Source organism: Macaca fascicularis, chromosome 2 (genome assembly GCF_037993035.2).
Source record: "Macaca fascicularis isolate 582-1 chromosome 2, T2T-MFA8v1.1".
Lineage (NCBI taxonomy): Eukaryota > Metazoa > Chordata > Mammalia > Primates > Cercopithecidae > Macaca > Macaca fascicularis.
This window is the reverse complement of record NC_088376.1, coordinates 191,915,193-192,059,371: the sequence shown is the minus strand read 5'-3', so window position 1 is coordinate 192,059,371 and position 144,179 is coordinate 191,915,193. Positions and strand designations below refer to the sequence as shown.

The following is a 144,179-nucleotide window of genomic DNA, read 5'->3' as shown; positions in this document are numbered from 1 at the left end:
ACCCTGTGAATCATTTTATATTCAGCACTTCAATTAATTATTCTTTTCATCCAATTAAGGGAAACTTATGAGAACTGGAGTACTGTATATACTTAGGTGGTCTTGTACTTGCGAGCCTTTTTCCTGGATTGCTTTGGGAACCTAGATTGATAAATTCAAAACTGTTATTGCATTTGTTTGGATGATCATATTTCCATATCACAACGAAAGACTATTATTGTTTTATAAAACATATCTAATTATTAGCTACATGATGTAACAAAATGTTCAGCGCAAGCTTAGATTAACTATGGATACATTTCCAATTCATTTTAAAAGATGTATTTGGTTTAGTCTTGTGTTGTTTCTTTTTTTCTTATTGTTATACTTTAAGTTCTAGGATACATGTGCAGAATGCGCAGGTTTGTTACATAGGTATACATGTGCCATGGTGGTTTGCTGCACCCATCAACTCGTTATCTACATTACGTATTTCTCCTAATGCTATCTGTCCCCTAGATCCCCTCCCCCAACAGGAAGCAGTGTGTGCCCATATGTTCTCATTGTTCATCTTCCACTTATGAGTGAGAACATGCAGTGTTTGGTTTTCTGTTCCTGTGTTAGTTTCCTGAGAATGATGGTGTCCAGTTTCATCCATGTCCCTGCAAAGGACATGAACTCCCTCTTTTTATGACTGCATAGTATTTCATGGTGTACATGTGCCACATTTTCTTTATCCAATCTAACGCTGATGGGCATTTGGGCTGGTTCCAAGTCTTTGCTATTGTGAATAGTGCTGCAATAAACATACATGTGCATATGTCTTTATAGTAGAATGATTTATAATCTTGTGGGTATATACCCAGTAATGGGATCACTGTGTTAAATGGTATTTCTAGTTCTAGATCCTTGAGGAATCGCCACACTGTCTTCCACAATGGTTGAACTAGTTTACAGTCCCACCAACAGTGTAAAAGAATTCCTATTTCTCCATATCCTCTCCAGCATCTATTGTTTCCTGACTTTTTAATGATTGCTATTCTAACTGGCATGAGATGGTATCTCTTTGTGGTTTTGATTTGCATTTCTCTAATGACCAGTGATGATGACCTTTTTTTTTAATATGTTTTTTGACCACATAAATGTGTTCTATTGAGAAGTGTCTGTTCATATCCTTTGCCCAGTTACTGATGGTTTTTTTTTTCTTGTAAAGTTTTTTAAGTTCCTTGTAGATTCTGGATATTAGCTCTTTGACAGAAGGATAGATTGCAAAAATATTCTCCCGTTCTGTAGGTTACTTGTTCACTCTGATAATACTTTCTTTTGCTGTGCAGAAACTTCTTAGTTTAATTAGATCCCATTTGTCCATTATGACTTTTGTTGCAATTGCTTTTGGTGTTTTAGTCATGAAGTCTTTGCCCATGCCTAAGTCCTGAATGGTATTGCCTAGATTTTCTTTAGTGTTTTTATGGTTTTAGGTCTTATATTTAAATCTTTAATCCATCTTGAGTTGATTTTTGTATAAGGTGTAAGGAAGGGGTCCAGTTTCAGTTTTCTGCATATGGCTAGCCAGTTTTCTCAACACCATTTATTAAATAGGAAATCCTTTGCCCATTGCTTGTTTTTGTCACGTTTGTCGAAGATCAGATGGTTGTAGATGTGTGATGTTATTTCTGAGGTCTTTGTTCTGTTCCATTGGTCTATATATCTCTTTTGGTACCAATACCATGCTGTCTTGGTTACTGTAGTTTTGTAGTATAGTTTGTAGTCAGGTAGCATGATGCTTCCAGCTTTTTTCTTTTTGCTTAGGATTGTCTTGGCAATACGAGCTCTTTTTGGTTCCATATGAAATTTAAAATAGTTCTTTTTTTTCTAATTCTGTGAAGAACGTCAATGGTAGCTTAATGGGAATAACATTGAATCTATAAATTACTTTGGGCAGTATGGCCATTTTCACAATATTGATTCTTCCTATCCATGAGCATAGAATATTTTTCCATTTGTTTGTTTCCTCTCTTATTTCGTTGAGCAGTGGTTTGTAGTTCTCCTTGAGGAGGACCTTCACATTCCTTATAAGTTGTATTCCCAGGTATTTTATTCTCTTTGTAGCAATTGTGAATGGCACTTTGCCCATGATTGGCTCTCTGTTGGTCTATTATGGGTGCATAGGAATGCTTGTGATTTTTGCACATTGATTTTAATATCCTGAGACTTTGCTGAAGTTGTTTATCAGCTTAGGAGGTTTTGGGGCTGAGACGATGGGGTTTTCTAAATATACGTAATGTCATCTGCAACCATATATACTTTGATTTCCTCTCTTCGTATTTGAACACCCTTTGTTTCTTTGTCTTGACTGATTGCCCTGGCCAGAATTCCAATACTATGTTGAATAGGAATGGTGAAAGAGAACATCTTTGTGCTGGTTTTCAAAGGGAATGCATCCAGCTTTTGCCTACTCAGTATTATATTGGCTATGGGTTTGTCATGAATAGCTCTTATTATTTTGAGATATGTTCCATCAATAACCAGTTTATTGAGTGGTTTTAGCATGAAGGGGTGTTGAATTTTATCGAAAACCTTTTCTGTATCTATTGAAATAATCATGTGGTTTTTGTCATCGGTTCTGTTTATGTGATGAATTTCATTTATTGATTTGCGTATGTTGAACCAGCCTTGCATCCCAGGGGTAAAGCCGACTTGACAGTGGTGGATAAGCTTTTTAATGTGCTGCTAGATTTGGTTTGCTGGTATTTTATTGAGGATTTTCACATCAGTTTTCATCAAGTATATTGGTCTGAAATTTTCTTTTTTTGTTGTGTCTCTGCCAGGTTTTGGTATCAGCATGATGCTGGCCTCATAGAATGATTTAGGGAGGATTCCCTCTTTTTGTATTGTTTGGAATACTTTCAGAAGGAATGGTACCAGCTCCTCTTCGCACCTCTGGTAGAATTCAGCTGTGAATTTGTCTGGTCCTGGGCTTTTTTTGGTTGGTAGGCTATTAATGACTGCCTCAATTTCAGAACTTGTTATTGGTCTATTCAGGGATTCAACTTCTTCATGGTTTACTCTTGGGAGGGTGTATGTGTCCAGGAATTTATCCATTTCTTCTAGATTTTCTAGTTTATTTGTGTAAAGATGTTCATAGTATTCTCTGATGGTAGTTTGTATTTCTGTGGGATCAGTGGTGATCTCCCTTTTATCATTTTTTATTGTGTCTATTTGATTCTTCTCTTTTCTTCTTTATTAGTCTGGCTAGCGGTCTATTTTGTTAAACTTTTCAAAAAACCACCTCCTGAATTCATTGATTTTTTTAAGAGTTTTTCGTGTCTCTATCTCCTTCAGTTCTGCTGTGGTCTTAGTTATTTCTTGTCTTCTGCTGGCTTTTCCATTTGTTTGCTCTTGTTTTCTATAGTCCTTTTAATTGCGATGTTAGGGTGTTGATTTTAGATCCTTCCCACTTTCTCCTGTGGGCATTTAATGCTATAAATTTCCCTGTAAACACTGCTTTAGCTGTGTCCCAGAGATTCTGGTACATTGTGTCTGTGTTCTCATTGCTTTCAAATAACTTTTTTATTTCTGCCTTAATTTTGTTATTTACCTGTAGTTCTGTGATTTTGAGTGAGTTTCCTAATTCTGAGTTCTAATTTGATTGCACTGTGCTCTGAGAGACTGTTTGTTGTAATTTCCATTCTTTTGCATTTGCTGAGGAGTGTTTCACTTTCAATTGTGTGGTCTATTTTAGAATAAGTGCTATGTGGTGCTGAGAAGAATGTACATTCTGTTGATTTGGGGTGGAGAGGTCTGTAAATGTCTATTAGGTCTGTTGGTCCGGAGCTGAGTTTAAGTCCTGAGTACCCTTGTTAATTTTCTGTCTCATTGATCTGTCTAATATTGACAGTGGGGGTTAAAGTTTCCCATTATTATTGTGTGGGAGTCCAGGTCTCTTTGTAGGTCTCTAAGAACTTGATTTATAAATCTGGGTTATCCTGTATTGGGTACATATATACTTAGGATAGTTAGATCTTCTTGTTGCATTGATCCCTTTAGGATTATGTAATGCCATTCTTTGTCTTTTTTTTTATCTTTGTTGCTTTAAAGTCTGTTTTATCAGAGACTAGGTTTGCAATCTCAGCTTTTTTTTTTTTTTCTGCTTTCCATTTTCTTGATAAATCTTTCTCCATTCCTTTATTTTGAGTTGATCTGTGTCTTTGCATGTGAGATGGGTCTCCTGAATACAGCACAACAATGGGTCCTGATTCTTTATCCAATTTGCCAGTCTGTGCCTTTTAATTGGGGCATTTAGCCCGTTTACATTTAAGGTTAATATTTTTACGTGTAAATCTGATCCCGTCATTATGATGCTAACTGGTTATTTTGCCCATTAGTTGATGCAGTTTCTTCATGGTGTTGATGATCTTTACATTTTGTTTTGTTTTTGCAGTGGCTGGTACTAGTTTTTCTTTTCCATATTTAGTGTTTCCTTCAGGAACTCTTTTAAGGCAGGCCTGGTAGCGACAAAATTCCTCAGCATTGTTTATAAAGGATTTTATTTCTCCTTCACTTATGATGCTTAGTTTGGCAAATATGAAATTCTGGGTTGAAAATTATTTTCTTTAAGAATGCTGAATATTGGCCCCCACTCTCTTCTGGCTTGTAGGGTTTCTGCAGATAGATCCACTGTTGGTTTGATGGGCTTCCCTTTTTGGGTAACCCAACTTTTCTCTCTGGCTGCCCTTAACAATTTTTCCTTCATTTCAACCTTGGTGAATCTGATGACTTTTTGTCTTGGGGTTGCTTTTCTCAAGGAGTATCTTTGTGGTTTTCTCTGTATTTCCTGAATTTGAATGTTGGCCTGTTTTGCTAGATTGAAGAAGTTCTTCTGGATAATATCCTAAAGTGTGTTTCCCAACTTGGTTGCATTCTCCCTGTCATATTCAGGTACACCAGTCAAACATAGGTTTGGTCTTTTCACATAGTTCCTTATTTCTTGGAGACTTTGTTCATTCCTTTTTATTTTTTCTTCTCTAATCTTGTCTTCACACTTTATTTCATTAAATTGATCTTCAATCTCTGATTTTCTTCTGCTTCATCAATTTGGCTATTGATACTTAAGTATTTTTCACGAAGTTCTCACGCTGTGTTTTTCAGCTCCTTCAGATCATTTATGTTCTTCTCTACATTGTTTATTCTATTAGCACTTCCTCTAACCTTTTATCAAGGCTCTCTAACATTTTATCATGTTTCCTTGCATTGGGTTACAACATGCTCCTTTAGCTCAGAGGAGTTTGTTATTACCCACCTTCTGAAGCCTACTACTGTCAATTCATCTGACTCATTCTCCATCAGTTTTGTTCCCTTGCTGTCAAAGAGTTGTGATCCTTTAGAGAAGAAGAGGCTTTCTGTTTTTTGGAATTTTCAGCCTTTTTGCACTGTTTTTTCCTTAACCTTGTGGATGTATCTACCTTTGGTCTTTGATGTTGGTGACCTTAGGATGGAGTTTTTGTGGGGTCTTCCTTTTTGTTCATGTTGATGCTATTGTTTTCTATTGGTTAGTTTTCCTTCTAACAGTTAGGCCTCTCTTCTGCAGGTCTGCTGGATTTTGCTAAGGGGTCCACTCCAGATCCTGTTTGCCTGGGTATCTCCAGCAGAGGCTGTAGAATAGCAAAGATTGCTGCCTGCTTCTTCCTCTGAAAGCTTTTTCCCAGAGGGGTACCTGCCAGCAGGCAGCAACGTTTAAGTCTGCTGAAGCTGAACTCATAACCACCCCTTTGCCCAGGTGCTCTGCCCTTGGGAAATGGGAGTTTTATCTATAAGCCCCTGACTGAGGCTGCTGCCTTTCTTTAAGAGATGCCCTGCCTAGAGAGGAGGAATCTAGAGAGGCATTCTGGCTACAGAGGCTTTGCCCAGCTGTGGTAGGCTTAACTTAGTCCATACTTCCAGGTGGCTTTGTTTACACTCAGCTGGACATGCAGAAATCATCCACCTTCTGCATTGATCTCACTAGAAGCTGCAGACAGGAGCTGTTCCTATTTGGCCATCTTGCCTAGGAATCCTCATGTTGTTTCTTAAAGGAGGAGACCTAGTAATAAAAAGAGGAATGCCTTTTAAAGATATTAACAATGATGGTTGATAGAAAAGATAAGTTATTGAGAAATGTGTTTACATTTTAATTTTAAAAATCATTATTGTTGTAATCAATATAGAATTGTATGTTTTACAGAAAAATGTTAATGCACATCAGTGTTATTAAAACTCATTTGTAGTGCAGCAAACCAACATGGCACATGTATACCTGTGTCTCAAACCTGCACGTTGTGCATATGTACCCTAGAACTTAAAGTATAATAATAAAAATAAAATAAAAAAATAAAAATAAAAAATCTTGAAATAGAAAAACCAAAACAAAAACAAAAAACTCATTTGTACTTCTCCAAAAATAATTTTCTCTTTGTCTTGAGGAGTATTTAACTGCATGGTATCTGATTTTTAACTCACCTCAAATTTAACTTTGAATCTTGGAAATAAAATTCAACTATATTTTTATATTTCTAAAGTATATTAATGATTAACATTGCCTTATTTTGATATATTCTTCATGATTATATTTACATACAAAATTCTAAAACTACTTAGAACTACAAAAAATGTGTTTATTTATTCAAATACTTGGATTCATTCCTCTTCAAATATATTAAATTAATATATAATAGGCAATCTCAAACTTTTTAAACATTTGTAACTGAGCCTAAATAAGCATAGTTTTGTGTTTATGTTTTCTCTGGTAAATGAATAAAATAAAGTCTTTGCAAAGTTATAAATTCAAATACTTCAAAAGGGATCATAATGGAAAATGCTACCTTCCCACACCAATATAGTAACTAATCTTTAAATAATATAGTGTTTCCTATGGACCAGATATTAATCTAAGTCTTCTGTGTATATACATATGTACATTAATTTTCACCACATCCTCATATGGGAGGTAGTATTATTGTTTTCACGTTACAGATTAGGAAACTGAAGCAAAAAGTATAAGGTCATTTGTCCAAAGCTGCATGGTTAGTAAGGGTCAAGGTCAGAATTTATAATCAGTACTCCTACTCCAGAGGCCATGTTCTTGGTCAATACTCTGTTCTCTTTCTCTGTCTCTGAGCACTATATTCCTGATGTGACTAGTGAATTTCTTCATCAGAAAATAATCACCGTATATTTCGTAAATCAGATGGGTTAAAAGAGTGGATTTTTTGGCTATGTTTTTTATTAGAAAACAAGTCAGCAGAAGGTCATGCTGTGAAGGATGGATGTGTGTCTGCACATTTGTCTGCTTTTCACTGTAATGAAATTTATTTGCTCACAGTAGTTACCTTTCTCTTTATGACCATCACTCTGTTAATTATTCTCACAAAAGTAAAAGGGATTAAAACATTAAAAGGTCACCAAATTCTCTTGCATGGCCCTTTCAAATGTGTCTCTCAGGGCTTGGATTAAGACCTTCTCCTCTTCTACTATGACAATGCTCTTCAAGACAGACTTCAAAATAAGGAGAGGAAGCATTTAAAAACTCATGGTGGATATTTTTGTGTGGAGAAAGAGAAGGAATAAAAGGAGAAAGATCCAGGGGAACAAGGAACAAAACATTGCAGTGGTTGTTTAAGTAATCTGAATTCCATTAATCACCAAGCATTGTAGAAATAAAATGTTTTAGAGTGTTGACCGGGCATTCATGTATTTGTTAACTAACAAGATGAACATACCTTTCATATGGGGGCCCTTTGAATTTCCCTCCTAATTTAAATTGAAGCTGTGACACATGGTTCAGTTCCAACAAATGTGACCTTCCCCCAGCCCTCAGAATCTAAGCGATGAATCTCTTGGTTTAAAAAGAAGAAAAGTAATAATAAAATCTTTATAAGATATTATAATCTATTTGCTTCTTTGTTAAGGAATAGTGACAGTCATTTTACAGATTGGATACTGATCAGAAAAGTTTTCAAATTTGCTTTGCATTCAGTTTCAGACCAGGACAACAGCTATCAATTATTAATTTGATTTGGGTGCACTTCATCTGATAAAAATCTAAAATGTTGATTTAGACTGCATTTTGAATATCTCAATACATCTCTAAACTATGGAAACTCATCTAATGGCTAAACACTGCCTATTGAGGTGGGCTAAAATTTATATTTCTATTCAAGTTAATCCTTTCTTATTAATATAGGAACCAGGGCTGTGTGAGTGTTGTCCTAGTAAAATCAAGTCAACCGATAGTCATTTCATACGTTGTAGGCATTGTAGGGAATACTAGAGGGGGAAAAAAAAGACACCTGCACAATCTAATTAGAAAGGCAACATAAATGTTCCTCTAAATTTTAAGACAATATATTATCAAGTAATAGATTGTCTTATACAAATATAAGTACTTCTAGAAATGGAATGTTTGAAATACCTCTTTTTTTTTTTTTTTTTTAATTGAGCCTGAGTTTCACTTCCTGGGTTCAAGTGATTCTCCCGAATAGCTGGACTACATGTGTACACCACAATGCCTGGCTAACTTTTGTATTTTTAGTATAGAAGGGATTTCATCAGGTTGGCCAGGCTGGTCTCAAATTCCTGGCAGGTGATCCTCCTGCCTCAGCCTCCCAAAGTGCTGGGATTACAAGAGTGAGCCACCACGCCTGGCCTTGAAATATCTCTGAGGTTGAATCATTAATAAAGTTTTTGTGAAGAAAATTGTTCTAAAAAATTGCATATGACATTATGTTGCAGAAAAATAAGGAAGAGACTGCAAGGTGAAGTGGAAAAGTTAGTTCTGGGATAGTGGAAGAAGAAAACAAGGGAGAAGAGGCAATGACAGAAGTTAACTTCCATTGTAGTATGGTACACAGCATTGCTAATGACTGAAGGTTTGCTTCCAGCCTCCCACTCTGCCCCAATTCGTATGTTGGAGCTTAATTCCCAATGAGATACTATTTGGAGATAGGACTTTTGGAGGTGATTAGGTCATGAAGGTGGAGTCCTCGTGGTGAAATTAGTGCTCTTATAAAAAGAGACACAAGAGAGTTTGCTTCCTCTCCCTGCTCTCCACCATGTGAGGCTACAAGGAGCGAGGAGCTGGCTACAAATCAAGAAGTGGGCCCTCACCAGACACTGCATCTGCAGCACCTTGATCTTCAACTTCCCAGCTTCTAGACTGAGAAATATATCTGTGTTGTTTAAACTGCACCATTTATGGTAGTTTACTGTGGAAGCCAAAACGAAGATAAATATGTTGAGAGTCACCCGTCGATGATCTGGACTGTCTGATGGTGCTAAGAATCTACCTCTCAAAAAGCTTTTGCTCCTAACGTCCTAAGTAAAGACATGCTGTTTTCAAGTTATTTGTTTGGGTGTTTCAGGGAAGATTACTCTCTTTACTGCCTTAGAGATTTCCATTTTTCAGGTCACCATCAGCATCATGCTTTTCCTGCTCTGCTATACTTCTGAGCCTCTCATTGTTTGACGGGCAGACCCAGTCCATGAGACTGCCCTTGTCCTAGGCTGGACAGAGTCATGCCTTCCATGTGACAGTGTGTCATGTAGACCAAGCAGTGTGTAGACACTTACTTGAGGTTCAGGTGTTTCCATGGAAACCAGGGTCACTCATTCAGGTTGCATGCTTAGGCACAACAGGTGCAGTCTCTTGATATGTAAACTTATTATTATCTTCCTACCACAACCTCATCCCCTATCCAAGTCCCCTTATCTCTCAGGGACTACACAACTTTAATTCTACTTTCCAGACAACTATGAGGAAAAGTTTAAGCTGTTAAAAAAAAAAAAAAAAAAAAAAAAAGAGTTGAGCTGCTGTATCTTTGTATTGAAATACAAACAACTCAAAACTCAAACAGGAAAAAAAAAGTTTTTTTCTTTATATTTTGTAATTGATTAATTACAGGAAGGGAGCAAGCATTATTCAATGTAAAAGAACATGTTCCACCTGTGCCTCCAATATTTCTCTACTTTTATGGAGAATGTGGCTTTTATGATCTGTAAATCCCATCCCTCCTAAGTAAGCCATGACCCTTTTGCTGCCCCATCTCCAAGATCCTAGAAGAAACCAATCTGATACAATTGTAAACTTAAAGTTATATCTCCTTGGAGTACATCCTAACCCAGATATGAAATATCCTTATGATTTTCTAAACTCCAAAATACCACCTAGAGCAAGACACAAATAATAAAATTTAAGAGAGAATATTGCTCAGATCTTTATCTTGAGTGGTTACCTTGGCACATGCTCTCTCTCTTTGTTTTAAGTAATTTTTTTCTGGTTGCATAATACAAAGTCATGTATTAACGAAATTTCAAATTGCCACAGGTTTTCGAATCTTGTAGTAGCTTGTTGGCAAAGAGATATAGCAGAGAGGCTACTGTGTTTTCATTGTAAAAAGAATCTCTGAAGAGGGAATATTAACCAAAAGGAAAATATAATAACGGTGTGGGAATAAAATAAATTTTTGTTATCTTGTCTTAAAAATAATTGTTATTTTGTTGAATTATAAGATATCTTTCACCGTAGCTTAGTGGGGTTATCACAGGAGAGGAAAAAGGCTTAAGAGCAAGAAAACAAAACTTATATTTTTAGGAGAGCATTCATTTAGATCACACGACATATTGGCATATAAATCAGTTCCTACCAAATGAGTCCATTGAGATGACAGTACTTATTTGTTGAAATCAGTGTTGTTTTGAAACTCAATGTTGCATTTACAGTCCACTTAAAAAGTAGAATACTTTATTAGTCCTACTTTTATACCCTAAACAAACACTTCTTTTTTTAAAAAAAAGCCATAGTATTCATTCTATTTATATATTAGTCTACTTTAAGAATGTGCACATTGTGAATAGTGCCGCAATAAACATACGTGTGCATGTGTCTTTATAGCAGCATGATTTATAATCCTTTGGGTATATACCCGGTAATGGGATGGCTGGGTCATATGGTACATCTAGTTCTAGATCTTTGAGGAATCGCCACACTGTCTTCCACAATGGTTGAACTAGTTTACAATCCCACCAACAGTGTAAAAGTGTTCCTATTTCTCCACATCCTCTCCAGCACCTGTTGTTTCCTGACTCTCACTCATAGGTGGGAACTGAACAATGAGATCACTTGGACTCGGGAAGGGGAACATCACACACCGGGGGCTTATCATGGGGAGGGGGGAGGGGAGGGATTGCATTGGGAGTTATACCTGATGTAAATGACGAGTTGATGGGTGCAGCACACCAACATGGCACAAGTATACATATGTAACAAACCTGCACGTTATGCACATGTACCCTAGAACTTAAAGTATAATAATAATAAATAAATAAATAAATAAATAAATAAATAAAAAAGAATGTCCACAAATGGGAGGAAACACCAATGGTAAAGATAAGGCAATGAAACCCAAGTCTACCCTCGTTTAGCCTTATTACGCTGGAGCTTCAACCAAATTGTATGAGCGATTCTCATTTTTCAGAAATGTTCGGCAATCTTTTTGTTTGTTTGTTTGTTTTTGGAGACAGGGTCTCACTCTGTTACCTAGGCTGGAGTGCAGTGGCACGATTACAGCTCACTGCAGCCATAATTTCCTGGACTTAAGTCCTCAACCTCCTGAATAGCTGGGACTACAGGCATGCACCACCACGCTTGGCTATTGTTTTTTTTTATTTTTTTGTAGATATGATGTATTAGTCCAATCTTGTATTTCTGTAAATAAATACCTGAGGCTGTGTAATTTATAGATAAAAGAGGTTTAATTGTCTCACAGTTCTGTAGGCTATACAGGAAACATAGCAGCGTCTGCTTTTGGGGAGGCCTCAGGCAGCTTCCAATCATGGCAGAAGGCAAAGGGAGAATGCGTCATCTCACATGGCCACAGCAGGAGGAAAAGAGACAGGGGCAGGTGCTGCACACTTTTACACAATCAGATCTTGTGAGAACTTACTATTGATGACAGCACCAAGGGGGTGGTGTTAAACCATGAGAAACTGCTTCCACAACCAAAGCACCTCTCACCAAGCCCCACTTCCAACATTGGGGATTAGAATTTTATACAAGATTTGGATCTGAACACAGATCCAAAACATAATAGATAGGAACTCACTGTGTTAAACGGGCTGGTCCTGAAATCTTGGGCTTAAGCAATCCTCCCACCTCAGCCTCCCAAAGTGTTCTCCCAAAGTGTATATATTGAAGTCTTAAAACCCCATCCCTCAGAATATGATTATATTTGAAAAAAGAGCCATAAAAATAGTTACTACGTTAAAATGAGACAATATGATTTGTGTCTTGGTAGAAAGAGGAAATCTGGACACATGCAAGAAATACCAGGGATGCATGTACACAGAGGAGTGACCATGTGAGGACACAGTGGAGGGCAGCCAATTACAAGCCAAGGAGAGACACCTCAGAAGCAACCAATCGCCTGACACCTTGATCTTGGACTTCTCAGCCTGTAGAACTGTGAAAAAATAAATTTATGTTGTTTAAGACACCTAGTACTTTTTTATGGCAGCCCTAGAAAACTAATACGTATGCATATGCAGAAAAAGCAAATCCTTATATAGGTATATATTCATTGCTATGTCATAGTTGTTAGAAACATGCCTCAGAAAATGTTCTATGAACTTTACATGCATTATTTCATTTAATCTTCAAAATAATATAGCAACAATGAGTTAGGTGCTATTTTAATGCCCATTTTACAAAGAGGAAATTCAGTCACAGAAGGTTTTAATAACCAGTCTCGCAGTTAGCCCAAAATCAGTGTTCAAACTCATAACCACCGTTCTCTAAAAGAAACTTTTAAAATTAAAAAAATACACAAATAAATAAAAATTTAGTTTTGTAGGCATGTAGTGCAAAATGTACACCAGTAAACCCAAAGCATGAAGTCCCAAAACTTTTGTGAAAAAGTGGGAAAATTCAAGTGATTTTAAACCTAATTTAGGCACACATGAGTGCATGTTACCAGATGTATTCTTATAAGAACATTTCAATGTTCATTTTCATGAGGAATGTGGATGACATGCAATTTTTAAAGCACTAAGAGTTGTTTTTAGGGCAGTCTAGCCTATAATTTTAGAGTCTCTTAGCACATCAGTTTCAAGTATCCATTGGGCAATTTCATGATCACAAACACAAAGTAGATATAACTCAGAAGATAATGAAAGCTAATAACTCCCTTGTCTGGTCCATGGCTAAAACGCTCAGATTTTCAACTTGGAAAATATTTCATTTTGCCCACATCATTTGGTGTAAGGATTTCAATAGATCAAATATCTAGATTATATTGGTTTAACAGAAACACAATTTGATAATTTGAAATGTGTTAATAAGTATTGATAGGACAGGCCCCCAAGTATATAAGAATTTAGAATGTTTAGCATTAATTACTTATAAACAAATGTATCTAATAAGATAGAAATAACATTTGAAGCTGTGAAAAATAGTTATTACCACATGCCAGTTACTTTTCTAGATTATAGATATAGAAATCAACAAGAAAAAATCATTTTCTGTATTTGTCACAAATATGAGAATAATGCCATCTCAAATTCATTTAATATTATTGCTTTTCCTTGAAATGACTTTTTTGATGAAACAGAAGGAAATGTTACCTGACGACCCAATAAATATAATCATAAATTGTAATTATTTATTTCTGCGACTGGCAGTATTTTCTCTTATTTATACAATCTTATTCTTTGTGTGTCTTAAAATCTAAACAATTGTACTTAGCACTTAATTATTTTCTCTAGCTATAACACTACTACATAACCATTAAGGAAAATTCAAATGAGACAATTCCCACATATTATCCCTTCACCACTGAGGATTAGTATCAGATATTGACATATTGCATTTCAGTTTCATATTTGTATACATGAGTGTGTGCTCTCAAAGGTTGGTGCATGTATTTATTTATTCTTTTATTTAGTTACTGTGGCTAATGTGTATGGATAACAATTCTGTTTCAGAGCAACAGAAGGCAGAAACCGTAAACTCTGTATTCTGAGATTTAAGAAAACGTCTATTGATGGAGAGACCAGGAATCCAGATTTGGACATGCTAAGTTTGAGATGTGTATGAAACCTTCAAATGGAAATATGTTAAGCAGGAGCCAGATATTGAGTTGTGCAGTTCAGAAGAGAAGTCTTGTCCAGCTTTATTACATTTGGGAGTCAAAGGTATTTAAGACCGTGCGGTCACATAAAGCAGCAAAGAAATCAGTGTGGCTAGAAAACAAAAGACACCAGAGATGAGCCCTGAAGCACTTCAATATTAAAAGCGTGAAAAGAAAAGGAAGGGCTGGCAAATCTGACAGAGAAGAAGAAAGTAGTGAGAGAGGAGAAAAAGAGACTGAGGTTGGAAAGTCAAGTAAACAAAATTTTTCTAAATTATACTACTAAAAGAGATAGTTTCAGCTTCATTAAATAGTGCTGATAGACCAAGTGAGGTGACAAGTGGGATCAGACTGTTGGATTTCAAATGAGGAGGACATTTCTTTATCCACTTGTAGATGGATGGGCATTTGGGTTGGTTCCACATTTTGGCAATTGCGAATTGTGCTGCTATAAACATGTGTGTGCAAGTATCTTTTTCGTATAATGACTTCTTTTCTTCTGGGTAAATACCCAGTAGTGGGATTGCTGGATCAAATGGTAGTTCTACTTTTAGTTATTTAAGGAATCTGCAAACTGTTTTCCATAGCGGTGGTACTAGTTTACATTCCCATCAGCAGTATAGAAGTGTTCTCTGTTCACCGAATGCACGATGCACCAAAATCTCACAATCACCACTAAAGAACTTACTCATATAACAAAACACAACCTGTTGTCCAATAACCTATGGAAATAATTTTTTAAAAAAACTAATACAAATAAATAAATAAATACAATGAGGAGGGCATTGGTAATCTTAATGAGAGCAGCTTCTATGGAGTATTGGGAAAGAAAAACCAACTGGAGTGGAATTAAGAGAAAAAGGGATAAGAACTGGAGAGTGTACAGGCTAGTCTGTCCTGGAGTTTTGAATAAGGTGACTAAAGAAATACATACAAGTGAACGGTGTGTCAGAAGGAGGTGAGAAATTGAGCCAAAATAATTTTTTCTTTTAAAATGATAAAAATAACATCTGGCCTAAATGCTAATTGAAATGATCCAAAGGGGAATAAAAAGTTGATGATGTAAGAAAAGGGAGAGAACTGTGATGCCAATAAGAAAGGAGAATCCTGCCATCAGTACATGAGGAGTTGAACTGTAGTGATAGGCAAGAGTGCAGAGTATGTGAGGGCAGACAAGGATAGGTAGCTGGTCATGATTAGTGAGAGCCTGAAATAATCCCTCAGATGTGAATCCACTAGAGATAGGATAGGATAGGTTCAGAAGGAGCAAGGCTAATATTCATGAATTTAAAGTGAGAACAATCAGGGGCCTTGTTTTCTACACTAAGGTTTAGCTGATTAAGTGTAAAATAAATGTAGGATAAATTTTGAATTTAGATAGTATTGGCTAGTTTATCAAGTGTCCAAGAAAGTAAAATGAAGATTTTTAACATGAAATCATAAGCCTCTTTCCTGGATTGCTGAATAGCTTTAAACTTATTATTTTAATGTTTATAAGTAAATATGAACAAAAACATATTGAAATATTTTCTAATTGTTGGAATATTTGTTTTCACTCATTATATATAATATTTCAATAATTATTGAAGTTAAGAACCAAAATTGAAAATCAATTAAAAAAAATAAATTACAAAGAGCTTCCAAAAGAATAACTGTTTTAATTATGATCTATTGTTATATAACAATTCATTCTCAACATTTAGTTGGTTTAAGAATCAACAGACTTTAATTTGTTTCTACTACTACAGTTTAGGAAGGACTTGTTGGGAATAGTTTATTTTGTACATGAACGTGCATTAACTAAAGTAACCTGGCTAGAAAAATTACTTCCAGAATGGCGTCACTCACATGACTGTTGCTGTTGGTTGCTGACTGTGAGCAAAGCTGGAGATATCTGAAAGATCAAAATTTATCTTAGAAATCGTATTTCTCATGACACATATACACCACAGAATACTATGCAGCCATAGAAAATAATGAATTTATGTCCTTTGCAGGGACATGGATGAAGCTAGAAACCATCATTCTCAGCAAAATAACACGGAAACAGAAAACCAAACACTGCATGTTCTCATTCATAGGTGGGAGATGAACAATGAGAACACATGGACACAGGGAGGGGAACATCACACACTGGGGCCTGTTGGAGGGTGGGCGGGGGCAAGGGGAGGGAGAGCATTACGACAAATACCTAATGCATGTAGGGCTTAAAACCTAGATGACAGGTTGATGGGTGCAACAAACCACCATGGCACATGTATACCTATGTAACAAATCTGCACATGTATCCCAGAAATTAAAGAATAAAAAATAAAGAAATAAATAAATCAGTATTTCTATGATGGCTATAAACTTTGATTAGATTGGAAGAATTTTTATATATTTCACTATTTTTCACCCCAATTTTTTTGAAACTTATGAATTAAACTTCTTTAATAATTAAGTTTTGCTTAACTTTTTTTGAAATTACTTTTCTGTTTTTTTAAGTTTACTTTGTTCTTTGACCAATTAATGTAAAGGTTTATTTAATTTAGTTTCATTCTACTTTGTAAGTCTATAATTTTTTTGGCATTTATCAGTCTCAACTTTTATATTTATTTATTGAAATCAGTTGATACTTTAATGAAGGTGTATGTGAAACATAGCAGGGACATTTTATAGACAATGAAACCAAAGCACCCCATCGAAAAGTGGACGAAGGATATGAACGGATACGTCTCTAAAGAAGACATTTATGCAGCCCACAAACATGAAAAAAGCACATCATAACTGATCATTAGATAAATGCAAATCAAAACCACGATGAGATACCATCTCATGCCAGTCAGAATGGCAATCATTAAAAAGTCAGAAAACAACAGGTGCTGGAGAGGATGTGGAGAAACATGAACGATTTTACACTGTTGCTGGGAGTGTAAACTAGTTCAACCATCGTGGAAGACAGTGTGGCGATTCCTCAGGGATCTAGAACTAGAAATAGAATTTGACCCAGCAATCTCATTACTAGGTGTATACCCAAATGTTAATCTATAATTTTTAAATTTAAGTTTTAAATAATTTTTAATTATTAAAATGTTTAAAACTATGTTTGTGCCTCTGGATATATTCTTGGACACACCTTAAGTCACACCTAAGGTGTGTCCTAGTTGTTCACTTTTGCTATTAACTTCTATTTTGTTGATTTTAAAAAATGAGAACTTTAAAATGTCTTCGAGAAATACACTGAGATTTTCTTTGTGACAATCTAAATTCACTTTTCTGAAGAATTTTTAATGAACTCTTACATAGTTCTTATTCTAAGTTATAGGTTGTTAGGTTCAATGCATGCCTTTAATTTAACCTAGTGATTCTTTACTCAAACACTTTATTTTATGATATTATGCCAGTTACTTGACTGGCTACAGTTTTTAGTGTGGAACGAAATTATCACGCCAGATTTATGACTGAGAACTGACATATATAGCATTAAGGAAAAAATTGTTCATGACACTTGTTAAAGATGATAAGGAAGAATCAAGGGGAATACAAGGGACTACTGCAGTGGGATTTTACAGTAGGAGAAAGAAACTAGGCTCAATTCTGAATATCACATAATGATTTACAGCTAAGAAGTAGGGTGAAAAGATTGGTGGATGGAAAACTACTAAGAGAGTAAAGTAACTCTTTGCTAAACTTACCTGTCAAGACTCTTGCTAAACGTAATCTACGGTGATCAGACATCATGAAGGGGATGGTAGAAAGGAGGAAATTGTCCAGATATTGAGGTTGATTAGACCCTACAAGGACTAAGACCAAAGCCCAAGTTTGAGCCTACTTGAGTGGACGGCTTAGAGGAACTTGACTGAAGTTTGGCCAGGTACAGTACCTTTGACAACAGCATCTCATTTGTAGAAGTGTAATATTTTCAGTTAAAGTAATGACCTATCACTATAGAATTAGTTGTATTTACCAAAATGTAATCTGAAAAACTGATTCATTGTGAAGTCATACAAACAACCTATAAGGCCATTCTGTGATTTCAACCTAAAAGGTCACTCTAAGATTTTCCTGTAAGTATAATATTGACAATGTATTAGCCTCTTACATTTAGAATCACTCTGTGATCTAACTCTAAATTATGTATTACTTAATATATAACTAAGTATTAAAAGTTATGTTGCTGAATTCAATTTATCTCTTCCTAATACTTAAAAAAATACATTGAAATTTATAAAACCTAAAAAGACAGTTTCCATATTATTCACAGAATGTCTCTTCCTACACTTGCATCTTTAACAATGTAAGTCTTCCCATAATAAAATGCATCTTAAATATTCATGTTTTATGACCTCATCAATTGTAATCATTTTATCCACCTGGATGAAGCATGGAAATAACTATATTAATCATGTTAACAGCATTGCCGTCTGAGGGTACTTACTGAAATCACATATCATCTCTTTTGACTTTTCTTTTTTTGCAGAATTGACCTCAGGATTTATTTTTACACTGCTATCGTAAGTTTCATTGACATGTATTATTTAACACAGTTAATATTTCAGCACATCAACGGTTAAGTAATATTTCCTAAGGTTCTTATTGATAAGTTAAAAAATGTTCATGAGATCTCCATATACAATGTAAAAAAGTGACAACAATATTTGACTTTCATCATTTGCATACTAAGAAAATGACTTATAGTTTATTTCTATGTAACAGAATAGTTTCTCTGTGAACTTCATTAACATAGATATTTTTCCATCTTCTTGATTTGGAATTACACTTCAAATCATCACATGGATAAATTCAGTGTGATTGAATGTTTCCTAGGTAATATAAATAAATAATACATTTTTGCACACAAGGTTGACTAATAGCTAATTATTCTTACAGACAAGCCTCTGTAGTAGAATTTGTGAGGTTTGTAGGTATATTATAATGCCATTCCAACAAATGTACCTCTGTAACAAGAGAATAAGCCTAGATTTTAGAGATGGTTTGCTGGGGTTCCAGAACTATTTGAAAAGTAAAGGATACTTTGATTTTTTTCTGTGAAATATGTTCATATTTCAAGTTTACTATTACACTTTTATTTGTAATTTTACTTCTCTTTTATTCTGACTTTAAATATAATTTTCATCTTCAATCTTGAGCAGAGCATTTTTTTTTCCTCAAAAAGTAACTAAGTACTATATTAAAGTGAATTGCTTGTATTGTCATCTACAGGAAAATAATGCACTACATTTAATCCCCCCAGGTAAGTAAGCCATATAGAAAATACACATTTTATTATACCTTCTAATTCTAGAATTTAGAGATACACTTTGTTAATAGTATTACTATAGTGTTTGTTTTTAAAGACCAAAAATCCATATGGAATATTTTAATGTTATCCTTACATTCCTTTCAAAAGTATCTACACATCTTGAAGGAGAATAAACACATACACACATACATACACATGCAGTGTCTCAGCAATTGAAAAGTTAAGATAAATATATGTCAGTAGGTACAGTGTTATGAATTAGAGCTGTGATATCAGATCTCTTGAATAAAATTCTGCGTTCTCCATTTACTACCTGTTTATCCTTTTGTAAGCTACTCAGTCTAAGTTTTGAAATTCTTGTCTGTAAAATGAGATTTTACTTAGGACTATTGTGAAGATTTAGAGCGATCATATTCCTGGTACATATTAAGCACTGACCATATCTTAACTATTATTTTTTGAGGTATCTTTTTCCTATCAATATATTTTTAAATGAGAGATAATCGTATGCATAAAAGTATGTGTGTCTGTTAAAAAGCAGTTTAAGCTGGCATATGATGGATTTCGCAAGCAAATTTATACAGGCTCGAAGACTCAGAAGAAAGAAAGAATTTTTAATTAATGTTTTTTAAAAAGATTCCATGAATTAATAACACCCTTCCCAGACACTGACACCGATATCTATAACGTTATTAATGTTTTTATTTTTTATTGCTATAAATTTTATAAACAATTGACAGGATGACACAGATGCATTATTATTCAAGAATAATAGAATTTGTACATGGTTTTTGAATAAAAAATAGATCTAATTCAACGTATACAAAGTTGATAATTTAGTTCTTTATTAGATTTGAGTTCTTCTAGTGTGTTTGAGAAGCAAAGTACAATTGTTTTGAAAAGTCACAGGTTAAAAAGTATGTGAAATACTTTTCAGAAAACATTTCAATTGGTTGCTACACAGATAATAACCTACAGCATGTGGTCGTGAATTAAATGCAAAATAACATCAGGAGCCCTGCTTCAAGAAATAATTAGGCTTTCTGCAGAGTCATTCAGTAAAATTACATTATTGTGTTCAACTGAGAGGAGCTGTGTAGAATTGTATTTGTAAAATATAATTGCAGGGACAGCTGGCCTGAAAAGGGAAGAATCTTAATAATATATGTTGCTGAGGTGGTTGGTTGTTTACTCCCCATTATGAAAGTGGTTGATAAGAAGAACAGTCACTGTTGCATGGGAAAGAGAAATTAATTCAGGAAAATAATGATGCAGCTTCTCATGTCATTTAACTGCATTTTAAAGCGAAATGTATTGTTAGGCATGCAAGCAACATGCCTGGAGAATTTGTGCTCCTTGCTCCTACTCCCAAAGCCTCAAATCTGCTATGTGGCCTTTCCCAGTTGGCTTCTTTTATTTTCTTAACTTCTCCCTTGTAATGTAAACATGGGAAAGAGAAAGCGGTAGAAGAACAAAGAATAAGCATACAAAGTAGCCCCACTCCTTCACATAAAGCTGTAATAGGGAAATGGTGCCACACTGAGACTGTGTGAATAGATTGATAATAGTGTGTTCATTTAAACCAAATAAGGAACCACTATATGTTTTGCCATTTTAAAGTCAATTTCTCTTTTACTTAAAGGCCTTCTAGATTTTTTTCCACTCTTTGTCAAATAGGACAATTAGTTTTATCAACATAACCTTTCAATGCTGTTATAAACTCACATGTGCTAAAATAAATGTCTTAACATCCTCATGATCATGTCTTATACAGATTATCACATAAAATATGGGTGCTAGTATTTCATATACAATTCACTGTCATATAAATTAAACATAAATCAAGGGAAGACAAAGAAAAATGTTTAGCTGATTATTAACTCTGGAAAGAAACACATTTTAATTTTTAATGATTATTTAAATGCAGGTTAGTTTTTAAGTGGTTTTCATTATTCAAATAAATATCAGGTAAATATTTGTTGTAATCGTCCCACAAAACAAAAGCATTGATAAATGAATATAATTATCGTTTCCTGGAAACTGAAAGTTTCTATTTTTAGACAATGTCACTATAATGTACTCTTTAAAATTATTGGGATAACCTGTATTTTCATTTGTAAAAGCAAAGTTTGTAACTTACAGGCAAAATATCTGAAGGCAAAGTTTTACTTCTTCAACAAATATATATTAAGGCTACTATGTGCCAGTCACTATTCTATACAGTAAACAAAATAGAGAATCTACTTTCAGGGAAGGGATATGCAAAAGTGAAGGTGGACATTACACATTTAATGTCATATCAGTAGTAATAAATGCAGTGAAGAGACAAAAGGCAGAGTAAGGGTATCAATGAAGGATGTGCTACTGTAAGTAGGTTAGTCAGGGAAGGCCTTTCCGAGGCGATGACATTTGAGCAGAGTCCAGTCTCTTATTTATTTTTTTATTGAGAATCCTTTAATATTTTTATTATTCTGAAATTGAGGAGAAACAATACTGCTTGAAAAATGTAGGATATGATTGAAGCAATCCTGTTCTGTTTATCACAGGAAACCAAATCAGGTCTCTCAGCTATGTACAGCTGAGGTTGACAGAAATGCTTTTGTTGGCTTCATTTGTGAAGAAAACATGGATTTAAGTAAATCAGTAGACGATATTTAGAGCCATTTTTAATTTGTTATATCTCATGATCTTATGGGTCAAGAATTGAGCCAGAGCTTGGCTTCCTGTTTTGTTACACATGGCTTTGGCTAAGGCCGTTCTGATATTCAGCAGCATATAGGTTGGTGTAAGGATCCAAGGCAGCTTCTCTCACACATTGAGTCCTTAGTGGGGAAGACTGAAAGACCAAGTTTGGCCTGGGGTTGTCAATCAAGGCGCTTATATGTGCAGCTCCAGTACAGCAGTCTTCCAGTCATCAGAATTCTAACGTGGTTGTTCAGGGATGCCAGAGGAAGTAGTCCTAGAGAAGAAACGTAGATGCTCCCAGTCTCTTAAGACACAGCCCTAACATCTGTCATGATATCATTTTGGCTTTATGCTATTGAGTAAAGCCTCATGGAGCTCACCCAGATCAAGAAGGTTGACATGGGCTCCTTGTTTTCATGGAAGTAAAGGCAAAGAGATGGTGACCATCTTTAATTGGCCACTTACGAAACGTATTCAAATACAGTGACCAGAAAGCGAATTTGCCTAAGGTGCTTGGATAGTTCTAAAGACTCTGTTACGTGTGTGTGTGTGTGTGTGTGTGTGTGTGTGTGTGTGGTAAACCTAAAATGATATAGCTGTCAATAGAATATGTCATTTCCCCAATTTTGTACTGTAGAACTCACAAATTAAAATCCAGCCACAGAAATATTGTTTATTTGTATGTTCTGGGTGGTAACCTGAGTCCAAAATGCAGGAAAAGCTAATTCACTGTTGGTATTTGTCTTACAGAAAGGATTTCATTAGATGGCTTATTTTCGTCTCAATATTTATGTTATACAACATAATTAATAGCTTATAGTTAATATGTTATATTCTAAAATTGCTAAGAGGATGTATTTTAAATGTTCTTACCACAAAACAATAAGTATGTGAGGTAATGCATATGCTAATTAGCTCGATTTTGGCCATTCCACAATGTATCCATTATTCCAAACATCATGTTGAGCACCATAAATATATACAATTTTTAGTTGTCCATTTATTTATTTTAGCATCCTTTAATTCTTACATAAAGGGTATAACACCAACTAACTACAACATAATGATCTCCTGTATGTTTAAATTCCCACTGAAAATCATTAAAACAGGTATTTGCAATGCCAACATTATGATGGACATTGTATCACCTGTCCCTATTTAACTCAAAGGCCATTTTGTGTCTACTTGAGAAAAAATTTTGAAAGCTCTGTGCTGTCAATCCAATCATTATGGCCTCTGCTTCTGATATTTCCTTTGGCAGGTAACTTTAAGTTACAAGCGAAGTATCCACCCAATCAGTTTCACCTACAGCAGCAATAAATTCATTCTAGCATTCTCTGTAACTGTGGTTATTCATTTACTAGATCAACTTTGAAATGACAGACAATATCATTTAGAATAATTCCTACAGCCATGAAAATTCTTAATTTGGGAAATTATAAGAACTTTTAATTTGCTATCTAATAGAACTCTGAGGTATTATTTTAAGATAATTTTATTTTCTATGTAAAAATGCTGTCTATGATATTTAAATTGCCAACATTCTACTATGACACTTTAAATGTGAACAGTAGAATTCTAGGAATGGCATTCCATCCATTGTAGCAGTTAGCTTGAATTATCCAAATTTCTGGTCTGTGTTGACAGCAAGGAACTATACATTCCAGAATTCACTTGACTTTTAACAGGAATTCTTATTTCTCTTCATGCCAGTTTGAGGATAGCAATGTGCAACTGGATACTTACTTCAGCAATTTTTTTTTCTTTGATCTATGTCTCCCAGACACTAGGTATAACTATGCCCTATATTAATTAGATAAGATTTCTCAATACCTAAATTCTAATAATTAAATTCTTAACATTGCCATGAGTTAGAAAACAAAAATTCTTCTTGCAGTTTTCCTTATTAAACAAACGGAAGCAACTCAGAAATTGTCAAGTGGAAATAAATTTAGAAGAAAAGTACTTTCCACTCACCTTGTGCTGATCTTATGAAATAGTCTCATTCATTCTTTAAATATGTCTCTCAAGTTTGACCTTGGCCAGAAAGTTACGAGGACATTATTACAATCTCTTGTCTTTGAAATGGGTGGGTCTGCTGGGCAATTTTCCTTTTGGCATTCACAGTCTCAAATTAGTTGTGCACTTAATTAACAGCTACTTTAGTTCCTTTTTTGCAAGTGTCATAAAAATTCTGTGCCAACATTTAAATGTCTATCCATATAATCACGTAGAGATGAGAATAATATCTGCTTGGTTTGATATCACTGTTGTGGGAATATCTGGGTCTAGATATTTGGGGATATCTGAATTTTTTTTTCTTCTTTCAAATGCTTTATTTTCTGTGCCTTTAGCATTATAGAAGCCTAACTATAAACTACTGAACAACAAATAGTATTTGTAGGAAGCACTCATACCACTGAACAATTCATAGGAAACACTTACAGCCCTGAATGTTCACTTCAATTAGTTAATTTTATTTTCTAGAAACCAGGTGTTCTTTTCATAGCTGTGGACCCATGAGCTTTAAAAAATAAGAACTAACGCTTCCTGAGCACTACTTCAAATCCAAGTGTTTCTCTAGTGCTTCTTTGTATATTGAGTTATTTAATCCTCATTACATTTCTACAAAAAAAGATGCTGGTTTTGAAGGAGAGAGAGTCATATCCATTTCTACATGGACATTCTCTCCCAGAGAAGATCACAAAGCTTATAAATGGCAGAATCAGGATTTGAAATCGGGCTGTTTGTTTTGCCTGTTTTTTAACTACTGTATTGTTTTTGCTCTCTACATAAATTCAGGAAGAAATTATTTGTAAAGACTCAGTGGCCTTAAGATAAGTCATGGCAGAACCTATATATTCAAAATTGCTTGGTGTGAGTCATTTGGAGTTTTTAAGTGTTCAGGCCTACAAACTCACCACCTGAGACCATGTAGAAATATCTGATTATAACTTTTTTTGGTGATTGACACATCCCTTGATCACTTTTCATGTACAATATATGATACCACTTGGAGACACAAATATATACACACACACACACACACACATTCATACACACAAATGTTCGGGGGTAATATTGTCACTATTATTATATTTTAAAACATAATTTTTCTTCTAATTATACCTTGTTCTTAGAGTGTCTATAAAGATATAATGAGACAAATTATATTTTGGGATTTATTTTTTTCTAAATTAACGTTCTACTTTTGGTGACCTCAAGTAGATATCTCAGACAGTGAAAGGGAGGGACATAATTGAAAGGCAGAACCATTTCATGTATTTTGATACAATGCCTAAGAAAAGTGAAAGTATAATGTTAAAATAGTAATTGTTTCTCTTATATATCTCTTATAGCCTTTAAGTAAATTTTTACTTCATGGATGTATCAAACATATAGTCTTAGATATAATTGACATTATAATTTCAGAAGAGCTATTTATCAGGTTCAACAAAATTCACTTTGTGGAATTTTTATAATGATTTTAAAAATTATTCAGTTTTGAGAAAAGTTTTAAAATAACAAGTCTCTATAGACCATGGAAATATTTCTCAAAGAAAATAAAATAGAAATATTAAGATAAAATATTTCAGGATAGCTTTTTTTTGTGACTTGTTAAGACAGAGCCTTTCTTGTGGAATTAAAAATTTAACACATCAACAAAATATGTTTGCTAACTTATAGTGTGTGGGAAATAACTCACAAATTTTATTTAAATCACTATTATGCTGTATGACATTTTTGTGCTCTGACTATGCAAGACTTAGACTCATTAAAGTATAAGTTCAAAAAATTTTATTTGAAAAACATTACTACTAGATCTCATAATATGTTTTCCTTATGATCTCTTCAGAAGTGAACTGTTTTTTCCAGATATTGTTTAGCTTTAGCGTTTGGCCAGTGAATCAATAAATATAAACGTTATAATCTCTATGGATAGATTTGGTGCTAGGTATAGAAGTAAAGGAGCAAGAATTTTTGAGACATGATGTTGGCTGTGCATTGTGACAGCGTTGCCCGAGGCTAAGACCATATGTTTTATATCTTGAGTCTAGCACAATTTCTGACACATAGTAGGCAGTTAAAAAATATTTGCTGAATGAAAAATGACTGAATGGCTGAATGTACTTAACTGTTCCAGTTTAGCATTTAGAGGTTATTTTTAAAACTGTTAGAGTGACTAATATACTCATTGAATACGGCAGCAAATATTTTCCTTTCACAAATGTCCAAGGATTTTTTGATCAGTATGTCAGTTTCCCATTGTGCCAAAAGCTCTAGTAATCTTTATTTTATTTTATTTTTTTAATATAAGCACCTTGGAAGTCTGGTTAAATTGAAAAGGACTTAAGTTTGCATTTTCAGTTTTTCTCTTTGTAGAGTGTTGAATTTTCCATTTGATAAAGTATCATTAATAGTTTTTATATAGTATGCCTATGATTATAAGCAGTTTTTCTTCTTCTTCTTCTTCTTCTTTTTTATTTTTTGAGACGGAGTTTTACTCTTGCTGCCCAGGCTGGAGTGCAATGGTGTGATCTCGGCTCACCGCAAACTCCACTTCCCGGGTTCAAGCGATTCTCCTGTCTCAGCCTTTCTGAGCAGCTGAGATTATAGGCATGCGCCATCACGCCCGGCTGATTTTGTATTTCTAGAAGAGACAGGGTTTCTCCATGTTGGTCAGGCTGGTCTCGAACTCCTGACGTCAGGTCATCCACCCACCTTAGCCTCCCAAAGTGCTGGGATTACACGTGTAAGCCACCGCCCCCGGCCAGCAGTTTTTCTTAAAACAATTATTCCTATTAAATTAAGTACCACTTAGCAATTTTGAATATTGTGCAGAAACCTCACAACAATCCTAAGATGTAGGTGTTATGGTTACCATTCCTCTTTAGTTAGGTCTAGAGATGTTAAAACAGTTTGTCCCAGTTCGTTCAACTAATAATGTCTTTATTATGGTCTTTGGCAAAGCTACTTTGTGTTGGGATTGTAGTGTTTGTACCACATTCATTTCTCACTGTGTGTCTCTGTGTGTGTGCATCTGTGTGAGTGTGTATATATATATATACACACACACACACACACACTTTTTTTTTTCTAATATATATCAGACTATTTAGAGTCCATACCTCAGCATGTTAAGTCCTTCGACTAAGTCTAGAAACAAAAGTGCATGGCTAAGGTGGGTGTAGTGATGCACATCTGTAGTTCCAACTACTTGGGAGGCTGAGGCGGGAGGATTCCTTGAGTCCAGGAGTTCCAGACCAGCCTGGGCAACATGGCAAAACCATGTGTCTACAAAAAATACAAAAATTAGGCAGTAGTAGTGGCACACACCTGTAGTCCCAGCTACTCAGGAGGCTGTGGCAGGAGAATGACCTGAGCCTGGGAGGTAGAAGTTGCAGTGAGCCAACTGCGCTCCAGCCTGGGGGACAGAGTAAGACCCTCTCTCAAAAAAATAAAAATTGTGTTTAAAAAAGTACATGTCGGCCAGGCGTGGTGGCTCAAGCCTGTAATCCCAGCACTTTGGGAGGCCGAGACAGACGGATCACGAGGTCAGGAGATTGAGACCATCCTGGCTAACACGGTGAAAACCCGTCTCTACTAAAAAAAATACAAAAAAACTAGCCGGGCGAGGTGGCGGCGCCTGTATTCCCAGCTACTCCGGAAGCTGAGGCAGGAGAATGGCGTGAACCCGGGAGGCGGAGCTTGCAGTGAGCTGAGATCCGGCTACTGCACCCCAGCCTGGGCGACAGAGCAAGACTCCGTCTCAAAAAAAAAAAAAAAAAAAAAAAAAGTACATGGCAGCAAATGTCGTTTTTTCAAAGTATTTTATAACAAAAATATAATTTATTTCAATGTTTTAAATATGAAATTTAAAAACTTTTCCACATTATTAACGGTGAAATATAAAAACCTAAAAAATAAGACTGAACTGGTTTATTTTTAAGCACCAGATCTGTTTCCCATACAGTAATTACTTTGATTTGTTTTATTTTTTCCTTCTGCTTCCCAAAATGCTTACATAGGTGTGCCTGGTTACAAGTCAAGTTGTTTATGTTATTCTAGTTTTTCAGACAAAGAGAAGTTTATTTTATTTTTCATACTTTTATTAAAACGTCAATGTACCACTAAAAATTCTAAAGAAAGATTGAACTAGAAAACAAATCTGAACCCATTATTGTCTGCAAATGAGTAAAAAACACATGTATTTAAATTACCCGAAAAAGTGCTCATTTTGCTTCTTCAGTTGGTATGATTCAGATATAACTAGTCATGGAAGAAACTCTCTGAGAGCCATAATTGTATTTCTATTATACCATTTGGATGCTCTTAGCTGCTTGTGTCTCAGGAGCCACATCATGGCCATAGAACAGACTGTTTCCTGTGGAAAGCAGCAGCCCGGCAACACAGTTCTCCATAAAAAAAGAGACAAAGCACTGTCATGTTCACGTTTTTGACATTTTCATTATTATCATAAGTTGCTTCCATTTTCAAAGTTGAGCATTCATCAGGGTGATCATTATATCCAAAGCAAAAGAAGTAACTATAGAACTGAAAATTTATTGTAGACATGTAACAACTGATTTAGGGTAGTCAATGTTAAATCCTATTCTATTATCATACTTTTAATTTCCATAGTTTTGCTTTATACTGTCTAGATGGACAAATAAATTGACTAATTTTATCAACATGTAGCTTATTGGCTTACAAGTCAATAAATCCAAAAATGTGGATGAAAAGATATTCCTGATTGTGTATAGAAATTAATAATTTCTGGCCGGGCGCGATGGCTCAAGCCTGTAATCCCAGCACTTTGGGAGGCTGAGGTGGGCGGGTCACGAGGTCAGGAGATTGAGACCATCCTGGCTAACACGGTGAAACCCTGTCTCAACTTAAAACACGAAAAAATTAGCCGGGCGAGGTGGCGGCGCCTGTGGTCCCAGCTTCTCGGGAGGCTGAGGCAGGAGAATGGCAGGAACCCGGGAGGCGGAGCTTGCAGTGAGCCAAGATGGCGCCGCTCACTCCAGCCTGGGCGACAGAGTGAGACTCCGTCTCAAAAAAAAAAAAAGAGGAATTACAATTTCTATAGTAATCAATTCACATATTTGTTGAGTAAGTTAGAGAACAAATGAATAAACTGAGTCCATCTCAACTGTTTGTGGGGGAAACCAAACCAATGAGGAAGTAAGGCCTTGGTAAAGGATCATGGATGCCTATTTGAATATCACAGGTACTGAGAGAGAGAGAATATTCTTCCCTTATTTTAACTTTTGATATTTGTTGGTGGCATAATTTGAAGATGACTGATTTAAGAGTCAGAGGCCTGGATACTTGTTGATTCAGCCGTGTAATGCTGTGTAACCTGTTGCCATGTATTTAACCATTTTGGGTTCCAGTTTCTTCATGGGAACTGTCACAGCTTTCCTTGACTTACAACTTTATGGTGACTACCAAAAGTTGTAAGATCCTGTTTTTTAAAAGCCACATTATAAACTACAGAGCCTTTTTAACAGATTTTTCTTATAAATATAAAGTTGAAGATTTTCTGGAGTTTGCCTCTTTTGGATAAAATCTTACCCCCAGTAACTTGCTCCGTTTTGAATCTTTGGAATTTTCCATGTCTACACTCAATAATAGCGAGTGGGAAATTTCCTTGAAGGGTTTAGAGATAATAGAGATGAAGAAGGAAAGTGTGCACTTGTCATAAGATCAGATGACTAAACTGAAGCCATCATTCCAGATTGCCTATGGTCTCATGTACCCAAACTGACATCAATAATCTTGTGTGTATGTGTCTGTGTGTTTGTGCTTATGTGTGCTTCTCTGTATATTTGTCTGAATTTTTGGCTTTATAATAAATGCTTATTATCCATTCACAAAAATACGCAAATCTTTAATTTCCGAATAATCTACTACATGTAGAAACTATTCTGAGCCAACAGTTTTAAAGAAAACTCCTCAGACAAAGAAAATAGATTTATGTTTACCCACAGGACTGAAGAGCAGGAAGACATTATACAGGAGAAATAACCACCTTGTCCAAAGGACCAGTCTTAAAATGATAACACGTTTTATGTTCTCATGTAGAAATGATGGATGGTCCTCATTGTAAATGGGATCAGATGGCAATAAAAGGAAGCATATCTGATGGCTACAATATATTGGGACCAATTAGATAAAATGAGACAGTAGTGCATAATGGACAGCACACATCTGTTGTTACAATACAAAGTGCTCCAAGGAGTTCAAGGACTACACAAGAAAGAGTAGGGGAATTTCACACTCATTGACTTTACCTCTAATTGATATTTCAGCGGCAGAGATAAGATAAACTTGTTTTCATGCTTAAGTAACAACACTCTCCAAAATATCTAAGTATCATTAGCAATTATGATGTACAAAGAAAGAAAGCAAGCAAATGTTATAATATCCCACTTTGTTTTCCAGTAGTTAATTAAAATAATACATGCTATTTCTTTTGCTGCCAAAGTACATTCAGTCTTGAAATATAAAATCAAATTTAGCAATACAAATGGCAAGGAACTAATTCATGAACATCGCATATAGGCACTCTTTTTATCTATTAAGAAATTGAGGATGTCAATGTTTAAGTATTACTGGGCTCCAGCATCTGTGATGGTCTGTTAGTGTAATCAGCTATCTAATTATATTGGAATGGTGCAAAATTTTCCGTGTATTTTACAGCTCAGTGGTCAAGATACTCAAAATTAGACAGCACATTAGGGCTTTGATAATGAAAGTAACGTACTGTAATGTTTTTGAAGGTAAGGGATTTTTTGGAAACTAATGTTAACTGATTTTAGGGTTAATCCTTTCTTCATTTCAAATATACCTATCTACTTTGCTATTGGAGAAATATAACTAAAAATAAATTAATGATCTTTTTTCAGTCAGCTCATTTATTCCAACAGACTTTTCACTCTTAGTGTCTGCTCTTATAATTAGCCACAGCACAATTAATAATACAATAACAAATTTTATTTTATATATATGGGGGGAGGAAGAGAGAGAGACTTTACTACAATCTATATGAGATAAATACTATTATTACCTGAATTTCACAAACGAGAAACTGGCACCAAGAATTTAATTAACTTTTCAGAGATCAAAAGCACATAAATTGTGAAGACATGATTCAAATGTAGGAAGGTTTTGCTACACAATAAACCTTTACAGTAACCTGGATTTCACTGCTCATTAAAGCTCCAAATTTATATAAAGAAGAAAAATGTTGAATTGTATCCCTAAGTCTGCTTTCAAGCAAATATTTTATCATGAACTTCTTATTTATTGTGCCTCATTTCAAAGAAGTTCAGACATTTGACAGACTTCAAATCTGTTATACTTGAGTTTTAATTCTGACCTATCCTTGTCACTTACTGGATGTGTGATTTGGGGTTAGTCACTTAAAGTTTCTTAGCCTCATTTCCTTATGTGTAAACAATAAGAAAAATTAATGCTGTCCTTTTACCATTCTATGCATAATTAAGCAAAGTATTATTATTTGTGATATTCTTGGCATAGAGACTGGAAAAATAGAAAAGGCCTAATATATGGAACTATTAACATTAATATCATTGTTGCCATCATTATCTTCCTCGTTTAAAATAATTTAATAACTTTCCATAAGCATTTCATAAATATATAATGAATTGATACCTTTATTGTTTTAGAGACTATTAACCCTATCTGTTAAATTGAGAAATACACTTTTAACCTGGCTTCTAAACAGTAGAATTTCATGATCCATTTGTAGAGATGGACTAGAAACAAAGAATAAGTTATTTATTCAGATATTTTATTTACATTAAAACAGTATATACACACAACCATCTATTCTTCAAGTGAGCTCAAAGCTTGTAACATGTTGTTATCTATTTGAATTCAATTCAATCCCTGATCAACTTTTGTGGTTGAGCTCATTAGTTGACCTGATCCTTTGGCTCCATCATCTTCTACAATAAGAACGCTAACAGCTTTTGCAATTAACTGTGCCTAAATATATTTAAGACAAACTGACACCTAGCAAAGAAACACTTTGTCTTTCATCCATCTTTGAGGAGTGAAGACTTGTTTTCAGGAATGCCCAACTCTACTTAAGTAGTCTCCACAATCTTAAACATCTGTAAAGAATATAATGCTTTATATGTAAAAATATAATGCACCATGTTGCAGAGATCCTATTTAAAACAGATTTAATATTGAGATTGCATTGTAAGTCTAGTAACAAAAGATAATTTCTTCTATTATTTAAAAAGTTTCTGCACAGACTCCTTTCACTTTATTTTTTTGTTTTCTTCCTCTTTTTGTGAGGATACTTTATGTGCAAACTAGAGTCCTAAAATTTCATCTACTTCAACAAACACTTATATAGTACCTGCTAATAATATTAGCAACCACTAATATCTATTCTGCATTAATTATACACTTCCATTTTCAAAAGAACCCAGTAAGATAAATATTATCTCCATTTGATAAGCAAGGAAACTAAGACTAAAGATATACAGTAATAAAAGAGATAGACCTTGCACTCAATAAAGCTTGCAATCTACTATGTTATAAGATAGCTATAAACAAACAACTTAAGACAAACCATGGAATAAGTACAAGCTATCTAAGCATGCTAGATATACAAAAACCCTTGAATGCACCGAAAGAAGAGCGCGTGATACAAGTTGGAGAAAGCTGGGAGGAGCTGGCATTAGATGCAGCTTTAAAAAGAACCAGTGAATATCTGAAAATGGGGAACGGACTATTGAGGTAGAAGAAACAATTTGAGAAAAGGCGCAAAGGTGTGAAAGTGTATGGCATATTTGGAAATGAGTGTGTCATCTTGTGCAATTGTAGTACAGAATATTTGAGGAAGAAAGTAAGTGAGGCATCATGGTTAGATCCATTGCTCTCAAATTTTAGTACCACTCAGTAGTGATTCCCAGGTGGGCCCAAGAATTTTCACTTCTGACAAGTGCCCGGGTAACCCTAGCACTTCTATCTCAGAAAACACACTTAGAGAACAACTAGTTTAGAGGCACAGGAGTTGCTGATTTTAAATGCAGAATGTAAAAAGTTTTAATGTTTGTAATTCGTAAAATAAGATGTTCAATGTTGGCCTGAGATGTTAAAATCGTGTGTTTTCAAAGGTAATTAACTGTAGGCCTGAAAGGACTGTTAAGAAAGGATGTTTTACAATGAAGTCTGGAGTTCATTTGACAATCTAACAGGATGCTTGTTCATAGCCCTAAGGATGAAAGTCCTGTTGAAATTGACATAAGATCAAGTTCTGGCTAGGAGCAATAATTAAGGAAACCATCAGGACCTTGGTTGTGGTAATACAACGACAGTCCCTCCAAAATGAAGACTGGGGTAACAAAGCAACATTAGGTCACATATGCGAAAGAAGACATCACATAAGAAGAGACCAAAGAACTGTCTTTGAAGTGTCTCTCTTTGAAGAGCTACTGCAAAAGGTCATGAATTGGTACATAGCACAAGGGTATTGAGCAGAAGCTGACAGAAGGAGACCTCCAGGCTGGGGGCGGTGGCTCATGCTTGTGATCCCAGCACTTTGGGAGGCTGAGACAGGTGGATCACCAGAGGTCAGGAGTTTGAGACCAGTCTAGCCAACATGGTGAAACCCTGTCTCTACTAAAAATACAAAAATTAGCCAGGCATAGTGGAGCACTCCTGTAATCCCAGCTACTTGGGAGGCTGAGGCAAGAGAATTGCTTGAACCCAGGAGGCAGAGGTAGCAGTGAGCCGAGATTGTGCCACTACACTCCAACCTGGGTGACAAGAGCAAGATTCCGTCTCAAAAAAAAAAAAAAGAAAAACAACTACCTCTAATACTTGCACACTCGTATCTGATGCTGAAGTTGGCACAAAATAATAATTTGTCTAGACAGCACATCCCTTTCTAATTTATCTCCTCACTTCAGGAATCTATATTTTTTCATTCAAACCCCGTAAGCCAAAGAATTGGGTTAAATTGGTTAGGTCTAAAATCTGGAGAAAAAGCAACCACCTTCATATTGCTGGTACTGTAGTAGTAGGTTGCACGATCTTAAGTAAGTGGCCTCTTTTGGGATGTAGTTTCCTAAAACATAAAATTGAAATAGTTAAAATAAGTAATTTCAAATACACTTTCATATCTGAAATCTGTCTTTTAGAATAAAGAAAAAACAATGTGAGTAATCATCAGTATTGACACAGGGAAGATCTGGCTTGAAAACCACTCACTTTCAGAATGCTCACTTATTGGATGATTTTGGGTACACTGTTTAATCTCTCAGAGTTTCAGGGGACTTTATTTGCAAAATGAGGACAATAATCCTTATTTCATAGGAACAGATAAAACTGAAGAACAAGTTCCAAGGTAAATTTTTTTCAAGTCACTGAAGCAAAACATTTTGCCCATTTTTGTGTGCGTGGTAAGGTAAAAACCCTACAGAGTTAAAATCCATACCAACTTCGATTTCAAATCTTCCCGTACCAAACCCTAAAAGGTGTAAATTGCTTTAAAAAGAAAGGTAAATGAAATTGCTTTGAAAAGAAAGGTAAAAGAAATTGCTTTAAAAAGGAAGGAAAGAAGAAATGAACAGATGGAAAGAGATGGAAAAATCAAAGGAGGAAGAGAGGTAGGAATGAAAAGACATGCCTTTTAATTCTAGAAAAGAACTACTTTTCTTTAATCCAAAATGACTAAATCAAATCATGGCAGTACAAGAATATATAGAACATATGAAAAGTTACATACTATAAAAATTAAATTGTCAACAGTTCCATATGAAAAGTATGACTACAGAGGGAAAAAACATAAGCAGTACAAGAAATATTAATATTTAACAGGTATCTATATTTTTACATGTGCACTTTAAAAAGAAGAAATTAATCATTAACATGTCAAATTCCCCAGTGTCTTTAAAGGATGTGAAGCACCATACTGTTTTCTAAGAATGCAGATACAGCTGGGCATTGAGGCTCAAAGCAAATTTTACTTGAATCTTGATTCCAGCACTTGTGTATTCCAGTAATGTGACTTTGATCCAGGTAATTACACCCTCTCAACCTTAATTCCCTCATTTACCAAATGTAAATAATACTACCTGCTTCTCTAATGAATCTGTTGCTTATTACTCAAGTGACCACCTAACAAAACATTTAAATACTTCAAGCCCAGTTTCTGAGCTGTCTCTAAGTGTTGTTTATTTTGGGGATTACATGAGACAGTGTGTTTAAAATATCTACATATAGTAGTCTTTCAATAAATACTAGCTTTATTAATACTAAAGAATTCACATACAAGTGTGCAGTTGACGTGCAGTTAAAAATATTCCTATTTGAATACCATAATTTCAGTCATTTTAACACCCTAGGATTTTTGGGTCTGTCAAATTAATCTAAAATAGCTATTTTTTTTCCTTCAACAACTGATTAAGGTTCAGACATAATAACAAATTAATTTTCTACAAATTCTGTTACTTTTATAGAAAACACGATTACCTGAAGCATCACATTTTTTATAGAAATGAACTCATATCACCAGGCATTTCTGAATGTTCATCAATTTATCTCAGAAACTAAACACAATAACACAGGTACTGCCTATCTAAAATTCAAATGAAAGAGTCAGTAATCTATGTATAGGTCCTGAACATTGTTTTTCAGAAATTCCAAAAACATGGTAATACCATACCACATATCTTTTTATCATCTCACTCTATGAAATTCCAAATTTTAATGCTTCTTTCCTTAAGTGAGGAGCTAAGATTCCTACTGTCATATTCACATACCCATGAAGGGCATTTTGAAATGTAATCATTGACTCTCATGTTTATTCTCATTTTCGAGCATGATTGTGACCAATGACCTCCCCTGACATAGTCAATTTTATAATCTAGGTGACTTTTGCAGGCCTTGTTGGCTCCTGTTTGAAATGAATAAAGGGCAATAACACTGCTCAGGTTACAAATGAAATGTTCTTTTACTCACATATTTTATAAATAATATGTAGGTACATTACACAGATTTTGAAATATACAAAACAAAGTCAAAGAAGAAAATCAGTATTACCTTGCACTCAGAGATGTCCTACATGCACACAAGAAAGAAAAATAAATACCCTGCTATTTCCATATATCACAAATATTTTCTCTGGTAACTAAATACTTTTGTAAATAACTATTCTAATGAGTAATACATGTTTACACATTCATCCTATAATTCATTTCAATAACCCAATTGTTGATGCCAATTTTTCATTATTATAAATGTCATAACAATAAAGATATTTGTAGGCAAATAGATGGCAATTATGTATAACCTTAAATACCTTCCTAAGAAGAGAATTTCTGATCTAAAGTTAATAACGCATTTTCTTTTGGTAAGTGCTGTATTTTGTTTTTCAGGAAGTTTATACCAGGCAACAGTAAGTAACATCACTGTTTAAAATATTTCCAGTAATATATCAATCACCTCATTCATCTTGTTGTACACCTTAAAAAAAAATCAGTTTTTGTCAGTTGTACTTCAATAAAGCTGATGGAAAAAATAAATGAAAATAGAAGAATTCTGGTAAAATTGAATTTTAGTTCAATGGAAATACAATTAATGCATGTTCATTGAAGAAAATTTAGAAAATGCAGAAGAAAATGAAAAATCTGAATAAATTTTGCCATTCACAATCAGTGACTGCTCCCTTTCTCAGCAGAGTTTATGTATATATTAAACACACTATTTTTAAAAGGTAATACAAAATTTCAAACTCTTTTCACATTGTATTGTAAGTGAGTGTGAAAAAAAATTTCATAATTTTTTTTAAGGCGGAGTCTCGCTCTGTCACCCAGGCTGGAGTGCAGTGGTATGATCTTGGCTCACTGCAACCTCCACCTCCCAGGTTCAAGTGATTTCTCCTGCCTCAGCCTCCCAAGTAGCTGAGACTACAGGTGCCCGCCACCACATCCGGCTAATTTTTGTATTTTTAGTAGAGACGGGATTTCACCATGTTGGACAGGATGGTCTCAATCTCTTGACCTCGTGATCCCCCCGCCTTGGCCTCCCAAAGTGCTGGGATTACAGGCGTGAGCCATCGCGCCCGGCTGCATTTTCTAATTTTTGAGTGTCTTTTTTTTCTTCCCTATTTCAGAGATTGGCTACTATCAACAACGTTGCTCTCATCAGAAACTCATGGGAATCACTCCAGACATGACCTTCTTTCTTTTGTCCAGCACCAGCAGCTTACCAAGTCCTGTAGAATAATGCTTGTAAGTTTCAGCTCCCCTCCAGTCGTATTTCTTCTCCTGTTCACTTGTATTACCATAAATACCTTTCAGCAGGTCTTTTGACCTTCACTTTAGTCATTTGATATTCCACATCCCATGATCCTGTCAGAATTTTCTTCCCAATATTGATATAAAACCCTGTGACTCGTAGGATCACAATGATTCATTTAAGATAAAATCCTAGTTTTTCCATATAACACTGTTCCCTTTACTTTTTCAGCTTCATTCATCTCTTGACATTATCTCAGACGTAGCTTGCCCTGGGGCAATGCCAAACACTTGCTGTTCCTTGACTGTTTGCTGCTTCTCCATGAGTGGGTAAGTTCCATATTGGAATCCTCACGTAGGGGCTCAGAGCAGGGCTCTGGGTGAATACTGCCTGTAGTTAAGTCTTAGCTGTGCCAGCTGTTGTCCTTGCACAATTCACTTAACTTTTTTTTTTTTTTTTTGGAGATAGACTCTTGTGGTGTGGCCCTGGTTGGGCAGGTTCCAGAGATTCTCTCATTTCTGCCTCCCGAGTAGCTGGGACTACAGGTGTACACCACCATGCCCAACTAGTTTTTGTGTTTTTAGTAGAGACAGGGTTTCACTATGTTAGCCAGGGTGGTCTTAAGCCCCTGGCCTCAAGTGATCCACCCACTTCGGCCTCCCAAAGTGTTAAGATTACAGGCATGAGCCACTTAAACGTTATATGTAACTTTTATGTTTTCTCACTTGTAAAATTAGGATAATAACAGTATTTACCTCTACGATCATTAGAAGGATTAATTGTTATGGTTATTAACTAATTACTATGTGTATTAAATAATGGCTTTCTGTTTTACCTGCACATTATATTGGTTAACTTGCACAGCTTACCTAACATTGAGAGCTCTCCAAAATTATTATTTTTTTTTTTCTGAAACTCGGCTGAGATGCGTTCCTCTCTCCTTTTACCTTTGTCCCATCATTTTCATCCAGCATTGAAACTGTCTGTTTGTAACTCCTGAAACAGACTAACTTGTCTGAGAGTAGAGGTTGTCTTTCTCCTCTTTGTCACCAGCATCGAGCAGAAAGCTTAAGCTATGTCCTAAATTGTTTTGCATCAGTATCTGTTTTATGAATGAACAATGTTTGATAAATGGTAGTTTTGATGAAGATCTTATTTACCATTCTTCTTTTGCTGTGCAATATGTTTTCAAGACCTTAAATTAAAAAATAAATATATATATGTATATGTGTATATATACACACATATATATATACACACACACATATATATATTTAAGGTCTAAGCTTTACATAATAAATTAAAAACACGTAATCTAATTTCAAAGGGAGACAGAGTCAAAATGTACTTTTATCTGATATTTTATTGTAATATTTTCATGGAGAAAAGAAATAGCACATGTCGTATAATAAATACAGTGAAAATGAACAGCCAAGCAGGCACATTGACTGAAATTGTATGTTGGAGCAATTGCAAGTAAACACCATGAGAAGACATGAAGGAAAAAGACATAGAACTTACTTTGCAGGCTTCTTGGGGGTCTCTTTGGCTTCAGAGCACACACCCCCAAGATTATTTAGACACATGTAGAGATCTGTAACAACGTACAATTCAGAGGATAAGCAAATTAAAACAAATGGAACCATTATGACAGGAACTTTCGGCTCAGCAATGAAATATTTTAGGATGATATTAGTCTTAATTCAAATTAGAAAGACAGAGACAAGGCTCTGAAACAAGAAGGTTAAAAAAGTTAAGGGAGATGAAGAGAACACTCAAAGTCATAAAAGTAGAAATGAGATTAATATTACCAAAAAGAAGCTTTGTGGAGGACATAAAGCAACTGGCAAATTCTTTTTCTGAGTCTGATGGTGCAACAGGAAATGAAAAAAGGTATACCACAGAGCATGGAAGTCTTTCACGATTGAAGTATTTAAGAATGAATGAGGTAAAAGTACTTCATAAATGAAGAAGTTATAAAATGTACATATGCTTATAATGCCACCAATGTTCCTAAGTTTCTAACAGTAATAGTAAATGATAACATAATAGCTTTATGACTGATGATGATGAAAAACGATGAATATTATTATTATATTAGTAATCAAGGGGAAGCAAGATGAATAGACAAATATAGATTTTCTAGAGTATGTTATTTAAATACTTCAGGTTTACTGAACACCTGGTTGTCTAATGTGAATTATTCTAAAGAACATGCTGTTCCTTTCCTAACAAAAAAACTTCAAAGGCAAATAAATAATTTCCAATTCCTTTTTGGTCTCCAAGTCACTCTTTACACAAGAGGAATTTGATGAGTTAAGTGTAAATGTATAAGAAACATGTGGATTGCATTTTCTTTAAAAATATACAACGGTTTAAAAATTAAGGACGAAAAAGTGTTTGGCACAGTGCATTTTTGGTGAAGCCAAACCAGAAACATTTGAGACAGTTTCAGATTGGAGTGTGACCTTCAGCGTTGCTTGTGTTTCTGGGCATTAAATGAATCTAAAAATAAACACTATCCATAGCTGGAACTGAAGCAGTAAAACCTGCAGCAAGGTATGGACCTGAATGAAAAATTTTATGAGGATTTACTGAATTTTTTTCTTTTTTCTAAAAAAAAAAAATCTTCCAGTCTGAGATTTCAAGCAAATGCCCACCACATGTGTCATGCTCTGTGTCTATTGCTTTATTTCTTCATAAGGTTTCTGGTTCACGTAGAAGAGGAGACATCTGAATATGTATAAGAAAAATGTCAACCCTCCCCTAATGGTAAGATTAATTTAACTACAACTTGTGCTCTTCAACGGTTTCAAATGTGTTCTGAGATGGAGTCATTTTTCAATGCTTTTGGTCCACACTTTGTTCTAATTTCTCCCTATGTATTTGTTGAAAAGACACTTTCTGAGAATGATATTTTGTTTCTGTCCATAGGCAAGAATTATAAAACATAAATAGCTGGGTTGTGTTGAGATTTATTGGTGGGTAAGTTAAGGTGATAGAACATGCACTATAACAGGCAACGACCATTTTAACAACCTGTAACAAGTGGAAAAAAAACAATAAAATGGAACTGTAAAATTAGTGTTTAATTTTTGTTGTGTGCTGCTGGCTTACCTGGTCCTCTATTGAGCATGGCGTTTCAGTGGTTTTTGCTGTTCTACAAATTCTCCCAGTCATCGCACATTACCTCCATCTCCTTTATCCTGTTTTCCAAGCACAAAGCACTGTGTATCAGTCAGTTTTCACATTGCTATAAAGAACTGCCTGAGAATTGGTAATTTATAAAGGAAAGAGGTTTAATTGACTCACAGTTCTGAATGGCTGGGGAGGTCTCAGGAAACGCAGTTATGGTCGAAGGCGAAGGGGAAGCATGAACTTTCTTCACATGGTGGCAGGAAAAATAAGCAGGAGAAGAGAGCAATCGAGGAACTACCAAAACACTTATAAAACCATCAGATCTCATGAGAACACACTCAACTATCACAAGAACAGCATGGGGAGAACTGGCCCCGTGATCCATTTGCCTTCCACCAGGTCTCTCCCTCAATACCTGGGGATTACAATTCAAGATGAGATTTGGATAGGGCACAGCCACACCATATCACACTGAGTCCTGTCAATTATTTCCTAGTGCTTTTCTCAAAGTCATCCTTTCCTTTATTTTCCTACTGCCAGCTTCCTGAGGTAGGCTCTCATCTCTCTATATCTAGACTGTACTTGTGAAAGAGAGAAAGCATCAGTCTCTGCTATTTTACATATGCCCCATAACTTGTTAACAGCAATCTAATATTTCTAAAAAATGAAAAATTATTCTACCACTTTCTGCTTTATAACCTTCAATGGCATCGTATTACTCAAAAGCTAAATCTTACATCACAATATTAGAAGGCAGTGTTTATTCAGTAAATATTTGTTGAAGAAACAAATGCATTTCTCTCTTGCATAGCTCTCTAAAACCTATCTTCTCACTCTCTCCACTACTTTTTGAAGTATATAAACTCTTTGTGGTAAGCAGAACTTAGTGGCCAAGCCACTAATACTTGGAAACTGAATATGCTATGTTACATAGCAAAAGAGACTTTGCAGATGTAATTAAGGTTACAAACCTTAAAATGGAAGGGGAGAGGATCCACTATCCAGGTGGGCTCTCAATCTAACTACATGGCTGCTTAAAGCAAGGAATCTTTTTGGCTTTTAGTAAAAAAAAATGTGGCAGAAGGTGAAGCAAGAAATATATGACTGAAGAAAAAGTCAGAGAGATTCCAAGTATCCACAGATTTGCCGTGCCCTTGCTGGCTTTGAGAAGCAGGAGTACACAGGCAAGGACCTCAGGGGCCACTGGGAGCTAATGGCAGCCCCTAACAGAGAGGGTGACCTCAATCTTACAAGTGCAAAAAACTGTATTCTTACAAGAGCCCAAGTGAGTTTGGAAGCGAACACTTCCTTGTGCCTCCTGATAAGAACCCAGTTTGCCAATATATTTACTTCAGGCTTGTGAAAAAGCTGAAATCCAGAGCAGAGAAACCAGCTGAGCCAACAAAACAATGGGATAAGTTTGTGCTGTTTTAAGCAAATTTGTGATAATTTCTTACAGCAGCAACAGGAAAATAATACACTCTCAAACATGCTGTTCTTCAGTTATGCCCATTGCCTCCTCAGCTCTACCTGGCATGCTACTTACCTATGGCAATAGTATACCTTCTGTATCACCTTCAGGTCCATCCCTAATCCACACAAACATCTTGGAAAAAATTGCAGTGTGTTCCTTACAGCCAAATATTCTTAATTAATTAATGTTTGAAAAAGAAAATACCCGAGAGAATCTCTTTGGTTTGATGACTTGCCATTATATAGAAGATGTTCTTGTTTGATTTATGGCTATGGACATTTAATAAAGAAAAATATTTTAAACTAGTTCATAGCAAACCTAAATATGCATATGTCACATCTGGGCATCCTGTTAAATTGCAAATTTCAATTCACTAGGTCTGGATTTGGTCTAGAAAGTCTTCATTTCTAGTAAGCTTTAATTGCATTGTCATTTACTTTTTGTGTGACCTTGAGTAAATTACTTCAGGGTCCAAACTTAATTTTTTTCACCTGTAAAATTGATATTGTGTGTATAAATGAGAACATGGATATAAGGGAAACAGTGCTTTTTATGCTTTTCTATTACCACAACTCAGATAACACCAAAAAAGCAGCCCAAAAATGCAGGGATGAGCCAGGGACAAATCGCTCAATTAGCAGATCTCAAGAGCTGTAAGAAAAGGTCTCAGGCTCTCATTCTTTATTTAAAACTGCATTCAACACATTCAACAGGTTTTGTTTGTTTGTTTGTTATTGGAGGCAGAATCTTGCTCTGTCACCCAGGCTGGAGTGCAGTGGCCCGATCTTGGCTCACTGGAACCTCCACCTCCCAGATTCAAGTGATTTCCATGCCTCAGTCTCCCTAGTAGCGGGGATTATAGGCATGTGTCCCATGCCTGGCTAATTTTGTGTATCTTCATAGAGAGAAGGCTTCACCATGTTGCCCAGACTGGTCTCCAACTCCTGAACTCAGGCAATTCTCACCCCTTAGCCTTCCAAAATGCTAGGATTACAGGCGTGAGCCACCGCACCCAACCTCAACACAGTTCTTCAGAGGGACTGAGGCCCATAGCAGATGGAATTCCAGTTGTTCTCAGTGGTAACAAGCTTTCCTCTTTTCTTAGTTTCCTTCCCCCCTGCCCCGCCACACCTTTGCTTCTGCTTCTTGGACCCTTTCAAATAAACTCTCTTTTCATAAGTTCTTTTCTCAAACTAATTTTGCATCACAATTACTGATAGTCTCACCTATTTTGAAATGGGGTAAGAGGTAGAAAAGAGGGAAACATTGGCTTATGGAGTAGCTCTGATACTTGAACTGTGTGGGGGCAATGATAATTTAAAAGATTGTAAAATTAGTTGACATTTAATTTGCATTGAAAACCTTGGAGAAACAGAAGACCTTCCCGGAAGTATTTAAAAGTATTTAAAAGACTTTTATTTATTTATTTATCTATTTATTTATTTATTTTATACTTTTTTAAAATTATACTTTAAGTTCTAGGGCACATGTGCACAATGTGCAGGTTTGTTACATACGTATACATGTGCCGTGTTGGTGTGCTGTACCCATTAACTCATCATTTACATCAGGTATATCTCCTAATGCTATCCCTCCCCACTCCCCCGACCCCACAGCAGGCCCCGGTGTGTGATGTTCCCCTTCCTGTGTCCAAGCGATCTCATTGTTCAGTTCCCACCTATGAGTGAGAACATGCGGTGTTTGGTTTTCTGTTCTTGCGATAGTTTGCTGAGAATGATGGTTTCCAGCTGCATCCCCACAAAGGACATGAACTCATCCTTTTTTATGGCTGCATAGTATTCCATGGTGTATATGTGCCACATTTTCTTAATCCAGTCTGTCACTGATGGATATTCGGGTTGGTTCCAAGTCTTTACTATTGTGAACAGTGCCATAGTAAACATACGTGTGCATGTGTTGTTATAGCAGCATGATTTATAATCCTTTCGGTATATATCCAGTAATGGGATGGCTGGGTCAAATGTTATTTCTAGTTCTAGATCCTTGAGGAATCACCACACTGTCTTCCACAATGGTTGAACTAGTTTGCAGTCCCACCAACAGTGTAAAAGTGTTCATGTTTCTCCACATCCTCTCTAGCACCTGTTGTTTCCTGACTTTTTAATGATCGCCATTCTAACTGGTGTGAGATGGTATCTCATTGTGGTTTTGATTTGTATTTCTCTGATGGCCAGTGATGATGAGCATTTTTTCGTGTGCCACCGCGCCCGGCCTGCTAACTCAATCTTAGCTGGCAATCCTCTTTTATAACAGTGACATGACATAACAAAACTGTCAGCTTGCTTCATCATACAGTTTTTCTTCCATCACTACTTCCCCAATATTTATATTAACAAACAGTTATATTAACAAACTTTATCCTTTTGTTTTTTCTTTTCAGGAATACTGGTAGTTGATGAAAACAATAAGAGAAATGCCTGCTTCTTTGCATACACCATAATCTTCCCAAGAGCACCAACCTGAATGCTATGCGTTTTTAAATGGATCAATCTAACAGTCAAACCTGGAGTAAAACTTTTATTGGAGGTGAAGGCAGTTAAAGCTCAAACTTTGGGAACTATAAAATTCCAAATTCAAGGTGACTCCTCTCTAATTGATTTCATTTAAAACAGAACCACTTATTTCAAGAAAATGAACTTGAATAAAATTATAAATAGGTGAGAGTATGAGTAGGCATGCTGTGGTTAATCGATGAGAAACGTAGTTATTTTATCAGACTAGACATGCTCAGTGAATAAATATGAATAGTTAGAACCTTTCAAAAAATTTCTGAAGAAATAATAGATATTTTCATATATTATTCCTGTATATATTAGTTTCAAAGACTCTAAGAGAAATCCTAAGATCACAGAATGTTAGAACAGGGGGTATTTTAGGGAGTATTCAATTCCATCCTCTGTTCTTAGATCCTCCTTCTTGCCCAGGAAAAGCTACGTAGCATTAAGGTTAAACATGCAGAATCTGGAGCCAAACAACCTTAGTTTTAGTCCTGGCTGTGGCGAAGTTACCTAATGTCTCCATCTCTCAGTTTCCCACCTGTGCAAGGAGAAGGATAATAGAAGCACCTAATTACAGGGCTGTTGAAGAATTAAGTGGCTGAATACATGGTAGATCTAGAAGAAATTGACACACACTAATAGCACAGTAAGTGTGTGTGTATGTGTTTTTCTGCAGTGATGTTTCGTTGAGAACCTACTACATGAAATCATTGACCAGGAACTAGAAATGAAAAGAAGATTTGTTGTGGTTTCTGTCCTCAGGATGCTGAAAACCTTGAGGAGATGGACACCACAGTGGTGTGAATGGGCACATTTCCCTGAAACGATATTTAAAGAGATGATAGTTTATCCAGATCTTGAAGGTTGAGTAAAAGCTTGCTAATATGTTGCTGCTGCTACTGCTGTTGTTGCCATTGATGATGATGATAATCACAGTGATGACAATAAATAATGAATTGATAATATAATTATTAATTGCTAAAATTTATTGGATAGTTACTATTGGCTAATTGTGTTATTTTGTTTAATGCTGAGAAAGATCCATGAGTCAAGTTTCATTTTTATCTTTACTCTTGAGGACATGAAACTGAGGCCCTGAGAGATTATGAAATTTTCCAAGGTTACTCAAGGAGTAGATGGCAGAGACAGAAAGTTAGCACAGGCGGAAATCCATTTTAAGTAATGGGACAAGCACTGGAGAGCATACCTAAACTATAATGCATTGTGATGAGTGGAAAAAAATGTTCAAAGCAGCTCAAGCACTGAGTGTGTGCAGGTGATGGCAGCTGATGGTGAAGAACCTTCAATACTCTGCTAAAAGGGTGAACATAATATAGTAGGTCCCAGTGGAAAAGAGAAGCTTTTAAAAGAGAGAAATAAGAATGATTGTTACCATTCGTTAAGAATTTATATCTACTCATAATCTCAATTGCCTGTCCCAATAGCATGTTATATACCTAATAGAATCCTTGGAAGTTTAGAGGTTAATCACTTGCCTAGAAATTTTGAAAAGATTACTCTGGAAGCAGTGTGTTTGAGAGTAATTTCTTAATTGAAGGGGAGGATGAAAGGGAAGAAATGAAGTCAAGAATGACTGTGGTTTCTGGAGTAGGGAATTGTGGAAGAAATTATAACAGTAAATGAGATTTATTGGAGAGGTTGAGAGGTAGTGGAGGAAATAAAAAATTAAGATTTTGCATAAACACTTTTACTGATTATTAGATTTCCCAGTAGTAGATGTTTTTAGATGAGCAGTTAATATATGCATCTGAATAGGAAAGATAAGGCAGATAATAATGACAATAATAGTAATGATTTGAAAAGCATTAGGAAATTTTCCTTTTACTTTTCTGCATATATAGCCATTATTCTGATTGATCTGGGGTCCGGGGATATTGGTATCAGTGGCGGGTGAGAAGATGAAAATGTTTCAGAAGAAAAGTAGAGAAAGAAGATGATAATAATTATATCAATAATGATTTACAGCAAGATAGTGATTGTAAGTTCCAACATCATAGAGAAAAATAAAGGTTACTCTGACATCTTTAATTTTCATTTATATATGAAGGACCAAACTAGATGTTTCCCAAAGTTTGGAAAAGGCAACCATTCCCTGAGGTTAGAACAGAAAGAAAAGTGATAATGTGATACATAAAAACACTTCACACTGACTTGAAGTTTGGTCAGAGAATGGAGTTGGGGAGAGAGAGAAACTATTTGACTTATGTCTCAGTATTCCCTCTCTGGATTTGACCTCAAGATGAGGAAAGTCGATTAGATAATTAGGGGAGGGTAGAAAGTTCAGGGGACTTGTTATTTCACTTGAAATAATTTGGGAGGAGCCACTATGCACCGTGCCCTGCACTAGCATGAGGCAGCCAGTTTAGTGAAAAAGATGGAGTGGCATGGGAAAAGAGGAGCACAGTGGGCACCCTCTAGTTCCTGCCATTCTTTGATGGCAGGGAGACTATGGTGGAGGTCACCAAATCTGTGAGCAGCCTACTGAAGTGGCATAAGTCACATTCTTGTCAAGGCCAGAGTGATGAATGGAAGAGAATTGGTACATCTTTGCCAGCTGAAACTTGGGTAAGCTGAGCAAACCAGGTGGGAGAGGGCTGTGCTTCTGGAAGGACTTGATTACAGCCCTAAGTTTAAAACCTCAAATTTTAGTTTAGGAGGCATGTACGAGGCCCACCTACAAAGTGGACAAGAGTGACAGGAAAAATATCACCAAGTGCATATCTAACAAAGAAGCAAAGGTCGGAGGAGTCCTCCCCATTGTACCTCTCACCAAATTAAAGTAATACAAAACTAAGAGCCACCACAAAGATGTGAACATTCCCTTTTCTCTGTCTGAAAACTTAAGTTCATACCAGGTGAAGGAGGTGCAGAATATCTGAACATAAATACCACTAAAATAGACAGCTTATTTAGTTTCAAATTAGATAGAACTAAAAGTTAATACTCCTTCTTACCAAGAAGTGAAGATTTCTAGGAAGACAGGCATAGTTATGGATTGGATTAAAGAGGTTTTATTTCCTATGTGACCAGAATGAGATTGGGAAAGAAGAATGAGAGAGAATAGAGGTATTGCAAATTGAGAGATTCTTTTCCAGTTATGGAAAGAGTTTCAGAAGAAATCTGAAAAAGTTTAATTAATTTTCCAATGGTACAGCAAGTGAATGCACTGAAGTTTTTAGTTTGAGTTCATTTCTTGACTATGCATCACCTCATGGCCACTCCCCATGGGAGGAGCCTGAGGATGACACAAAGCACTTCCCATAGTGTGTATGAGGCTTTAAGGAAAATAATTTCTCAGTTGGCTTCTGGAAGTACTGCACTAGATGGGTGGAAGGAAAGCTCTATAGAATGTTACGTGGAAAATGTTAACCCTCTCCACAAAAATGGTACCAAGAAACCTCAACATAGTTTATTAGAAAAATCTGGATAGATAGAATACTTTCTAAAAACTCAATTTTATTTTTTGCTTGCCTAAAATCAAAAAGGTTTTATATAATAGTTTGGGAGTCATGTTTACTATTATTTTGCTTTCTAAAACAGGTTTGGATTTATCAGAGGTGGTCTTTGGTGCTTTGGGATACAAATTTTCAAATTGTATTATTTGGATTAAATCTAAATTAATTAAAAATATATATGTGAAGTAAAAATACCAAGATTCTGGTAACTAATTAGTGTATCAATTAGTAGATTGATATTAATAGCTCTCATTTTAATAATTACTCTGACTTTTAGTAGCCATAAGGTCAACACTTGAAGTACTTCTGTGATGTTCTTGGACAGCCATCGACGTTACCAACTCATTCCCAACTCAGTTGACCCAATGCAGAAAGTCAGACCCTACTTAGCCCCTACTTTTACAGATTCTTGGTACAGAACTAAATCTGTACCCTGTGCCCCAAGAGTATGTGTGAGACCAACCTCATATTTTCTACTTGCAAGCTCTTTCTTTGCCTTTTGTCTACATTTCCATTAATGCCTCTTCTTTTTACTTTCAAAGTTGTAAAGGTTAAACTGCTTTCTTGTTCTAGTTCTGAGAACTGCATTGTATTTCACCCTTTTGTTGAAACGGAAAATTGACTTTAAATGAAAGGCAAACAGATACTACTTAGTCATGATAAATGGTGAAAATTAAGCCCACAGAACTTTTATCTTTAAACATATTTTTACCCTGACATCTTGAACATATTATATGATGCAACTATTTCCACAAGTATTTTAAAACTGGTTTTCTGTTCCAAACAGGACCTCAAATTATTGCTATCATCATCATTCCATGGACTCCAACTCTGCATAAGGTGCTCTAAAGATATTGTATCTACTGAAAAGATATTGCACGTGACTAAAATCAAAGGATCTTTCTCACTAGGAGGCTAAGAGTCTATTTGGGGAAATTCTACAAGCACAGAAAAATTGTAATTAATGCTGTTCATAGAGTAGAAAATGACTTTGAATGGTCTTAAAAGATGAATAAGATTGAGGTAAAAGAAGTCAGTGTATCACAGCGTCTTCAACAGGAAGTGTGTGGTGCTTGCCTGTGTGGAGTTGGGAAGGCACATGGCAAGCCTGGGAAACAATAGGAGGTGATTTGGGCCACAATGAGGAATTTTTATATAGAATAATTTTTCTCACTAGTAAAAACTACAAAGAGTTCTGAAGGAAGAGAAAAGAACTCCCAAACATCAGCAGAGCTACAATAATGGCTGCTAGGTGAATATTCTTGTAAACAAAGATTTTTGTATTTTTTTTTCTTCCTTCTTAATGGGGACTTAATGTTCCAAGAATCCATTTGACTTTGGCAAGCTCTACCAGACACCAAGTGATGGCATCTTTAATTTGTTTACATGAAACAGAAAAATAGAAAATAAAAATAAATAAATAAAACCTAGAATGATTTTCACTTGAAGAAGCCAGAAACTGAGAAGTGAGTGGGTGCTGTATCCACTGTGAAATGGATGCTGGTATCTCTAGAAGGGTCCTACCTCTACTGTACAGGTGAGTTTTGTCGTGTTTCATAAAATGTTCCAGCCCTTTGACATATTGGACTCTTTGTTCTTTTCTCCTTCCCTTCAAAGGTTAAAACAAGCAGGGGAGATTGGGTGATGATCATAACAGAAAGAATGTGGGCGTAGGAGGTGTGAGGAAATCAGTGCCTGGGGCCTGAGTTGGTTCTTCCCTGAAATGATTGAAAAGCACAGTGTGGCTTGATGACCAGAATGAACAACAAAGACTTTGAGCAGAATCTGCAGTCTGGGCCCATGGGAAGAGTGTTCTGCAGTGATGAGTCCAGCCATCACTCACTGACGTTTGCCAAAACAACCAGCCATAAGAAGGATGCCCATCTCCCCCCAGGCCCTGCTTGTAGCCTGGACGTAGTGTTGCCTGTTGCTAATGAACCACTAGGATTGCCTCAAACGCACCCTGACAGCTGCAGAGTTTTTGGTAACAGCCCTAATTCCACTTTCCCTTCCATCTGTCTACAGATGGTTTAAATTTGACCCCTTTAAAAAAAAGTATCCTATTAAGAGGCAATTACTGTGCTTGTAGATTTCCCATAAAAAAATGACAGAATTGTGATTTGCAAGGGAGTCTGGTAATTGTGGATTATGTTGAGAGTTTGACCCTCATTCTGGACATGGAGGTTTTGACAGTATTTGGGGCTGGATTTATTCTAATTGTCAATCATAATGGCATAGATAATAGTCAGAAACGTCAGTCATAAGTGCAAAAAGAAGTCAGTCCTTTCAAAACCATTAGCACTGATCTTGTTTTTATTTTTTCAAAATATCTTTCAACTACAACAGGATGCTACACCACCACAATGTTTCTGTTTATTTTGTGCCATCTGGGTTTCCTTGATTAATTATATATTTCTTCTTTCTACAAGAACTTTCTTCTGAAAATTGCAAAGCAATTTAAAGATAGCACTTCAATATTCATTATACTTTACGTATTATCTCAGTGTGAATATGAGAACCAGGATAATTTAGGGGAAATCAAAATGTAAATAGGTTTCTAGAATATTTCAGAGAATTACAAATCTTAGACTCTTTGGAGCCTTAAAGTTTGCTTGTCCAAATCTCTCTTTTGCTAGAGGCAGGGAGGTTCACCATGCCTTGAGTGACCAATTTTGTTTCCCAGTGAGCCAGAAGGAAATGCCAGTCCTACTGATGCCCAATTTAGTACTATGTACTTTTGACACCTAAGTCACAAAAAATCTTTCTTCTAAAATGAGTCTGTGTTTTATAATAACCGAATTTCTCTCTCAAGGTTTCTGAAATAGAAAAATTTTTTTTTTGTTTTTTTTTTTTTTTGAGAAGGAGTCTTGCTCTGTCACCCAGGTTGGAGTGCAGTAGCGCAATCTCTGCTCACTGCAAGCTCCACTGCCTCCCGGGTTCAAGCCATTCTGCTGCCTCAGCCTCCCTAGAAGCTGGGACTACAGGCACCCACCACCACGCCAGGCTAATTTTTTTGTATTTTCAGTAGAGACGGGGTTTCACTGTGTTCCCCAGGATGGTCTCAATCTCCTGACCTCATGATCTGCCCGCCTCGGCCTCCCAAAGTGCTCGGATTACAGGCATGAATATTCATTTTAACATATCAAACCAATACTTTAAAGCACGTGCTTTGTGCACTATGTTGCAGAGCCTACAAAGAAAAGATACAGTCCCTGTCTCAAGAAGCATATAATTGTCTTGGAAAATTACCTTGAGGAATCAAGGCCTTCGAATGTGAAAAGGTATTTCATATTGGGAGGTTGTGCATGGCAGAAAGTGAATGGTACAGTTTATATGGAAGTGAGTAAGGCTTCTCCTTGACTTTCTGCAGGTGCTCTGCAAACACTTGTTGAGTTGCATTGAGTTGTATTCACTTGGAGAGCAGCTTCTCTATGGGAAAAACAATGGGTATCGTGGGAAACCCCACCCCTGATATTCAACATGGGTTCTTTTCTATTTCCCTAAGTGTAGGCTGGTCTGAGAAATAAAGAGAAAGAGTATGAGAGAGAAATTTTAAAGCTGGGGCCTGGGGGAGACATCACATGTCAGCAGGTTCTGTGATGCCCAATGAACTGTAAAACCAGCAAGTTTTTATTAGTGATTTTCAAAAGCAGAGGGAGTGTAAAAATAGGGGGTAGGTCACAGAGATTCACATGCTTCACAAGGTAATAAAATATCACAAAGCAAGTGGAGACAGGGCGAGGTCACAGGACCACAGGACGGGGCAAAATTAAAATTGCTAATGAAGTTTTGGGCACACATTGTTGTTGATAACATCTTATCAGGAGCCAGGGTTTGAGAGCAGACAACTGGTCTGACCAAAATTTATTAGGTGGGAATTTCGTCATCCTAATAAGCCTGGGAGTGCTACAGGAGACCAGGGCTTATTTCATCCCTTTGTCTTTGACCATAAAAGATAGTCGCCCTCAAAGCGGCCATTTTAGAGGCCTACTTTCAGGGGCACTTTCTCTTTCTCAGGGATGTTCCTTGTTAAGAAAAAGAATTCAGTGACATTTCTCCCATCTGCTTTTGAAAGAAGAGAAATATGGCTCTGTTCCACCTGACTCACTGGCAGTCAGAGTTTAAGGTTATCTCCCTTGTTCCCTGAACATTGCTGTTAATCCTGTTCTTTTTTCAAGGTGCCCAGATTTCATATTGTTCAAGTACACATGCTCTACAAACAATTTGTGCAGTTAACGCAATCATCACAGGGTCCTGAGGCAACATACATCCTCCTCAGCTTATGAAGATGATGGGATTGAGAGATTAAAGACAGGTATAGGAGAAATTACAAGGGTATTGATTGGGGAAGTGATAAGTGTCCATGAAATCTTCACAATTTATGTTTAGAGATTGCAGTAAAGACAGGCATAACAAATTATAAAAGTATTAATTTGGGGAACTAATAAATGTCCATGAAATCTTCACAATTTATGTTCTTCTGCCGGGGCTTCAGCCGTTCCCTCCATTCAGGGTCCCTGACTTCCTGCAGCATCTCTCCCTTTCTTTTTATATAAATGTGCCTTGGCAATGAAGGCTTGTTCATTCTCTCGATTTTGACACAGGATTCTTTGGCTGGTCCAGCACACTAAAAATAAGCCAATTAAACAGAGAAACATAATTCTAAAATTTACTACAGTGGAGCCCCCAATAGACTTAATCCAAGTCATGGGGTTTAGTCCAGAAAGACTTTCTGCCACCTGATCTAACGCCTCAGCTCCAGGCACAATGGATAAGTGAGCTTGAGAGGCTTCAAAAATTTGTTTCTTTAATTTAGTTATGTCCAATGATAAATTATCTTCCCTACCCAGAAGGTGTCCTTTGACCATTTCCCATGAACGATCAGTCTCGTTATAGGAATACAGGGTGATACAGAAATCAGAGGTATTCCAGTTGCAGTGCATTTGCCTGTGGTGTTCAAGAATCACTACCTGATCTCCAAGCCAAATAACAGACTGTCTTAAATCGTTAATTTGATTAACCAATTTTTGATTAATGCCTTGCTGAGAATTCCACATTTGGGTGGAATTGGCTTGCCAATCATTAACAAAGTGAGCTGTTTGAATAGATGTATGTAACGCCATTCCGGCAGTGGTGGCCATTGCAGTGACTATAATTAGACCCATGATCATAGCGATTAAAGTGAAAGCAAATCTCTTAGATATTTTCAGAATTCACTGTAACACTTCATTAATTAAATGTATCAAGAGGGAGGATTCCCAAGGTCTGGGCAAAGTTACTGGAATCCAGACCTTCTCGAGCTCAAACCTACGTTACACTTTTCCTGGAGTCAACATGGGAGTTAATACAAGTGTATAAATGACAATTAATGCACTGGACAGTTTGATTGTTTGCCCAAATTTTGATATTTCCCACTAACAGCATGTAAGGAGGCTTAACACAACTCTGTATGGGAACTGTCAGGTTGGAGGTAAGTAAAGCAGAATGTCTGGATCTACGTTGATACTGAGAGATGGGGGCAGTAGCGGGGACAATAGACAAAATAGTTTCCTCTTCCCATACTCTTAGTGCAGACATAGCAATAGCCAATTTCCAAAGTTCTGGGTGTTCTGGGCTCAGAATGGGGAGTATCGTATGAGGCCTTGGTGGGGGGTAATGCCTTTATCTTCCCATTTTACGGGAGAGAATGAGCTGAACCTCCTATGCAAAGTAGAATGATGATTCTCCTTCTCCTGACAAGAAAGAAAATAAGTAGCCTCCGGGCATTCCCTTCCACCAGAGAAGCAATTGTTTTTAAATAGCCCTTTGGTGCCCAGTCTCTTACTAAACCATATGAGTCATTTTTTGATATTACTGCGTGTGAGTTAACACAGTCTTCCCAAATTAAAGTTTTAGATGGACCCTCAAAATTTTTAGGGCATGGTTTTCCTGCATGTTTACATTGAAAGTATGGGGTATCTCCCATTACTCCCCTTTTCATTTGTTTTAAAGGAGAAAGGGAGAGGCCAGAGATCAAATGTCCCAGTTCCTCAGTAGCTGATTTATCCAGAAGGTAAGCAGACCAGACGTGAGTTTCTAGATGGAAACAACCAGGTGCATGTCCGAGGCACAGAGGGGGGTATTTATAACACATGGTAACATTAAACGCAGTGCCTTCTTCTCCTGGTTGAGCGAGGCAATGATCATCTGTAGCTCCAGGCATCCACACACTATCGTTAGTATAGATTTCCGCAGGAGCATCCATCCAGGTGAGAAGTCGAATAAGTGGAGGAAAAGGCACATAAGCCCAACAAGAATAATTGTGTGTAGCAGGTAAATCAGTGTGAGAAGAAACTGGTGAGACAGAAATTATAAGGAGAATCATTAAATAAAACCCGTTGTAAGCGAGATTGAGTGCTGAAAGAGGAAGATAAAAACAGAGGGATGTTATTTTCAGGCTAATAGAAATGGTGAGATTTTTAGGTTTGTAAGGAGAAAAAGAAAGGTAATTAGAAGTGGGATTAGTTAGATGGGTCTCCACTGCCAACAGAGAGGATTGAATCAGACCCATTGCGATTTGGTGTGCCTGCTTCTGAGGAGTTGGCACAGATCTCACCACGTCTGAGGGCGGTCTCTGACATGGATGTCTTTTCCCTGTGGTTTTCTTTTGATGATCTCCTGGTGAAACACAAACATATCCTCTTTCCCACGTTAAGTAGAATCAGAGACAATATCTAAAGGTTTGGGGAAATCCCGCAAGGCAGTAATGACAGCATTTAACTCTGTCTTTTGAGCAGAGATAAAAAAGGTAGAAATAAGCTTCTCTGTAGGACCTACATAACCAGCATTGCCATTACTGGAGTCATCAGTGAACACTGTAAAGGCCTCAGGAATGGGCTGATCTTTGGCTAATCGAGGAACCACTGAGAAGTCATTTTTATAAAATCAAACAATTTTGCTGTTATCTGAACATTGCTGTTATCCTGTTCTTTTTTCAAGGTGCGCAGATTTCATATTGTTCAAGCACACATGCTCTACAAACAATTTGTGCAGTTAACGCAATCATCACAGGGTCCTGAGGTGACATACATCCTCCTCAGCTTATGAAGATGGTGGGATTGAGAGAATAAAGTAAAGACAGGCATAGGAGAAATCACAAGGGTATTGATTGGGGAAGTGGTAAGTGTCCATGAAATCTTCACAATTTATGTTCAGAGATTACAGTAAAGAAATTTTATAATTTCTTACAGGAGTAAGAAATTATAAAAGTATTAATTTGGGGAACTAATAAATGTCCATGAAATCTTCACAATTTATATTCTTCTGCCATGGCTTCAGCCAGTCCCTCCATTTGGGGTCCCTGACTTCCGGCAACAAATGGGTTTGATCAACAATGTTAACTACTAATTTTTAGTAAAAATTCTGTAGGTTGGACTAAGTTGTGCATATTTGTTTACATATATTTCAATGTACAGTGTGACTAAAAAGTGCTATGCTATGCGCTTATTCTAAAAAATATGTTAAACATGAAGATTATATTAATATGGGGAAAACACTTTTTAAAATAATTTTCTAAGTCTTTACCAGTAGCTTTCTAATTTGTGATGGTTGATTTACGTATTAACTTGGCTGGGCCATGGTACCCAGGTATTTGGTCAAACACCAGTCTAGATGTTTTTGTGAAGTATTTATTTAGATAACATTAACATTTAAATCAGTATTCGTTGAGCAAAGCAAATTGCTCTCACAATGCAGGTGGGCCTCGTCCAATCAGTTAAAGGCCTTAAGAGAAAAAAGCCTAATATCCCTTAAGGAAAAGGAAATTCTATTAGCAATCTGCCTTCACAGTCATATTGCAACATCAACTTTTCCATGGGTATCTAGCCTCTCAACCTCCTCTGAAGATTTTGGACTTTCCAGCCTCCATAATCACCTGAGCCAATTCCTTAAATCTCTCTTTTGTGAACGTGTGCATATGTATATCTTTAGAAATATAAAATTCCATAATACCAAATACACAGCAGGTTCTTGAATAACATCCTTGCAAACATGCAAATGGACTGTGTGCTGCAGAAGAATTACAAACACACACCAAGAACAACATGTGGTTATAATATATATGCAGAGTTTATTGGGGGAAATATGCATATAAAGAGGTTATTGGAGAAAAAATTCAAACTAAAGAAATAGTATAGCACATGCTGTCTCCCAAGCTCATTATTCTACAACTTAAGCGGGGTATAGATGGTCTGAATGCACCCCGGCCATGGTTTCAGCAGGAGGCGTCTGCCTGGATGAGAAGCTGGAAGAGAAACTGAGAACACGCCGGGACAGCGAGTCAGCCTGGAACCCACACTGCATTACATATTTTTTTGGTTAACCTGCGAGGGGCTAGGGGTCACCTAGTTTCACAAAGAACAAAAACTATTTTAGGATATCTCTGAGCCCAGGTAGGATGCTTCAGAGAATGCATACAAATCAGGTGGGTCTGGAAAGCTGCGCACGCTAGGAATGCAGACATCAAAGATCTTTTCTCTCTGTGGGCCATGACACCAACTGAGCCAGCTCCCTGCCCAGACACCAATAAAGAGGAGAAAATTAGCCTCTAGAGCCATGTAGGCTTGTTTCCCAACAGGGTCTTAAGTATGAGTGACATGAGTCACTTCCACTTTTTGACTCAGTTCCCCTACCTGTACATTCTGACTATGGGAAAAATACAACTGCAGATTAGTTGCTATTTCAAAGCAAATTATGCATCTTGCGTGACAGCAAATCCAACCTTGGAGCGTGCTGTCTCCTAGATGGCACCCTAACCGAAGCTTCAGCCATTCCACTTGTCTACTAGATCAGCTAGTATATAGACAGGAATTCATTGCCACTCTTCTATGTTTCTAGATTACAAGCAATGAGGTGTGGGATACCATAACTTGTAAATAAGCCATTCTATAAATGCTTGGATGATAGTTCTAGAAGCAAGGTGCATTGATAAGTCAAATTCAATTTTGAAAATGTATCTATTTATATTAAAAAAATTTTGCTCACTAAGACTTGTTTCTCCTTTTGAGTGGGATATCGTGCATGTCTTTCACCCTAAAAAGAATGCCCTTAGAAACTTCTCTAAAGGCAGAAGCCTGAAATTTCATTTTATCTCTTCCTCTATACACACAAATGACTTCCTAATCATTCAGGATATTCTTGCTACTTCCCCCTAACCAGATTCAATCAGCATCTAAGTCATAGACAAATGTGATGTTCTGTGAAAGGTCCTAATCAAGGTCCTGAGTATGTATAAGCATATTATATAAGATATGAACACTCCCATACCTTTTATAATATAGAAGCATATTATATGCTGTGGCCATACCTTATATACTATGTTTACACATACAATACACTGATAGCTCTGACAAGAGAAAGTGAGCTGCTTCTGGTCAACCCTTCAAATTGCTATGGAGAAGAAGAAAAAAGCATTTTCAATCCAGATCAATAGATGTGTACTAAATTCAAAAACCGTCTTTGATTTATTGTACTCAGAATACCTATGTGGAATAGCAGTTACAATTGGAGTAACCACCTGGGTTTACGACAGCCCTCAGTCATTCTTTATGACTCCTTCTGTTTTTTTCCCAAAAGTAAACTTGCTGTGGCCCTCCGGGGACGAGGCTTTGCTTTTGGTTTGCTATGCAGGTACAGATGGCACTTCCAGGTGCTAACCCTTGGGACTTCTTATCATAATGGACAATGAGAGGCTTCTGTTAGTTTCCTAATGTACTTTACCCAACTATGCTATTAGGAACTGGGAAAATATCCAAAGGAGGATTCTGGACCCAATAGGACCACTTTGAGATAGACTTGGCCCAAAACTTTACTCATCAGCCAATTTCCATAAGTCCCAGAAGACTATAGTGGCACTTCAGGTGCTCAGGGATGAGTGTCAACTCAGAGCCAGTGTCTAGAATTTTCCCTTTCTCCAGTGCAAAGTCATAGGTGAAATGGCCATATACTCCTTCAGGGTATGCATAGAGGAAGATTTCGAGTCTGTATACATGAGAATGTTGCAAGGCCTTCCTCAAGGGGGCCTGGTCTCTCCTTCAATTAAGTAATCCAGGTTTATAGACTAGTTTAGATAGAGGAATTGGAGATGCCATGACTTCTTACTGCAGTGACTCAAATAAGACCTCTGCTCCCCAGTGTATTCTCTACAATACAAATCAAGTAATATTTATGCCTATGTATTTTGTCCCTAGGTCCCAGTAATCAATTATCCATGACTCAGGTCCCTCGAGTTTAAAACACTCTGGATGGCAGTCCATCTTTACAACCAGTCATGGTAATTAAGCCATCCTTATCTCTGATGCTTAAGCACTGCCACCTGGCCTCTGTCACTCTGGAATCCCACAATTTCCATTAAAATCACATAGATTACTTCACAAGTGGCAACTCCCACCATCAACCCATATTTCCAGTTGAAATCCAGAACCAAGTTTTCAAAAATGCTGGTATTTCCCTCATAAAGCATTTCTCAATGCCCTGGTGATGTGTTTTTTTGTAACTTTCAGATAAAATTGTCAGAAGAAGAGAAAGCAAATTGTCCTTAATTATTTTACTCTAAAATTATCATGTTTGTATATCTGTTGGACTCCTTGCTCTAAATAATTACAGGAAAGTTTTCACATCTTGACCTTTTTAGACATAGCCCTTTGTGGAATCCATGCTTTAGTCAGTCAACCAAGTGAAGTATTAGAGCCATTTCCAGATGATCAAGTTAATACATTAAATCATGAATCCAATAGATACAGCCAACCTAACTGTATATTTCATTTTCTTCCTTTCACATGCTGACGATTCATTTATATATGTGCTCTTTAAATTTCCATTAATCAATATGGACAAGTTTTTGCAATTCCTGGTGGTCTATATGCTGCCTTCTTCCAAGATAACTCGTGATTCTGCCCTGGTCTTACTGGAATCTGACTCCAGTTTTGGATCTATAAGCAATGAAGTGCGATATGTGTGAATTACAAAAGACGGCTAGTTTCCTCAGGAAAATGAAAAGAGGGAGAGGTGTGTCTATTAGGATATCAGTTTTGATATTCAATTATGGAACTCATTTCATTGTGTAAGTCCAGTGTCCAGCTTGATGTGAACAAACAGTTTTCTGTGCATTTCTAAGAGAATCATTGCTTTCTCACTAACCCCTGAATATTAACGGAAGAAATTCAGCAAAGTTATCTGACCAACTTGCTTCAAAATTCTCCAGACTACACCACAAGACATTAGTCCTGACTTTCAGCCATGCTGTCCTGTATGTATAATGGATAAAAATAATTCACTGAAAGCTGTCATCAAGTACTCTGGTTTTCTACCTGTGTTTGAGCTGAAACTTATAAGTCTTGCATTGGCTTTTTTTTTTTTTTTTTTTTTTGGAAACCCTGTTGTGTTGTCTCAAATACTTTATCAAGCTCCACAATACTTGTAATCATTGTTACTGCCATAGTGACAGAGTACAGCAGATTACTTAATTTCTTAGAGCCTGGAAAATCCAGGTGGTTGTGATGCCCCTACATACCATGGATTACTAAAATTCCCTCTCTGCCTTCATGCGGATCATTCCTACTTTCAAGATCTAACATACAATCCTTTCTTGAGGATTTGTTTCCTGGGATCACTCCTTATGGGCAAAATTGTATATACCATATTTCAACCAGGTAAGTAGAAACCACTCTGAGCTCTTAAATAGCAAATTTGAAGCAGGAACTTGGTTATATAGTGATAGAAGAGCTGCAGAGATGGTCAAACAAACCAGAGATTAGCAACATCAGGAAGCCACTCCCAGCCATAGGGGCAACAAAGAGAAGCATTCTAAAGGGAGCCCAGACACCAGGGTGCCCAGCAGTAGTTGGGAGTGTGTCAGCAGCTGAGGCCTCAGAGGAGTCACAGTCACTGCAGGAGACACAGCTGCTGCCAGAGATGCTGTCCAAAGCAGAGCAGGAGACAGAGAAATATCCTGGCTTGTCCTAGTACCCGGTCTCACCCTTCAATCTCCTGCCAGGGCCAAGGCTCCACCCACTGGTAATACTACTTGGGACATTGGAAAGTCTAGGAAGGGATCAGTCTCGGGAAAGCAGTTTCAGTACCTGCAAGGAAACTAACATTTCCCTTTCCAGAACAGAGTGGTTTATTCAGGAAGAGAAACTATGTCTTCCTCCACCTCAGCATGGACTGCTCTGGCCATAATTTGTAACCACCACTGCGCAGTTAGGGGACCTCAGGCTTGATGTGATCAATCTATTTACAATAAAGCTATGATGAGGGTAAAAACAGATGAAGGATGTGTTAGGACATTTGCTGAGAAAGACGTACTTATGAGCAATGAAGCAAGTCAGATTGACTAATATGGAAACATTATTGATAGAAGAGAATGTGCTAGAGATCCATATACATGAAACAGCCAGATCAAGGAGGTTGAGGATGTTTTTAGGGCACAGAGACTGTGTTCATTTAACTTGCTTTGTCTACATGCTGGATGGCATCATGAGCAGGTGGTAAATGCCTTTGAATTATCATGATAAACTGTTCTTCCTAATGAAAGTGTGAATGACTGTAGGTAATTACATGGAATTCAGTCGCGAGATTAAGCCGTCAGCAAATGCAGGAAATTTATATTGAAATTGAGTCATTTATTAGTGTCCCAGAAGAATCTATAGAAGCCAACATGGATCATTGAAATTAAGCTGGACACATAACAAGGATTTTGTTTTGTAAAATGCAGCAGAGTTGACTGAGCTGGATAACCTGTTATGTCTTTAATGATATATGTCTGTAACTTTGTCTACTGTGCTGCCTGTAATTAGTAATAGGAATGCTGTGAATGCTTTTTTTTTTTTTTAATTCTACATTTCTATTTTCCACCACTGAATAATTCAGACCAGCACATGAAACATATGGGATGAGCAAAACATCTAAATTGTGCACAGGTTTGCCTATTGGCTCCTTGAAAGAAAAACTGTTAAAAACACAATTCCAGGATGTCAAATTCCTTAAAGAATCATGTCCCTCTTGCTATTTCTTTTTTCTCTCTCTTTTTTTTTTTAACTTCAGATTACATAAATGGCAATGGCATTTGTTGCAGAGATTGTTTGGAATTTATCTTTGTTCCACTCTGAACAACATTGTCATTATTGAATTTTTACAGCTCCAACTTGCATTAACATCTGAAGAAGTTGTTAAATAATATTTTCCAATTGGATTCTTCTTTCCAAACTATTCTAGCTCCAGGAAAATATGAATGATGATGTCTAAATAGGGTACGTTGTCATATTTAAAGAAAATACATGTACAAAAACTTTTAGAACTAGAAGAAGCCTTAAAGATTGTCTAGTAGCGTTGTTCCTATTTTATAGAGAAGAAAACACACCAAAGAAGTTTAGTGATATTTTTTTTCTAGGAGCACACGGGTTGTTAGTGACAAAAACAGGTCAGGAATAGATTTTCTTTCAGATAATCTAAGAAAGGATTCTTTAGGTAACTCGTCATTATTCAGTAAAATTCCGTTACTTTAACATGTGATGTAGTTCTGGTTCATGATCACGCATAGTTGCAAACAACATATAGTTTTATTCTTAAGAACAACAAGACTGCTTTATCCAGAGGATAACTCATTCCTCATAGTTCTCAGCATCAGGTTATTTGCACACAAATTCTTCAGTTCAGAGCCTTTTTTTTTTTTTTTTTTTTGAGACGGAGTCTCACTCTGTCGCCCAGGCTGAAGTGCAGTGGCACGATCTGGGCTCACCACAAGCTCCGCCTCCCGGGTTCCCGCCATTCTCCTGCCTCAGCCTCCAGAGTAACTGGGACTACAGGCGCCGCCACCTCGCCCGGCTAGTTTTTTGTATTTTTACTAGAGACGGGGTTTCACCGTGTTAGCCAGGATGGTCTCGATCTCCTGACCTCGTGACCTGCCCGCCTCGGCCTCCCAACGTGCTGGGATTACAGGCGTGAGCCACCGCACCCAGCCCAGTTCAGCGTCATCTTACAGACTTTTTCCTTGTTTGTCTACTTAAAATTTATTCCAAACATTTTTAATTTTCCCTTCTGTCCCTCTCCCTCAACCTGGTCTTGTTACATCTTAGTTATTCAGTATGTAACTCTCTTATCATCTTAGGGTTTTGTTTGAGGCAGGGTCTTGCTCTGTCACCTAGCCTGGAGTGCAGTGGCACGATCTTGGCTCACTTTGACCTCCGTCTCCCGGGCTCAAGTGATCTTCCCACTTCAGCCTCCCAAGTAGCTGGAGTTACAGGCATGCACCACCACACCTGGTTACTTTTTGTATTTTTTTGTAGAGACATAGAGACAAGGTTTCATCATTTTGTCCAGGGTGGCCTCAAACTCCTGACCACAAGTGATCTGCCCCCTTGGCCTCCCAAAGTGCTGGGATTACAGGTGTGAGCCACCACACTCTGGATTACAGGTGTGAGCCACCACATTCCACCTTATTATCTTTGAATTTTCAGTTTAATGTACTGCAACAGATAGGAACCAGAAAGTAAAGGTGCAAATCCACAATCTGATGCCTTTCTAAGCAGAACTTCCCGTTTTTATCATGGGAGTCGTGCTTAAGTGACATGTGCATAGGAGAGTTGCCGTGAGGCTAACCAGCTAAAGCTTCCAGGTCTTACTTGCACAGGCCCTTTCCCAGGTCTTGGGGTGAATCTAGAGCTCACGTTGACATATGTTTTTGTAATTTTCTCAAAAATTAGCTGTTTTAAGCACTATTGTTTAAGAACACTGTCTCCTTCACTCACATACACTGTCTTTTCCATCACATGTTCCAGTTATGGGGTGGTAGGGATGAAACTAAGACAAGGTTGAGTTGGTCAATACATACAACTGAGATTTAGTGGATGTATTTATGCCATTTTCAGATATATCTATGTACAATTAAATAATCATTTGCTGGTGTAGAAATGGCTTCTAGGAATACTTCAACCCCTCCATTGCAATGTTTCAAATGGGCCTGAGATGACCTCTCTCTATGAACATATCCTATCAGTGTTCTATCAGCAAGCACAAGAGTGTAGTGAAAAAAAAGTAAAAAACAGGTTTAAAGCGTGCAGAGGATTAAAACTAGTCGTTAGAAATACAGTGCATCACATATGCATCTTTAAACAAGTAATTAAGGAAAATGTACATTATTTTTCTGAATTTTGTGTTTTATGGCATTGATTTTCTTTTCAAAATGTGTCCATTGTGATTTCTCATTTTCAGCATTCACTTATGTACATAACTTAGTATTCATTTGGGATTCTTTTTCTTAAAAGGTCATCCTCTCCCCAGCTTTCCTAAGTCTCAGGCCCCACAAATCCTGGATCTGCCACTAGGTGATTAACTTTCCAAAGCTAATCCTTTTAGACTTCAGAGGGAAAGTCTGTTCCTGGCTCGCTGTAGCCGCCAAAGTTTAGCAGGGCTGGGATAGCAAAGACCTAGCAGAACAATCAAAAATAAAAACAGGTAAAAATCTCTTCTGTGGCATGCGATAAAAAGTTCCACATCAGAGAAGCTGAATTCTTTTGACAAGGCTAAGAGAACTGTCATAGGGCCACCGAACAGGGACAAGTTTAGAAGCCTCACAGGTCCACAGCAGAGAGCAAGGTGCAGTGGTTGCATCCAAAAATATTTCCATGAAAAAGCTGTCATTTCTGAGACTTGTTTTTATGAATGTGCACTGCCTGATCGGGGAGAGTGGTTTAGCCTATTACAAATAGTCAATACAGACACCATATTCGCTGTCGACATTGACAAGGGAAATGGATTAAACACCCATATGACTTCAAATCAGGACTTCTAGGGGTTGGAATCACTACTTTGTTTTACTTCTATTAGTATTTTTACCACATATAGTTGACCCTATAGAAAGTCTAAATAAAGAGAAAAAAATATGACACACACACTCACACACACACACATACACTCACACACTCACACACACACAAGTTCTGGGGGTAGGATGATTTCTCCTGCTTTATTTTCATGAGTTTAGAGAAAGAAGGAAATGGGGATTATAATTCACAATAATCTGAATTTTCATGCAGAAATTGAACTAGATTGTCCAATTACTTATGATGTGTCAGTCTCATAATTCAATTTTAAGAAAGTAAGACAGTAGTGCAGAGTACTGCTAATTTGTGGTATAAACAGGTTAAAAACCAGGCTTTCAGTCTCTCTCTGTCGCCCAGGCTGGAGTGAGTGACGCGATCTCTGCTCACTGCAAGCTCCGCCTCCCGGGTTCCCGCCATTCTCCTGTCTCAGCCTCCCGAGTAGCTGGGACCACAGGTGCCGCCACCTCGCCCGGCTAATTTTTTGCATTTTTAGTAGAGACGGGGTTTCACCGTGGTCTCGATCTCCTGACTTTGTGATCCGCCCGCCTCGGCCTCCCAAAGTGCTGGGATTACAGGTGTGAGCCACCGCACCCGGCCCTTACTTATATTTTATATGTGAATGTGAGCAAACATTAGGCACTCAATGTTAATTGTATAGTAGATTGAGAAGGAGGTTGGTGTAGCGGAAAATACACAAGATGTGAAATTACACTGGACTTTTAATCCGGATTCTTCTTTGTCATGTTATTTAAAATCCCTGCAACTCAGGTTTTCATCTCTAATGTGAAAATAAGGAAACCCGCCTTGAAAAGTTGTTCTGAGGATTCAAAGAGGTGACTTCCGTAAAGTTTCTGATTATAGATGCCTAGTAAATTTGAGCCAATACCAATTGATGCATAAAATTCTAATCTTCCTGGGAAGTCTGGTAGTTAACAGGTACTTACACATTATCCCATGTCATCCACATATCTATCCTATAATACAGGTATTGCCCTCTCCTTTTTACTAATGAGGAAGGGTACATTTCCCATGTCAAACAACTGGCAAGTGCGGAGTAAGGTGACGCTAGAATCTTATAGCCTCAGCTTTTCTGACACAGAAGCTGCAGGTGAAGATAAGTGTTTTCAGATGATTTATTCTGTTCGTGTTTATTAAAGTCTTGCCCAAACACATACTCTAAGTGTGAGAAATGAGGATACTTCATTAAAAAAAAATTTCAGGACTAAACTGTAATTTTGATTTTTTTTCTAGCAGACCAAACAAGCGCTGAACACTTACAGAGATTAGGGAGTTGACAGTTTCAGATGAAAAATAAGATGTCAGCATCAAGAAGCTATAATTCTTCCAATACATTATGCACTATTTTAATGAGATTTGAGGATGAACTGAGTAAAGGAATAATCACATTCCTTGAGACCAGAAGAAAATGTCAGATGAGTTTATTCTGTATCCCCAAGTTGCAAATAGTGTTCTACAACTCCAAAGTCTCTCGTAACTCTCATTCGTGAAAGCCACATTACTCTCCCTCACTCTTCCAAAGTGCCCTGCCCTTTCTGGCCATTTTTACCTCCTCCTACTATCTCTTTTTATCCCAGTTGACTATGAGATTATACAATCTTCTCACAGCAAATACATTCAGACGTGACAACGTCTGAATTTTGAGATTTTATAATCTCATAGCAAAAATTTGGAGGTGGTATGCAGTTCTGAGATTTCTGTTTGGCTAAATCTGGGTTTGGATCCTGGCTCTGTCACTCCCAACTGAGTGCCTATATTGGGATTATCTAGAGGAGAAGAACTAATAGGATATATATATATACAAATATATATATATTTATATAATATATAATTATCACATATATTTATATAATATATAATAATATGAAAATATTATATATTATTTATATATAATTTATATATAATTATAATCATATATAATTATAATTATAAAATATATAATATAATGTAATATACTGTAAATATTATATTATATATTTATATAAAATATTTATTGTATATTTATATATAATAAATATATTTTATATATTTATATATATATATATCCCAGCCCACTGACTCAAATGTTAATCTCTTTTGGCAGCACCTCACAGACACATCCAGGATCAATACTTTGCATTTTTCAGTCCGTTTGAGTTGACACTCAGTATTAGCCATCACAAGTCCACTGTCTGTCGACTTAAACCCATACACGTCTCCTGAAATCACACATAACTTCAAATAAAGACAATAATAAGGTCATAATTAGACCTAACATAATACAACTCTCCTTCATACAACCAGAAATGCAACAGTTCCCAACCCAAATGCTATTACATAAACTTAAATCCTGATATGAAGTCAAAAAATCTTACGTCACATGATAAAGGAAAAAGAAAAAAAATGAAGGTATTTTCTTAGTACAAGTGTATACGTTCACAAACATGTTTCTAACAAAAGGAGAAGGAAATACTCATGACAATGACAGTCCCCGTTTCTGCAACTGGTCACATGGTCTTAGCTGGTATTGATGACTACCTTCTTCTGCTACTCATTCTGTATTCCCTTTGCCTTTAGCAAGCACCTTGACACGTCATGGTTTTTTCCCCTGGTGGAGTTATCCAACCATCAGCTCTTGACTTCTGCGCACTCGCACAGAAGCTGCCAAGGCTTTAAGTCACAGCCCAGCCTCTACGTTAGGCCCTTTCAGCCACTGTTAGAGCAGCTAGGATGCACCAAGACCTTAGGCTGCACACAGCACAGGGACCCTGGGCCCAGCCCATAAAACCACGTTTTCCCCCTAAGCCTCCTGAGATGGGAGGACTGCTGTGAAGACCTCTGATATGCCCTGGAGACATTTTCCCCATTGGCTTGGGGATTAACATTCAGCTCCTTGTTATTTATGCAAATTTCTGCAGCCGGCTTGAATTTCTCCTCAGAAAATGGATTTTCCTTTTCTATCACATTGTCAGGCTGCAAATTTTCTGAACTTTTATGCTCTGCTTCCCTTATAAAACTGAATGCCTTTAACAGCACACAAGTCACCTCTTGAATGCTTCGCTGCTTAGAAATCTATTCCACCAGATACCCTAATTCATCTCTCTCAAGTTCAAAGTTCCACAAATCTCTAGGGCAGGGACAAAATTCCTCCAGTCTTTTTGCTGAAACATAACAAGAGTCACCTTTGCTCCAATTCCCAACAAGTTCCTCCTCTCCATCTGAGACCATCTCATCTTGGATTTCATTGTCCATATCACTATCAGCCTTTTGGTCAAAGCTAGTCAACAAATCTCTAGGAAGTTCCAAACTTTCCCATGTTTTCCTGTCTTCTTCTGACCCCTCCAAACTGTTCCAACCTATGCCTGTTACCCATTTCCAAAGTTGTTTCCACATTACTGGGTATCTTTTCAGCAGTGCCCCCACTCTACTGGTACCAATTTACTGTATTAGGACATTTTCATGCTGCTGATAAAGACATACCCGAGACTGGGCAATTTACAAAAGAAAGAGGTTTAATGAACTTACACTTCCACATGATTGGGGAGTCCTCATAATCATGGTGGAAGGCAAGGAGGAGCAAGTTACATCTTACATGGATGGCAGCAGACAGAGAGCTTGTGCAGGGAAACTCCCCTTTTTAAAACCATCAGATTTTGTGAGACTCATTCACTATCAGAAGAAGAGCAAGGGAAAGACCTGCTTCCATGATTCAATATCTCCCACTGGGTCCCTTCGACAACTCTTGGTAATTATGGGAGCTACAAGATGAGATTTGAGTGGGAACACAGAGCCGAATTATATCATTGCCTTTTGGAATGGACTTTACTGATGATTTCCTCAATTACTGAAAAGTGAGATTAATTAAAGAGAAACAACAATATTTACTTAGTGATAAGTAAATTAAATAGATAATCCCTGTAACAACTCTGTGAAGTAGTTTCCTTTAATATCTTCATTTTACAGCTGAGCACAGTGGCTCACACTTGTAGTCCCAGCACTTTGGGAGGCTGAGGCGGGCAGATCACGAAGTCAGGAGTTCGAGACCAGTCTGGCCAGTGAAACCCAGTCTCTACTAAAAATATCAAAATTAGCAGGTGCCTGTAATCCCAGCTACTTGGGAGGCTGAGGCAGGAGGATCCCTTGAACTCAGGAGGCAGAGGTTGCAGTGAGCCGAGATCGAGCCACTGCACTCCAGCCTGGGTGACAGAGCTAGACTCCAGTTCAAAAAAACAAAACAAAACAAAACTTCATTTTACATACAGATGACCACCCTGTGATTTAAAGAGGTCAAGAAAATTATCCAAAATATACAGCTTCTAAGTAGCATTGCTGAAACTCAACCCCCATTTTTATATTGCTAACAGCTTCCCAAATAATGCTATCTGCATATTACTATTTGTGAGAGTTACTTGAGATGAATTCATGTAATACTCATGATAGATCAAGGACTTTCATTAAATATTGGTTCCTATTTATTTGTATTTGTATAGTACTTTATTTTTCCCAAATCTGTTTAGATTTTCTTATTTCACTTGATCTTCCTTGGACAGATAAACAGAAATATAAGATTCAATGATATCAACAAATCACCAGTGGAAATCGTCCTAGGATGTGGGCCTTCTCTCTTCATATTTGGTATCTTTTTTCCTTCAAACCTTCAATCCCTCAAGATGCCATAAGAAGAGACTTTGAATTTTAGCTTTTCTTGTGTCCTCCCTCCATTTGGGTCTCTGAGGAAAGGCATATGAAAATAGGGCATATGCTTATTTTCATAAAAGGATGTTACAGAACCTGATAGCGCACATTTAAAATGACTACTTTGCGATCTTTGGAATCATTGTGGTTGAAGGGCCACTCACAACAGGACTTTTCCTCTTCTTGCAATGATAAGCCTTAATGGAATCTGGCCTGCAGAGTGTCTGGGCTGTGTGTGAGCTTGGTGTCAGATCAAGTCCAAGCAAGTTCCCCGAAGCTCAGGCTTTACAACATCATGTAACTCAGAAACATTCCATCAAGCCACCACCCACCTTTTCCAGTGGGAATTCACTAAAATGATTCTCTTGGAAGCAGTGTGGAAGTAGGGGGAAGGGTGTTAAATTTGTGCTTTTGGAGCAGATTGTAGATGGGTGAGTGGGTGGAGACAAGAAGGGGGGAATTAAAAGCAAAGATGGAAAAAATAACCACACTGCCACCAAAATATTCTGCTCAAGGATGAGGGAGTACACCCTACAGCTGTTAGCACTGTTCAGCATATTTTGCATATTTACATATACCAAGTATTTCCAAACAGCCTTGTGTTTGTTTTAAAATCCCACACGGAGATGTCTGGTAAAGCTGTCACTGCGGAAACTTCATGGTGAAGTTTGCAAGACTATCTTCAAAATTCTTTATATGCATCATAAACTGAGCAGAAGAGCTATTGTCATTAACCACATTATAGAGAAATCTGAACTAATCTGCCTACCCATCAGACAACACTCAGAACAAAGCATCCATGTTCTAAGACAAAGAAAGCACCTCGTTGATTGAAGCCAATTTTTTTTTATTGTTGGTGTAATTTGTTTAATACAAAATGGCACACAGCATGATATCATGTCACCCAATTATCCTTGATTAGTCTTGAGGTTATCGAAGTATGATTTTTCTTTATTTCTGATGACTCTAACCTTTGACTTAAAGATATTTTCCCAGACTTACTGAGTTATCATTGACAAATAAAAGTTGTATATATTTAAGGTATACCATACGATGGTTTGACATGGGTAAACATTGTGTAAACACAATCAAATTAATTAATACAGCCATCACCAGACGTATTTTTTGTAGGAAAAATAACATTGGACAGATTTCTCATGTAGCCATTTTCTTTCGGAAACATAAAACACCACAAAACCATACAGAGCTCATTTGAAAAAGATTCGTGAGTTTTCAACAGAAAGAATCGGGGAGTTTAAAGCTATATTTTCCTTTTAGCAAGATCCACAAGAAAGGATAGAGTGTCATGCTTAAAGGGGAACAGATTTTGTATTTTTTGGCAATATATTAAATCCTCTGTTGCTATATTTGGCTCTCTGCAAATAGTCTCTTGTACAAGTGCAAAGCAAAGATCAATGCTGGTGTTCTTCATTCAGTCACAGCCAAACTTGGTATGGAAAGTAAAACAGTTGTGTTTGAGTGTTGTTTCGAACAAAGTCTTGCAGTTCATGTATTGATCAGCAGCATTCCAGAGTGTGGATACCCTCTTTACACATTAAATCTATCAAAACATGTTTGCTTTTCCATAAGTTTTTCCACTGCTTAACTGATAGCAGATGGAGTGATTCAATCTGGACAAAAGTGTTAAAGCTTTACCACGTCAATGTGGTCATATTTAGCTATTTAGTCAAATGTGTATAAGCAGGTCAAATAAGATGCTTGGAGACTTAGGACATCACAAGATGGGCCTATGTTCCCAAAAAAGGAAGCAAAACAATGAAATCGTACTTGGTTGTCCCCAGAGAAAACACACTTCAGCTAGGAAGAATCTGCACTAGATGACCTGCTCTCCGCCCCCCAGACTGCTCATCTTACATAAGTAATACATAACCCTTTGGATTCTGAAGTACTATAGAAACTACATGAAACATTTGAAGTAGTGACAGAAATTTTCTTTATATGCAATTATTTGATGAATGAAGACAAACCCCCACACAAATGCCAACGCAAGCATTATGACTTGCTACTCCCAGTGAAATAGTCCTTCTTGATTACAAGAGTGATGGAAAATGACGGAAGTCCAATACTAATTGTTGTAGGTAGAATAATGGCTCCAAGTCCTAATCCCCAGAACCACTGAATATGTAATTTTACATGGAAAAAGGGACTTTAAAGATGTAATTAAGAACCTTGAGCCGGGCACGGTGGCATTCGCCTGTAATCCCAGCACTTTGGGAGGCCAGGGCGGGTAGGTCAGGAAGTCAGGAGTTGGAGACCATCGTGGCCAACATGGTGAAACCCCGTCTCTACTAAAATACAAAATACGAGCCGTGTGTGGTAGCACGCGTCTGTAGTCCCAGCTACTTGGGAGGCTGAGGCAGGGGGATCCTTTGAACCCAGGAGGCGGAGGCTGGAGGGAGCCGATCGCGCCACAGAACTCCAGCCTGACGACAGAGCAAGACGCCATCAAAACAAAATAAAACAAAACCTTGAGATGATGAGATTATTCTGGATTATACAGATGCAGCTATTGTAATCACATGAGTCCTTACACATGTAAGGGAGAGGAAGAAGAGAAAGTTAGTGATGCCATGTGAGAAGGCCTTGACCAGGTTGCTGGATTTGAAGATGGAAGGAAGCTAAGCAAAGGACTCTAGAAGCAGGAAACAGCAAGATTCTCTCTAGGAAGTATCCAGAAGAAATGCCGCCTACATTGTGTAGCCCACCAAGACTAAGATCTTCGCCGAATGTCTAACCCACAAGAGCTGTAAGATAGTAAATGTGTGTTCTTTTAGGCCATTATCGTTGTAGCAATGTAGTGATATTTTACAGCAGTTCTAAAAAGCTCATTTTGACACCACATTCTAAATGTGGTAGACAGTTAAAAAGCCTGTGCCAAATTATTTCATCTGTAATGCTGGAAAGTCTATTATTTAAATGCTGATTTTCGGACTTTAGTACTTTCACATTAAAGATACGTGTAATAAGAAAATTGAGGGCCCACGTAGAGAAACTCTAGCTTTCTTCAGAATACACGGTCTTGGAATTCTCTTTTCAATGTTAATGCATCGTGGAAAAGTTTTTGTTTGTTTTTTCATATTACTTATGGCAGGGTCCCTGTCAGCAAATGTAAAAACAATAAAATACACCTTGGTCAACCAATATCCTTAGAAGCATTGCATTATAAAATTCTCAAGACTCTTACTGTTATGTAATTAATATACCCCATTTCATTTGCTTTTCCATTATAAACATGTGCTTCATAATCTATTCCTTGCTGTAACATATAGACTTCTTGGCTCTAGAAATTAACTTCTTAATTAAAAACACCTAAGATGTTGTAATTTCCAAAATATTTATAAGATGCTTAACTGAATAAGAAGGAAACAAAAAGAGCTTTAAATTCTCAAGAAATGCAGACCAAATCCAAATGCTACATTCAAATATAAACATTCAATTCACATTAAATTATTTATTGAACAAGTTGAAGATAATGACATCTGTTTTTATTACAAAGTCTTCCATCATCTGGTATCATTGACACATATTATGAGACCTGCATTTGAAGAGTGAACAGAAATAACAAAATGTTTTCCCAGCCCCACAAAAACAGAAAAAATATATAATTTCATAATTATCTTATAAAGCCAAAAATTTTATGAGTTATACATTTTTTATTAATTAAGAATGACAGCATAACTAAGGTTAATTTTTATTTCTGGAAACACAAAATTAAGGTAGCATAACTGCTTGTAGAACTAATAAGTCTGAAATTTCATGGCATTTCAATGCACTAAAATAATATTTCTATTAGTTTTCAGTTTAATCAAGTGACAGATATAAAATTCACTACACTGTATTTTTGTTCACAAAAGCATTTCACCTTACCTAGATTTATATAATAAAAACAAATTGTATCCATATCTTCCCTTTACATATATGTACTTTAAAATGATACAAAGAATTCACATGAAAACTTTTCCCTATGTTTTATCTCCTGAAAAAAAATGTACGGAATAGTATTTTTAAATCAGATATAATATCCAATATTGTACATATCCTAAGAAATTAAATCAATTGTGTAAATAATCATTATTAACTTTTGCTCTAGCCACAGCATAGAAAGAAATGTACATCTCTATTAATATAAAGAGATATCAATAGGAAAGTTCACATCTTATGTATATACCAAAAAACTAAAGTATTTGCATTTTAAAAGCATTATTCTTATGCCAAATTTAGTAGTCTAGAAATTGTTTTTTTAAAAAAAAACAAATTGATGATTACTTATCCTTTTCTAAAAGGTGTCTGTTTGCTTATACAATGGAATTGGTAAAAGTACACTTAATTATAATAGAATTTATTGGAACGTAAAAAGGAGATTCAGAAAAACTTACTGGATCAAATTAAATTGACTACGACTTCAAGAGAATACTACTTTGATCAATACTTTAAAACTATAAAAGTATTTTTAAACAAAAAAGCACAATAGACAATAAAAGAAATACAAAAATTGAGATAATTTAACAATAATGACGATTTCTATAGGTTGGAAAAGTGTACATGGTGCAATTCCCAGAGAGCACTATAAGATTAAAAAGAAAAAAAAAATCCTGCTAAAAAATTCTAAATGTCTGTGCTGTGACCAATCTCCATGATCAAGTTACCAAGGAAAGTAACATTTTGAAGTTATCGAGACTGAGGTTTCCTTATAGGCTCCACTCATGCCCCCACTTGCCAGAACCATTCACTTTTTTATAAGTTCTATGTTTGTTTTCAACATCCATTTTTGAATGGATGTTGAAAGGCTAAAACTTTTGCCCAATTTTTCTAAAATGATTTTAATAATACTTTTAATGTTTTAACAATAGATTTAAAGGGCACTTTGGCCTTTAAATATTTTCAGAGAATAAACTGTAATTTCTCTCTCAAACAAGCCTTTCTTATTCTGAAAGATGTCTTTTATCTTACAGGAAAGAAAAAAAATGAGTTTCTAGGAGCCTCTCCATTGAACTGGCAGGCTGATTTCATTTCTGATCCCATACAGTTTCTGCTGTCTTTCCCTTGGCTGCAAAGGTGATCAATCAGGAATTCGAACGCCATCAATACCCCTTTGTAACTGCAGTGGCTCAAGTGAACTCCTTCCATCTTCAATAACTAAGTGTCAACATCTGCTTCCAATAAGGTGGTTTCTTTTTTTTCCTTGAGTAGAGTAAATCTGCTGACTGAGATCGTAAATGGTTGTGTTTTTTCCCCCTTTTCATGCGGAAGATTTTTTCCACCATATTTTGCAACTTTCCTTCAAGTCAAGTAAAAATAAAAAAAAATCGGAGAACTTCAAAAGAAATGTTCTTATCCTAGGTGCCAAGGAAGTTCGATATATAACTAAAAATATAAACCATGGTGAATGAATGACACTGTCCTCATAATTTTGGACACAGTACTTTAAATAAAATTTTGGAACATGTAAGAAAACTGAGTTGGACCTACACGCCACTATACGGTTAATTTATTTTTCCTTCAGAAATGATACACTAAAAAGTCAGCTAATTAGGAAATGTACATTTATCTCCTATACCAGGTAGGAGGGACAGTTAGTAGGAGACAAAGATTCTCTTTGTAGTAATTTCTTACAGAAAAACAATCATGTATCTATTTGATTGCTACAGAAACGAATACGGACGTGAAGAGAAGAGACCTTTGGGAGCTCAATTTAAGGAATTACTTACTCAACTGATAGGCATCTCTAGTAGCTGTTATTTATTGAACATCTAATATGAGCCAGATGATTGATCATGTGTGCGTGTGTGTGTGTGTGTCTGTGTGTGCGTGTATGTGATTTACAACTTCCACAGCCTGCCTGTTAGGTATTATCCCATTTTACTCATGAGATAAATAAATAAAACCCCAAACCACACATAAAATTGTGGCTAAACTAGAATTTAGAGAATGGCCTAACAGCCAAACTCTTTTCCATTAATTCATTCTGCTTTCTATTTATCCGTCAGTCAAAACTCTAACATATGTACTTTCCTTTTTCCACCACTTAATGCCACTGCCCCCACCGGCTTAATTCAGCAAACACTATTTAAAGAAGGGACACTCAGTAAGGGATAGAATACAGGTCTTTGAAATACAGTTTCTGATTGCCACTTTAAATTATAAATACAACATTAAACCAGATAGCAAACTCAAAAGCCAGATAGTGTGACATATTCTGCAAATCTTAGAATAGGAATGGGCAAATACTTTTTGCAAAATAAATAACAAACTTCTCAAAGACAACTTTCACGTCAGTGCCTAGAATTTGTTTTTTTTTTTAAAGTCTTATAAAGTTAAAGAAATAAATCCCTCAATTATTTGCAATCCATTCGTTCTCATTTTGCAAATTTTAGAGCAATTTTGGCCATTTTTGCTTAACAAAATAATACAAATACTCTTAAGAAGAAAGAGAAAAGAGAGCAAATAGAGGGGAAAGTTAAGAGAGGGTGCTTAACTTTCTTAAGAAGACACATTGATTTCTCAAAAGTTCAGAGTCTCTTTCAAATTAACAATGAGAGACAAAATAATCTGTTAGGATCTTGATTTGTCAACGTTATGTTGTTTCTTAGCTCCCGATGGTTTATTGGTGAAAGCACATATTCTATTTAAAATAAATGAGATGATTTTCTAGGCTCTAGTTCACAGATATTTAGAAAGCTTGAATAAATCTGATTTGTAAAATCAGACAAAAGTCACCTTTGTCTAAAGGTGGAGTGGTTTTAATAAAATTGTGGAGGCAGACGGTAGCCCTCATTAAAGCAGTTCAGCAGCCTCTAAGTCCAACAGCATCATTTTGATGTGAAAAAAGAAGAGCCAGAGAATGACAGAATTTTAAACTTGGAATGAATTCAGAATATTATGCTAAATTACAACCCATCCTCTTTTAGGACTTCTGGTGGTAACAGCAATATGGTCCTAGAAGACAATTGTAGAGACATGCTCATTCTCTATTTATATTTTTGATCCACTCTCTGGGTGGCAGTGTATCCCAAACACCTAGGGCCTGTTTTCTTTTTCCTTTTTCTTTTTGAGACAGGATCTTGCTCTGTTGCCCAAGTTGGAGTATAGTGGTGCAATCACAGCTCACTGCAAACTGCAAACTCAAACTCCCAGGCTCAAATGGTCCTCCTGACTCAGCCTCCAGAGTAGCTGGGAGAACAGTTGTGCACCACAATGCCCAGGTAGTTTTTCAGAAATTTTTTGTAGGGATAGGGTCTCCCCACGTTGCCCAGGCCGATCTTGAACTCTTGGGCTCAAGCAATCCTCCTGAGCCTCTGCCTCCCATCATGCTAGGATTACAGGCATGAGCCGCCGTGCCCAGCCTGGGTCCTGTTTTCAGAGACAGCTCACTTACAAATCGTTCCTCTGTACAGCAGAAACCAGGTTCCCAGCGTTTCTCTGGTCCTCAGAGCTGATAAATTTTTTATCTGACAGTTATCAGGAGAGACACAGAGCAAAGTCTAAATTCAGGGAGAAGACATCTAAGTAATGCCCTTCAATTAACTTTGGTGGAAAATAAGAAATGGAGCAAGGAGTAACTACTTTCCTTCTCCGCTTCACTGGGAAAATCCAACTGAATGATCTGAATGAGTTTGAGTATAACATTACTTTCAAATAAATTACAAAGGAAGTTAATGTATTCCAAAGGTGGACGCGGATGAGGCAAATAACCCTGTGAGTCATCACATGGGAATTGTTGAACACTTGGCTTTGAAAATTCAGAAGGACACAAGGCAAAACCAGATTTATAAATTCACACAATTTTGTGCTCCATGCGTTTGGGCAAATTATAAACAAAACAATCATATCAAATCAAATTGTGGACCAAAGTACAGAAAATTTAACCGGGCTACTCCCAGGAAATATAGGTTCATATTATTAGTGAGTGGAAGGTATTTTAAATTTGGACCCCACATTGGTAAAAATGTGCATATTGTGTAAAAGAGAGTCTAGGTAAGAAACAGCAAAGTGCGGAGTGATGACAGTACGAGAGAATATATAGATCTGAAACTCAAAAGATGGATAGTATATAAATGAATACATGAATTACGGCCAAGGAAAATATTTGAAAATTATATATGATAACTCTGCCTATTTGAACATGCCATGTTCATGTCTAAAAAGCTCACATATAACATATGAATAATCAAAGACAGAAAGTGGCATTTCACTGATCATACGATTTTATGTGGTGGAGAGAAAAATGGGAGAAATTTGAAAAACACCTCTTCATAAAACTAAAAAACTTCCATATTACACTAACTTTTTTACATGACATCTCTGGAAGCAGTTGATGGAAGAAATGAACTTTGCCTTTGAAGTCTTAACAGTATCAATAACTGCTACGTTCATAATCTTAATCTTCTCCTAGCAGTGTCTTAATGATAATTTCAAGTTTATTTAGATCCTGATTCATATCAAGTTAAATTCTCAAATTTTTAATTTTTAGCACAATTTAAATTGTATATGACCTCTGGTTTTATTTTTAAATTGTAGCATAAATTTAAATCCTAATATACAGTTTATTTTGCCCTAAATTTCTTTCTAAAAATAATTAAATCAAGTAAAGCCAGATTTAAACAAACAAACAAAAAGATTTGTTAAGTTCTGTGTTTAAACTATTACATATAGAATTTTGTGTTTGTTTGTTTTAGTTTACAGTGATAGGTGGCATTATAAGAAAGAGCTAGGGCTCTGTAATTTCTCTAGTGCCTTCCCAGATATTGTTCCTTCAAATGCTCTTCAGGAAAAACAAACCCCACTTAAAATATGACTTTTTTAATTGCCATGAATGAACAATTAGAAACAAGTAAAATTAGTCACTGGCGCTCACAGGTAGCATGGTTAAATGCAGTTTTTTTTCTTGTAGTTGTATATAAACTCTGGTTCCATTTATCAAATTTGGATGGGCTAGAAAGATAATTAGTCTCCTGTAGGCAAATTCTTCATCTAATTGAAAGTTTATGCCAACTTTCTTATTAGTCAACCTCCAAGTTATTCTTTGGGAGAAATCAAAGCAATGAAATATCATTTCTTTAGTGTAGTCATTTAAAAAAACTTTTCAAGCTATACATATAATTTAAAACTAATTGAGCTAGTGTGGAATTAAATCTTTACTGCGATTCAATGTAAAAACAATACTGCATTGGTTTGTCTATGGTATAGCTACTTTTGTAAAAAGGAAAAAACATAAAACATTTGAGGTAAGTTAGAAAGCACGGACAGAGCATATAATAGACATCTGAGAGATAAGCATTTTAAACATTTGTGCCAGTGCTTCTCTGAGAGCAAGTTCTTTAAACAGAACTCAACAATTTTTACAATATTAAAAAAAATACATCCCTCAAAAATAGCCCATCAATGCTAAACCAACTTTTTTGTATTTCTACAAAAATAGATGCACATAGAGCTACAAACTTGTATTCTTGAAAGAATGAGCATTTTAATGTGTGGTTCATCCTTTCCTGACAAGGTGGTTGGCGAAAAAAAAAAAATTAAAATGAAACAAAAACTTAGCTATATACTGGCAAAAGCAAGATAACAAAAGGAGAGAGTTGCACAGTTGGCAAAGGCTCAGATGAGGAAAAAAACAAATAAAAATGCTTTTCTTCAATGTCTAGGACCCACTTTGCTTTCTCAAGAAAGGCCGACACCCAGTCAACTGCGTGACACTTTGTCTTCTCCTTCCATGCCTTTCGTGTCCTATTGCTGAATGGAAAATTCCGACGGTATCTTTTCCCAGTGGGCCCTTGGATTTATGCTGCAACTTAACTCACTAAGATTGTGCGTTTCAGTACCATGGTGATTCCTTACTCTTGTCTTGATGCTGTAGACCTGGAACAAATGACAATGAGAAACAATAAAGAACATTAATACACATAGTACCAAAAATTAGCGTAATCTGCAATACATCGGATGTAGAAACCAAAAAGATAATCCAGGCAACTGTGAGGTCTGACCTGAAGACAGCATGATCTCTAAGCAAATTCCGTGCTAGAGCTCACAATTTTCAAAAAGCCGACGAACACAGTATGTGACAAAAACACAAGACTAGAACAGTGCTATTTAAACAATACAAATTCGTTGCTATATTTTTTTTTATTTTCTTGGAGTATGAGTGGATAGCAAATAGAAAAACATGAAACATTTGTAATTTCAAAAGGAGGTGATATTGGGAGAAAAAAGATGATGTAAATAATCTTTGGAGCATTTATGCAGTGCTTCAATTAATACTTTCAGTAACAATCAAAATTATTCTTTTAGACTAACGTGACAAATAAATTCAGTTGTTATTTTGAAATGTACTCCACAATGGGATTACTATAAATTATGTGAGCAATTAGATGGCTAAAAACTGAGTCTACTATTGTCGGTAAAATAAATACAGTTGGTTCATAATTAACAGTCCAGACCTATATTCTATTTATTAATTTACTTATTTTATCTTATCTTCCTCCAAAAAATATTTAAAGTGGATTTAAAAAATCATACCAGATAGCAAAAATTAAAATTTAGAAGTTAAAAATAGTGACGAAAGGAAGGTATACATAGATTAATAGGACATAGATTAATTCGAACTCAAAGCTAAAATCAGTAATAATTTATCAAAGAGAAAACAGGAAATGTGACTTTTATCTGTGTCTAATACAGTTAATTGACTAATATCTGATATGGGCTATTCACATGGCATCTTCAGTTTGCACCTACTCGAAATTACTTTTGTTTTTTTCCTTTCAGCTTCATTGACGTATAATTGAAAATTAAAATTATATATATTTAAGGTGTGTAATAAGATATTTTGATGAACTTATATATTGTGAAATTATTACCTCAATAAATTTAGTTAATACATCTGGCACCCGTTTTAGTTCCCTTTGTTGTTGTACCTGAAGTATAATTGTTTGGAAGAGCAAAAACACAGAATAATAGGTGCTTTTATGTTGCTTAAAACTAAATAACAAAACATGAAGCAAAACTCTTTAAACATGTAGGTAGAAATGCGGCAAGGTTGCTGTTGTGTGGGTGCAAGGATCTTAAGTTGTTTTCTTGGCCTTTGATCTAAAACTGTTGTAATCCAAGATGGATGTCAGAAACTGAATAGCTAAATGAGCCAATTTGGTTCAAAGTTTTTCTATTATTAAACAACATTTCTTATCCCTCAACTAGTAAAAGAATTTTGTAAAATATGGATGTCATTACAAAATCGGACACAATTAGTGTTTGGGGACATTAAGACAATCTACAAAACGGACTACACAAAGGGCAAAAGAACAAATAGAAGGAGATAAAGAAGCACTTCACAAAATTACAAGTCACAATCTGCGTACTATGTAGCATTTGTATAACGGGAACAAGCAACACTTCCTGAATGCCGAAAGATTCGCTCCACTTTTCTTTTTTCCAGAAGCATACTGGTATTACGCTTGATAAAGAGGCAATAGTTTTCCTTTTCCATTTCGAAAGAAGAGGAGGAGAAGGATAAAAGAGGACAATGAGGGAGAGAAAAAAAATAAAAGGATCTGGGGTATGTCAATCCACTCTAAGTTTGCTTTATTCATTTTCAAATGGTTTTCTGGTTAGAATAATTTGCAACCTGACATAGTCTCTGTTGGGTAACTCTTGTAATCTAAACCACCTTTACTGACAATCTGCTGACTATATAAATATTTTTTTCATTATTAAAACATCTCATCTTCTGTATGACTCAGGATTTCCACACTTGAAGACTGCATCAATCTACAGAATGTCAGCACTGCAAGTCATGAATACTGTTGTAATCATCAAGTGGTTTGCCTGTCTTATTTTTGCTTTTAGATAAAGGCAATTTCTTATTTGCTTTGCAAAGACATATGACTCTTTCAAAATCACGTGAGCCTTTTGCTGCGGACAAGTATGCATTACTTAAGATCGCCCCAGATTTTCCAATCAGAATAACAGAAGTCATTCTCTCTTTATAAATTCATCTATTCAATTTCTTGTTTCCATGTATCTGCATTTCTACAATGTGAATCTTAAAAAGTCAATTCCTCTGTGGCCTGAAATGTATCAGATATCTAATGGATCCTTGTGGTTAAACTTCTTGGTGATGGAACATAAACAACTTTGCTTTAATTACCAGGCATTCATTTGTAAATCTCAAAATAGGCATACGTAAAGCACAAGAAAATGAGCAACTACAAACAAAAAACCCTACTAATAAGTTGCAAAAGAAAAGCAGGGCTACATTTTTTTTTTTTTAATTAAGACAACTGGTAATGGTAGATCGGGATAATTAAGAGTCAATAAGTACATTTAGTTTTTCCCAGCGAGGGCGGAGCGGGGCAAAATTGTTAACTCACGAATCTTACGTGGTCTACATTTATTTGGTATTTCCCATGATTTTTCTTGCCGGAATAAAATCCACTCTGCTACAGGTTCTGCTCCTATTCAGACTTTTCTGCTTCCTCACTTACCCAAATCAAACCTACTTGAAATTAATTCATAACATATCCTGAGATTTCCCCACTGGCTGTCTGAAACCACATCTGTTTACCTTCTTTACGGTAGCCATTTTCTTTAATTCTATTGTTCAGACCATGAGATTTTTCAGTAGAAGGGAAAAAAAATCATAAAAATGAGGTGAGCTAACATTTTCTTAGGGCCTTAATGATTATATTAGGAATGGTGCTAAGTACTTTATATGAAACATCATACTTCATGCTCTTAATCATGCTGAAATAATATCCATTTTACAAATGAGAAAATTTAAGTTAAGATAATTTATGCAATTATTAAGTGAGAGAAATAGGATTTTAAAAGAGGTGGTCTGATGTCAGAGTCAAGGGTCTTAAACATCATATATGTGTTCACCTTATGAGAATTATACTGGCTGTAGCCTAAGTCAAAATTATCACAAAATCAATTCAAGGAAAACTTAATAGATTTTTATACTTCTTTTTGCACTGCTTAGAAACACCCTGATGTAACAGAACTGATCCAGATTAACAAAATGGCCCTCAGTGATTTTTTAAAAATTCTCCATTTGTCACATTTTTCCTAAGATGACATAAATGATGACATAGTAGTCTGTTACACTTTTGATGAAGCCCACTTCAATGATGTGATAGGATGTGTCATATTTAACTGATGTGTCTCTCTACATGTATCTTTAATTTAACCACCACGCCCCCTGCCAGACTTCTCCAGTGTGAACTTTAAAAACATAGAGTGGTCAGTTGGCTCTTGAGGTGGTTGTCAAAAATGAACTAAGAAACAAAGAGATCAATTGTATACTCCAGAGTTTGAGTTTGAAATTCAGTTAGGACAAAAGCCTGAAAGCAACTGAAGGTCCATAGACAGACCCATTTCTTTACTTCAATTACAACACCACTACTGCCTGACCACCAAAAGAAAAGGAAAAAAAAAAAAAAAAAAAAAACTATTCAGAGCCAGGATGAGAGCAAAGGAAATATGAACATACAAAACAAAAACAAAAACAAAAACAAAACAAAAAAACCCACCACCACCACCACAACAAAAAGCAACAACAACAACAACAACAAAAAACCTTTGCATAGGGGCAAGTGAGAAGTCTTGGTCAAGGAAGAGGATGAGAACATGATTTTCCTTAAAAATTTGAAGATTCTAAACAGTCTTAGTCCATTTGGGCTGCTATACCAAAATACTACAAACTAGATAGCTTATAAACAACCAAATCTTATTTACCACAGTTCTGAAGGCTGGGAAATCTAAGGCCAAGGTGCCAACAGATTTGGTGTTTGGTGAGAGCCTGTTTTCTGGTTCACAGAGAGTGCCTTTGGCTGTGTGATCACCTGAGATCTCTCTCAGATCTCCTTTAGAAGGGCATTGATTTACACTCATGAAAGCTCTGCCCCCATGACCCGATCACCTCCCAAAGGCCCAGCCTTCTAATACCATTACCTGGGGGCTAGGATTTCAACATATGAATCTGGGGGAGTTGTAGTTATTCAGATCATAGCACTGACTGTATATAACAAGGCATCATGACTCATTTTCTAACTGAGATTCAGGGAGGCAGCAGCTTCACAGATCTACCTCTTGTAAAATGCTATAGAAAAAAGAAAATAGAAATGGTGACATGGTAGGTCTGAGTGTGAACAGCCTAGAGACTTCCTCCTCCTTAGTTTCCCTCAAGCCCTGTTTTTCTTTTTCTCCAAAAAGTCTTAAAGCTCGCCTACGCTCCCCACCAATGGTAAAGGAGACAGTTCAGTGAGAATTCTGGGGTCCTGTCAGTATTAGCTGTGATATGGGTATCCCACAGCAGAAGAAATAGCATGGGCCACCCCAGCTGGGCGTCTTGGAGGGATCACAAACACTAGGAACTGAATTCAAACAGGCCAAGTTGAGCAGGCCATTATTAGAAAGCACATTAGAAAGAATATTGTATAGAGAATGGCTGGAGAAACAGATTAGAGGAGGAGGGTATATTGGAAACAGCAGTCCAGGATAAGAATGAAAAGACAGAACCAAAAAGCAGACAACAACTTATCAACTGGACAGTTTTTGTGATGTGAATAACTTTCTAGGAACAGAGACAACCCCAAGGAAAAAATGAGGAAAGAATCTGAAAAGACATTTCAATTCAAATGGGATTTTGTTTTAAACTGAGAATAATGGAGCTGCCAGTGGATTGAACTAAGAATAAACATAATTGATGAGGGTAAGTCTTTGACCACTAGATAGAAATAATAAATAAACATTGGGTAACAAAAAAGTGACACTAATATACAGCTGAGTTTTAGGTACTGTTTGTTTTTCAGTCATAACCCACTAAATAAACATGTTCTACTTCTGAGAAAGCACAGTCATTTGACAACACCACTGATCGTGGCTCTTTAAGTAAGCTGAATATGCTTTCAATTAATTTTATTGTGGGAGATAAAAGAGGTAACCATACAATGGGAAACATGCTGTTGATTGAAAAAAAGGAACATAAATAGGAACATAAAGCCTGAAAGTGTATGTAGAAACTTTGAAGATCTAAAAGTAAAGACAGCATTTATATGGGTAAATGTAAACTTTTCATTTCATACATATTAAAAGTCAAGAAGCCATGTGGATTAGAATGCTTACTATTAGGCTAAGAACCTGGTAACATTTCTATATTTAAAAAATAGATCTCCCTTTTCAATCATCCTTTAATAAAGATAAGAAATACTTATTACAAAGCTAAATATATACAACACTGTGTCAGATGCTACATCAAAATATCCAAACTTCGCCAGCAACTTGACAGCTAACACTGACACATTGATATATGATCACAAAAAGGTGCAAGAGACAGTCATACTATTTTCTATTGCTTTATGAAATTATCATTGTTAATGATCATAGAATTGCATTTGTTTGTCTGAGCCTTGGGGCAATCACTTTAAATACTAGCTAAGAATTTCTAAATAAGATCTATGTAGGGGTAGCACCTTAACACTTGCAAGAGAAAAATGTAAGACAGAAGGCTACCCAATCTGAGAACTATGATTTCATTGCAGGTGAATATCAAGATTAACATATAGGTGCCACATTTTAAAACATTTTTAAAACTCTTGAAACATCATGGAATTCTTGCTTAAAAAATCAAGTTAAACAGTATTTAGAAAGTAAAAAGCCTACATAATATCACCTATCATCAGACAATTTGCTAAGTGTACCCGATCTACATATACACACACATACCACTTGCCTATTTCCCCAGCAGTATTATCTTGGAAAATCATACTATGTCAGTATGTGTACCTCGACCCCATCCTTTTGGAAGGCTGCACAATATTTATTCTATAGTATACTATTACCCAGTTCTCTATAGATGTACATCATTTAGATACACACACACACACACACACACACACAAAGAGGTTTACAAAGTTGCTGTTGTGTGAATATTTAGGAGTTAAATTTCTTACAAAAATACACATATGTATAATTGCTGAATCCAAGCATGTGAACATTGACATTTACGTATTTAATTGTGATGACGAAATGTGCTCAGGAACTTTGTACCCATATTTATATTTTTTGCTATGTATGATCAATAGTATAGATTAAAAGCATCTAATTGTTTCAATGTGAGTTTCTTTCACTGTTAGTGAGGCTGGATATTGTGTGATTATGGCATTTATTCCTCTGTGTTTTAACTCTGGCCAAATGCTTATGCTTTTCAAAAAGTAATTTTCTCGTTGATTTTTAAATGCTTTTTGTATACTAGCATTTAGTATACTTTTAGGTATCCTAGCATTTTTTCCCATGTATTACAAATATTTTTGCCAGTTTGATGACTTCTCTCCATATTTAATATGCAAATTTTGAACAATAATTCTTTTTAAAGTAATCACAAATAAGATGTATTTTCTTAAACCAGACCAAAGGTTAAATTTATTATGATATTTCAAGTGCAATTATTCTCTTATAATTACAATTCTTGCACACCAAAATCATTACAAAAGATACCTAGTATGGCAGCATAATAATGTTCTGGCAGAGGGAGATTTTCCGTGTATAGAGGTATTTTCTCCAGGCACATTTAGAATGCACTTAAAATCTCCACATACTAGTATTGTCAGAAACAGCGAGGTTAAAAACTGTCTGAACTTGTCAAAATGTCTTTAAGCTCAGATTCAAAAGAGGGTAGAAATGTAAAACCCACTGAACCTGATGTTACTAGAAAACCATAATTCACTAAGGTATTTCAAGAAGCACAGCACCTGCTCACCTGAGGCAAACATGCAGGTGACAAAAGTTCAGCCACCCAGGTGTTTCTCCTTGCTGGTGTTTCCCAGACCCAGACAGCAAGCCACTTTATTCTGTTTGCTCTCTCAGTACCTACCTCCCTCCAAAACCACAAACTCTCCTGTGCACAGAATCTCTAGCCTTTGCCTTTAGTGACATCCACTTCCTCAGACATGTGCATATTAAAATGCACAGCTGGAGGGTAAATTGGCAAGTACTTAAAACATCAGGATATAAAGTTACAAATCTGAACCAGTTGTTTAAAATCTGACCTTGTGGATATATATATAAAATATAAATCATAGAGTTAGGTAGTTTTGTTTTTTTGTGTGTTTGTTTTTGGGTTTGTTGTTGTTTTTTATCATAGTGGCAATTTACCAGTCTCAAAATGTGAATGTCAATGTGGCCAATAATCTCTTGGGTGACTGGGGACTATATGGAACGATATGGAATTTAGACACCGCTTACGAATTCAGTGACTTCCATTTCAAAAGCAGATATAAAGAAACTTTGAAGCCAGAGACAAAGAATAAAGGGAAGCAGAAGGGAGTGGGGAAAATGAAATGGAATACTCTTTGTAATTTCTTCTACAGACTTTCTCCCAGAACTGGGGAGGAGCAAAATAAAAAAAAAATAAAATAAATAAAAAAAAATAAAAAGCTTGGATCACTTATTGTAACCAAAACCACAAGTTATAATACTCTCAAGAGATTCTAACTATCCAGACATCTGTTGGATAACAGATGTAGCCAAACATGCGTCTTTAAAGAGGTTTCTAGGTTATGCAGTGACAGCTTTACATTCCAGAAAACAGATAATCCAATCAGAGAAAGAGCTAATCTGGATCCATTTCTTACCCCAAAAGAAAAACATAATTAAGGACATAACACCAACATAGGAAACATGATACCTAGAAGTATGAATTGTAACGTTTACTATTCTAAAATTTTTAAAAGATGCTTAAAAACTGCTGAAATATACTTGCATTTTAATGTCTATTTGGTGTAAATGTACTTGATTTAATGCCAATCAATCTCTCTACAAATGCAAGATATATTGGAAAGCATTCCATTAGAATGAGATACGTTGCATCTATATCAATTTTTGAGTTGACATCAGAAAATATTCATCTCTCTCTCTCTCTCTCTTTTTTTTTTTTCTTTGAGACAAAGTCTCACTCCGCCACCCAGGCTGGAGTGCAAGGCACGATCCTGGCTCGCTGCAACCTCTGCCTCCCAGGTTCAAACGATTCTCGTGCCTCAGCCTCCCCAGTAGCTGAGACTACAGGTGTGCACCACCATGCCTGGCTAATTTTTTGTATTTTTAGTAGAGACAGAATTTCACCATGTTGTCCAGACTGGCCTCAAACTCCTGACCTCAGGTGATCCACCTGCCTTAGCCTCCCAAAGTGTTGGGATCACAGGCGTGAGCCGCCGCACCCAGCCTCATCTCACTTTTACGTGGCATGAACAGAAGCTCACTCTCTGACATTTTCCAAAAGAGACTGTCCAATTCGAGCAAACATAAATACGGCTTCAATGATTATGAAGATGCTAAGCATCACCTAATAGTGCTCAAGTAAACCAGGCATGAAAATAACACTACGAAACATACTTGTGTTAAAAAAAAATTACGAAGTTAAATCTCCAGCATATCAGACTGTATCACAAAAATAAAAAAAAAAATACCCAGCATATTTTGTTTCTCATCAGTCCTTTTTGCCAAGAAATTCAGAACATGTTGCCTGCAGACAACTGTTTGTGAAACCTTATACTATTGATAAAGAGAACAAGAAAAGGATAGTTAAGCAGCCTGAAAGGGAATAAACTGTATCTGTAAATTCCTCAGGCCATAGAGAATTTTTGTATATAATCTTTGCAGACTGTTGGAAAATGGATATAAAATTGTCTGGGAACAAGTTCTGAAACAGATTTCTTCATTTGATCTGTTCTTTTAGATGCACCCCTATATGAGAGATGAGAAACAGCAAAGCTGAAAGTAGTATTTGCTGATAAGAACCTGACCACTGAAACAGCCTTTTCAATGCTTTGTGTAATTCTCTACTGAGAGTCATATCAGGACAGCCTGGGAGTTATGACTTCCTTCTATCGTGAGCACATCAGTTTCTTTTGGGAAGACAAGTTTTACTCTGAAAAGGTCTCCACCTCCCAACCACAGCTAGTTGATGACAATTCCTTTAAGAAAAGGGTCAAACGATGATGGCATTGCCTAATCTTGCTTGCAGTTTTTAAGAAAATACTTAAGCTAACAAGGGATGCTATCCAATTTACATAGTAATTTATATGGTAAAGGAGCTTTAAAACTCCTTCATAAAATTAATGCTAAGATAAAAAAACTGATTAGTTTAGATTTGCAACTTTTAAGGATTAGCATTTATTATTGGAGTTTTGTTGAGCCTAATTCACAGTCTAACTTCCTTTTTTGTACTTAAAATTTTCTTTTGTTTTATATGAGTGACAAGGATGAATATCTTAATACATAAGCATAAAGGGATAGGTTTTTTTTTTTTAGTACCCTCTCATTCCACGTGGCAGGATATTCTAGACAGAGAAAATGTTCAAATGTTTAAAAATGTCTTGAAGATGTTAATCCCTCAATATTTTTATCTTCTTTTCCATTGTCTGTCCAATCAATACAAAAGCACCCAGTTTTCGCTGTATGGCCAATATCAGCAAAACCACTATCAGGAAATTTAACTGTGACAAATATCACAGCTAATCTTCAAGAACAGGAAAGGATTAAGTCAGACACAGACAAAATAAAAATGACAGATGCATTCACAGCTTGCACCTCAATTTTTTAGGATGTCTCAAACCTCCAGCGTGAATTAATTTTTTGTCACAGTGAACCATATCTCAGATTCAGAATCATGACAGTTTTCATTCTGTGTCGTGTATCACCATCTAGAAAACACGAGCTCATTGGGTTCTCCCAGCTGTGTCAGGGGAGGAAGTGTCCTCTCCATTCTGCAGCTAAGGAAGAGGAGGAGCTGAGGGGTTATAGGTTTACGCAACATAATGCAGCTAATAAGTGGTGATATGTGTCCAGAATCTGTTTTTCAGTCCCGTTTTTCCCTACCTATATCTGGACAGACATTTCTGCCTCTCTGCAAATATTAGAGATGCCTACATTGACCAGGATTTTTATGAGCCCCTAAGTGAATTTGGGAGGGGGGGGAATAAATTACTAATAAAATTAATGTATCTCTTTTCTCTTTTTCCCTGTCTGCCCTTCTCTCTCTTTCAATGCATACATATGGATATGTACATAAATAAATATGTATATATATTCATCTTCTAAAGTCCTTCTCCTTTCTTCCTCAAACTCATATTACTGACCTCAATACCTGCTGCCCCAAAAGAAAACACAATTTGACAAACTAGTCTTCTCTGCTTTCATTGAATGATATGTATGTGCACATATGATACAGACAAATATGCAAACTTTTTTGTTATTATTTTCCAAAAAGGACATATATGTGCTTTTCCTGAGTTTTTCTTTTTCAGTTAGCAATACCATATGGAACACAGTTCACTCATAGATCCCACCTCTTGATGGTAATTGCTCAATTCCACTTTTTTTCTTACTGCAAACATTGTCACAATAAACATTTTGTACATGTATCATATGCTGCGGCTTGTATTTATGGGAGGTAGACTCATAGGAGTAAGAATGCTCAGCCAAAGTTTATAAATATTATTACTGTTACTACATTTTCCAGTCTACTTCTTTAAAAAACTAAAACTCTAATTTTCTACCAGTAATCTATGAGAAATAGCATTTTCTTTTAGCAAGACATCTTTTACAATGACTCAAATTTACGCCACATAACTATTTGTATTATTATGCAAACACATCCTAAAACATAACACTTTTAGAAAGCTCCTGCACCTGTTCTACCAAGCAGGAGAAGAATCTGAGGCAAATCCCCATAGTTTAGGCATTGCGACATTATGGCACCATTTTATGGAGGAAAGGCCACAGAAGCCCATGGGCATGATAGCTGCATGGCTCTCAGAGGGCAGGGGAATTTCATTACGGTCCTACAGCATCCAGCTTTGAATGCTTGAAACTGACGGCAATGTTCTGGAATGCATTTCTCCCCTCTTATTCATCATCCAGTTACTTTTCACGCAGATCTCACTGGCTGGGATCTCCTGGCATTTTGCATGCATCTCAAAGATGGTTTCCATTACCCTTCTGGTCATGAAATTGTCATTCTGGACACGTGCCCTACACAACTAACACCAATCAAGAGTTTGTAAATATTTTAACATAACTCTGATGTTTTTTTCCTCAGTAATAGGCTTATGACATATGCCAGAGAAAAAGAAAAAGTTTTGTAGAAAGTGTGAAGCAATTGGGTGTTGATTAGAAAAATTTTTATTGTTACCAAATCATCATAAACTCGACAATGACAACAAAGTCCAGAAAAAGTATTTCCATTATTCATAAACATTCTGCCTGGTGTTTTTTAAAATAATCTGCACCTATTGCTTTGTGATGTTTAACTTTCCTAGCTGAGATAATGCCCTCAGGGTAAGTATACAAAATTCTGTAAATCTTTTTTGAACCATAATAATGAGAGGGAAGAACATCATATAGTCCTAGGCTGGCTTCCAGAGAGAAACGTCATTTTATCTGTCTACATACTGAGATCAAATGATTATAAGTAAACTTTTATGCCTATTATATTTTTAATGCCATTTTTAAACATCTTCATAATTTCCTAATCATGTATACAAATTATTAATATTGTCAAGAAAGGCCTCAATGAATCCCTAATGCCATAATCCTTAGGATTCAGATGGCTAATGTATGCTCCCTGAGAAGTGAAGTAGAAAGGAGGGAAACTATTTTTAGTTGAACATCTACAATATATGATATTTTGATGCCCTCTAATCTTTAGGGTGAAAAATATCACAGTGCTTTAATATTTTAACATAAATCAAACTATTCTGTTTATTATTATTGCGGCTCTCTAATGATTCATCTCCAAATTTATTGCATCCTGCTTTCATTGTGAAGCCTGGAATTGGAGCATTATAATATTTAGTAAATATTCAAGGGTCTTGAGTTGTAAATCTACATTTCCTGTAATCCTTTTTGTAAATGTAAATGTTTAGAAAGAGAAATTATTTCTAAGATGTTACTGGGTATAAAATTCCATAATTTTAATAACATTAGTACCCCAATGAAGTTAACTCATCAGTAACTTTTAAAGAGTGTTATTTAGCAAGGTTATTTGTCGAACTTTCATGCAACTAGTGATTTTTACCCAGCTGGATTAGCACCAGACCACCTAAAAGAAATCATGGGTCTTGAGATGTGAGTAAGTTTTGGCAAATTTATGGGTGGAATGGAAAAGTAAGAAGTAAATAGATCTCTCTTTCGTGGAGAGAAACTGCCTCTACATTTGCTTCTCTAGTATATTTGCTATTCTCACCCTGTTTTTTGTATTTCCTGTACCTAACAAAACCAAGATATTTATGTTTTTAACTAATAGACTTCATTATAAAGCATCATTGTAGTGCCAGCCACCATAATCTTAAACACTAAAGCAGTTTAATTAGTCTGTTCCAAAGTGAATACTATATAACAATTTCGAGCAATGATGATTACAACTTAAATCCTTTAAAATATAATTTTTGTCACTTGTGAATAATGTCCCTTTCACAGAATATTCAGATTAAATCGGAATGTTGTTTTTAAATATAGCTTACTGGCCTTAAACCATAAATAATTTGGAATACCATTTAATAATACCATTTAATATGATTCTGCTTTTATGATATCATCAGGCACAAGCTGTCCACGTAGAGAAAACGGTAGATTAGGACATTTATCTACTCCTGACTTCCCCGGTAGTACCCAGTCCTCCCTATCTCATATCAAAATGGAGAACCTCAAACAATTTTTTCCAGTTTTCTTAACAGACGAACTTCATTCACAGGTTAGAGAGTAAAGCTTATTGCTATGAAAATCTCTTCAGAGAGAATACTAGAAACAACTTTCTGTACTTATGACAAACTTCTCAGTCTGTGCTTTGCAAGTAATTTGTGGACCAGTAGCTATTGTAGTGTTGTTTCCTCTGTCTGGCAAAAAAACATTGTCCCAGTCTGTGACACACAGTCTTGATTTCACTTGATAGCTAAAGATATCTTGCTAAGTGAGAGATGAACAAGATAGTGTTTAATATCTGGATATAATCACATTTGGGGCCAGCTCATATAATGACTCACTGAGAGAATCCACTATTAGGTGGCTACTTACACAAATTAATGGCTACTAATTAGGATGTGTTTTTTTGAGAAACAAAAGGTACATCAGCATATGTTTACTCCCTCTAAGTTCTAGATTTCATGGACCTGAGAAATAATAGTTTATGAAAAAGTAATTGTTATATATATATGTATATATATATATATGAATATGATGTTGTTTTGTTTGTTTAATATTAGGTTACCTAAATGTATCCTAGCAAAAAGTATATGAATACCTCAATTCTAAGTTGTTTATGTATACTGTATATTGCATTATTGTGACATTCCTCAAAGTAAAAATAGATATTTATAACAAAATTGTAGCTAAAATAACATGAGGGATCCCAAGAAAAATAAATCTGTAGATCTACAGATGAATACAATCTCATGCCATGAGCAGCTTGTGTTTATAAAAAAGTCACACCACAAAGCATGACTACTTTTGTTTTGGGTACATTTAAATAAAGTGGATGAAGTGGAAATTGTGAAAGTCAAGTTTAAATTTCAGTAAAAAGCCCTTATTAGCAAATCTTCACTTGAAAAATTAATTTAAACTTGGCTGAAATGTACAAGGTTGTATGTCTTACATTAGGTAAATTATTGGCAATAACAGGAAGTAAGAATGACAACATTTCAGTAGAATGCATGGAATGATTGTGACCACTGAAAGAGGACTACTATGTCAGAATTTACTTAATGTCATCACTAAAAAATCTGAGGATGATAAGAGGAGACATATTCTGGCATTCACACGTGAATGCCTGGTAATATGTTGTACATGATCACAAATATTTCCACATTTAACTCTCCCCCTCCTTACACACAAAGGGGCCCAGTGTAATACTCTGAGATAGCTGCAATCAGTCCTCCACATCCTGTGACCCTTCCTTATTCACTGTACGATTCTAGGTGTTATCTCGGCCCCACCTACCCTTGTTAACCTAGGTTACACGCAGCTTAAAGTAAGGTGAAAGTCATTCAAAAAGCTGAAAACCATAGCTTCTATTATGGGGAAGAAACAAAGTTAAATGAGAAGTTAATAAGTATACCCCCAAAAATGTGTTCATAATAAAAGCAGAGTGGAGTGGAAAAATCTCCTGCTAAACACAATTTAAAATGCTTTTTTACTGAGGAATATACAAAACATTTTATATGCTATAGGGAACTGTGATCTCTAAGAGGTATATGTGGGCAATGTAAATAAATTCAGTTGATAATAGATCTTTTGTTTTCTCAATTAAGCCCGTATTATCACATTCTGAGTATTTTTCCTATGGAAACCATGGAACTCAGTTTAAAGATTGAGAAAGGAAAGGGAAAAAAGCCAAATGTGAGATCTGTGATAACACCCTCTTGGTAAAGATGGGCATTTTTCCCGTGGCGTGGAGGGCAAATACAAATGACATATGATCATACCATACTGATCATTCCAAGGTACCTGTATGTAATATCTGTTCAACAGAGGGAGCAAAAAATAAGAGTGAGCTAGCATGACAGCAAAGCAACACCAAGACAAAGGTTAGAGAAATAAGGAGCCCTGGGTGTGAAACATGGGGTGGCATACACTTGCACAGCCCTGACAGTATGGATCCCTTTAAATTTTGTTCCAGAGGCACCTCACTCCCCTCACCACCACTCAGCCCGTCAGAAAAACTGGACCACCTTACTTCTTTCCTATGGCAGCTTTGCCTACCAAACCTCAAACCCTATTATAATATATTGTAATGAATCTTAACAATTTAAATACTTAAAAAAAATTAAGAATTAAAAATTTAAAGGTAAATATTTTAAAAATCACAGATATATGCTCTTTGAAAAAAAATACAGAAAATATATAAAATACAGAAATATATAAAATAAAAAGTGAGGTTCTCTCAACCCCACAGTTATACTCCTAGATATATTTCCAAGAGAACTAAACACACATTTACATAAACATTTGTACATGAGGGCTGGATGCGGTGGCTCACACCTGTAATCCCAGCACTTTGGGAGTCCGACGCAGGCAGATCACGAGGTCAGGAGTTTGAGACCAGCCTGGCCAACATAGTGAAACCCCATCTCTATCTACTAAAAATGCAAAATATTAGCCGGGCATGGTGGCAGACACCTGTAATTCTAGCTACTCAGGAGGCTGAGGCAGGACAATCGGTTGAACTCGGGAGGCAGAGGTTGCAGAGAGCCGAGATCTTGCCACTACACTCCAGCCTGGGCGATAAGACTGAAACTCCGTCACAAAATGAAACAAAACAAAACAAAACAAAATCTTGCACATGAGTGTTCATCACAGTATTATTCCTATTAGCCAAAAAGTAGAAACAAATCTAATGTCCATATTCATTTGTTTATGCATCAAATGCATAAGCAAAATGTGGTATTATCCACACAGTGAAATCGTACCCAGCTCCAAAAAAGAATGACTTTATGATAGATGCTACAATACACATGAAACTTGAAAATGTGTATACTAAGTGAAAAAAGACACAAAAAGCCACATATCATACAATTCCATTTGTATGAAACTTCCAAAATAAAAAATTCCACAGAAGTAGAAAGCAGACTAATATTTGCCAGGCATAGGGGATAGGGAAAATTGGGAGAGATTCCTAAGAGGAATAGGAGTTCTTGTTGAAGTGATGGAATGTTCTGTAATTAGAAGGTTGCACAATATTGTGAATATAAGACCCATCAGTTATACTTACGAAAATGGTGAAGCATATGCTATTGTGAAATATATCTAAATAATAAATTTTTAGAAGTTAAAAAAAGTGAAAGTCTGTCCATCTTCTCTTACATAGCTAGAATTTACAGAGTACTTGTTATATGCCCGGTATATTTGTAAATGCTTTACTGAATGAACTAATTTAATCTCAAAACAATCCTATTAGGCATCGTTTACCTATAAAGAAGTTGAAGTAGAAGGAGGGCAAAGTCATTGGTCCAAAGTCTGCTTCTTTTGTAAGTGGCAAAGCTGGGCTTACAAAATCAGGCAGTCTGGCTTCAAAGCTCATGCTATCCACTAACTTACCATGAGTAACTACCATTAAAGGTTGGTATATACACTTCAGGATAACTTTCACTGAGGAAGTGCATGCGCCCAGATGCATGAGTGTGTGTAGAAGATAACAGTTATACACAGGGATGATAGATACTGAGGGTCGGCAACTACCCACAGGCCAAATTCGGCATCACCTGTTTATGTACACCCATGAGTTAAGAATGCAAGAGTGAATTTTTCAGTGGTTGGAAGAAAAGAAGGAAAAAAGCAGAGTAGCATTTGATGACACATGAGAAATATATAAAACTCAAATTTCAGTGTGAATCAATAAAGTTTTATTGGAACACAACCATCTTCATACCAATTTTGTCTACAGCTGTTTCTGCACCACATGAGCAGAGTAGAATTAGGCAGTGGTAACAAGAGACCTGTATGGCACCACAAAGCATAAAATATTTTGATCTGTTTCTTTACAGAAAAATTTTGCTAACCCCTGGATGATGCCATACATGATACTATAAAACTTCAGTTTGTCACTACACATTATATTATGTTCAACCTTCTAGATTTCAAGGTTTCCTTAATTTCTTTAAGTAGATACAATGAAAAAAAGCACCTAAAATTATTAAACTATTTGCAATGAATTGAATGTTTATGACTCCCCTCCAAATACATTCAGATGTTGAAATCCTAACCCCCAAGGTGATGGTATAAGAAAGGGAGCCTTAGAAGGTAATTAGGTTATGAGGGTGGAGCCCTCGTGAATGGCATTATTGCCCTTATAGAAGAGATCTTCAAGGTTACTTTGCCCGTTTCATCATATGAGGTTACAATGAAAAGATGGGCACCTAGAAAACAGGCCCTTACCAGACATCAAATCTTTTAGAACCATGATCTTGGATTTCGCAGCCTCCAAAACTATGACAGTAAATTTCTGTTGTTTACAAGCTACCCAGTGTATGGTATTTTATTATAACAGCTTGAAAGCACTAAGACATCATTTCTCTACTAATGAAAATTTCATGTTTTTAGGCTGGGCGCAGTGGCTCATACCTTAATCTCAGCACTTTGGGAGGCCACGGTGGGTGGATCACGAGGTCAGGAGTTCGAGATCAGCCTGGCCAACACAATGAAACCCCATCTCTACTAAAAATACAAAAATTAGCTGGGCAGGGTGGCATGCACTTGTAGTCCCAGCTACTCAGGAGGCTCAGACAGGAAAATTGCTTGAACCTAGGAAGTGGAGGTTGTGGTGAGCTGAGATCGCAGCACTGCACTCCAGCCTGGGCGACAGACAGAGCGAGACTCTGTCTCAAAAAAAAAAAAAAAAAAAAAAGAAAGAAAGAAAAAGAAAATTTCATGTTTTTAGCAAGTTCCACTAAAAATAATTGGATTAATGTATTTATTTTCTAATGGATGTGAAATTGACCTATATTTTAATGGTCCAGGTCACCGGGACTTTGAGAAGTTTTATGACTATATGAAGGTTCTTCTCTTGGCTGCTTCGTAGTCACCCAATTATTGATGCTGAATTTTCAGCTGAGTCACTGTTTCAGGCTGTGTGGTCAGGTCAATGTGGCAGAGGTTATATAGAGGGACCCAAGTTTCACTGTTCTCAACTGCTCTACTACCCCTTCCTAGCTTGGTCCTATTATGCAGAAACTTCTGTTCATTTAAAAGTAGTTGGAAAAGTGGTAGAGTGGCTACTACCCTTTTGCTGTCCCTCTTTAGAGGATAGTGTGGTGTACAACCAGATCCCCATCCCTTTAGGACCGAAGCATTTATTCTCCTGTTGCTGGCAATTTCTGACTCTCAGTTGCTTCTCTCTTTGGGAATTGCCTAATTGCCTTCAGCTGAACAAACCCACCTCGCCTAATATCATGTCCCCTTCCCAGAAGCAGATCACAACTTCTAACTGGTCAATTCAGGAATGTAAAAGCCCAACCCCCTTGGCCCGAGGCAGAACAGTTATGAAGAACCATCTCACTCTGGAGCGCCTTGTAGAATCCAGGCCTCTATTAACTTCATCGGTGAGACTTCTTCTGCCCAAATCTCTTGTCCTCCAAAGATGTTGCCCTGAGAACATTACCCCATAAATTGTCTACAAGCCAATCTGAGTCTCAGAATCTGTTTCCTAGAAAAATTGACCTGCAACAACCCTCTCTAACTCCTCTCAAAGAAAGAGAGATGTAATATTTGTTATTACATCTGAGTTTAGCAGAATAAAATGACCACGTATGGCTCAGCCCCTTCCACTCTCTCTTTTTCAGGCCAGCCTCGATGCATGTTGGTGCACTGCTCTGCTTGTGCCTTTTGTAGGGAAACTGTACAAGAGTTAGGCTTCAGGTTATGTTTTTCAGAGAAAAATCTGATCAATCATCAATCTCTTCATAGTAATGGAGCTCTAAGCTGTATAACAAGGAAGGTGTCCATAGGAATCTTCTCTGAAGTCGAGATTTTCCCCAGAACTGCATGTACCAGAATCTAAATATAGCTGAAGGCAGCAGGAGGTCTAATTGTGGCATTAAGTCTAATCCAGAATCTCCAATTCTGCCTGATCAATGATTATGATAATAATTTTATCTTTATTTTCATGATTCCTTTGTTTTCTCAATTGGGTCAAAATTTATGAAACGAATCTTGATTGTCATCCTAAACCTACACTGACAAAGAGCAGCACGCCATGCATGCAATAGGAAAACCTTCATCTTTCACTATTAACCATTTTAATAGTCGAATTCACCTAATTTTACCTGATTTACTTACACAAGGTGATGGTATCCCAGTAATCCCTTAGAGAGGGACACGTCTTAGTTCAAACTTCAGCTTGGACACATAACAATGCAACTTAAGCTAGTAGTTTTCTGAGCCTCAGGTTTCTTATTCATAAATGAAACTAACAAGAACTATCTCAGATTTAGTTTAAGAATTTAAAGTAATGTGTGTGTGTGTGTGTGTGTGTGTGTGTGTGTGTATGTGTGTGAGCATTTATATATAAAGTACCCCAGGTAATGCCTCATATTGTGAGTAATAAATGCTCATTCATAGCTCTGTAAGTATGAAGAATTATCATAAATGATATCCAACTGGGTCCTCTCAAGAATTTCCAGGGGGAAAAATCCCTCTTGTCTACTTCCAAAAGGTGTGAGAATGGCTTTTCATGTTGATGAGATTATTTCAACCTGAAATTCTGTAACAAGTCAGTGAATCAAGCTCACACTGAAGTGAACAAGTACAAAGCAGGCCATCAAAATGAAAGAGCAATAATCACATCCATTTCCCCCTTATTGGTAGAATTCGTAGAGGGAAGAGCATGCCCTTTACCTGAGAAGAGCATTGTTACTGTTGCCACATAGGTACCACATGAGACAAAGAGCCTCCTGAGACCGGCTGTCCGTGAAGGCAGCTGCCAAATTGGGAACTCTAATAAGATCTGGCCTCAGGCGTCACATGACTCCCAAGTTCTCTTTATTCTGTTAGTGTGTGGCAAAGAAAGAAGGGAAGTGGGCGCTGGCTGTCCCATCACACCCTCTCCTGCAGAGGGAGTACCGAGTCCCCTGATACTTTGTTTAGAAAAGCAGCTTGAACCCAGTCTCAATAGGAAGCTGAAATGGGTTAGATGGGGCAATGATCAACAATGGAAAGCTCAGTGATCATTTCCAATGATCAACAATGGAAAGCTCAAGTTAACCAAAATAAGAATGTTCCACTCACGTCACGGGAGAGGTGAAATAAAGCTGAGCATTTATGACTCTGGGGAATTATTTGTTGTGAACCAGCACATGACTAAGGGTTCTCCATACTACACAAAAGCTGAGGAAGGAAAGAATTTCTTTAAGCTTTTGGAAAGAGAGTTCCAGTGTGCCGCAAAATGTTCTAGCGAAAGAATCTGGGACCCACCACTTTGGACTCTAGGGATGCAATGATCAATTTGTCGTTTTGGGCTCTGATGCCTGTGATTTCATGAGCTCAGAACTATGAATACTATTAATATAACTAGTCTGGTTCAAAAACCAAGCTCAGACAGTTAACACGTAACCTTCAGAACTAGTGAATTCCAGAGAGGAGATGAATGCTCTGTGAAGAAATCATTTCCTTACTATTCGTTTCTAAATCTGTTGAATATAAATTTTATAGTAGTCTTTTAAGTCTTGTATTATTTAAATCAGACAGGAAGAGAGGAGAGGAACAAAGGAGGAGGAATAAGAAAGAGAAAAGAAGGAAAGGCAAAGGAGGGTAAAATCAGGGAAAGGCGGGCAGGGGAGGGGAGGGGAGGAAGAAAATGAAGAAAACATCATTCTTTTAAAATATGTTCCCTAATTCTTGCTCAAAAGGCTACACTATAGACTATATTTCAGAAAGCAGTTTTTATAAGTCATACATGAGGCCTAACAAAAAAAAAGGAAAGAAAGAAAAATTACTCAAGTAAATAAAAATTACTATTTCTGAATTCTATTAGGCCTGACACATGGTATAATGTACAGAGACACGGGAGATTTAAATAATGGGCTCAGTTCTTTGTAAACAGAAGTTACCAGAGAGTCCATTTCAAAGGGACAGACTACTAGCCTAAGAGATAAGAGAAGAGCTCTGAGACCTTTCTCAGGCTGTATTGCATGAGCTAGTCATACCAGTTTCTGCAGGAATGCAGAAATTATTACAAAATGGCTAGGTTCCATAAACATGTTGGTAAAGTTTAACTTTACAGATAAGAAAAAATAATTTCAAAACAAATTTCCACCTTTCCTTAAATTAACTTTATCTTGTTAGAGAAAGAAAGAAATCCAGCAGCTTACCTGTATCAAATCCCACACTTGGCACTATGTCTACTGTCCCATGAAAGGCTCCAGCCCATGCTGAGGTAGCAGAGGTGACTGTACTCGGTTCTGTCTTTGTGATGTCACACTGGGGAGCAGGAATCCTGGCCGCATGCACTGAAGGCATCAGCAGAGGCCCATAGGATGGATCCAGGGCAGAACCGGCAGGAGGGTGGTGATGGTGGTGATGATGGTGGCGGTGGCGCATGTGGGCATGAGGGTGGTGGTGCCGCATGTACACGTCATGCATATGGCTGTAGGATGGGCTCACCTGAGATGTCAAAGGATAAGGCCAGGACTCAGACACAGCAGGGGGAGGGGCTGGGCCAGTCTGATGCAGGCTGTGTCCTGGCCAAGGACTGGGATCAGCTGCAGAAAAGGTGCCAGGGGGTCCAGTGACCTGGAAGTCAGGATGAACTGCCCCCAGACAAGGTGCAGGTGGGGGCTGGTAAGAGCTGGTCCAAAAGGAAGTTGGGAAACTATTCCGTTGGCTTGAGAGAGCTGAGCTGTCTGAGAAGACAGAAAATAAAAAACACGATTAACATAAGACTCAGTTTTGGGATAGACTTGCCTCTAATTGTCCAATAATATTTTACAAGCAGTCAAACGAGCATGCACTCTTATTCTTCCCAAACAGGGGTGAACTGATATCAGGTTGGCCTCTGGGATCGCAAGCCAATGGGTCCGTGTGCAGGATCCAAAGTGTTGAATGAGCCTCCCTCCATTTGCTTTGCTTGGCTTATGCCGTCACAGTCTGTGCTAAGGTTTGCAATTTGGGGATTGAAAAATTTCATTTCCTTCTGAGTACCTTGTAGCCATTAGGCGTAAGAGGAGGTCATAGCTACCCACTTCACTGGTAAAGAAAGCTTATGCCATAAATGAGGTTTATATAAGTTGGAAATGATCATTTTTACCAACTTCTAAATGCAAATACGATTTTCATTTAAAGGAAAGATTTTAATGCCGAAGGTAACAATGAAAGTAAGATCACAATTACTTATACTCACTAACACTCATTTTCCATTAAGAAGAGTGTATTCTAGCCTCATTTTATTTGTTTATTTTCTGTGGAGATCTGGGAGTCTCTAGACCGAGAATAAAAACGGTCAATATTTAATACAGTATCAAATGTCCAACACTATGCCAGGGGCTTTTCATAGATAATCTCACAGGAGTTTCATTCCAGGCCTACGGGGTAATTATTGTTATTATCCCCATGATGAGAAAATTCCAGCAGAGAAGAAGCCTAAGGCTTAAGATGGCAAGAATGGGACTAGGCTTTGAAGCCAGGTGGCCTAAATGGCCAATGGCTGGTCCTCTTCATAAAGTGCCACAAGAGGGCACAATTGAAACTATGAACCTCAATGTCTCGAATTTGGTGAAGATCCTATGGAAATGATAAGTGGAGGAAATTCAAGTAGAGGTCACGGGTTTGAGGAACTATTTTGGGGAGATGGAAATATCAAAGAATAGCACTTAGAGACAAATAAGAAAGAAAATCATCCCCTAACTCTTCATCAATTCAATTTCCTACTCGATCATAACACATTTATACATGACCTACTGTGTATCAAACGTAGGCATCAGGGATGACCAAATGGACACCATTTTTAGTCACAATCTGCAGAAGGATAGATAAGTAAAACCAGACATGTGCAAGGTGACACGGCAGGTATTCTCCCAAAAGGAAGCACAGAGAGCACCGACCCAGCTTAGAAAGTGATAGGTAAGTGGAAGCTGACAGGCTGAGCAGGGGCTAGCCCTGGGAAGAGAGCTTTAGGCAAATGGATCAGCACATAAGAAAAGGCCATATATTACACACACACACACACACACACACACACACACACACACACACACACGACAACAGCAGCATTTGAAAGACAAAAAGAGTTCGGTACGCAGAAGGTGGCAAAAGAAAAAATGAGCCTATTGAAATAAGGACCCAGACGGGTGTAGACTTGCTGGCCATGGTACTGAATGTAAATTCTATTCTGAGGTGATAGGGTCTCAATGGGCTTTGAAGGGTTTTAATCTAGGAAGTGACATAGTCAAATCCATTTGTAGAAAGGTCAGTGTCTCCACCTGTAGCCTGGTGCCTACAGTGTTGTGTAACTGAACAAGCACTGGGCTGGGAGACCAAGGAGCCCAGCTTTCATCCTAGGTCTTACCCTAGGACCCTCGTTTTATCACCCCATATGGACCCATTGATCTTTCCATGGCTTACTTTCTTTTACTAAGAAAATGAAGTATTTGAATCCATTAATTCAAATTATCTACTGGCTTAATACTGCTAACAGTCTGTGAAGTGCCCCATGGATTATTTTTAACTATAGAAGAAGATATCTTCTAAAGACATTAGTCATGCAAGTTTAAAGAGAGTATTTGTATACTGAGTTCCACATAAAAGAAACTTGCTAGATCTTTCCATTGAATGAAGGGTAAGAGTGGAGGATATCTTAGGAAGTATTTTAAAATAAGAATATTCAAAACATTATCTATGTTCTCACTTCATAAACTTCCAGGCCATACTTTTCTTACCTCAGGGAAAGCTTAAAAAACTTCAATCAACCACCACATATATCATTTGGTTAACATAATTAGGCTATTAATGTGGTGTTTGAACATCTCTTCTCCCCTAACGGCTGTGGCAGCAGCACTGCAAGCTCTTCCATTCTCTCCCCTTCAGCCAGGCATGGGCACCAGAGCTGTGATCATTTATCCCATCCATCCTGTGGTCAAACAGCTATTCACAGTCAATTCCCTCCCTCACAACATCTTCATCGATCTCAAAACACTCGGGGGAAATCTAGGAGATGATGTTCTTCAAAAGGCAAAGAATGGAAGTGTACACTTTAAATCTTCAACCAACCTCAGGAAACTTGTAATTGAATGGTTTTGTTAAAATCAAAATCTATCCAAAAACACCCCCTATGATCAACCTTACTGGCATTGAGGTAAATATGTTTTCTTGAATTAACAATCGTCTCTTTGCAACATATGAAAAATGCTATTAATGACAAGAAGGAAAGTCATATAAGTTGTATGAAGAAAATTCAATATGCCTCACGTGATGGTCATTTGTAGAATATTTCAGTCACACCCACAATGAAAGCCATCAATGTTTAAACTTAAAAGCCATGCACAGAGTTTAGAGAGGCTCCTTGTTCTACATAGTTCATCCCTGCTACCACACGTCTGCCGCTTTGCTCTCACAACCCCCATCTGGTGGGACCAAAGCCTTCATTCTGCTCCTAACTTCCATCTCCTGGGGGGCTAGAATCCTATTATGAAAACTAGTTAACCCCAACCACAAGTAAGTGCCAGAGATACAGAATTTCCCTTATTAAAATCCACTATTAAGATGTCAAAAGTACAGAGTATATACCATTTCTCTGTATGCTTTTAGGCTCATTTATATGTACATGGAGCCAATCTCATTTTATAGATGCTTATGCAGTTTGAATATGCAGGCACAAAAGGGAATAATGAATGAATTCCTTATCAAAAATATTATTGGTATATTTATGAAGTACTGTACCATGATTAGTGAATACATTATTATTGAAAGTAGAAATCTATTTTTGAAAATGCACTCCATAAAGAATGAACAGAGTTTAAAAATGCTCCAGGGAAAAATAAAATTAAAAGGAACTTAATATTTTCCCAGTCAATATGTCTCTTGAGATTAATATAAAGTTTGCAAAGATCTATGCAGCCCTTGAAAAAAAACCTGTTGCATTTACAATTGAAACAATATTGAATTGAAAATAAGTTTATGAAGAAGCTTATACTTCAGAATCACTATTCGGTGTCTTACTTGTTTAAAGAAAAAAGTCTTGATGCAAAGGAAGAGATGATATGCTTTGTTTCATGCCTGAGAATCAGTGTGCTTATTTCATATGTATGTAAATTTTTTTCATTACATGATTCTTTGCTTATGAGTACTTAATCACAGCCATATTTGTTGGATGAAGAAAACATATGAAAAGCTGTGTGAGCTATTTCTATGCAATATTACATTTCAGGTTAGTGAAGGCAATACAGTACTTTATGCTATTAACATTATATGGTGATTTTGGATTCAATATTACCTGATACACAGATGATGTTAACTGATATTTGGATGATGTTGACACTGACAGTCTAACACATACAAAAAGCCCAACTGTAATTTTGATTCAATATGCATTTGGGGTTAAAAATATTACACACACATACATACACACAAGTTTATTTCTAGACAAAAAAGAAAATGGTAATATTGATACATTGTCTAATACAATCCACTCAAAGCAAACCTAGTAATCTCACTATCTGATTTAGACTGGAACATGGTACACCAGGTATTTCTTTCAATTTCATAATAGCTGGGATACTTTTTACACTGATTCTAAATGTCTCTTTAAAACACACACACACACACACACACACACCCAAAAAACAATTTTAAAAAATCTCAGGGTAAAAAAGTTAAGAAAGATAAGATTCAAAATTTAAAGAATGATATAGCTTATTAATTTTGAAAATAACAACAACTAAATTAAAAGGAAAACGGGACAATGAAGTGTTGCAGAAACTCTAAGTCATCTTAAAAATTTCCAGAAACCACATTAGAATCAAAATTGATTAAAACATCATTATTAAATGTTAAAAGGTAACATTTTTACATTTTTTATTAATAGCAGTAAAAAAACAAAATTCTACTCAATTCTTAACCTAAAGCGTTCTTGCTGTAATTTCATTGCCATTCTCTTGTTGTTCTTCCCACGAAAATAAATGGCTGGGTCAGAGGTGAAATGACATGTGTTCCAGTGTTTTCTGTCATTCAGTAATTATGCATTACCATTATGTCCGAAGATTGCCCTCTAGTTACTTTCTTCTAGAGTTGCTCAAAATGGGCCTTGTGACTCTACAATGAGAGTTTCAAGGGATGATGTCAGAGGCTGATACTCCTTGGAGGCAGCAGGGTGAGGTTAGTCACGCCTCACTTTTTTCCCCATGTCTTGGTCCTATGGACATTCTGTTCATTTCCAGTATCAGCCAGCTCATCAGACAGGCCCTCCTTTTTCTTTCTCCATTCGACTATTTAGGTTTCGTATTTATTTCGAGAGTTTTTTTTTTTTCCCATGAGAATGAATTGCTCAAGCAGACCCTATGTACATCAATGAGCCAACAGATAATTTTCTTTGCAGCTACAGTATCAGTAAGATTAGCATTCAGGATGGTTTTAAGTCAGTGATCTACTCTGCTATGGCTTGACATAAGTCCTGCCCTTTTCTACAGGTACACACACACTCATTTCTGTGAAGATCAGTGCATAGACGTATTTGAAGCCAATGTTTAGCTCTGCGCCAAATTAATCATATAGATTACTTTAAAAATCTTTATGATAACACTAGGAGAAGGGTATCAGTAAACACGTATTTGTATGGAGATAAGGGAACAATCATATTCATTAGGTTTTCTTTTTCTTTTTTTTTTTTTTTTGTGATGGAGTCTTGCCCTGTCACCCAGGCTGGAGTGCAATGGCACAATCTCAACTCACTGCAACCTCTGCCTCCCGGGTTCAAGTGATTCTCCTGTCTCAGCCTCCCAAGTAGCTGAGATTACAGGTGGCTGCCACCACGCCTGGCTAATTTTTTGTATTTTTAGTAGAGACGGGGTTTCACAATGTTGCCCAGACTGGTCTCAAACTCCTGACCTCAGGTGATCCGCCCGCCTCGGACTCCCAAAGTGCTGGGATTACAGGCATGAGCCACCGCGCCCGGCCTCATTAGCTTTTTTTAATAGAAAGAAATGAAATTCTTTCAACCCTGTTAGAACATATAGCAGGATTAGAGGTAACTGGTAAGACATTGCCAAATAAAATACATGTACTTCCTGTCATTAAGTGTTTGCCTTACAGCTGAAAAACACCTAAAAAAACTTTCCTAGCTTCATCAAGGAGACATACATTCAAAGTATAACCATTATTCCATTATTAGCTGACACACACTATTCTTTGTTTAAAGATTTACCATGGAAATCTATTCTGCAGTTAAACTTGATTCAGTTATTTAATTTGTTTGTGGCATAGTAGCACTTCTGTGGCACTGTAATAACTTTATGCTGTAAACTAGACCCTTTAACACTTGGTCAGCAGTTCCTTTCTAAGCATCATCGCCATGGCCACTAACATCATCGTTAGCCTTTAGTATCTACTATTATCTAAGACTCTGTGTTTTCTACCAAAAACACAAAGTTCCAGAAAACAATGTTCCTGGATAAAGGCTCAGGGTTTGTTTTCCATGTGCCAAATGAGTGGAAACTTACTTCAGGAAAAGAGAAAAGGCATCTGACTTTCATTTAGCACCTTGAGTCAACCTCTATGCTAAATTATTCATATACATTATTTAAAAATCTTTACAATAACTCTAGGAGATGGGTATCAATAAACACATATTACAGTTGAGGAAGTCGACGTAAGAGATTTCAATTTAGTAATCCAAGATCACATTGCAAGCAGAAGGTAAAGGCTGGAACATGAATCTAAAACCAATGGACTCCAAAGACTGCATTTTCCAATTCTGTGTAGCCTTGCCAATTAATATTAAATTGCCACCAACTCTCCTGTTTTATGAGAATAAAAGTGTGAATCTCATTTTATTGAACCTCTTCTTTTTTTTTTTTTTTTTTTTTTTTTTTGAGACGGAGTCTCGCTCTGTCGCCCAGGCTGGAGTGCAGTGGCCGGATCTCAGCTCACTGCAAGCTCCGCCTCCCGGGTTCGGGCCATTCTCCTGTCTCAGCCTCCTGAGTAGCTGGGACTACAGGCACCCGCCACCTCGCGGCTAGTTTTTTGTATTTTTTAGTAGAGACAGGGTTTCACCGTTTTAGCCAGGATGGTCTCGATCTCCTGACCTTGTGATCCGCCCGTCTCGGCCTCCCAAAGTGCTGGGATTACAGGCTTGAGGCACCGCGCCCGGCCTGAACCTCTTCTTTAAGACATTTTCTATATCTTTATTTATCGTTTATGGCTGTCCTATAAATCCTACACAAGTTTTATATATTTATCTAAATATGACTAATTCACAGCTGAAGACAATTATGGCAAAGATCTAAGAAAAGCACATAATACCTTTGAAATTATAGAACTTTACAGGAGAAAAGATTTTTACCAATTCTTTGCTTCAACCCCCTTATTTTATAAATAAGAAAACTATACCCAAAGATTTCATGTAACTTATTTCCAAGAAATTTGCTCTTTTGTCTTCTAAAGACTCTTTTGTCTTCTAATTCTGGATACATGGTATGAAATTGGTTCATTTAATTCAGTCACTTAATCATTAAATTAATATCTATTTCAGATTTTCCACATAGAAACACATTGTCGTGAGCATCAGAAAAAATTAGGTACCACAAGAAGATACAGTATTTGTAGACTCCGTGGGAGAATAGGAGCTAAAAATTGAAGTGCATGCTGTGTTCTCCTGGTATACTCTGAAAAACTGATGTAAAAACCGGTAACATAGCCGGGAGGGGTAGCTTGCGCCTGTCATCCCAGCACTTTGGGAGGCCAAGGCAGGTGGATCACCTGAGGTCAGGAGTTCAAGACCAGCCTGGCCAGCATGGTAAAACCCTGTCTCTACTAAAAAAAATACAAAAATTAGCTGGGCATGGTGGAGGCCCTCTGTAATCCCAGCTACTCTGGAGGCTGAGGCAGGAGAATCGCTGGAACTGGGGAGGCGGAGATTGTAGTGAGCCGGGATCGCGTCAATGCACTCCAGCCTGGGTGACAAGAGCGAAACTCCTCCAAAAAAAAAAGTTCTAAAACATCTGTTCTCCACCTATCGCTTTGCATTCCATTCGCCTCACATCAGCATCTTTGCTTCTCATTAAATATTCCAAGCCCATTCCATCTTCAGGGCCTTTGTACTGTCTGTCCCGTGTGTAGAATTATTTTCCCCTAGGTAACCACATGATGAGTATTCTTATTTCCTTCAGCTATCTGCTCAAACGTAACTGTGCCCTACAGGGCTTTTGTTATCACCTTAGGTAAAATAACATCTTTCGTAACAATTGTTTGTTTCCTGTTTCTACCCCAAGACGTCAGCTCCATGAGGGCAGAGCCTTGGGCTGTCTCAGGACTTAGCACATTGCGTAACACATAGCAGGAGGTTAATAAATGTTTGCCGAGTATGTCAATGACTAAAACAGGTGACATATTTAAAGATCAAATTTTAAGATGGTTCCAAGAAAATTTTAATAATAGTTATGAAAACATTGCCTTGATTAGCCCTTTCTATGTTACACTTTTAACATCTGCTAAAGGACCTTGTGTAGTGTGTTATGCAAATTACAGGGAAAATGCTGATATGTTGTAAGGTTTCCACACATTCACAACATCCCACTGAAAATTATTTTGAATATGATACCATAGATAATCACCCTGGCACCAAGAAATAATTTAGGACATTAATTCTGATTTCTCACGTTAAATGATAACAAGGTTGCATATGCCCATGTGCTAAAAGAAGTAGACATTATATGTATTAGTCTCTTGGGACTGATTATCTTAATAGGATTCATTATTAATATATCAAATTATTTATTAAAGCCATCTAATTCACTAATGTTTTCCTATTTTCTTCCTCTACAAATTATTAAAATTATTCATCACATCCTGTTAAATAGGACATTAGTCTATTACGTAAGCATCATAGGCTTCCAAGGACTAAGTCTCAGTTCTCATAGTAAGTCCATAATGCTCACTAATCAAATAAGTAGAATGTTTTTCAATTCACTTCCATCAAGGCCTTGGATATATTATTTGTAATCCACCTTACCCTTTATAGTCACTGTTTAGTGTTGTTTATATTTACTGAAGAGAAAAATAAAGAAGGAAGGAAAGAAAAAAAAGAGGAGAGCTGAGGAGGCAAGCAGAGAGGGAATGAAGGAGAGAGGGTAAGAAGGGAGGGAGGGAGAGAAGAAAAGAAAGATAAAGTAGGTAAGAAAAGATCAGGCCCAGCAATTCCACGTGGCCAGGACTTCTACAGTGGAGCAGAACCATTCCAGTGCTTCAGAGAAGGTACCACTAGTCACTGCTCACTGCTCACCTGGCCCTGCCCACAGGTGGCCAGCTTTTCCTCATGACAGGAATCACCCAGAGCCCTTGTTCAAGTGTGATTCCCACACTTGAAGATTCCAGTTCAACAGACTCGAGATAAGGGGGTCCTGCAAACTGTCCTTAACAGGACTAGATCAATGATTATCAAGCTCAAGCCTGCACTGGAGTTACTGGGAGGGCTGGTTAAAACACAGACTGCCCCATCCCAGAGTTTCTGATTCTGCACGTCTGGGGTGGAGCCCAAGAATTTGCACTTCTAACAAGCTCCCATGTGGCACCGATGTTCCTGGTCAGGAACATCATACCTCGAGAACCATTTTACTAGATCATTCCTATAACCAGGTGAGTTTGGAAGAAATCATCACTGTAACAAATTTCTCTGAAGCTGTCATTGAAATGACATCTTATGTTTTTCTCCAACCCTGTAATTACCCTGATTTAGATGTCACCAATAATTTTCTGTGAGTCAGAAATCAGTTTCAAACATATCTCTGTGACCTCAATATAGAGAGAAATAAAGGAGTCCAACGTGCAGCTCTTTCTTTATCAAGGTAAAAACACTAGTTTAAACCATGTAGAGGCTGCCAAAAATGCCTAGATTGTATACTACAAAGAGTTAATACAACCACCAATCAGGATAGAGAAGTCTATTAAAAGAACACAGACAGCTTTCAATGTCTGTGTTCCTGGGTCAGATTCAGGTCTCTGGTATGTCATCACGTAGCACCTACTGGAATGAGCAAGAGCTAAGTTTTTAAAAGCTGATTTAGACACGCCTATTATTTAGAGATCCAAATTGGGCCACTGGGGCTTTAGGAATGGTGCTTCGCAGCTCAATGCGGCCACTATAAACTCAAGCCGGTTGTATCACTCCTTTCCATGAGGAATTTAAGGGGTGTGACTGCATCCTTTCCAACCCTGCATTCCACATGTGACAAAACCGATCCAGCTGTTTGTCTGAAAGAAATTCCTCGCTGTCCTTAAATATTAAAAAGCAAGTGGATATCCATCCTCAGGGGCAAGTCTCCAGCTGGAACCTGGTACAGGCAGTTGCGAAACAAAGACAGTGCCCTGGAGAGCATCTGCTTTTGAATTCTTACCTCGCCATAGGGGGGTTAGCCCCATCTTGCTTTTTGAAATGGCAGATTCTGGATGGAGGGTGATGGCTTGGCCCAAAGCTCTTGAGAAGTGTTCATCCACTACTGACCCAATGTCTCCCTGGAAATAAGTGAAAAGGACACAGCGAGAGTTAAGGTACTCCATCTCGGCAGGCTGGTCTTTCTCCTCCTCCTCCTCCTCCTCCTCCTCATCCTCCTCCTCTTGTTTGCTGGGAAGGGTGACTTCCAGAGAGTCCTGCATCTTGCTGAATACCGCTAACTTCTTCTGGGATGGAATAAACAAAACACAGTATCAAAGACAGTTTGTAAAAAGGCATTCACTAGTTAAGTTTTCACTTTAAAAAAAAAACAATCTAAATATTAACATATGTTTGCAAACGGATTCTACTTCATCTGCTTTATTCCATCTTTTTCCTCCCCAAACCAGTTGCCTCCTTCCCACACTAAAAAAAAATAATATTAATAAAAAGTCTGTGATTCTACATTTGGCAAACAAACATAAAAGCCCATTATCAAATAGCATATTTTCAAAATAGGATTTTGTTTTTGTTTTTGCTTTTTGTTTTTTCATCTAGCTAGTCCAACGGGAGAATGACATTTTAAAAAAAGTTTTTCTTCCCAGTTTTGGTTTACTTTTAAAAATGTAACATACAGCAGTGTTACGGTTTAGGACAGAGAGGAATGACTGTCTGGGGGTGGGGTGGAGAAGAAAAGAACTTTTCATAAATAAAATAAACTAAAATAAAAACAGGAATGTAGCATCTTATAAAAGGATTTGGCAGATGTGCTGAACTCATTTCTCAAAAATCAAACTAAAATGACAAAATAAGTCTGTGTGAAGATGCATTTTACATGGAACATATTTTTCAGATGTTCCACTTACCATCATTATCATGAGGGGAAAAAGTTTTATTATGGCTTGCTGAAAATATTATAAAATACTAGTAGCGGGTTAATCTTTCAAATAAAAATGAGAAAGATTTGTTAACTTAAAATGTTTAAAATATATGATAACTCTCATAATATACATTATGTCAGACAAGCTTCTAAAACTTTCTATTTATCACCTCATTGAATCTTTATAATTCTATAACATGGCTATTAATACTATCCATATTGTAAAGATTAAAAAGCTAAAGCACAGAAAAGTTAAGTTACTTGCCAAAAGTCACAAATCGTGTGAGCTGCAGAGTCCAAATGCATAAGAAAATCAGACAGGTATAGACATGTGTGTGCACACATGTGCTGGGGAATGGCAGAGAGGGGTATCTAGAGTATAGATATGCATGTGCATACATGTGGTAGGGAAAGGCAGGGAGGGACATCAAGAGTAAAACAATTACAAAAATGTATTTTGTATTGTTTTTCTGTGTAATACATTTATAGTTAATAGATATTTTATTATTCCTGCTTTTCAATATTTCCAAACATTTTTCACTGAGCACATATTACATTTATTATCAACTTCAAAGCGAATTACATATAAGAAGATAATGCTAAAGATTGTGAAATGTATTATTCTAGTGACCAAACGAGCTTTCTCTGTCATCCTTATGTCTGCAAAACCTGATCCTTGATCATACCATTTTTTTTTACTTTGAAAAAAATGCATGCTGGAAAATGAATGTGAATAGAAAAAGAGAAATCACTCCGGAATACCCAGTAATTTTTCATATGTTAGCAAAATACCTACCCCAGACTCTGTATTTCTAATGTAATTACTAGCTTCAATATCTATAGCTCCAAATTATAAATGCACCATTCAACAATTTGGCCCCTTTCCCCAGCAGTGAATATGTTGCTCTTGTATAAGGTGAGTACTGAAATATTCAGAAATACTATGAGCTTCTAGTTATTGTTTCAGGATGGTTATTTATAAATATATATTTTGCTTTTATTTAAAATTTGTGTCAGTATGGTTATGATTTGTTGATGAATAGATAATTCATTCTTTGTAAGTGAATGTGCCTTGCTGATGAATAGGTAATTGCAATGACCGAGTGCTTTCCTTTCTCATAATCTACTTCTGCACAGATTTGAACATTTTTATATTTAACTTCAATAGTAAAAACACCATAGAACCATATGGTATGTGTAAAATTAGGGAATCGAGCTAAATAACCTCTAAAGCCACTCCTAGTTTTAAATTCCATTCTAAAATTAAATGAATATTATAATTTATTAGTCAAATCACAGTGCTGCTTCTTTCGGTGCATGTGTATTTACCTAAAACATGTACTGTTTTAACCGTATGCACACACTCTCTGTTGAATATTCTGGAACATTAAAAGCCGCTCTGTATTTACATGAAAACAAAAACCCTAAAACCTATCTACATGGTGGCATCATTGTCCACAAATGTTCATCATTATTCGTGAAACTAATTTCTTTTTTCTGTTATTGTCCAGCCCAGCATCAGTTTGTGAGAGTGGGGCTCTGCATATAAATGCTTTATTTGTTTAATTGTAACATTCATTCTTTAAATAGAAGAGCCTAGCTATGTTAACAATCCAAATAAAGTCAATGTTTTATTTTATCTTTAATTGACAGCAATTAATTCTCAGATGAAATAAAAGTGAAGTTTTATATATATACACATATATATATATATAAAGGATTTGAAAGCCATGAATCCTGATACAAATGTCAAATAGTATTCTGATCAATAGTAGCAATCATAAAATATCAATTTTAAAATTGATATTTTTAAACCAATCATTGTATTTAAACTATAGAATTTCAATCTATTTAAGATTTCAGTTTTCTAAATGCTTCATAATATTGTGTTACCTTTCCTACCAATTTTTGAATGGTTGGATAGAAATAAACTAACCTAAAAATTATATTTTTCAATATGCAATGGGGAATAGTAAGCGAAAGCTGCCCCTGCATTAAAAAGCTCATCATCAGTTTATTTTAGAAAAAGAATTATCTCAATGTATGCATTCTTTACATTTTTATTTCATATATGTAATATATCTATATTTACATAAATACATATACTGAAATATTCCTTTTTGATATGGCAAACATATATGGTTCTTTAAAATATCTATACTGATTCCTCTACTTAAATAAATTTTTTTGGAATGATTATAAAATATACTTTCTGTTTTCTTTTTCTCTCTCTGGGTTCTTTAAGCCAGATTCTTTTACTAATTAAATAAATTTGCTAGAAAACTATCAAACAAATAAAATGAAAAAAGCTTATATCTACCAATAGGCAGGACACAAGAACTCTACCATTGCCACTTGCACTTTTTTTTTAGATAAAGTTAGATTGGGCCGGGCGCGGTGGCTCATGCCTGTAATCCCAGCACTTTCGGAGGCCGAGGCGGGTGGATCACGATGTCAGGAGATTGAGACCATCCTGGCTAACACGGTGAAACCCCGTCTCTACTAAAAAATGCAAAAAACTAGCCGGGCGAGGTGGCGGCGCCTGTAGTCTCAGCTACTCGGGAGGCTGAGGCAGGAGAATGGCGGGAACCCGGAAGGCGGAGCTTGCAGTGAGCCAAGATGGCGCCACTCACTCCAGCCTGGGAGACACAGCGAGACTCCGTCTCAAAAAAAAAAAAAAAAAAGGATAAAGTTAGGTTAATTTAATTTTCGCAGATTATAATGAACCAATTTAAACATTTACGTTTACAACACATACACACACACACACACACAGACATAGCCTCACGATCAACAGTACTGGTTAAAATAAGAATTTCAGAGTATCAAATGACCTGATAACTAACTAATGTGCTAAGGTTGAATTTGCATACTTTTGTTTTAACATTAAATGTGATCATGAAGAAAACAGAAATACAACATTTAAACAGCAATCGATTCAAATGCTGCCATTCATCCCATCTTAATTTCATTTGCCATTCTCCATAGACTCTCGTGCCTCAACTACTTTCTAATATCTGTATTTTGTTGACTGTAAATCAATTTATTGTTTTTTTTTGTTTTGTTTGGGTTTTTTTTTTTTTTTCTTTTTTGAGACGGACTTTTGCTCTTGTTGTCCAGGCTGGAGTGCAATGGAGCGTTCTTGGATCACTGCAACCTCCGCCTCCCAGGTTCAAGTGATTCTCCTGCCTCAGCCTCCCTAGTAGCTGGGATTACAGGTGTCCGCCACGATGCCCAGCTAATTTTTTGTATTTTTAGTAGAGACGGGGTTTCACTATGTTGGCCAGGCTGGTCTCAAACTCCTGACCTCAGGTGATTCACCCCCCTCAGTCTCCCAAAGTGCTGGGATTACAGGCGTGAGCCACGGCGTCCAGCTCTGCTTTTTTTTTTTTTTTTTTAACTAAGTATTTTACTCATGAGCACTTCTGCCACATTCTGTATTCACTTGGTCTTTGCTCCTTCAGTGAAACGTTCCTAGTGTTACATTCTTTCTTGGAAATAATATATAAAATTCAAAACATTGAGACTAAATATCAAATCATCAGAACCCAGATTTCTTGATTCAAGGTCAAAATGTAATCTAATTGGTATTTTTCTCAAAATGCACAATCACTTCCTAAAAATATCCAGATTTCGCAGAAATATTTATGTTTTGCTTAGAAGACCCTGAAGAAATGTTAACAAAAATAAAGTCATCTAAAGGGACTTTAAAGACTACAAGTTGTTGGGGTTTTTTAACGCACATTTATGTCTCTTCACCACAATATAGTTATGACACTTTTTCCCTAGGTAAAATGACTCTGGAGTAAGATGAAACAATAAATGGGTTAATAGCTATAAAGTGAACGCTAACTCACAAAGAGGTTAAAGTATCAATGTGGAGAGTTCGCTTGGGCAGTACAGACCATATCCAACCGCCACGCTGCTTGCCACTAGGCACAACAGTAACAAACTTTTCAGCAGGAATGTGCCGGGGAAGGATTTGTCTGACAAGAGAAAGACTTCCATGTCAGGAGCCAAATACCACTAACTCCCCAAGGCTTAAGCCTACAAAATGCCAAATGATTACCGTGCATATGTGGAAACTTTTTTCCTAGGGAAACAAAAGTATTTTAATGAATCACTGGAGTCTTTGGATATTTAGAAACAGATTTAAAAAGAAAATCTACTGGCTAGCTTTTTAAAATACAATGATTTTTTTATATTCAAAAACACGATTGGAGCTATAAGAAGAAATCGCTCTCTCTAAATATTTCAAAATCGTAGAGGCCATAAAAGCAGCACATTGCTCTTTGACCATATGTATTTTTTTCTTTTGAGACAGGTTCTTACTCTGTCACCCAGGCTGGAGTGCAATGGTGTGACCACGGCTCCCTGCAGCCTCCACCTCTTAGGCTCACATGGCTATCCCACTTCAGTTGGGACTACAGATGCGTGCCACCATGCTGGCCTTATTTTTTTTCTTATTTTTTTTGTAGTGACAGGATCTCACAATGTTGCCAGGGTTGGTCTCAAATTCCTAGCCTTATTTAGATCCTCCTGCCTCAGCCTCCCAGAAGTGTTGGGATTACAAACATGAGCCACCGTGCCTGGCCACATATTTCTTAATTTACTTGGATAACAGCTTTTGCTTCTTCGCCTGTTTGGAGAAGGCTAGATCAGCTTATATGAGGTTGGGTCAAGTTAAGGAACACATGTCACAAACCTTTTGTATATTTCGTTTCACATAACTGTCCTCCCACACACAAATATTTTGTCAGAATAAATACTCCCAAGTAATAAGTTAATATGCAAATTACTGGGTCAGGATGGTCTAATTATAATAGTAAGTGGCAGAGATGGGATTAGAACCTATTTCTGTTTGTTTACAAAGCATGTGCCCAGAAAATAGACTAAAGAAAATGTGTCTCTATGGTATTTATTTTAACTGAATAAACAAGCCGTAAACATCAGTCAGCGTGGCATCACATACTAACTAGGACAGTCTAAAACTCATGACATTAAAAAAATAGAAATTAATCAATGCCATGCTTTTAAAAACATACATCATTCTAGATGAAATTGAACTTCTATATCTAAGAATATATTATCTCCTTGACAAATCAGATACATAAAACAATTGTCTACAATTTTTCTGAAAATCCCATTTTGGAAATTTGACGAGAGTCAGTCTGTGAGACAAAATCACACCTCACGATTCTGTGTTTGTTTGTCTGTTTTTCTTAACAGTAGGGAGGAGTCAACCAAAAATCATATAACAACATGATGAGTTACTTTCGAGTGCATTTGCCTCTAAACGATTCTTGTCACTATCAAAAAATCAAATCTAACCCCTCCAAGGAAGAAAAATTTCCAGTTTTAATGATGTTCAAAAAAATGTGCCACAGGCTTAGAGGCGATTTCAAAATTTACATTCCCAAAATGTTTTAAGCAATGATCATATCATGAGGGTATGTGTTCTCCCTCAAACCAACTACTTTGAAGGAGAAAACAGTTTCCAACATATAAATTTCTAGTGAGTTTGTATAATTCTATTACTGGACTTAGGGTGTAATTACATTTTTAAGGTTATTTATCCATTATTCATTAATTTATCTAATTGTCAATTAATACCTACTTTGGGTCAGAAATTATGCAAAGACTCGGAGTCACAAAGATGAGAGTCATAGCCTGTTCCTAAACTCACACTTCTCCTAGTTAGTTGCAAGAGTATGGTAAAGGCAATCATAAATAAAGAGAGCCTCATGATTTATTGACATGGCTGATTGCATTAGATTCTCTAAGTGGCTAATATTCCAAAATTTAAAAGTAAGAAAATTCAAAAGATAACACTAGGTTAATTACTGTTTTCTTGTTTCTAAAGCAGCACCGATGGGAAGGGAATTCAATAGAAAGAGAACTGAAATGGGAAAGAAGATTTGACCAAAACGATTTCCATGAGTCTGAGCGAGCCACTGAAGCTTCTGGCCCTTAGCTTCCTCTTTTGAAAACAAGAAACTTTGATTTGATGCTCTCAGAGGTCTCTCATCCAACTCTATATCTTAATAAGCAACATGCTGGAGCTCTAGACAAATTCACACTTAATTTTGTTTCTCAGATTGGCTGCCTCTTCTGATATTTAGCCAAAAAAAAAACCCTACAGATCATTGAAGAATAATTTATTTTCAGACATGGGTCATCTAGCCCAATTCCTAGGAATTAGTTACGGTGCTTCCTTTATCTGTCTTCATATTAACAAGAAAGGACACACTTTTAGAGTCCCCCTACTTCATCCTCCAATGACAAGTGTTTTGGCACACTGAAATCATATAGTTTTAAGGAGAAATGACACCTGTTGAATTTAGGTCATTTTTTTTTTTCTTCTTCTACTCAAGAAGGAGACAAGTGAAAAGCGGTTCAGCTCTCCCAGTTCAGACCACACTTGTAAATTACTGGAGTAAATCTGCTATCCACTGAACTATCAGTAAATATGGATTTATGAGTTGTTCTAGCAGCAGCTGTTTAGGTCTAATGGTTCAGGGCACTCCTAGGGTCTTCCTAAATGAGTAGTCAGAGCAGAAAACCAGCTGCTTAAAGAGATGTGTTTTGAAAGGTTCAGAGCAGAGCTTAGCTCAAAAGTTTTGCTCTCACTGTCCCTGACAGAGCCTCAAATTCAGCTCTTAGAGAGTCTTTGTTTCTTGAATAAAAATGTTTTCTTGGAGCTAATACCCTAACGTATTATCTATTACAGGATATATTCATTTTCAGCTTTTTAAAAAGTTAGTTGGACACAGAGCCTATGGAAATGAGATCCAAGCTAAGCACTCAGGTCTTAGAATGACAGTCACCTAGCTTACAAGTTTGCTTTAAGATCTGTCTTAGGTATCGTAAGCTTAAGAGTTTTATTTCCACTGAAAAATCACTTTGCAAAGATAGATATGACAAATATATATACTTGTGATATACACAGCCCCGCCTCTTCTGCAGTAGCCTGAAGAAACGGTGCGTAGGAGAACAAGGTCTTCCACTCTAAACACCTCTTTTACCATCTTATAGGTCTCCTTGCCATCTCCGGCTTTGTGAGATGCAAAATTTTACTAAGGGCCAGATAAGGTAGGACTTCGTTGCATTTCGTCAAAATACCCTTTAGATAAATTTCCAGAGAGTCACCTTGTCCTGGCATTTGGTTTCTTGGTGAACACATCCTCACTATGCATGATTTTATGGATCTCAGTCTTGCCCTTACCATCATTATTGTAATCTCCATTCTGGTTGACCGCCAGCGATAACAGTTCAGTTATGTTAACAGTTAATTTTTCCTCCGGTTTGGATTTTCTGGCTGGGAAGTCATTGGGAGCATGAAGCTCTGGGGCACTTCAAGTCTCTAAGTCTCTACAGTGAGGTTAATTTGTGTAGTGTGAAGTTATAGGGGCTGTTCTTTCTCAAAGAAATCCTGTATGAATTTTTATAAATCCACTTAAGTCCTTACTTACAGTTGCAAGAAAAATAGATCCTCTGCCTCAAATAAGTTGTCTGTGAATGGAAACTACTTGGGTTATAATTGTATTATTTACTCTTAATGAATCTCAACTTACATTGGAAGAGCTATAATAGATGAGGCACTTAAAATTAACTGCTAATACCACTTCCTGTATTTTATTTTGGATAAATAAATATTCATTTGCTAAGTGGATATACTATTTCATCAACACGGGGTGCAACACGGGTAGCATAAGTCATTAGCATAATCCAAATGCTTGCTAAAGGCCTTGGAATGCCTAAACTTAAGAAAGTACACTACCAAGGACTTGGAAAGAATCTCGCACTCCAAGGCCAAAGAATCTACTGCATATTAATCTTCATTATCAAAACAAATTGATTGGGGATCTAAAGACAAAAATAAGCCTATTGTGCAACAGCAAAACATTAAAAAAGTTTAAAAAGCTTTAGGAAACTTCACGGCATTGTACAAAGATGCTACACTGGAGAAAGGGAGATCTGGTGGTCCTAATTTTGTCACCAGCTTTGAAATCTTTAGCCAGGCATTTCAGTCCTATAAAAATCCATTTTCTCACTTGTAAAAGGAAGAGTTGAAGTTATGTTTTTCCAGGGCTTTTTTCTCTAACAAACTGAATCTCAGAACAATTGTATGACTCAACCAAGGTAGCAGAGTCCAGACAGAGTTTGAAAAAACACCTTGCAAAACTTACAACTGAAGTTCTGCCTCCAAGGGCACTTAATTTTTTCAAGTGAAAGCATGCATGCAGATTCATCCAGCTGTTACCCTGGAAGAAGACAGAGTAAATATACTCTATTTTATATGAAGCCCAAAGTGTGATTGTTAAAAAATCCCCATGTGCAATTAGAAAGCCGGTGACTGTTCTCTGCCTCATCTATAAACTGCATAATTCTGAAACATTTGACAGCATGTGCTGAGAGATCGAGTCAAGAGTTCTACTGAGGAGATGTTAGAGACTGACATATTAAAGCCAGGATGAGATGGTGGGCATGGGAAACAGGTCACCCAGCATCCCTCAGCAATTTTGGCTCTATAAACCCCACTGTATGATTTATACCCAGCCATGCAATCTCTAGTAATTGATGTCAGGGACTATAAAATTTATACTTTGGACATATTTTAGCTTACTTTGAATTTTTAGCCCAATGTATACCTAAGTAACACACTGCAGTACAAGCTAATATAAATATATATACAGTTCACTAGGTTTTTAAAACGACATTCACTTATTACCCACCTACAACATACAATATATTCAACAAAAACCTAAACTTAAATTTCAAGTGCACATTTGTGCTTATAGGGAAACAGGTGAGAATACACGTGCCTGGATAATAAAGTTCTGTTATTTCCAAAATAATTCTCAATATTATATGATCATTTGTTAAGAGGGAAAATATACCTGTGTTTAAAATCCATCATAATGAATAATTCTGATATAGTAATTAATAAGGACTTCAGAGCTACACAGTTTGCGGGGAAAATTAGTTGACAGATACACTATTATAATTGAATACAGAAGTAATACAAAACTTTAATGTTGTCTTTTCTAGCATTTCTTTAAACGACCATTAAAATTTCTTGATTACTGTTACTTTTCTTTGCTCCTTTTCCATTTTTTCCTTCTCAAAAAATCATTTTTTCAAATTCAGTAGGAGTTGTAGCCCTTACTTTTGTCTCCCAGGCAAGATTCTATTAGGGGTCACTTCCCATGTACGGAGAAAGCAATCTTCATGGATAATAATGATAAAACCTTATGGAATGCAAAAACAACCAAAATATGTATTCTCAGATGACTGCATTAGGGCCAAGTCAATATTAGTCCCACTTCACCCACGCATCACATAGTCTAAAAATGCTGTCAGCCCGATAAGAATTTCCTGATTTACTCTCTTTTCCAATAGAAAATGTAGGTCATCAAAATAAACTTCTGACAGTAAAAGAACAGTTACACCATCAAGTCTTTTTTTTTTTCATTTCACCAGCCGGTTATGGTCAAATAGTTTCTTTACGTAACCAAAAAAAAAAAAAAAAGAAGAAGAAGAAGAAAAAGAAGAAGAAAGAAATAAATCTTGAACAAGCTGTTTTAGTAAAAGCAACAAGAAAATTTCCAAGCACATCTCTTGACTACATTCTTATGGTTGACTCAGCCAAACATCTAGTTAATCTAGCTAAGCAATGTCTACAAAAGTCCAAAATATAGAAGTTGAACTAATCAATGTAGATAAATTGTTTTCTTTTTAAGAAGCTCATTGGTCAGAGTTTTTCTAATTTTTTTTAAATTTTATTTTATTGTTTACTTTTTAAAATTGTTGTCTTCAGTATGTTGATGGTTTTAGCAAGAGAAATGAATTGGGGACAGAGTCTCAGGGCCATTGCAAACATTATATAAAGTATTTGGAGTCATTTCTTATTGAAAACTTTTATGATTGGTAATTTGCCATTTTCTCTGATACCGAATGTTATTTTCTAGCTCAAAAAAAAAAAAGTGTTGTAGTATGAACGCCACCACAGATTCATTAATTTCACAACCCTAAAAAAATGAAGCCGTATTTGAAACAACTTCTACTAGTTTGTTATTTTATAAAGGAGGAAAGTATCTTTCTGAATACGTAGAGAAGTTTTAGTTTGCTGCTCATCCACATTCCAAATGATAATTGAAGGCCTCTATAATATCAGAGATGCTTTGAAATGCTGGTGCTGTTGAATTTTTTTTTTTTTTTAAACAGGATAGCAGGAAAGTAGGGCTCCTTCCTGTTTGGCCCTAATTGGTCCTAGTGAAGCTGGTACTATTCAGCAGATGAATCTGGGACATGTACCCTTCCAGAGTTAGCTGAATTTCATAGTTCCTAAATTCTAAACAGAAAGTTAGATTTCTTTCTAAAGCATAGCACTGTAATTCTAGCAAAGAGACAGATGTAGAGGAAATATAGAAAGTAAAAAGTCAGATTAATTAACAGCCCAAACCTATGAAGGTTTGCAATAAAACATGTGGTTCCTAAGAAAGTAAAAAGAAATAAATCAATATATTCTACGGATGGTAATTTCCTAACCAAATCTAGTTATACATTTTTAAGTTTCTCCAAATCCACCCACCCTAATTCCCATAGTCTGAGGTGGACTCTATTTTGGTACAGCCCTTGCCACATACATTTTTTATTTTAATGTAGCACTAACTAAGCCTTGGCACACTCTCCATTGTATCCAGAGAGTAATGTCCAAGGGCGCCTCGTGCCAAATTCCCCAGAACTCTACTGTTCCTTCTAAAGTAACGATATCATCTCCTCAGTTCACGACCCCTTATTACGGACATCTTCAGTCACTCTTGGAAGAGTGGAGACCCAGCATTCAGAGATCCAAGGTAACCTTTTGGCCTAGGGACACACTGTCAACAGACTGAGCACGTACTATATAACAAGCTCTGTGCTTTGCTGGGATGAAAAAATGAATGAAGAACCTTGGAATCCATCCCTGTCCTCTAAGTCACAGTCACAGGGAGAAACATTCTGTGGAGAAGTTCTAGTAACACCCGATAGACATGATGCTAGACCAGTGTTCCCCCATGAAAGTCCCAGATCATTTCGTGAACTCACTCTCCAGATAGCCTCCCCTACCTCTGTCAGCGCACTTCATCTTCCTCATCAATAAAACCCTCAAACATTCCAACTTTCCAAACAAACAAAATAGTTGGTGTAAAGGAAGTTTACTCACATAGTCCTAAGACAGATGCCCTTGGTGAGCTTCAGAGAACTGAGTCCTAAGAGCTCGGGTGGCTATGAGGCGCAGCCTCTGAGCTCCGGTGACCACAGCTCAATGAAGCCCCCAGCCAGGTCATGCCTCACCCACCCGTACACCCCGCTGCTCTCCCTTCCCGGCTCTCTCGGGATGGCTTCTGCTCAAGGACGCTCCCGCAGGTCCCAGCGCATCCTCCGCGCCACGCGTGCCGGCGGGACGTCGCCGAGCCCCAGACCGATACTCTCGATGCCCTTCGCCCCCGCCCCCGGCAGGCTGCCCGGCCGGTGACTCACCTGCTGGCCAGGTTGGGGCGCCGGCTGGTAGTAGGCTGTGGGGCAGGTTGTCGCTGCCATGGGGTTGGGCAGATACTGGGACGCTCCATACGGCTGGGGGTGATACATCACCTCCGCACAACTCATGGCAGCCGGGGCAGTGGCGGCCCCCGAGCTGCGGCCGCCGCTCTACGCGCTGGCGCGAGGGGCGCGGGCGCCGCCGCCGCAGCTGCCGCCTCTGTCGCTGCTCCAGCTGCTACTGCGGCGAAGGCGGGTCCTCGGCGGCCTCGGGCTCCGCGCGGGGCGCGGGCTCGGGAGGGACAGGCAATCAGCGGGGGCCCGTGCGCGGGCACCTTCATCTTCAGCCCCTCCGGGTGTCCCCTGCCGCGCTTATATAGCGGCTCAGGGACGCAGCCGCCCGCTGCGCCGCTGGGGCATTACCGCGTCCGGCTCCCGCGAGGGCTGCGGCGCCCACGGCAGCGCCAGTCACAGCCACAGCCCAGGCCCGGGTCGGCCAGCCGTGGGGAGCCCGGTTCTGGTTTGCATATACACAATGCACGCCCGGGGCTCGTCCTATCACGAGTGCTCCCGGCTGTGAGAGGACCGGGAGGCGGGGGCAGAGGGAGGGGGAACGCCGGGGAGGAGGGGGAGCACTTCGCCTCCCCAGGCTCTGACGCGGAACTTTGCGAAGTTTCTCCAACTTGCTTTGCAGCCGGCGGGTCACCCTGCAGGGGGACCCCGGCGAAGGCTGGCTGCGGATTGGAGCGAAGTTTGCAGCCCTCTCCGCCTCTCAGCACTGGATGGTGGTGGGAGGGGAATGGTATGCAGAGGCTCCGCGCCCTCGATGCTCGGCAGGTTCCCACCCTGTCTCTGTCACCTGGCCGCCAGGGCAAGGGCTTCCCAGCTCCAAGGAGATTTTACAGGGAACACCAACTCAGAGGCTGGGGCCAAACAAAAGCCAAGTGTACAAAGGGGTAAAACAGAGCAGGCGCAGAATACACGGGGATTAGCTCCTACACTAAAATAATCGTAAGTGAAAGTTAACATCACTACAAGTGCGCACATGCCAAGAATGCAACACAGTTTTCCACAAGCAATCTCTGCTTTAAGTTTACATCTTCATGGTATGACAACTGCTGTGGGACGTCCACCATTTTTGGCTTTTACAGCCTGGTTTTCATAGAGCAATAAAGGGTAGTTGATTAAGCCCATTCAGCTAATAAAGGTTTATCTATTTGCAATTGGATCTGACCCTCTCCAAATGGGGGGGAAAAATCTGTGAGAATATACTTGCATTCCGACGTAATCAGTAGAAATAATTATACTCACATTATTTTATTTATTTTGAGACAGGGTTCCCCTCTGTTGCCCGAGCTAGAGTGCAGTGGCATGAGCACAGCTCACTGCAGCTACCACCCCTACGCTCAAGAGATCCTCCCATCTCAGCGTCTGGAGTAGCTGGGACTACAGGCCTGCAGTACCACGCCCAGCTTTTTTTTTTTTTTTTTAATTTTTGTAGAGGGTCTTGCTATGTTACCTAGGGGGGACTCTAGCTCCTGGGTTCAAGGGATCCTCCTGCTTCGGTCTCCCAAAATGTTGGGATAACAGGCATGATGCACCGTACTGGGCCTCATTTTATAAATGAGCAAACTCTAGTTCTGAGGTTCAGCAAACACATCTTTCCTTATAGGTAGGCATCCTCTTTTATGACTCAAAGCAATCTCTCATTTTCACAGTCTATCTTTTCTCAGAGAAAAAGTCAATTTGAAAGTCAAATGTACTAATGTTTTTATAGATTGAATTATATCTTCCCCAAAATTTATATGTTGAAACCTTAACCCACAATAAGGCTGTATTTGAAGATAGGACATAGAAAGAGGTGATAAGGTTAAATGAGATGTAAAAGGTTGGGCCCTAATCTGATAGGACTAGGTTCCTTATAAGAAGACAAAACACACCAGATATATCTGTCTCTCCCCCAAACAGCACTCCCTGCTCTGCCAAAGAGGAAAGGTCATCTGAAGTCCTAGTGAGTTGCCTACAAGCCAGGAAGAAAGGTCTCACCTTGAAACTAACACTGACCACACCTCATCTTATACTTCTAGCGCCCAGAACTATGAAAAAATTAACTTCTTTTTTTGAGACGAAGTCTCACTCTGTTGCCCAGGCTGGAGTGCAATGTCAGGATCTCGGCTCCCTGCAACCTCCGCCTCCCCGATTCAAGCGATTCTTCCGCCCCAGCCTTGGTAGTAGCTGGGATTTCAGGCACCCGCCATCATGCCTGGCTAATTTTTTGTATTTTTGTAGAGACAGGGTTTCACCATGTTGGCCAGGATGGTCTTGAACTCCTGACCTCAGGTGATCTGCCCGCCTTGGCCTCCCAAAGTGCTGGGATTACAGAGGTGAGCCAGGGCACCCAGCTTAATTTGTTTTTTTAGGTCACCTAGTTTGTGGTATTTACCACGGGCCTAGCAGACTAATACAGATATACAGTTCTCATATATTGTTAATGTTTAGATAAGTGTCTGTGTGCATGTCTAGCTACACAGATACATACACATGTATAAACACACAAGCATACACGCACACTCACACTATAAAAATTGGATAGGAAATTTTCGCCACGCCATAACAGCTTTTATTCACTCGTTTTATCCACTGAAAATTGAAAGCATATTTATTAAGGGTTTGCACAGTTTTTGGACTTTAAATTGTGCTCTTTGTAGTGCAACAGTATTTCCAGCAATGATATGTTTCATAATTTACTTTAAATGTTTATTATTGTCTTTTCCCAAATTGATATCCTTTGATTAAATCCCTTTCCTGTGTTCTAGGTTTATCTCTTCAGTTCTTTCTAGGCAGGTCCACATAGGTGTTACATAAGGACCTCAGTCCTAATACTCCTGATGGTCTCATGTCCCCAGTTTGATCCTCTTGTTTAATCTTCATCTCTACTGAAACTCCCTCACTACCAGTTGCCCTAGCTGGAAATGTGGGAATCTTCTGGCACTCCTTCCTTCTCCTCACAGTCCCCACACCTGGTCTTGGAGTCAAGTTGACCCTCAGTTTTCCATTTCTACTGACTCTCTCCTTATCTCTGTTGCTATAATCGTTAGTTTACTCGGCATCTCTCACTCAGACTCCTGCAAGAGACCCTGAGTGATTTCCGGGCCCTAAGACGAACCCTCTTCCTGTTCTGCATAGTTGATACTACTGCTCTTTAATGACACTGAAAATCCAACTGTGGAATGATGATTCATTCTTCTTTTAAAAATTTCACAGTCACATCCCGCAGTCTGTAGAAACAACTCTTTAACCTTCTGATTCTGATCCCTGCCTATGTCACTACCTCCTGCGAATGTTTACCAGCTATCTGAATTGAGATCTGCATTCTGCGAAGCTGTGGTACTTTCTACCAGCATGTCATTTTACACATGTGCACCCACACATCCCCCACCCTCTTCACTTGTTAACTCCTTCTTGTTCTTCATGTAATTGTCCTCCAAAACATCCAATGAGGATCAGCTTTAATGCCTCTATTTTCACCAGCTCTCGTACTTTTAAGAATACTGCTCCCATCATACTAATAGTTAACTACTTGATTTGAAGTTGCTTATTTGCTTGTCTCCCCAATATGACCATGGCTGCTTGAGAGGAAAGACTGACTTTTATCTCTAAATTTCAATCATATTGTGTCTGGCTTAGTAAACGTTCTTTGAATAAGTAAAGCGTATAATAGGAGGAGAAACAAAACTATTAGAATAACTTACAAATTCTTGGGGGGATCTGAGCACATACGAAATCCGTGAAGGCTATAATGTAGAATATGATTTCAAACTCTGTTTTAGGCTTTCTACTGTATGTTAGATTGAGAAAATCCTTAGGATGTTAAAAAAAAAAAAAAAAAGGACTTAGAAAATGACAGCCACTTATCAGAGCCACACCTGCTGTTCAAATGTTTAATGTCTGCAACTTTTTTCAAATAACTTATATCTGTAGTTGATGTTTTTGTACAATTATTAGTTCAGTATCTGTCTATTTAGCTAGACTTTGACAGAGGTTATTTATATCTTGTTCATCTCCATATCTAACACTTAGAAGACATTCTATGTTTTCTGAATGATAAAATAAAGCCAGAACTTGATTCAACATGTCCATACCCCTTACTGCTGCATCTTCAACGCTCCATATGGCCTCCAGTGTGTTGCAAATATTTATTCTATGACAAAAAAAAGTTATTTGGTACTAATAAGTCATGGACACAAAAGTCCATAGGTGTTTGGCGAAATCTTCCTACAATGCAATATTGTTTTTGATACCTGTCTTTGTTTCTATATTGTACTGCTGGAAGAAAATAAGAGAGTAAAGATTAATTCTACCTTGCCTTAGAATCTAGAGAAATGGACAGAGAAAGAAAATGGTTTGTCAAAGGCTGTAGTCTTCGTGAGGTCATTAATAAAAATTCTGATAATTAATGTTAGGGAAATCTACATTTGAGTTCTAGTAAGAAAGCAGATGTACCTGACTTCCCCTGGGTAGCTATTTAGAGTTTTAGAATGGAAAATAATAAAAAGGATCATCAAGTTTAAAACATCCTTTTTCATAAATAAGTAAATATATGATCTGATTGATGTCTTCTAGGGAACCAGTGGCAGAACTAAAACCAAAGTCTCATTTCTCTTGACTCTTGATTTAGTTCTCTTTCCATAATCGCATAATAAAGATATATAAACAAATACATATGCATCAGATCCTCCTTGGGTCAACTTGGAGTTGAAGAAGAGCAGTATGTGAATGGGGTGGGGATGCGGGCCAATTGCATTTAGCAAGAGTGAGTCACTCAGATCAGAGAATGTGATCTGACCACTGGTGTACTCATTGTTATCTCTACTATGTAAGTGTGTCACAATTACTTGGAAAAAGCAGCAACGGTATGGAATTCAATTTTATGTAGTTCTGAGCTAAAGTTCCTCAAAGTTTGCCCTGAAACATTCCCAAAACTTCTGAATTGTGGGTTTACAGTCACTACATTTCTCCCCCACCACCAAATTTCTCAAAATGTTTGTTTCCAAATTTTCCAGCTGGAATTTAGTGAGGTGGACCACCCCCCGCATCTAGTTTTATTTGGAGGGATAACTTGAAGTGGGTTTTCCTAATATATTTTGGAATGAGATAGGGTAAAAAGCAGGGGCAGCTTACTTTTTGAGTGGTGACAGCCACGCCTACCTTTAACTTGGGTTCCCAATGTAAGAGAACTCCCTGGACCCTGCAGTACATGCATGTAGACATCTCAAACTAAGTATTCAAATCTCCTCTACCTGCCCCCTGCTACCAAACAGTTGAGTTTTGACCAGCCCTTTACCCTAAGCTGAGCCCACTGATAATGCAACCTGCTCTAGGAACCGTGGCTCTGAGGAAATGGGCCTGCGTCATCTGTGCAGGAAATTGTCAGGTCTTGAGTAAAGAAACATAGTTGTTCTAGGCAGAATTATGTCCCTCCCTAAAGATGTCCACATTCTAATTCCTGAAACTCTTGAATGTTCTGTTACTTAGAAAAGGGGAGTTAAGATTGCAGATGGAATTAAGGCTTGCTAATGAGAGGATTTTAAGAAGATAAGCTTGATTCTCTGGATGGGCCCAATGTAATCATTATGAGGTGGGACTCCTCATATAAGGGAGGCAAGGGACAGAGGAGTCTCCCATATTGATGCAAAGAAAGAAAAATGACTCTGCAGGCCATTGCTAGTTTTGAAAATGGAAGGGATTCGAATCATGATCCAAGGAATGCAGACAGCCTTCAGAAGCTGAAAAAGGCGAGAAAATGGATTTTCCTAAAGTCTCCAGAAAGAACACAGCCCTGCGGACACATGTCAGCCCTGTTTTTGTACTTCTGATGTCCAGAACCATAAGATAATAAATTTACCTTATTTAAAGCCACTAAGTTTGCGATCATTGGTGACAGTAGCAATAGAACCCAAATACAGTGGTAGGATGGGGAAGGAGATGCTGGAAGAAGTTTTGGTGAGCAATTCCCCTTTGCCCTACAATTTCCAATGGAGAAAGGCACCACAGGAAGAGGGCTAGTGAGGGGTACTGTAAAACTCAGGGCCAGGAACGGACTCTAGCTGCCTGGATCTAAGAGTGGTATCAATTGTGCCAGTGGGATAGAAGTAAAAACAGGAGGTCAATACTTGCACGGAAGAATGAAGATCGTTTTAATTGTCATTCATAAGTTGTCATTCAGGATCACCTGCCCTCCTCAATGGCACTGCAACTTTACTGTTTCTCTAAATGTGCTTACCCATGTCGTCTTGTAACTATTGCTTCCTGTCTTGTCCACCATTCTCAAATCTCTCCAATTCAAAAATTTTACCCACTTTCTCCATCTCTGTTCTCTATTCGTCTCCATCACCCCACCAACATATATTAAGGTCAGTAGTACTGACCATGTTGTCCAATTCGAAGTTAACTGTTAAAACCTCATCCTAATTGATGCTTTATAAATTTTGCCATTGTGAATTAATCCCTTCTTTAAATTACATCCTTTCATGGTATCCTCCTGTCTGCATCTGTTTCTTTATACTTTGGCTGTTCTTCCTGTTTGCTCTGTGACAGCCTCCTCTACCTAAACTTTAAACACTGAGTGTCTTAGCATTTGGTCCTGTACCCTTTTCTCATCCTTAGGTAGTACTTCTTGAAGAGATTTTATATGTACTCTAATTCAAGGTAGTATATTTTCTTTCCTGATGAGTTTACAACATCTAGTGAAATACTCCCTTCTCTTATTAATGGCTCTTATGAGGTTGTTAGATTTGAGTACACCTCATATAAAGATTCTGAGGCTGGGTTTTCAGCTGTAACAATTAATGATGGGCTACTTTCAATCTTCATGGTTTGATTTATTTAATGAAAAATGAGACTTTAAATATTTCAGCAGAGACACATAGCAAATGGTAGCACCTGCTTCACACAAGATTCTCATTCGCTGGGAGCCCAGCCAGGGTTGGCCAGGACCCTCTCTGAGCACCTCTATCTACCATTAGCACACACTCCTGAAAGAGTCAGCACACTCTTTCTGTTAAGTGTTTTTTTCCTCATACTTTCATCAAAATTTTTCATATTTTTTCATGAATTTGGCTGGAGTTACAGGATTTCACTAGAAGGCATACACACACATATGCAAATATATGTGTATGATACTATATTATTAGTATATTTTATAGATACTTAAACATAGAGGAATCCAAGATGATAAATCGTGAGGTGAGATTAAAAGATGTCAAGACCACAGCGAGACTCTGTCTCAAAAAAAAAAAAAAAAAAAGATGTCAAGACACTATTTAGGATCTATCAGCAGAGTGAGGTGATAGATATGTTAATTAACCTGATTTAATCATTCCAAAATATATACATATTCTACATTCTACAACATATCATAGCATCACATTGTACACCCTTAAGTGTATACCATTATTATTGGTCAATTAAAATGAAATTTTAAAAAATACAGGTTAGTCTTAGAAATATTCAGATAATATCAACTCATCATTTAACTATATGCTGTTAAAATGTTAATTATTTTTAAAACATGAGCAAAGAATATGTACTTAACTGTATAATAGGGTTATCTGTCATCACAAATGACAGACCTTGAGTTCAATGCATACTTTGAGTTTGTTGTTTGTTTCTTTGCTAGTTTTCCTCATAGTAATGACAGATCTGGGCTAATGTAACTACATTGTCTCTCTCAGCCTCTGACCAGAGGAATATATTCACACGAAATCTGGCCTGGGTATGAGTACAGTTCTGTCCATGGAATGGAACAAAGTGAAGTAGGCCAGGGGGATTAAACCCTTGATCTTGGCATCATTAGCACTGTGTTCTAACCCACCAGGCTAAGTAGCCACAGACAAAGACCAATTGGACGAATAAATCACAGCAGCCAGAAGTATCTGGTTTGCATTTATATCTCATTTTCAATATATTATTTTTATAATTTGATTTAAATATTTTAAAATTAAAAATGTAAAAAGAAAAAAGAGAAAAGAAAATAGAAACTTTGGAAGAAATGAAGCCAAAGGCAATGTTGCCGTCATTCAGAAGTGAGAAAGCAGGGAGGAAAAGCTATCCCACATGAAATCCCAGCACAAAGCAAGACTATGAGATGTGCTCTCACTTTGTACAAGAGGTGTCAGCTGAGAATGTTAAGAGAAACTCACAATTCTTTCAAGTAATTTAAGAAGCACAAAAGAGGCTTTGTATTTAAGGAAAACTTTTTTGAACTACTTTGAAGGCCAATAACTTTTATGAAAAAAAAAGTACTGTTATGAAAAACAAAAATTTTCTGCTTTGTTGTTGCTGTTTCCAGATTGTCAGTTTTGTGTTTGATCCAAAAATGAGGTATGCATGTATTTTCACATCCTAAGAGTAACTTAGTTGCATCCCAACTGCCCAATTCATTCTCATTGTATAAATAGGTCACTGGAGAGGATGTCTTAACATTATTGTCCCTGTGGATTTTGATTTCTGGAATATATTCAAAATCCTATCTACTTCCAAAGCTCATTATAAGTAGTACCTCCTTTAGGACGTGCATCTTAACATTTGAAAATTGACTTCCCTATACTGTTATAATTTGTGTTGCCTGCGTCTTATATTTGGAGACTTGATTGTATGTAATTATTATTGTTGCTCCTTATTTTGCTCCAATCATTTCCATTATCATAATTGTCTCCCTAATGAGAAGACAAATTCCTTAAAGGAAAAGGCAGAGTTGGATATACCTCTTGGATGACTCACATAGCACAAAAGGTAGGCAGAAAGTTTATATCTGCTGAATTTAATTTGAATTTAGCAATTATACCTGTGATCTGTGAATATTGTGGGATTGTCAATCTACAGATGTTCTTGCTTTGGTCTCTTTCAACATCAAATAAGAAGAACAGAGATGCTAAGAATTTTTATGTGAACATTATATAAGAAATACATGTTGCATTATGTTTTAGCTTAGTTGCCTAATTTACTTTTATGAATAAATTATGTCTTCAAGTAGGTGTCTCTTTTGAAAAAAAGTATCTACAGAATAATGTCAAAATGTTGAATGTGATGGACAATACTTTTGAAGATTTTTTTTTATTTTCTAAGAATTCTAACTACAGCGGTTTCTTTAGTATAATACAATTATAATAAAACTGAAAAATATAAAATAAATTATTTCAGGAGCCATGCATCACCTTCAGTAACTATAAATATTAGCAGCTCATCTTCATATGTTTGTATCTTGAGGCCTTGCAAAATCAAGTTCATCTTGGTGGTATAGTAAGGGGCAGACTTCTTGAAATTATGTAGCCATAACGTAAACTTGATGAATATTAAGGAAAAAGTAACAGCAATAATAGCAATCAATAGTAATAATGATGATAATAGTTAACCTTTAGAGCGCCTACAATATTGTAGGCAGGTCTTAAGTGCTTTACACGTACTAACTCAATTATTCCTCACAACAACCTCACGAGGTAAGAACAATAATTTTCCCCATCATACAGATTAGAAAATTGAGGCATTAAGTGGTTAAATGATTTTCTCAACGTTATGCAGCCAGGCAGCCTGTTTCCACAGTTTAGCCCTTAACCAGTGTGCATACTATGTCTCAAAGGTGAGGGTGTTGAAGAAAGCTGAAGTGTAATTTTGCCAGTTCTAGATCATTTTACCCATTCTATTATAAAACGTCATAGTCTCTTGTCTACAATTTGTTCTTAGAAACTAGGTAGATAACATCATCTCTGAAATCTAAGATGATGTTCTGTACTCTAGATATCAATGATCTTCACTAAAAGGAAAAACTGCAGGTGATAATAACCTGTCCCCTACATATGCCACCTTCTTCAAATCTCAAGGGGGCAGGGACAGGAAAGTAAACAAACCAACTAAAAGAAAACAACACCTAATGCCTCAATATAATACTTGCCTAGTTCTCTTATTTGTAGAATCCAAATATAAATTTCATTCTTTCTTAAAAGTGAATAACTGAAATAATGACATGCCTGCTGCCAACTTTGTGAGATTAAATCTCACAAATTCTCAAAGACTGAACTGCTTGTTTATATTTCCCTTGAGAGCACACCATGTTCTGTATAGATAATAACAATTTGAAAAGAAAACCTAAAAGAAATTTCAGAGCATTTGGTAATCAGGTCATGGCATCATCAACTTCAGGTATGGTGAGAATATGAGGAACTCAATGTGAACAAATGGGAGAAATAAAGAAATGTGGGAGCTGTTCTTGGACGATGTGAGATATGATGCTGAATATTAATTGTTACTTTTAAGCTCAGGAAATGTGCAAAAATTAGTCATTAACTAGAATGTTGCTACTCAAGGTGTGGTCTATGGTCCAGCACGATTGTTATTATCTGAGTTAGAAATGAATCATCTCAGGGTCCCAACCCAAATCTGCTGAATCTGAATCTGCATTTTGATAGGATCCTCCAAGCACATTAAAATTGGATATTCACTGAACTAACATGTCTTCTCTATATCCAATATCAAAATGTAACATCACATCACTTATATTACCTTTTAGCCTAATTTTTAGACCATAGCCACCTTAAAAAATAGACTAATTATGACATATTTATGGCAATTTAAATCTATAAAACCCTTTCCCAGGCACTTACCTCATGTAAAATCCTTATTCTGCCTTTGAGAAATTCAGAATATGTACTTGTTTTTAATGGTAAACTGTTGCTAAGAGAGAAATTATCATGGGGACAAATGCATAGAGGTAGTAATTTAAACTTTGATCTTGTAAATCCAAATCCACTTTAACACCCTCACTTTTGAGACATACTGAGGCCTTTTCCATTCCAGAGACAAGCATCTGCAGTTGTCAGAGCATTCTTAAGTTGCGTTCAGGAAACGCTGAAGGATTGACAGTCTATTTTTCTAAGACACAATGTATTCCCAATACAATTCCCAGTCTTCATGAAGGTAGAAAAGGTGATTTAGTCAAGCACAAGGAAACCATGTCACTCTAAGATTTTCTTGACATTTTCTGGATAAACGCAATGGTTTGAGGTTAAACTAGACATTTCAGATGTTTCCCTTCTTATTCCGCCTGAAATGTTATTAGGCTATTTGGTGGGGTAGGGGAGTGCATATGTGGGGACATGGTTTGGAGGAGACGCTGTGGTTGCCTCAGGTTCTTAGTCCTGACATCCCACGTAGCCATCTCTACTCTTTCCCCTTTCCATGGTGACATTCTTGGGAGATTGTGCCTCTTGGCATGCTAGGCAGAGAGCAGAGGCACAGGCATTCCATCCTTTAAAATTCCACTTACGATCAACTTCTATTTCTCCTCTTCCCTTTTAGGATCCAACTGCAAGGGTGGGGACAGCAGAGGAGTGGACAGGCCAGAGGTGCCCCCTCTCATATGTTTTCACCAATTCTCTACTCTTTTGTTTCCTGTACAACTCTTCCCTATTCCTTTTAGCCCAGAGAGTTCTTATCTCTTCAAAGGCAAGAAAAACTAGATCTTCGGGTATTTTTATGTGGCTTTTAATTTAAAGCTTAAAAGTCAGGATTTGGATGGTTTTGTTTTTCAGTTTCCATAGCTGCCACTTCCCCTTAAGGCAACGCCTGCTTCAAGTCTGTCTGGTGACCTAAATGGAGGAGAGGTAACAGGGTAAAATGGAATGAGGTATGGCAAGCATTGGCTAATATTTAAAAATATTGTCCTTTCTGGTGACCTGTAATTCTCATGAGATATATGAACTTCTAGAGCGCTGGACTTTCTAGAGTTTAAACCATGGAAACTTAGGCTCATCTAATCTGTTTGTCTGAGAATATCTTAGATACTGAATTCAGTTCTTAGTACCACTCTTTAAATGTCATTGTCAACCTAACGGATGGTCTTAGGAAAAGAATCAAAATGGAAAGGTGTCTGGGAATGATCTCCTGTGAGGTCTGATTATATGAAGTACGATTATTTAGCCTAGAAAAAATAGACTAAGAGGAAATAAATATTTAAACATCTATCATATTTACGGGGAAAAGTAAGTAAGTTTTGCTATTGTTATTGCTTGTTCCAAGAGCAGAATGAATTAGAATTGGTGAATTAAATTTAAGGAATCTAACTTTTGTTCAAATTAAGTATGGCAGAGAAAACATTGCCATTTTCATTTTACTTCTGGATGGAGCAACATTATAGAAAAACCCCAATTCCTGAGATATGATTTGAAGGGAAAGGCCACGAGGAAGGCAGGTATTTTACACATTTCAAATGGTGACATGAAGGAGAAATAAAATTTTTATTACGTAATGCCATCACTAATATTTTGTGATTTTTATTTTATCACAGCATGTTCTCCTACCTTGAATCGTATAGTAAGGAAGAATTTCCTGGGACAGATATTCATCAATGAACTGGATTTCCCATGCAGAAGCACCTATTCTATTATGGAAATTATTGAGCAGTAAAAAGGATACATTTATTCAGTAAATGTTTCCTTAAATTTATTTTTACATTTCTCAAAATACGTATCTTCATTGAGTACATAATATGTGCCTGTTATTCTAGTATGAGATGAAGAAAAATTGGAGGCAAGATCAGCCTGGCCTCTCAAAATTGACTGGTTGTTCCGATTAGGTGATTTTTATGTTTGCTTCTGATCCTAAAAGTTATAGGATCAATTTAATAATTTAACAGGATACTGCTACTCCTAAATCCTACCGCACCATTAAAGTTCCTATAATATTCAGCCATCTCATTTTTTCCATATGCATTAGTGTGTATGCATATTTATGCATTTTTATTTAAACACAATTTTATACTTCTGATAACTTGCCTAATGATTTTTAAGAATTGTAAATAATCTGAGATTTTTATCGTACTTGTAAGATAACAAGTTAGCTTGCCGTAGGTTCGTGGATGCTAACAGAAGGCAAAAGACTCCTGAATCAGAAACAAAGGACAGTTTATCGCTTACATCAATAGCAGTAACCAAAATATCAGCATTTACACTGGTTGCCTGAGTCCCAATTCCTATAAGTAGATGTGATGAGGGCCACGTGGCACCTGCACACGCAACGGGTTGCATTAGATTACAGGGAGGAATACCAAATTTAGGAAATCTCAGGCTTTTAGAATGGGCTGCAAGCAAGCCTGCCCAAACATTGTCCCAGAGGGAAACATTACTTATTTTCATAATGGATAGCAAACAAGCCTGGTCTCTGCCCTCAAAGGAGACACTCTCTATCTTCCAAGGTTGTCTTCTATACAAACCTGAAACTTATCTGAAAAGATAGAACAAAAGGCTGTCAGTACTTCCGTTCCCAGACACACAGAAACGCTAGAGATTCACAGAAATTGCCTTGCAATAATCATACCTGCTAGATTTCAAATTACCACGAACCAGATCCTATCTTTTCCATCACCATATTCAATTTCTTCCCCACTGCCTAGTGCACAGTATAAGAAGCTAAGACTTACTGAGGTCTCATCATATGTCAGACTTTTCAAACCTCGTGTATGTAAACTCAATTCTAACTACTGTTATATAGTTACAAACGTTACCTTCATTTGGCACCAAGTCAAAAGAATTTAGAAACTCATCTAAGACCAAACAACTAACAAGTGTTGCAACATAAATATATATATTTCTAAAATAAATACATTGGATTAATAGATGGCTGGAAAATTATGAAATGGAAAAGCAGCCTCTGTGATTATATGCATCAAGCTATGTATTATGCTGCAATTATGAGTTTGAACACAGTGCAGTTCTTTCTCCAGACCTCACATACTATTAAAATCAGAGGCTAATGCATATTGTTTTACTATTTGTTGATTTCTGTAACTGCAATCTGCTCAGGGAATCTGAGATGCCTGTGCTGTAACATATCTAATGGAAGCTTTAGTGTCTAGGTTTAATTTGCCTGACTTGGCCAAACTTCATGGTAAAAGACTAATTCTATCTGAAAAACGCAAGAATTTATTTCATACTGATTGTTCTTAGCAGTGTGTCCATTGGCAGAACATTAAAAAACAAGAAGAATGGCTCTGTTTTATTAGCTGTGGAATAAATGTACAATGGAAAAACTAGCTCATGCTTAAAAGAGAGAGAAGTCATTTCTGTGCTATGTAGCCGTCCCTGGATATAGACACGACTGTAGCTACACAAAGTATATACTGCTCTATGTCTTGATTTTTGTTTTTCAGAAATTACACTCTGTTCATTTCTAGTCCCCCTCTTCATAGAATGATCTCATTTTTCCAGGTTGTAAATATAAAGTGGCATGCATTTGGGTAGAAGGAGACTGAAAAATACATATTACTGCATATCAGCGGGGATATAATGGAGAAAAAGGTGGGGAAAAAAGAGGAAAGAGTTTGGAAAATCAGGAAATTAAATAAATGTACACATAATTCCACATCCCAGTGTAGAACCATTATCATATTAATTTGTATATTTTTCTCCAATATTTAAGTAATTCATCAACAAATTCACACAACACATATTTATTGAGAACCTACTACATGTCAGATACCGTTTAAGGTGCTGGGCATATAGCAGTATACAAAATGAAACAGATATTCCTGCATATATTCTAGAGATGGTTTTCTAGATAATATACATAAAATTTTGAAAGCTATCTTTTAAACTTTTAATCATTTTCCCAGGTGACTCTTTGGTTTTCATAACCATAATTTTTAAAGGACTGAATGATCTTAACAAAATAGCCAATGATTTCAACTACTTTTTTTATGGTTGTTGTATTTGCTGTTTTCAATTTCCTTTTCTTCTTTCCTTTCTTCCTTCCTTATTTTTATTTAAAACGGTTTTTAGCAAATAGCCTCATACTGAACATCTTGTAGGACTGCTTTTTTCTCTGTATTTTATACAAGTGTGTTCTTTCAGCTCACATTTCCTCTGGACTTGTGCATAGTGCCTTTAGACACCCTTCTCTTTTTTGGGCAAGATTCACATTACAGAGCCTGAATGTTAACACATCGAATTCTCTGACGCAGAATTGTCATTGAATAATTCCAGAGCTCCCAAAGAATGATTCTCCTGGGATTTCCTTTACCGATAGCTGATTTTTGAAATGTCAAGGTTAGAGTTTCACATTTGTCCTCCTTCAAAATGTACATACCACTGCAATATTAAAATCTAGGCTTGTTACAATCATCTATGCATTTATAAGAACAAAGAAGGAGCAGGTTTGATAGAGCAGAAGAAGAAAGCAGAAAACTAATGGTGCCCATTTTGTCCTATGCATACAATTCAGGCAAGTTCATTTTTAGATATGGATATATGAATGTTATTTCTTGCTTCATCGTTGCTATGAAATACCTAGTATGGGTTTATCTGAAATTAAGGAAATCTGTCCAACTGTAAGGTCATGTGTAATTGGCTGGGTAAAGGGATCAGGTGTGAATCTCATCAGTGCAGTGTTTTAGTTGTCTAGGGTCAATAAATATGAGGGATTTTATATACTGTCAGACTGTTATAATGATTAAAGATGAGAATAAACTGGGAATGGGGTAGGCTCATAGATTGTTAGCACTATATTCTTTTCTAGTATAGTTATTTGATTTTCAAGTGGAGAAGCTGAGTACTAAAGAAACTGAGAGATTTAACTAAGTCATAAAAATAGAACAATATCTCCATTCTAGTATTCTTTCAGCTTGTGTTTACTGCCTCTATGCTTTAATGAGCATTTGGATATTTTATAATGGCCTTCCAAAAACTCAATTTTTTTCAGCTTTTTGAAGGAAAGTGTATCAATAGATGCTCTTGCTTAATTGTGCTTAATTGTGTATTTTTCCTTTTCACCTAGAATCTCAATAATTTTTCTAAACTGCTTTGTGGACATACATTATGAAAATGTGAAATAGAAAGGAAAAAGATTAAAAAAGAAAAAAAATAGAATGAAGCAACAATTTTAAAGTAAATTGAGTGAATTCTGACTTTCTCCTGATAATATATAACACTTCAACGTGTGTTTTCTATATAAAAGTTCCAGTTTCCCTTGTATTCCACTAGAAGGAGCCATTCAGTCTCAACTTTGAGGGCATACTTCCTTCCCAGAATAACATGTAGTATCTATTTTTTCCTGTTAAGACTTGAGCTAAGCATGAGAATCAATTTTCTTAAAACAAAGTTTTCTTTATCTTTAATGAAAAATAAATACTTGTTTTAAATTACTAATGGATTTGGGCTTTATTCTAATGCATGGTTATGCTCCTCTCTAAGAGTCTGTCCATCCTAACATGGGAGAACAAAAGGCAGAAAAATAATCCATATATTTATAAGGGAGCAAAAGGGTGTGAGTGAAAATTCTTGGAAACTGGAAGTTGGAAAAACTACCTAGAGGAGTGTAGAAAACAAGTGTCAAGTGAGTCTAGATATAGTCCTATCGTGAATCTACTGATCAGCAATTCGTGTGGCAAGGAAGTGGGGATGAAGACCTTACAAAAAGCACTATTCTAATGTCCAGGAGCTGGGCTGGACAAAAAAACTGAATTTCAGTCAACTTCCCAGTCATTACATGATGGAAATATGTCCCTTCCCTGCTGTCAGTTTAGGCTTCAGATGATTGAGATCAATGGCTTGCTCACATTATTTCAGTCTTCTTAGGAAGCATATTTGCTTATTCCATGCTAGAGTTAAAGGTTTGTGTGCCTCCAAAACCCATATGTTGGAATTTAATCACCAGTGTCGTGGTGTTGGGAGGTAAGGGCTTTGCGGGGGGTGCAATTAGTAGTTAGATGGTGAAGCCCTCATTAATGGAGTTGATGCCATTACAGAAGGTGCCCTAGAAAGCTGCCTTGCCCCTTCTACCATATACAGACAGAGTTAGACAGTGCCATCTATGAACCAGACAGAAGGCCCTCACCAGACCACGACTCTGCCAGCACTTTGATCTTGGACTTCCCAGCCTCCAGATCTGTGAGAAATAAATCAGTCTGTGGTGTTTCCAAGCCACCCAGTTTATGGTATCTTGTTATAGTAGCCAGAATGGACTAAGACACTTTATGATTCTACTTTAGACCGAACCAAAGATTTGAACTATTTTTCATTATATTATTTGTTAATGCTTATTTTTAGTGTTTACTGGACTGTTACTGAAAATAAATAAATAATATTTCCCCCTTTTTTCTACATTTACTATGCTATCTTAGAGAGAGAGAGAGGGAGAGAGGTTATAGTTCATTCTTTTTTCTCCATTCATATTTCTGAATATTTGTTCTTGAATAATGCATGCCAGTTGAATCTGCATATGCTTATATAATTTATAAACTGCCAGAACACAATTTTGTAAAACTGTCAAATTAAAATAGTATGCCCATTGAAGTGTAGCGTTCTTTATTTAGGTTATGCAGTATTTCTTAAGTAATGGGAGTGACTCAAAAGCATTTTATAATTATTTACTGAGACCTACTTTTATAAAACACACAGACCATAAAATCTATAATAGGCATTACATGCTAAGTATTATTTCTTTAAAAAGAAAATAAAAATTAAATTTTCAATTGCAAAATTTCATATCTAAGCGGTAGTTATCAAAGGTTACATTTAGATTCATAAATTACTGCTCCTCCAAAACAATATGTAAATGAATACATTGCTTTGTCTTTATTAGTTTGACTACATATTTTCAAGTATCTATTAGTTTTTTTTACTTGTTTTTAATTGATGTATAACAATTGTATATATCTTTGAGGTACATGTGATATTTTGTGTATATAATGTATAATGATCAAATCAGGGTAATTGGGATACCTGCCATCTCTTTTCTTCCTGTTGAGAACATTGCAATCCTTCTCTTCTAACTATTTTTAAATATAAAATAAATTTTAACCATTAATCTCCCTACTATACTACTGAATACTGAATTTATTTCTTCTTTCTAACTGTATTTTTATACCTATTAACCAACTTCTCTTCATCACCCCTCCTCTCTACCTTTTTCCCTGGTAACCATTCTTCTCATCTCTACTTTCATGAGATCCACTTTTTTAGCTCCCACATATGAGTGAAAACATGCAATATTTGTCTTCCTGTGCCAGGCTAATTTTGTTTAACATAATGACTCCCAGTTCTATCTACGTTGCTGCAAATGACAGAATCGTATTCTTTTTTTACTGCTGAATAGCATTCCATTGTGTATATATACAACATTTTCTGTATCAGTTCATCCATTGATAGACATGAAGGTTGATTCCATATTTTGGCTATTGTGACTAGTGCTACAATAAACATGAGCATGCAGATGTCTCTCCAATATACTGATTTCCTTTCCTTTGGATATATACCCAACAGTAAAATTGCTGAGTCACAGAGTAGTTTTATTTTTAGTTTTTTGAGGAACCTCCATACCGTTCTCCAAAGTGGCTGTACTACTTTAAATTTCTACCAAGAAATACTCTTTCTACCAACAGTGTATGAGAGCATTCTCCCTTTTCCCCACTCTCATTCATCTGTTATTTTTTTTCTTTTTGTGTTTTTTTTCCTTTTGATCATAGCCATTTTAATTGGGTGAGATGCTATCTCATTGTGGTTCTGATTTGCATGCCTCTGATGATTAGTGGTGCTGAGCATTTTTTTTTTCTCATTGACTATTTGTATGTCTTCTTTTGAAAAATGTCTATTCAGGTCCTTTGTCCATTTTTAAATGGGATTATTTGGTTTTGCTGCTATTGAATTATTTGAGCACATTATATACTCCACATATCAATCCATTGTCAGATGGATAGTTTGCAAATGTTGACTCCCATTCTCTAAGCCATCTCTTCACATTGTTGATTCTTTTGCTGTGGAGAAGCTTTTCAGTTTTATGTAGTCTCATTTGCCTATTTTTGCCATTGCTGCCTATGGTTTTTAGGTCTTATCCAAAAAATCTGCAGTGTTTCCTCAAAGTATTTTACTAGTAGTTTCATAGTTTTAGGTCTTACATTTAAATCTTTACCCCTTTTGAGCTAATTTTTTATATGGTGAAAGATAGGATGTAGTTTATTTTTTCTGCATACGAACATACAGTTTTCCCAGTACCATTTATTAAAGGGACTGCTCTTTTCGCAGTGTGTGTTCTTTGTGCCTTTGTCGAAAATGAGTTGGCTATAAATGAGTGAATTTATTTCTAGGTTCTGTATTCTATTCCATTGGTCTATATGTCTGTTTTTATGCCAGTACTATGCTGTTTGGTTATTACAGATTTGTAGTATAATGTGAAGTCAGGTAGTGTAGTGCCTCCAGTTTTATTTTTTTGCACAAGATTGCTTTAGCCACTCAGGGTCTTTTGAGTTTCCATACAGATTTCACGATTGTTTTTTCTAGTTCTGTGAGTAAGGTCATTGGTATTTGGATACAGGTTGCATTGAATCCGTAGATTGCTTTGGGTAGTATGGAAATTTTTACAATATTAGTTCTTCTAATCCATAAGCATGAGATATAGTTTTCATTTTTGTGTGTTCTTCAATTTCTTTTATAAGTGTTTTATAGTTTTTCTTGTGGAAATATTTCATTTCGTTGGCTAAATTTATTCCTAGATATCTTTTGTAGCTTTTGTAAATGAGATTTCTTGACAGTATCTTTCACAGAGCAGAAGTATCTGATAAAAATCTGTTACCCAAAATATGCAAAGAACTCTTAAAACTCAACAATGAAAAATACAAACAACCTGAAAAGAAAAACGAGCAAAAAGATACCTTAAAAGATACCTCACCAAAGAAGATATTCAGGTGACAAATGGCATATGAAAACATACTCCACATCATATATCATCAGAAATGCAAATTAAAACAACAATGAGAAACCACCACACAACTACAACTGTTAGAAGGGCAGAAATTTGAGGCACTGATAATATCAAATACTGGCAAAGATGTAGAGCAACAGGAACTCTCATTCATTGCTAATGGGAATGCAAAATGGTATAGTCACTTTGGAGGATAGTTGAGCGTTTCTTATAAAACTAAACATGCTCTGAGCATATGATCCAGCAATCCTATTCTTTGGTATTCACTGAAAGGAGTTGAAAACATATGTCCACACAGAAACCTATACATAAATGTTAATGGCAGCTTTAATTACAATTGCCAAACCTTTGAAGCAACCAAAATGTCCTTCAGTAGGAAAGAATAAATAAACTGTGATACATCCAGACAAGAAAATCCCATCAGCACCAAAACGATATGAGCTATCAAGCCCTCAAAATACTTGGAGAAAACTTATATGCATGTGTTAAGTGGAAGAAGTCAATCTGAAAAGCCTAGATACTATATGATCCCAACTTCATGACATTCCGAAAAACAAAAAAATACAGAGACAGAAGATCAGTTGTTGCCAGGGTCTGGGGTAATACAGAAGTAGCGGATGAATAGACAGACCACTAAAGATTTTTAGGGCAGTGAAAATACTCTGTATGATACTATAATGGTCCATAAATGCTATTATAAATTTGTCCAAACCCATAGAATGTACAACAACAAAAGAGTACCCTGATGTAAACTGTGGACGTTGGTGAATATGATGTTTCATTGTACATTCATCAATTGTAAGAAACATACCATTATGTGGATGGTATTGATAATAGAGAAGGTTATGCATGTGAGAGGAAGGGGATATATGGGAAATCTCTGTGATTTGCTCTCAATTTTGCTGTGATCCTACAATTGCTCTAAAGAATAAATTCTATTAAAATTAAAAAAAAAAAGAGAAAAGAATGCATGATTCTTCCTCATGCTTTTTTCTCTACTGAGAGAACCACTGGTACCTAATAAAGTTGCTCTTTTATCCTGGATCTAGGATTGAAGGTGATAGATGAAGCAGAACCACAATCAATCCACAGCCTCCATGTAACCTGAGTGAGAAACAAACATCTGCCATCGTATATAACTGAACCTTTGAGTTTGTCACCATGACCTAGCCAAAGCTAACTGATAACCTTTGGAAACTCCTTTCTACTGCACTTAACTTCATGTATCATTTGAAACCCGCTTCCTTGAACTTCCTTCTTTATTCCCTTTAACTTGATATATGACTTGTTTTTTTTGTTTTTGTTTTTTCTTTTCTAACCTCTTCTTTGCTCTTTTCATTCTTATTTTCATTGGATTTTCTTTCTACTGCCATTCTTTACAAAACTAAATCTGTAAATCACACCTTTACCTCCACACACTACTTGTACTGTAGTAATTGTTTAATTGTTTCACAGTTTTGAATCTATTAATCTCCTAGCTTGGACTATGTATTTGTGATATTTGATTTAACTTTAAAAATAATATTTGCCTTATATTATGTTTCTACTAAAAATCATTAGTAACCACTCATTACTTATAAGGTCAATCTGACCATCTCACCTTTGTTAACAAGGTCCTTCAGTTGGTTTCTGAACTGCCTTCCCTATCACTTCTACCACTGCAAGCATCTTCCATTTCTCTATTGAATTAACACTCTTTAAACTGTATGGGTATGCTCCTCGTTTCAGGATTTGCAGCATATATTTCAATCTCTTTCGAACCCCATTTCTTTCCATCATTTGAAATCTTCCAAGACATATATCTTAAATTCCATTCTTTCCAAAAAATTATTTCTACTGATTTCACTGAGTTACCATTGACCCCTTCAAGCCACTCTCTGCAAAGCTGCAAGAATGACCTTTCAATGACACGTATCCTTCATCCCTTCTATCTACCCTACTTAAATTATTTCACTGGGCATTTAGGGAAAAACATACTAAAGATCTTGAAGAATATAGAGATGTATTGTCTGTTTTACTCTCTGTCTAGCACTCTGGCCACAGGTATCATCTTGTGGCTCTATTGAACACCATATTCCCTCCCACCACAGGATCTCAGTGCTTGTTATTTGCTCTATAATGTGATTCTTTTGTCATTCTCTAATTAACTCCTTCTTGTCCTTCAGTTCTTAATTCTCTTATTACTTCCAAAGAAAAATCTCTGACCTCTCTGTGCAGGTCCAAACTTTTTATTTGGATCATGCCTTTATAGCATGATTTATCTACCCCTCCTTCAGAGTACGTAGTATTGTTGTAATTTTGTATTTATTTTTTGATTATTACATTATCTACCTGCTTGGACTTCAGCAATATAGACCTGCCCTGCCCATGGAACAGTATCTGGCATGCTGTATACC

At 36.8% G+C, this 144,179-nt stretch overlaps 1 protein-coding gene and 1 pseudogene across 3 annotated transcripts; both read right to left on the bottom strand.

The window, feature by feature from the left end:
- Positions 1 to 69,338: 69,338 nt before the first annotated feature.
- LOC102123887 (uncharacterized) lies at positions 69,339 to 70,773 on the bottom strand (annotated as a pseudogene).
- Positions 70,774 to 71,969: 1,196 nt separating this feature from the next.
- Positions 71,970 to 122,572, bottom strand: VGLL3 (vestigial like family member 3). Of its 3 annotated transcripts, none has more exons than XM_015446585.3 (4): positions 122,044 to 122,572; positions 109,603 to 109,885; positions 99,376 to 99,906; positions 71,970 to 78,388 (listed from the first exon to the last, which is right to left on the bottom strand). In XM_015446585.3, the coding sequence occupies exons 1-4, from the start codon at positions 122,167 to 122,169 to the stop codon at positions 78,345 to 78,347; spliced, it is 984 nt and encodes a 327-aa protein (XP_015302071.2). In that variant the 5' UTR covers positions 122,170 to 122,572; the 3' UTR covers positions 71,970 to 78,344. The 3 variants fall into 3 exon arrangements, with proteins under 3 accessions (XP_015302071.2, XP_015302072.2, XP_015302073.2); XM_015446586.3 differs by having other exon boundaries at positions 109,603 to 109,882; XM_015446587.3 differs by having other exon boundaries at positions 109,603 to 109,720.
- Positions 122,573 to 144,179: the final 21,607 nt, after the last annotated feature.

Bases quoted from the DNA above. Each gene is read 5' to 3' on its own strand.
- VGLL3 (XM_015446585.3), bottom strand. From the start codon at position 122,169: ATGAGTTGTGCGGAGGTGATGTATCACCCCCAGCCGTATGGAGCGTCC. The intron at 109,886-122,043 runs GTGAGTCACCGG...ATTCCATCCCAG, and splicing joins CGCCCCAACCTGGCCAGCAG to AAGAAGTTAGCGGTATTCAG. The intron at 99,907-109,602 runs GTAAGAATTCAA...CTGTCTTCTCAG, and splicing joins GCTAACCCCCCTATGGCGAG to ACAGCTCAGCTCTCTCAAGC.